Source organism: Tauraco erythrolophus, chromosome 28 (assembly GCF_009769465.1).
Source record: "Tauraco erythrolophus isolate bTauEry1 chromosome 28, bTauEry1.pri, whole genome shotgun sequence".
Lineage (NCBI taxonomy): Eukaryota > Metazoa > Chordata > Aves > Musophagiformes > Musophagidae > Tauraco > Tauraco erythrolophus.
The window spans coordinates 1785559-1891295 of record NC_141492.1 but is presented as its reverse complement, the minus strand read 5'-3'; the positions used below and the strand labels follow the sequence as shown (position 1 = coordinate 1891295).

Sequence of the window (105737 nt, the reverse complement as noted above, 5' to 3'; positions counted from 1 at the left end):
CCGATAGGAAAAACGCTTCCATCTAGCCCTGCAGATAACCCCGGTTGAAAGCTTTCTGCTCTGCAGCCAAATATCCCAGACCCAACGGAGGAGCTTATTTCAGAGCAGGATTTGCCAGGGACCACCCAACCTACCAGCCCCTGCAGAATCTGAGGTTGGTCCAGGAGACAAGTGCAGGAGAAGGGACCAACAAGGGCTGAGGTGACCGCGATAACGACTCCCTGTCCCATCTCCATCTTTCCTGATGAAAGTGAAGTGGAGGTACCAGCAAGGACAAACACTCCGAAGAGGCAAAGCAGGAATGCAAGCTTTCCTTTTCTTAGAGGTGGTTTTGAAGTTACACCATTATCCCAGAGCTGAAGGTGCTTTTTGATTTCTGTAGATCCAGGAGCTTGGCCGCTGCTGTGCTCTCTAGTGGAACTCTCCTGGTTTTCAAGGGGAAGCTTTTCCTGCTCCGTCAGGTCGTTGTCTTTTAACTATTTTGTTCATACAACGTATGTGACATTTGGTTAGCTCACTCTGAAAAATAATTAACTGTCAGAAAAGAGGCAATGCTAGGGTATTAAAAACCAGCAAGATCACTCATGACACTTGAACAGTAATTAGGTGAATTTTAACAGAAATTTGCCCAAGAATGCAGAAGGTATTTCTAACAGAGTATTTCTGAAGAGTGCTTGCTCTTGTGGAAGGAGAAATATTAGGAATTAAATCAGTTATACACTAATCCTAGTGTAGAGACAAAGCTACTTAGAGACAAAGCTACTTAGAGACAAAGCCATCATTTGAAATGCTGAAGAAAACACAAGAAGCTGAACAGTCATCCAAGGGCACACAAACCTGAAGGCCGCCCATTTCTTGCAGTGCCTGCGTGTGCAGGCAGCTGGAATTTTGAGTAAGTTTTTCTCCTTTGAATATCTTCTAATCTCCTTTGCTGTGCACAATGCTATCAGTAAAGGTAACTCTCTTACTCATGAGAGCTGCAGACTGGTAACTGGGGGAAACCAGAGACTGGCAAGGCAGGCAGATCCTCAGTTCAAGGCCCCCTGAGGAATTCTCGGAGCCGTGGGAGCGCAGCCTTGCCGGCCCACGGGAACGAGCCGAACCGAGGTCGTTTCTGAAGTCAACAAATCCTGATGCTCACAATCTGAGCTTACAATCCTGATGACACGTTAGTCCAGGCAAATAAAATGCCCACTTTCGAGGTGCACTTTGGATGAAAATGGATCTATATCAACACCCCTACATATGGCGTAGGGCTGTTGTTGTCAAACCTGCATTTTCAGCATTTCGAGGCACAGTGGCTTTGGCCTTTTGGGATTCACCTGGAAGTTCAGGAGCACTGCTGGAGCAGGGGAGTGGGAGAGACTGAGGAAATAGCACGGTTATCCCATTACACCAGAAGCTTCTGTACCATCCTACTGGATGTAGCAGGGCAGCAAAGAGAGTTTTGCATGTGAAAACGGTATTCCCTGCCCCTCCAGTTAATTAGCAATGATGCTGTCACAGCAATGCTAAAGTAATTATTCTGTTAAACAAGCAGTTCAAGTGTCTTGCACAGTGCCACAGTTTATGCAGGTTTTTACGAGTTTGCCACAGAAACATCATTTGGAAGCATTCAGCCCTGAAGGTGCCACCCAAGCAGCACAGCTACTACAACTGAGATTTTTCCCTGAAGAGATCTGAACCTTTCATTACAGCCAAAAATTATAACGAGGTGAAATTTGGCACTAAACAGAGAGAAAACAGTGACCTGGTTCTCAATCAGAGATGAGTTTGTTTGCAAATTCTGGTCTTTGCAGAAAGGGATGAACTTCCCCCCCCCTCAACCCGAGTTGTCTGCTATTGTTTAGTGGCAGAGACCAGATCTAGAATAATCCTTGTACTTCCTTTTGCTAACAGCTAAAAACTTTTTCATCTAAAGGGCTCTGGTAGTGGGTTGTTTCATCACCAAATTATGCTGACAACTATAACTATACCTGTGAAGTACAGACACATTTTCTTTTCCTACTCAAAACTCACATTAAGAAAGTAACTGAGCAGCTCTCTAAACCACTGGTGTTCACCCCAGCACACAGAAAGCCTCCCAGGGTTTGCAAACTGCCTTCCTTGAGCCCCTAGATTCAGCCAAAAGAGCCAGCCTGCTTTCAGACACCACACACTGCTTTAAAATGGTTTGTGCCCAATCAGACAGTGGAAGGGGTCCTCGAATTGATGTTAAAAAGAAATAAAACCTTGCTTTAAACTCAATGCCAGGAATCTGTGTTACCATGGAACTCTGCAATATTGGCTACGAAAAGTTAACCTCATGCAAGAGTCCACAGTTGCTACTGATGTAAAAAATGATCAACACATCACTAAGAATCATTCAAGAACTACAAAAGTATTAAGAGCAACAACTACCTGGGGGCAAACAAAAGGCTCAAGCCCAGCATCCCAGCAGGCACTGGTTGATGCCCGAGGAACCTGCACAGGAAGAGAGGCAAACACGTGGCGGGCCACCCACATTCAAACAAGCTGAAGACAGAACCCAGACCCAAATCAGGAGCCTAATCTAAGCATCGTGGACTAAGAAGGTAACACAAAAACCCAGAAATAGAATTCACGTGGTTTATTTTGTACATCAGGTTTATAAGTTACTCCCATCAGGATAAGATCTGCTGTGAAAGTGCTCAGAGGAAGAGAACTAGGCAGGCTGGTCAGTGAAGGTACCTTTGTTCCCAACCAAGCGGTCACAGCTGTTCATGGGAGGGAGAGGGGCACCACGACCTGTTGCAGAATCTGTATTGGGCATTTCGAGTTCACCTCAAGCAGGGTCTCAGCGGACGGATGGCTTCAAAACACTCTATCCAGCAATAAATTTCCTACAATAAACACAAAGCAGTCATTAAGCGGTGCTTCCTGCAAAGTGCCACAGCAGCCATCAGTACGGACAGATCTCGAAAGCCTCCGGTACCCGGGCAAGAAGTTGCTGTTACAGAAGCTGGCACAGGCCCAGCAGAACGCAGGCATGCAGGTCTACAGTCTCCTTGGAAGGAATCACAGGCCATCATGGAAACGTCCTGTTCCTGTAGGGGAACATGCTCTTTCCTGATGGTTTATGCACAACATCACAGCTCTTGCTTCAAAACAGAACATACGCTGCGGTCTCGGGAACGTACCTGTGTTCCTACTACTGGCTGAGACAATTTTTAAGTAAAAAAAGCCCCTACTAGGTAATTTAATTGCCTCCACGTGACTTGAGAGCCTTTCCACTGACTCGTCCGTAAACATCTGCGCTCACCCAAGATGCTATGAGTGCAGCTGACTTTCACAAAAAGTTTCTTTCCTCCTTGAGTTACACCAAGGATCTGTGCAGCACACATTTTGAAAATGAGGAAGACACAGTAAATTATCCAAACTACAAGTATCTCTGGAAAAAAGAGATTTACAAAAGTACTAAGGATTTGCTCTGTGACTTCCAGACTCACTGACTGCCCTACGAAACACCGTGTAGCTCGAAGGCAAGGATCTTTCATTCAGCAACATTTAAATGCAACTGTTAAGCTGACTGGAAGAAACAAGTACTGGGAGGTATCCAGTTTCCTCTGGACCTTTTGCCACTAGCATCCTTTAACGCAAGGCAAAAGTCTTCCCAACTCCCTTCTATCTGCAGCAAGGACTAAGAAAGTTCTAAGCCTGCCCACTACACAAGTATGCACTTAGAGGCCCAGCAGAAGGCATGGTCCAACTGCTGCTCTAGCTTCAGGGATGGTCAGTCTTATAGAAGATTCAGAACATTTCATGTGCAGTTAAAGAAGGAAAAATAAAACCTCGAGAAAGCCAATTTTCCAATGAATTTGTGGTACACAGTAATCAGCTCTGAAAATTCGACTGACTTTTAGTAATAGTTACAAGGAACAGCAGGAGTCTGAATTTGCCTAGCAACAAAACCAGTCACCAGCTTGAAGCCACTCAACCTAGGATGGGAAGTAAACAGACCTGTCAAAAGTTCCAAATTACCACAGAGCACTTGATTGGACTTCTCAAGAGCCACACTACGTTGTGAAAAACACACTGCAAAACAAGCACTTGAAAAACATATTAATATTCCATCCTTCTGGCGCTCTGTGAAGAGCTGTATTAAGAAAAAGAAAAAAAAAAAAAAGCCTTGAACAATCAAATGGAGCAGTTCTGTACGATTGTGCTCTGGACAAAGAGGACATGTCCTGTTCACTGGTGACACTAAACTGGGAGGAGTGGCTGACACACCAGAAGGCTGTGCTGCCATTCAGAGAGACCTGGACAGGCTGGGGAGTTGGGTGGGGAGAAATTTAATGGAATACAACGAGGGCAAGTGTAGAGTCTTGCAGCTGGGTAAGAACAACCCCATGTACCAGTACGAGTTGGGGACTGAACTGCTGGGGAGCAGCACAGGGGAAAGGGACATGGGGGTCCTGGTGGACAGCAGGATGGCCATGAGCCAGCAATGTGCCCTGGTGGCCAAGAAGGCCAATGGCATCCTGGGGCGTATTAGAAGGGGGGTGGTGAGTAGGTCGAGAGAGGTTCTCCTCCCCCTCTACTCTGCCCTGGTGAGGCCGCATCTGGAATATTGTGTCCAGTTCTGGGCCCCCCAGTTCAAGAAGGACAAGGAATTGCTGGAAAGAGTCCAGCGCAGAGCCACGACGATGATGAAGGGAGTGGAGCATCTCCCTTCTGAGGAAAGGCTGAGGGAGCTGGGGCTCTTTAGCTTGGAGAAGAGGAGACTGAGGGGGGACCTCATTAATGTTTATAAATATGGAAAGGGTGACTGCCATGAGGATGGAGCTAGGCTCTTCTCAGTGGCATCCAATGATAGGATAAGGGGAAATGGATCTAAGCTGGAACACAGGAGGTTCCGCTTAAACATGAGGAAGAACTTCTTCCCAGTGAGGGAAACAGAACACTGGAACAGGCTGCCCAGAGAGGCTGTGGAGTCTCCTTCTCTGGAGATGTTCCAAACCTGCCTGGACACGTTCTGGTGTGATCTGATCTAGGTGGCCCTGCTCCAGCAGGGGGATTGGACTAGATGATCCTCTGAGGTCCCTCCCAACCCCTGACATGCTGGGATTCTGTGCACTGGCACGCCAACACAACACTACTACTTTAGCTAAAGAGATGCACAACCAAAACTTACCAGCAGCGAGAAGCTTAGTCTTCAGTTTTAAACTTGCCACTGATGTAGGGAACATACTGAAGGATCAGCTTCCAGTCTGTGACCCATATTAAACCAGTACCAGCCACACCACCCCACGTAACGAGGGTGGGAGTCCTGAAGAAGAGACACACACACACGCAGGTAAACGACATTAATTCTCCACTGTGAAGGGCCTGCCGAACGCTCATCGCTCAGGTACTGGAGGCTCGGGAAGCCGCGGCCGCCACGGTGATGGCCGCGGAGCAGGCCCGCGCGCCACCCGCCGCGCACCCCGGTGCCCTGGCACCCCCAAAACCCACGGGGAAGGAGCCCCGGAGCCCAGCGGACAACCCCATTGAGCCGGGCCTCACCAGTTCTGGAGGAGCTGCACGTAGCGCGGGCCCACCAGTTTGCCCAGCATCCCGCCGCCACCGCCGTCAAAGTCACCCCTACTGCGCATGCGCGGCCGCCGCACGGAACACGCGCCGCCCCCCCCCGCTCTGCGCATGCGTGTTGAGCTGGCGGCGTTGTCATGGCAACGCGCCACGCTTAGGGACCCGGAGCGCCGCGGGACCCGGAGCGCCGCGAGTTCGCGGCGCTCCGGGTCCCGCGGCGCTCCGGGTCCCGATGCCGACCTGCCAAAGCCGACAAATTCACTAAATTTCGGGATTTGCTCCGAAAACCCACCTCCTGTTTTGCCGTTTTGTTTATTTTTTTCTCTCCAGGACACGGAAAAATCAGCCTTTGGCGTGACGGACTCAACACCGCGTTCCGTAGCGCTTCTCTGCCCTGAAGGGCGACGTGGGGCACTGAACCGTGTAGATTTTTGGGTTCACTTCGAGCTGTTTCCACGCTGCCCACGCACAGGCTGGTGCAGGGGGAAGTCGGATGGCGGCTTCGTGGCAGGTGTTCCTGCAGGAAACCGGTGCCTTTGCCCCAGACGCCGCCGTTCCCAAGGGTACGGTGGGGGAAGCGGGGCTGGTTCTGCACAGGTTTCACTTTTTTTAATGCCTGTTTTAGCTCCGTGGAGTCGTGGCCACACAGGAGAGTGTCAGCGTTCACTTTGCCAAAAAAAAAAAATAAAATAATAAAGGCAAAATAGCTCAAAACTCAAAAGGCAATGAAAAACGGCTCGATGTTTATCTTCAGAAAAGCCTCGACAGAATCATAGAATCATGGAATGGTTTGGGTTGGAAGGGACCTCAAAGATCATCCATTTCCAACCTCCCTGCCATGGGCAGGGACACCTTCCACTACACCAGGGTGCTCGAAGCCCCATCCAACCTGGCCTTGAACACTGCCAGGGATGGGGCAGCCACAGCTTCTCTGGGCAACCTGTCCCAGTGCCTCACCACCCTCTGAGCAAAAAATTACTTCCTTAGATCTAATCTAAATCTGCCCTCTTTCAGTTTAAAGCCATTGCCCCTTGTCCTGCCCTTGTAAAAAGTCCCTCTCCAGCTTTCCAGTAGGCCCCCTTTAAGTACTGGAAGTTTGGGGAGGATGGTGTATCCTACTGCTTTGCCTCAGACAAGACAGACAGGGAAAGATCCAGTAATACTACCAATTTCCCAGTTCAAACAACAGCAATATTAGCAACTCATCCTTTCAGTATGTTCTGCTGTCATCCTCAGTTCAAGCACTGTGCAAAGGGATTTGCGGGCTGCTCCCGACACCCCTCTGCAATACCGTGGTTGCTCCTTTCCCTGCGGAAAATCCTTTTAGCTGTTGGGAGAATGTTCACACTGCAACAGGGACAGCTACACCTCCAAAGCCTGACACCTGAAGGTGAGCTGCCACCGAAGGTGAGGGTCACTTTCTTCGCTTGGAGACTTCTGTGGCACAGGTGTCATTTCAGGTTCTGAAGCAGAAAAGAAAGGGCAGTGAGCCTGGTTAGCCAGGGCTGCCTTAGGGACACCACGGTAAAGCACAAAGCTGTGTTCAGCCAGTAGAACAAGCAATCTGCATCTCTCAGGCCAGCAGAGCAAGTGGGGAATGTCTCTGTTGAGGCCTTGCATCAACAAAAATCACTCCCGGTTTAAAGCGGTGAGATGAAGTTTTCTGCTCCGAGGGAGCGGACTGCTCTGCGATAGCTTGTCCTTGCTTTAAGGATAGTTCATCCGTCATGCGTTCAGCTCTGGAGTCCCCAACACAGGAAGGACATGGAGCTGTTGGAGCGGGTCCAGAGGAGGCCACGAAGATGCTCCGAGGGCTGGAGCACCTCTGCTCTGGAGACAGGCTGGGAGAGATGGGGCTGTTCAGCCTGGAGAAGAGAAGGCTCCGGGGAGACCTTCCAGCACCTTCCAGTGCCTAAAGGGGCTACAGGAAAGCTGGAGAGGGGCTTTGGACAAGGGTGTGTAGTGACAGGACATGGGGCAATGGCTTTAAACTGAAAGAGGGGAGATTTCGGTTAGATATAAGGAAGAAATTTTTTGCTCTGAGGGTGGTGAGGCACTGGAGCAGGTTGCCCAGAGAAGCTGTGGCTGCCCCACCCCTGGCAGTGTCCAAGGCCAGGCTGGATGAGGCTTTGAGCAACCTGGTGCAGTGGAAGGTGTCCCTGCCCATGGCAGGGGGGTTGGAACTGGATGATCTTTGAGGTTCCTTCCAACCCAAACCATTCCATGATTCTATGATTCATGCCCATGTCTGGCAGTGCCAGTATGAGATGATGTTGGCTCACAGGATCTGATAGTCTCATCCTACCTCTTGACTCATCTCATTTCCAGGGAGAAAATGCTTCTGAGCGTTCACCCAGTGAACCTCCAGCTCTGCATCTGTTGGCGGCCACTGCTTGGATCTTGGGCTACTTGCTCTCCAGCCATTCAGTAGCAACTTCCATGTGTTGCTTCTTGGTCCTGCCCTCGCCTGATCTCCCAGTCCACGCTTGCTCTGGCCACCAGCACTTGCCTGCTTTCCTTCAGCCTTGTGCCTCTTCGAACATCCATCTTCCAAGCTGCAGTCTTGCTCCCAAACATGCATTTCTCCCTTGTCTGGATCTGATACGACCTTGGTTTCTTGGTTCTCCACCCTTCCTTGGACGATAGGGGTGGATGGCTCCTCTCCTCACCCCCAGGATGCCCCTCGCCACCTGGCCTGGTAGCTCTCATCTCAAATTTCTCAATAACCAAGGTGTCTGGTGTCCGTAAATAGTTTGGCTTATCTGGGCCTGTCCTGGCTTTTAGCCAGCTCAAAGGAGAAGAGCCAACAGGCCCAGCACAGGCTCTGGCCACCCAACAGCGCAACCCCTGAGGCTGAACCAGCTCTTCCACGTGAGAGCGTGCTGGAAACAAGCCCTGCGAGGAGAGAGCAAAGGCAAAGAGGGCGAGGTGAGGCAAGCCTGGACAAGGAGACACAGAATTGAAAGGACTATCAACCATGTGCTCAGAGCAGCTTGGAAAAGGCAGGACACCACCTCTGAGCTTGCTCTCTGCTGAGAGGAGGGCAGCCAGGGCTCACTGAGATGTACCCAACTACTGCAAGAGCCACTGCTCAGTTCATTTGTACTATTTTTCCCACTTGGCCGCCCCGAACTGGAGCAGCGCAGCAGAAACAGGCAGCAATCCTGAGAAAGGAGGGCTGCTTTCAAGCAGCATCTCCTCTTTGGACCCAAGGTCTCGGAGACGGACCAGTCCGCGAGGGCTCAGTGCTGCTGGATGCAGCTGCCGCAACCCGTTTGCCCCACAAGGCAGCAGGTAACGTGCTGAGCTGGTGGCAGAGGGGTAACCCAACCACTTGAAACCACAGGGGCTGAAGCTTGGATGATTTGGGGAAATACCTGCTGAGCAGACGGGCAGCACATTGGGGACCCGCCTGGCGAAGCCTGCAGGACAAGGGCAGGGAGAGCCCGGCCGGGCAGCGCGGTTGTGGGTCGGAAGATGCTGTGGCTGGTGCTGGGCCCTTGGCAGCGGGTGGCCAGAGAGATCCCACGTGACTCAGCCTGGCCAGGACACAGCCTCACCCACGGACTGGGATGGTGAGAACCTACGAAGCTGGGCTGCCTCCTGGTACTGGATCCAGCCCACTCTTGCAGGGTTTAAGCCCTCTTAAACGCTCTGCCACGTTGTCTCTCCCACTACCAATCTACGCTAGGCTCCTGATTTCCACCTTGCACCCTGCTGGTGCTGCCCTCACCGGGTGCTCCCCAGGGCAGAGCAGAGGCAAGGAAGCAACAGCCGTGCTGTGACATCCCCTCCTTCCAGCCGGGTACACTCCCAACGCGGAAGAGCAGCCCGGAGAGGTGGCAGAGGACCCCATCGACCACAGCAGAGCCACAGGAGAAGCTACGCTGCGACAGGGAGATCCCAGCACGTAGAGTGTGTCTGGATGGCTGCTGGGGAAGGTGCCCAGATACCATAGTGATGGGCAGCGCTGGAAACCTTCACCAGAGGCCACGCGCAGCGGTACGGTGAGAAGCACTCGCAGTGTGTGGGTTCAGGCTGTGCCACGGCGCTGGTACAGGTGGGCAGGACCTGTGCCCAGAGCACAGGAACAGACAGCGAGTAGACAGTGTCTGAAAACCTGTCTTGGCTTTTCTTTCTTATTTTTTTTTTAGTACAAGGTAAAACCTTTATTACAACTTTTCATTCATAGGTATACAACATCTGAAAAGACAGATATGGGGGAAAAAAGTAATATTGTTACAAAAATGTCACATTTATTGCTACATTACTGTTATATACAGGACAGTTCTCAAAATCTACTTAAAAAAGTTAGGATTATTTAAAAATTCCAAATAATCCAGCCAGCTGTTTTGACACTTGTATAAAATTATTTAAAAAAATGAAAACAATTCATATCTTGAGGCACTCAGAAACACAATTTTATCCCTCAATTGTGATTCATTTCAAACAACAATGCATTTTTCCCACCCCCAAATACTTTTTTAATTTTTTTTTTTTTTTGCTGGGTTAGGCATATATATATATATATTTACTATATATATAGTTCAAAACTATAATGTGTATCTGATTTAAGAACAAGGATTTCAGCCACTTAAGTACATCTGGATTTACAGGTAGGCAGCATAAACATCGAAAGCAAGGACCATTTTTTAAAAGGCCAAAAACCAAAAACAACCCAAAACTTTCTACGGGGTTAAAAATAAACAACTTCCGCAGGCATCTCCCATCTGCTCTTCCCCACCCCCCCCCCCCGCCCCCCTCCTACAAAAATATATAGAAAGAGCAACCCAGTAACGCTTCGTTTCCCCAAGGAGCTGGAGCCATCCATAGGAAACAGGTCGTTTCCTGCGGACCTCGAGGTCCAAGCGTGTGGTTGGGGTCATCCCTGCTCTGCTTCACCAGGTGCTTCTTTCTCCTCTCCTCTCTCCTGCCAACTCGACCACCGCTGGCAGGAGCGGGCACGGATTCCCACGGCTCCTTCCCTCCCCGAGAGGCCCCGTGTTACAAGGTTTGCTCAAAAGCTGGTGGGTTTCAAGTGGTTTGGGAAGACGTGGCACCAGGAAGGAGGAACCGCGGTGTCCCCAGCTCGCTGCCGTGGGGAGCTCCACGCTTCCCCAGGGCACGGCCCAGGGATGCTCTTCAGCACAAGGCCCCGATACCCAGGACACCCCATTTTGAAGCACAAACCCCTTTGCTCTCCCACACCGGTGCCCGCAGCTGCGCTGTGCCAAGATGTAACAGGGCATGAGTTTTATGCCCTCTCTTCCAACGCGGCGGGTGCTTGGCTGGACCAAGGTGGGGACTGCAAGACCTGAGGAACGAGAGATGTACAAAAGCAGAGAAGGAGAAATACCAGCATGGAGACCCACGGCAGGGCTGCTTCTTGCCGCCGGAGGGTGGGATGCAAGATGGACACAGAAGTCTGGGCAGAAATGACACCTGTATCCTGCACCGCTCTCCTAACCAGAGCCCACCTCCACGCTCGACTCACGGGGGGTCCCACGGGCAAAGGCACTGCAGCTCGCCAGGAGGGGTGAATTGCCCTGAAGATCAAACCTCTGCACAGAGCACCAGGTCCCACCACGCCTGCCCCAAGGGCAGCAGGGGAGGGAGAAGCAGCCACGGCCACAGGACCAACCTGCAGCATCTCCACGTCCCAAATCCTCCCGGCATGGTTCTGCCCCACTGCGAAGAAACCCAGTGGGTGCGCGTGAAGGGAAGCAGCTCAGGTGCTGGCTGGAGAGACTGGGGAGCGCAGGAGGAAGGAAACACATCTTCAGGCTTGAGGCCGTGCAAGGAAGCCCAGCCAAGCCCAGCCTGAGGCTCAGGCAGTAACGGAGCAGCCCGTACGGCCGTGCAGCAACGAGGTGGGACACAGCTTCTCCACTCAGGGGTACTGGGGGAGATGGTGCAAGATGAAGGATGCTGGCAGTGAGCTGCCAAGCATCAAGCAGAAGGCACAGGAGGGTGAAGGGTGTGTCGAGGAGCCCTAGGACCAGGCCTTGCCCTCTCTAATTCAGTGCTCAGCTCCTGCTGCAGGGCACAGGTCTTGAAATGCTTTTGGAGCTGCTGGAAATGAAGGTGGACCCCGAGAGCAGCAGGGAGCAGGAACTCGTCAGTCATGGACAAGAGGAAAGAGAATGGCCTGAGCTGGGATCTGGAGAGCCCTGGGGGAGAGGAGAGGGGGTTGCATAGGATTTAGCAGGGCCAAGACCTTGTGCAAGCTTGTGGTATGGAAAACAGGTCTTGCTATTGCTGGTGTCGAGCAGGAACGGGGGAATCCAGTGGCCATGGCTTGCTCTAGGTTAGCCAGCGCTGCACCTCGGGGGCTGCTGGCTTGTCCTGGCCCAACTCCAGTACTCGCTTCGCTTCACCTCCCCATTCTCAATTCTCTTCTAAAACCCCAGGACATGGGCTTGCTGAAACTGGAGCTGGCCCAGAGCCACCAGCAGAGCACACAGCAGGGCTGCGAGAGGACCGTGGGCTCCACTGGCACGGAAGCTGGCAGCCTCCCCATGGGAAAAAAGCTAAGGGATGCAGGGGCTTGGGGGTTTCAAAAGCCTCCTGTTTCTCAAAGCCCCCCCACCTGCCAGGGGGAGGACGTGCTGAATCGCCCAGCAAGGGCCTGGGGCCCGAGGGCTCTGCTGGCATCAGCGGGTACACGCCTGAGATGCAAAGGACCCTTGAGAGCGGTTTCTGCACTGAAGCTGAAATTGCAGACTCCTGGGGAAATCCCAGCCTGATTCTGTCCTTCCTGTTCAATCGCTACCAGGCAGCAAGTGCAAAACCTCGAGGAAACCGTCTCGCTGCCCACACGTGTGCCAGGGGAAAAAGCCGTTTGCTGAAGTCACAGCTGGGGAGGTGCCACATCGCGCTTCTGCGCGTCTCTGCCCGAGACAGCGAGAACCCCAACGGCAAAGCAGGCAGACCCCTGGCCCCGCAGCGATGGCACAGGGAAGGGGCACCAAGTTGACCCGCTGCATGAGGCTGGCATGGACCTGCTCCCAACAGCCAGATGTGGGATCTTGGGGTGCCCGGCTAACCCAACAGCCCCAATTCCTGCAAACCGTCTGCACCCCTTGCTCCCAGGCTGGAGCTCTGTGCAGACAGGAAGGGCACAGACTGGGATCCAGATGTCCCAGCTCCTGTCCCTCCTGTCAGCACACCTCCACGGGATACCAGCGCCAGCTGGAAAAGCAGGGGAGCAGAGAGCCCCAGGAGATGTTGGCGCAGAGCTGGAGCTGAACTCGAGCCAGGCAGTTGCTGGCTGGGAGCAGGTCTGACTGGCGGGTCACGGGCAGGGGAGCGACTGCCAAACCAGAGGTTAACTGGAATTTTGCTCCCCGGGGTGCGCTGGCAGCAGCTGCGGGGCTGCGAACAGGAGCAGGCAGCCGGCCACCACCTCCCGTCCGCTGTCGAGCGCCATCGGTACGAGCCCATCAAGGTGCAGCCTCTGGGAAGCTGCAGCTGTTTTGCTCTGGGGCAAAAACAGGCAAAGAGAGAGAAAGAACAAAAATCTGCACTTTTTACTGTTAATAGACTGAATTCCAGACACTCCCCGGCACCTGGTGGCATGCACGGCTCTCGGGCAGGATGTGCAGGGAGGCAGGGGGCTGCAGGAGGGGGAGGACAGAGGAGGTCCCTCGAGCTGGGGACCCCAGGACTGCACTGCAGTGGCTGGCCGTGCCACCCGAGCAGCGTCCCACGGCCGCTGGGCACCTGGGACCCCGGTTCTGCTGCCTGACCGCGCTGCAGCTCAGCTACTGCCACCTGGGAAAAGAGAAACTAGAAAAGGCGGCCTCTCCCGGAATTCCCTGCCGGATGAAGGAGGCTTTGCAGGGCCTCTGCGGTCCCCGCCGCCGAGGGGCACGCTGCCCAAGAGAACACAGTCCTGCGAGGCTGAGAGAGGAAGGAGAAAAGCGAATGCCACCCCGCGGCGTGTCGCCCAGCCGTGACGCCTCTGTGCAGGAGCACCAGTGCAAGGGACGTGCAGACTGGAAGAGAAGCAAGTTTGGGGGAGAAAAGCGATCTGTAAGATCACACAGTCGAATGCCAGCAGAGCCCTGGGCTGGGCAGGGCGCAGACCCTCACCCTCTCTGACCGTGACATCTAAAGATGAGAGTTTCGTTGCAACAAGCTGTTATTTCAGGTATTTTTGGTGGTATTTTGGGGACAGCACCCGACAGTGCTCATTTTTAGAAAAGCCACTTTCCCTGGCAGGTTACAGGCACCATGTTCACGCTGAGCCACACACACTGGCAAGTCAAAGTAAGTTTTCCTTGCTGCACTCTGAAATTGCTTCCTGTGCACCCAGAGAGCAGAGATGCCACCGAGGCCGTGCTGGGCTGGCACAGGCAGCAAGCACAACAGCACACAAAGCACCCTGCGCCATCGAGGCAGCTCCTGGGCACAGCACTACCAGCCCCTGGCTTTGTCCTTTCCTGCTGGAGGAACTGAGATCTCCTCCAAACCCTGACACCAGGGGTTTATGCTCAAGGACCTTCATCCAAGCCTTGCCACCAAAGTTAGCTGGTTTTGCTGTCATGAAAACAGCATCTAAGCCACCTAAATGCAATGAAAAGCCTCATCTCTGTTGCAATGGCTGGTGGTTTGGGGGTGATGGGAAAGGGTCTGTCTCAGCAGGAGTCCCCTCTGGCCTGCAGAACATCAGCCAGGACTCGGAGGGGATGAAGGAGTTGAGAAAAATTTTGAACAAATCACAAATCTCAAATTTCCAATTTGGTTGTGGTTTTGGATTTCTCTTGACTACAATCTCTTTTCTTTAAATCCAGTTGTACGTGGCTGCCACCTCAAATTCATGTTGCAAAATCCAAGTGTTGGGGAAGCACTGTTTAGTTTTTTTGTACAGTTTCAAGCTTGCCAGGGCTGGGACATTGCTCCATCCCTGCCTGGTCCTGCGACAGTGGCACCGAGCCAGCAGAAAACCCCGCACTGCGAGTGCCCTGTGGCCCCAGCACCGTCCTGCTGACGGGGCACAAACACTTATGGGATGGAGCCGCATCCTAAAGGCTGCAGAAAGCAGACGATGAGTCCTCGATTCCTACCCTGGAGCACGATTTGGGCTTGTCTGAGCCCCTGGACCCAGCTGGCAGGCTACAGAGGGGCACTGCCCACTCCCTGTATGTTTCACCGTTCCCACACGGAACTTGCTCCAGCATCTGGAGCACGACGGAATCTGGAAGAATGCTTCAGGAAGACATGGCTTTTGCTGCAAGGGAGCTGCTCCACAGGGGCAAAGCTGTCACACACGAAGGAAAACCTCATCTGCCTCACGCTGCCCTGTGCTTAAGCAAGCAGAAGAATCCAAGGGAGGGAAGAGCCTCGTAACCGGACAAGCTAATTAGGCTGAAACATGTCTGATGACACAGGCGAGAAGAAGGCATGTTCCTGGTCCTGCAGGGACCACAGCCACTGACCTTTCCCGGCCTTCCCAGGGACAGAGCTGGAGCCTGCTGTGGTCTCAGGTCTCATCACACAGAAATGATAGTGGGAGCAGCAGGCTGTGGGCAGGGAAAGCCAGGAGCATCTGAAAGCCTCAGAGCTTGCAGAGTCCTGGGTCAGTGCCAGTGCCAGGGGCAGCAGGGAGATGGTCCCATACTGCTCCGGCACTTGTAAGTGGCTCCTTCTGAGATGCTACAGGGGCTGAGCCCGCGGTACCTGGGTGCAGGTGGGAGATGAGCAATGTCCTGAGCATCTCCAGCAGGTTTTGCTGGAGCACAAAGCACAGCTACGAGCACAGAGGAGCACCAGCAAGTTATGCCGAAGCCTGGGGTTGCTTGGAAGTCCCACAGGACCTAATCCTGTTCACCAGTTCCTTCCTTTCCCTGTACCAAAGCAATACAGCTTCCCCAGAAGCACAGGCCAGAGGAGTAGAGGGGAGAGATGGACCCTGCTGCCGGGTATCCTACCTTACTCGCTGTTCCCATACCCCCCCTAGACCAGCACTCATGCCACGTGAACTATCCTGCTTGATCGGGCTCTGCCAGGCGGATCTGGCCAAATGCTGGCCCCAGTCTGAGCACTACACCCTGCTGAGATGAGATTTAACATCCCCCTGGGGAGCTGACCCCGTCTGCCTGCAGAGCTGGGAAGAACCGGACACGCAATGTTTCAGAAGGGGAAGGAGAGGGAAGAAACAAGAATAACTTTCCAGTGGACGCTCTTCCATTGCCAACTCCAGAACAGCTGCCGCAGCTCAGCACCACTGAGCACCTCTGGGGCACGCTGCCACGCACTGGGGCTGCCGGGGGGTCTTCCTCCCGCTGAGCACACTGGAGCGGTCTGGAGTGACACTGGGAAGCCCTCGGAGCAAAGGGATCGTTGGCCCAGCTTGGCTGCTGGAGCATCTCGCGCAGGACAGGCGCTTGCTGCTCCCCTCCTTTCCAGCATGGAGAGAGGAGCCCACGTGCAGGTGACAGCGGCCACTGCGTCCCTGTGGCAAGCCAGGCCGGGCACCAAGCTGAGTTTGCCTCCAAAAATGCTTTGGAGATGCAACAGCGGGTGAAGGCGGGGTGTGAAACCACCCCTCTCCCCAAGCCTGCAGCGTTTTGCACTTCCGACGGTGCTGGCTCCAGCGTGGGGAGAAGCTGCACGGAGACGGGGATCCTGCGGCCGGTGGCGGCTTGCCGAGGGCTGGAGCACGTGCATGTGCCAGGGAGCTGCCCCCCTTCCTGCCACCTTGGGCTCTGCTGCCTGCTGCCAGCGTCTGCTGCTCCAGCTGCTGCAAGGTCTCCGAGCACGCCGTCCCGCTGCTGCCTTTGCTCCGTCCACCTCTGCCTCTTCCCAATCCTCCTCCGGCTTTGTTCAGTTCGTCTTTGTTCAGCGCTGCCCCTGGAAGCGCCTCTGACAGCGGGCATTTGCCAAGCCGCGTGGGCAAGGGGCACTCTCCTCTGCCCTGGGCTTTCCTCTTGCATCTGTGTTGCTTCTCTGCTTACCTTGGAAGTGCCCCAGTCCCTCCGTTCTCTTCCACCCCAAGGCCCACTCTCTCCCAGCAGCTTGTCCTCCCCATGCTGACGTTCCGGGATAGCCACCGGGTACCTCCTCTCTCCGGCAGGACCGCAGCCTCCGGGATCCTCTGGGAGTGAAGCAAATCTTGCAGAGATCCTTGATGGACCTCGGTCTCCTCCCGGGAGGAGCGGGAGCACGGCTGAGGGATACTACTGCGACTCGCTTCGCTGGTGAACTTCCTTTTCCCAAATCAGAAGTGGCCAAAGCAAAGAGATGGTGAATTCAGCACAGGAGTGAGTTTGTTTTTTCGTAATGGAAGGTACAAGCCAGGCAAGGAGGAACATCCCCTCGCTGTGGCTACATTCGCTTTTAGTGGCTTTCAGAGCCGAATCTGAGAATTCCTCTCTTTATATCCAGTCTCTCTTAATACAATTTTAATATTCTGGTTGATCCTAAAGATGCAACATTAACTATAGAAACAGCAGCAGAAAAGCGTGGGGGTACAAGACTTTTTTTTTTTATACAAAAAAAAAAATTATTTTTGTTGCTTACAAAACATATGCAAAAGAAGCTAAAAAAACCAAAAGGCATTGCTATTTGTTCTACATAAAAAATCTCATAACTAATGTTCTTTTTTTTTAAAAAAGAAATATCAAGCTTAGGCACAATTTTGCTGCTGGCTGCTTGTGAACAAGCCAAGAGAACACGCCACCCCCTCCTAACTGAGTGATATGTATTGACTGTTCCACACTTTATACTTAAGGCAATTTTTGTTTGTTTTCGTTTCGTTTTCGACAAAGTGTTTTTTCCACCCCTTACGTCATGCCAGGATCCGTCCACGTGTGTCAGTATTAGCAGTACTAAAGTTTATGGTTCGAGAAGGTTGCAGGTCACGCTGAGGGTTTTCTTCCTACAGATCTCTCTCTCCAAAGGAACGAAAAGATCTACAAATATAAAAAAAAACAAACAAACAAATAACAAATTTGGGAAATTTGTGAAGTGAGAGAAACCCAAATGAGAATAAAACTCTGCTCTTTGCATGGGGGGGTTGGGGGGCTGCAAGCCCCACTGCTGCAGCCTCAGCCCTGCGGGCTGGACGTGGCTGCAGCAGAGCTGGGACAGAAGCTCGTTGCTCTGCCAAGACACTGGCTTTGCCTTTTTTTATTTTCAGGACAGCCCCAGGCACCCACCGGTGCAGGGGGTGTCGGGGCACCACGGCTTCCCCCTGCGCTCTGGGGTGCCTGGGTGCTCCGGGCGGAGGCACTGCAGCCCCGCGGAGGGCAGCCTCGCTGGTGGCATCAGCCTCTGGATCTGCTCAATCCCCCGCCGGCAGCCCTGCACCGCTCCGGCCAAACGGGCTGCACTGCTTTTTTCTTTTTTTCCCTTAAAAACGGGGAGAGCCCGGCAGAGCCTGCACCTGCCACAGTCTCGCTGGGGGAACTTCACCTTCTGTGTCTTTCTGGGACCTTCCCATTCCCTCCCATAGGGCCACTGGGAAATGGAGTTGTTGCTTTCCAGGAGCCAACTGGGGCAGGACTGGGAGGCATGGAGCAGAGCTGAGGGTGGTGAGAGGACCAAAAACCTCTGTCCCAGCTACGGGGCTGCACCCCTCTGTGGGGCAGAGGTTTTGGGCATCCACAGGCATTGGGTGTCCACAGATGAGCAACAACACGCACGTGCCAAGTCATTTAAAGTAAATTAGGAAGGACATTGGCTGGTGCCAAACCAGTGGGGCCGAGCAGCCAAAGCAGAGCAGCGCGTGTCGGCAGCGGGCTGGACCCGCAGCAGGGTGCTGGGATCGCAGGGTGGGGGACGATACCTTTACATGTGTCCAACAGGGTTGTGACCATCTCCTAGACCAGGATGTGAAGCTGAAAGTGTCATCTGGGGATCTCCTACTACTCCGGACACTTTCTCCTCTTCCCGACGCTTCAAGCAGGCTGCTTTAGGGTTCAGATTGCGCTCTGCGCCAAAAACAGCAAGGGAGGGAGGGAAGCAACCTCAGTCTGGGCAACAGCATCCGAAAGAGAAGGTGGGGACAGAGTTCCAGGACAGACACACGGGACCATGCGAGGAAATAACCTCAGAGGCTGCGGTAACTTGGCCGGACCCCCGCTAGAGCAAAACCTCGTGCCCGGCTGAGCCCCCACGCCAGTTTTAACACGTGCTTCCTTACAGAAAACCCCAAGCGCCGCGCGGAGTTGAGGATGGAGTTTTCCAAAGCTGCTTAATGAGATCCAGGCACCAAATTCCCATTAAGCACAAGGAGGGATGGACAGAGCAGCCTCGAATCCGCCCCAGGCTGGGGCTTTGGGAAGCTGAGCCCACCGCACGCCGTGCCCGAGGGTGCCGCCGGCAACGCAACCGCGCAACCTCGCACCGAACGCGGGAGCCACGACAGAGATGCACGTGCACACAGAGACGTGGGGGGGAGAGAAAGGCCCCGAAATACACCTGCCAGCGGTTACCATACCTCGTACTTGCTGCTCCAGGCCCAGAATGACCTGCACTGCTTGCTGTAGGATGATCAGTTTGGTCTGTGCTTTGTCCGTTTTTAAGTGCATCTGACACATGCGTCCCAGTTCTTTAAAGGCCTCGTTAATGTCCCGCACACGCACCCTCTCCCTGGCGTTATTGGCCATTCTCCTCTCCCGGTCCCTCAGATCTTTGTCCTCCAGTGACAAGGCCTCGTCTGTACTGCTGGGTTCACAGCACCACAGGAATTAGTCAGGGGGGTGGTACCGAGGAGGGGGCTATACGTTGCCGTGCTGATAGTGCTTCTGGTGTCCACTGGAAATGGCTCAAACAGCCTCACTTTGCAAAGCCAATTGGTCTCGGGTGCTCCCTGGAGCAGCCCGGGCTGTCTGGGCTGTGTGTCGTCTCCACGAGCCACGGGAAGGTGCTGCCAGCATGAGGTCGGGCTCCTGTGGGGCTGGAGGGTGCTGCCACGGGCGAGGGTGGGCAGTGGATGCAGTACCGACACCATCGCCTCCTCCCCTCTGCAAAATTTTGCCTTCCTGTTTGTTTCCGGTGGAAAACTAAACGTTCAGGGAGGGTCTCAGCCAAAAACATGGGGTTCATCCCCCAAGGAAAGACTTTTTGGCAGAAAACGAATCCCTCTTTGTTAAGATTTCCTTCAAAAACCCCATCTGCAGCAAAATCCTCCCAGAGAGGCGACTGGAGCAGCCGTGTCACAGCAGTGCCAGGCAGCCTGCCTGGCCCAGCACCCTCTTACAGGTGGTGGGGCAGCACCGGGGGCAGGAGCCAAGTGCCCCAGTTGCTGCTGCGGCTTGGTCTCGGATGCAGACACTGAATCCAGATCTTTCAACACAGCCAAAATCATAGAATCATAGAATGGCATAGGCTGGAAGGGACCTCAGAGATCATCTAATCCAACCTCCCTGTCATGGGCACTGCAGAAGGGAGTGATTTGCTTTCCCAGGCACGGTCAGGAGCTTTGGGAGAGCCTCCACTGCTGGCAGCACCTTTGGGTGTCCAAAACAGGCAGGAAGAGGGTGGGAAGGCAGAGTCGTGCTGGCAGCATCTTAAACCGTGGCCTTGCCCGCAGCCCGTCCCCTCCAAACCCCCGATTTACTGTACAGACGACTTTCTCCCCCAGAGCAAAAAGTCTTGCAGGAAAGACTCCTATCTGAGGAGGGTCCTTGGGTGACACCTGGCACTGGAACGGACTGTGGCCTTCGGCTCCAGGGGAGCCACGTGGGGATGAGCCTTCACCAAGGAGAGGCCACAGAGTCAGAGCCTCTCTGGGTGTGCCAGGGGTGTGGAGAGCTTCCTGACGGTGCCTGATGGCATGGAGGAGGAGCGAGGGCTCCCCAAGCCAGCGTTTGCCTGGCAGGGACAGAGGGTTGCCCACTGTCCCTGCCCGCATTCTCTCCTCGCTGCCTTATCCCTGCTTGTGTCCCCTCTTCACTGCCTCGGTGCCCCAGCTGGCACTGCCACCTTCTCTCCAGCATTCCCAGGATGGCTTAGGGGGAGCGGAACCACTGGCCGCCCTGGCACCCGAGCCCACCCGTGGCAGGAACCCGTCTCGTTCCTCCGAGCACCCGCTGGCAGCCGCGGCTCCTGGCTGGTGGCTCCCGCTAGCAGGGACGCAGCTCCAGTGGCACCGGGCACGCCGCAGCCGGGCAGGACAGACTCGTCTCCCAGCCAGCAGCGAGTGCTGGTGGTTGGCACAGCTGGGCAGGGTCCTCCGGGTTCTGAGGCCGTGCAGTGCCTTGGCTGCCTCGGGACCCTCTCCAAGGGGCACTGCCCTGCCTGCCTGGCCCCTGCGCCGCCCTCCGAATCTCCTTTCCCTTCCTGCCCCGTTAGCTGCTGACAGCAGCAGGAGGATCCTGGCAGCGCCAGCTGGGCACGCAGGGACCCGATGGACGTCCCGAGGGGACGCGGGGGTTGGCTTCTCTCCTGCCAAGCAGCCCGAGGGCCAAACCCTCCAGAGAAGGGACCCCCGGCTGCCTGCACTAGCGTCTGCGGAACACAGCACGCGGGGCTCGGCTCGCGGCTCCGGCTGCGTCTGAGAAGGGTTTAAAAAGGGACAAGCGTGGGAGACCAAAGTGAACACGGTGCCAACTCTGCCTAGCCCCTGCCCCCTGGTGCCCCGCAGCTCCTGCCTCGATCCGCGAGCAGCAAGTACGAGGTAGAGAGTGGGACCACCGAGAGGTCACGGCTGGGGACTGTCTGTAGGAGATCGGAAAGAACAGAACCGGAAAAAAAATAAAAAAAAAAAAAACTTGAAATAAAGGAAGGGGAAATTAAAAAAGAGACAGAAAAAAATATACATGTTATGAAAGGCAAAAATTTACAAACTGAAGAGAGGCACAAAGGACTCCAACATCAATGCAACAGCAGAGGCCAGCAGAGAGGAGCAGAGCCAGGCACAAACCACCGATGCGTGTTACAACAGCCTCTGCAGAGAGAAAGGGGTTAACCTGCCCCGGCGGGAGCATGCACTGCGGGATGCGGGAACCAAGCAGCCAAGTCCTCCGGAGCGGAGCGGGAAGCCAAGCCCTCTGCTTCCCCTTCCACCAGGATGTGGCACCCGGGACGTGGCACCCGGGGCGAGCGCAGGCCAAGCACGGGTGGCCGAGACGGGCACGGACGCGCGTGGGAAGGGAGCGAGCGTGACCCGGCGAGGGGGAGAGCTTGTGCGTGCCCGCCCGCAGCTCCGGCCTCTGCCCGATGTGTTCCATGCTCCCAGCTGGAGTCGGAGACCGGTTTGTACGGGCGGCGAGGGCTGCCCAGCCCTGAGCTCAGCAGCTCCGTCCCGCTGCCCCTCACACGTCTCCGCTGATCCTCGGGGGGTTGCCAGGTGCCCACAAACCCAGGGCTACGGTGGGGGCACACAGGAGTGCAGAGCCCCCGTGCCAGGTGGGCACGGAGGCTGGGGCACCGCTCACTGCTGGTGCAGCAGCGGGCAGAGACGGGCTCTGTGCTTGGAGCAGCCCTCGGAGAGATGTCAGAACTGGGCACCCCCCGGGGAGATTTGCTGGGTTTTTTTTGTGTTTTGTTTTTTTATTTTGCTGACCAAGCAGCTGAGTCAAACACTGGGCTGCAGGGAAAGCAAGGACAGCGTAGGTGCCCCCTTGTAGGTGCCCCCCTCGGGGATTGGCATGCAGCGGGGAACAAAAGAAAGAACAGCAGGGATGCAAAAAAGGGAAAAAAAAAAAAACCAACACAACAACCAAAAAAAAGGAGGAAAAAAAAAAAGGACATCAACAGCCTTGGCAACCCAAGGCCACAGGGGAGAGAGACAGCGTGAGGCACCACAGCACATGTCACAGGAGACAGACAGACAGACAGCCCCGTGCCGATCAGGTACGTAAAATATCACCACTCCGGGACCCTCACTGACCTCTAACTTGTTGCTCCAGGTTCAGTATGACTGATACGGCCTGGTGTAGGATTAGCAGTTTGGTCTGCGGTTTTTCGCTGTTTAGGTGCAGTTGGCACATGCGTCCGAGCTCTTTAAAGGCCTCGTTGATGTCACGGACCCGCAGGCGCTCACGGGCATTATTGGCGACCCTCCTTTCTCTCTCTCTCTCGGCTTTTTGCTCTGGGGGAAGAAGATCGTCCTCCTCATCCTCATCTTGACTAATGGTTTAAAATAAGAACGAGACAGGGACATTCCTCGCGTGCACTCTCAGCACTGGTCAACTCACAGAACAGAAACGCGCGGCGAGGCACCGAGACGCCAAGCCCTGCGCGTGGCCCGTGGCGCTGTGCCCCGTGTGCCCCCGCCGGGACGCGCCGGCGCGGTGCCCCGCGCCCGGACACAGAGACACGCAGTGACTTTGGAGAGAAGTCATTAAGGCTCTTCTTCTGCCTCTTTTTTGGTTTGGTTTGGTTTGGTTTTTGTTCTTAATGAAGGAAGAAACCACAACAATGCGATTAAGGCCTGAGCTGGTTGCCAGGAGGTTGCGGAGTGGCCCGGAGAAGGTGTGTGGGCCAACACCGGTGTCCTAAGCTGGCATCCTGGGAAGATTCAGCCCTCTGCCTCTGGGGCAGGAGGTGGCTGCCGCCTGGCAGGAGCGCGGCTGGCGCTGCCCCTCCGGGCACCATCGCCCTGGCGAGGTCTGCGAGCCCATGGCAAGGTTGCAGAGAAGGACGACCTGATCCACTGCCACACCTGGCTGGATGTGACGGAGGATGCAGGAGCCTGAAGCGGGCAGCGGAGACAACCCGAAGCAGGGAGGAGGCTGAAACCTTCCCCGCTCCTGGCCGAGGGGAGCCGAGTGCCCGGCCCTTGCCACACACGGCCACAAGCAACACCCTGAGCGACCACGCAGGTGGGTGCAGCTTGTGTGGACATGGCACAAGCCCTCTGCTTTACCAGCAGGATGAAGCCCTGTGGCCACGGGGATGGGAGTCAGCAGGGACCCTTCCCTGGCACGGCCTGAAACGGCCGGCCGCGGGGGAGCAGGGGGAGCCCAGGCTGTGCCACCTCTGCGTGAGCATGGGCAAGGGCTTGCGGGTCTGCACCGCAGGGCAGGTCCCGGCTTCACCAGGCCGTGCCCAGCGGGTCACCGCAGCTGTACCCCAGCCCAAATGCCCCCAGCCTGGTAACAGAGTAAGTGAAGGGAGAGACCTGTTCAAAGAGCACCTTGTTCTGTTCCGGGAGGGTTTCAGCTCCTTCTTCTCTTCCTCGGAGTTATCTGCCACCGACGTGTTCTCTTCGTCCTCCTTCTCTTCCCTCTTTATTTCGCTGGTGCCCGAGGAGACGCTGCTTCGCCCCAGCCCCCCTGACAAGCCTGCTGAGGAAGCAGAACCACACATGGAGGATGGAGGGACCTGACCTACACGGAGGGCTGGGGGAGTCCCCAGGCCCTGCTCCTGCTGCGCTGCATCCCGGACTCATCCTGCATCACCCATCTGCAGCAAGAGGAGCTGGAGGGGTGCCAGCTCTGCCCTGCCACCGCTGCCCGTTCTTCTCCCCGCCACCTCCCAGGCCCTCTGGAGTCAGCGCCCAACCTCCCCCAGCACAGCAGGGCCTGGGGGCTCCGTGAACCCGCAGCTGGCAAGAGGGACAGGAACATGTAGCCTGGGAAAGGCTCAAGGCACAAACTGCCCTGCAGATGCTGCGAGGAAGCACTGGCCTTGCGAGAGCACCCATCTCCTCCAGGAGATGCACAGGGCTGGACCTAACGGGTGACCCGAATCTCGCCCGTGGCAGGCGAGCCCCGAACACACGCGCAGAGCTGCCTTACCGCTGTACGTGTCCTGCGGTCTGCTGAGGTCGGGGAGTGAGCTGGGCTGTGACGGAAGCGTGACATGGTTGTGGAGCATGCTGGGGTTGTTGGACAACCCGTCTTCAGGGTGACCTCCCCCCACCTATGGCAGAACGAGCAGAGTAAGCCTTGAGAGGGGCAAGTGTCCCAGCCAGCGGGCACGGGCACGGGCACCGCAAGCGCAGCTGCAGGGCTCTGCACACCAGGCTGCGGCACAGCTCTATGCCCTCCTTGCACACTCCCACCACCCAGAGCGTGGGCATGCAGGAAGGAAGAGCCAGCCTTCCCTCTGGGGACCGTGGCGGTGGCACTGCAGAAAGCAGCTCCGTGCCCTGCACATAGGCTGGACCCAGCAGAAAGTCCCCATCAGTGCTGTCTCCTCCTGCCGTGAAAAAGCCTCTCTCTGCCTGGGTGCAAGGCTGGCACACTGGAGAGGACACCCTGCCTGGACTGCTCGTGTCCTGTCTCCATCAAGTACTAACGTTTCTGCCACCTCCCCAGTGCCACCAGAGCAGGAGACATCATCCCATGAGCAGCATGAACCTCACCCTGCAGGGCCTGCACACCAAGGGCGAGGGTCAGGCAGCACTTCTGAGCCTGCAGCCCCCGACCTGCCCCATGCCAGGGCCAAGGACCAGCAGGGCAGAGCCAGCCCTGCTGCAAACACTCTTGTTTCTGCAGCTGGCAGCAGTTTGCAACAGAGGACACACAGATGATTCACCACTTAGCAGCAGAGTCTGGGGAGCTCAGCAGGGAAGCACGTCTGATGCTCTCCAGAGGCTGCAGACATGTCACCGTTTGCTGCTGCAGGCAACCAGCTCTGCCAACAACGTGCTCTTGTGCTCACCAGTCTCTGGACAAGGGGGGACCCTGGTGACCCAGCACTGGCCCCATGTGCTCAGGGCACCCGGGACCTGTCGTGCTCCCTGGACTCCGAATGAAACATCATCAGCGCTCCCCACGTGCACGGAAGGACGTGGTACCTGCCCGAACGGTTCGGAGCAGAGCAGTCCTGGTGACACCTGGCTCTCTATACTCGCAGTCCTGCCCTGCACCAGATCCCTTTCCTCATCCCTGTATCCCCAAGGACAGCCTGAAGCTGTTTTGAGGGATTTCCATCCATGCTGCAGGGAAAGAAGAGCTTTCACCATCTCTGCCTGCCTCGAGAAGGGGCATGAGCAAACTGCATGCGGGGCTTGTGCCCAAGAGCCACCACTGTGCTGAGCATGGATTCACTCCCTGGCACGAGCACTGGCAGCCACTGCACTTCTGTGCACGTCACCCGTTCAGAGCTGTTACAGCTGATGGAAGCTGGACCACACTGAGCTATTCCCACACCAAAGCCAATGTCACTCGGGATGGAGGACCCCGTGTCGGGGGTCTCCGCCACGTCCCCACCAGCTGCCACGATGCTTCCGCACTTACCAGACTCGGGTGCCTGTTCCCCAGGGACATGACGGAGGCGGGGAAGGCCTGGCCCAGGCTGCCCACGGTGGCACTGTGAGCCGGCGCCGAGCCCAGGAGCCCGTGCATGTCCCCGTGGTTGCTCGACATGGCAGCTGTCTGGCCCACGGCGTGATTCCTCAGCACGTGGATGGCTTCATCCAACCTGTCTTCCATTTTGTTTTGCTTGAAGGACAGGACAGAGAAATAAGTCTGGGTCAATGCCTGTAAAGCCAGCAGCCCACCAGCAGCTAAAGAACGGCTCGTGGCAATCACGCACTCAGCTACGGCAGGGTGGGTATGGGGAGAAATAACCCCCCGACCCAGCCAGTGCCATCCCCTAAAGGCACAAGGGCTCAGACAAGTGGAAGTGCTCAGGAAAGGGAGGCAAAATCCAGGCAGAAATCCGTTTGGCTGGGTCGGACCCACAGGGATGTGCCCGGGCTCTGATCAGCGGGAGGGCGCGTGGCTGCGCCTCTGCCAGCGCGGCTCTGGGCTCGGGGAAACGGCACCCGGCTCTGCTCCCAACCAAACCTCCACCTGTCTCCCAACCACCCTCCCTGGGCCCCCGGCGTTCGAGGGAGAGGACTCGACCCAAATCCTTCACCGCCAGCGCACAGCGGATGGAGAAGAAAAGGAGATGGCAGATCTTTCGGCAGCACTTACCAAAGTGTGGAGGCTCCCTTCGTAGCTGGGAGATAAGGCACCCTGTCCGCTCGCTCGCGACCACTGCGACGTGCCTGCGGACAACGGGGAGAGTGTGAGACTGGGCCCGGCTGCCACTAGATGGGGCTGGCAGCGGGGCGACCACCATGGCATGCACGGCACCGCGTGGGCCACCATGGCACTGCATGGCACCACACAGGTCACCACGGCACGGCATGGTGGCACCACACGGGCCACTATGGCATGCATGGCACTGCATGGGACACCATGGCACCGCACGGGCCATCACGGCATCACATAGCACCACACAGGTCACCATGGCACTGCACGGGCCACCACAGCACTGCATGACACCACACAGGCCACCATGCTGTGCATGGCACTGCATGGGCCACCATGGCACCGCACTGCACCGTGCAGGCTGCCACGGCACCCCACAGCACTGCACAGGGCACCACGGCACCACATGGCACTGCATGGGCCACCACGGCACCGCACTGCACCGTGCAGGCGGCCATGGCACCCCACAGCACTGCACAGGGCACCGTGGCATCACATGGCACTGCATGGGCCACCACGACACAGTATGGGACCACACAGGCCACCACGGCACTGCATGGGCCACCATGGCACCACATGGCACTGCATCGCACAGCACTGCACAGGCCATCAAGGCACCTCACGGGCCACCAGGGCACCGCATGGCACCGCACAGGACATCATGGCACCAAGTGGCACAAGAGGCTCACCTCTGCTCTGCCTCAGCAGGAAACTGAGCTCAGACCTCGAGAGGTTTTTAAATCTGCATCACCTCGGAGCGTGCAGCCAGCACCCACGCTGCGCTCGCTCCGACCCCAGGGGCGCAACAGGCTGGTGGGTGCACGCGGCTCTGCACCCTGGGCACCGAGGATTCTCGGCACCAGCTCTGTTGGGCAGAAAACGAGACCTCTCCTGCCGGATGGGAGCAGAGAGGCACTTTTGTCGGGTGCTGAAAATGGTTTTTACCTGGTTTGGGCTGCTCCCCAGTTCCCACTGTGCTCCTCCCACGGGAGACAAAACCAGGGACGAACTCTCCCAGCCTCACCAAGACGGGCTGCGCAGACCCAGGGTCTGTCTGAGCGGCAGGAGCGGGTCCCAGGGAGCAGCAGCTTTAATCCAAGCCCGTGGCAGAGCCGCCTGCCAAAACTCCTGTGCCAGGGCGAAGGCAGCGCAGGCAGAGCCATCGCCCTCCCGCACGTGGCGTTCGCCGCATCCGGGCACTGCTTGGCTCCAAATGAGGGCAAAGCTAACCTTCAACTTCGCTCGTCCTTCCTCTTCGCTCTCCCGCTTTTAAAAATAAAAGGGGTTTGGCGAGATTGCCCAAAGTGTCTTTAATGAGGGTCTGGGCTGAGCTGGCAAGTTCGCTGCCTTGGAACCCCTGAAAGCAAAACCTGGCACCCCCCTTCACAGCACGAGCAACGGTTGGCACCTACCTGCAAGCCCCTGAGGGGAGCCGACCGGTGTGGAGGGGTTTGACGAGAAGTTATTGCTAGAGTGATCGGGGGAATAAATCTGGAGCGAGAGAAGCAGGGCACGGTCAGCAGCGCCCAGCCCCGCCACGGCTCTTCCCCTCCCCAGCAGCGCTGGCAGCCCAGGGCAGCAAGGACCACCCGATGGCACCTCCCTGCCCAAACCCACCTCAGCCCCCCAGTGCCCCCTATTAACACCGGGGTCTCTGTCCCCACTGCCCCCACCCCTACAGCCTCCGTTCTTCAGGTCTCACCTCAGAGGGAAGCGAGAACCCCAAGAAATGATTGCAGGGTGCAGTGCTGGGCACAACTCTGCCACCACAGAGAAGCAAAGGTCCATGCACTGGAAGGACAGAGGCAACCCCCAGCTCTGACAGCCCAGTGCTGCCCAGTCTGAACCAGCACACGCAGGGCCAGTACTACTGGGACCTGCAAGTCCTGCCATGAGGGCTGCATAGGGTCATCTTGCCCAGAGCAGTACTAGGCTGGGTGGCTGCAGTGCCAGCTCATGGGCATGAGTCTGCGAAGCCACCGTAACGTCCAGTGCCTCAGTTTCCCCATCTGCCAAAAGGTGCTTTTGCACAGCACCGGGCCTCAGGATGGCAGCAGAGAGAGGAGAGAAAATCCTCCCTTTAGAGGCTGCCATGGTTTTGGGGTGCATTCACCCAAACTTCTCAACGTGTCCATCTTCCCCACTGCCCAGAGGATCCCTGTTACGGAGGGGAGGTCCAACGATGCGACAGGACAGGGAGAGGGTCAAGGATCCACAGAAAGTCTTACTGAAGCTAGTGCCTTCCCGAGCGCGTCTCCTGAGCTCCCAGCTGTGGTTCCTCTGTTACCTGCCGAGAGAGGACACAGACATCACTGCCAGGGCACCAGACACCCGCAGGACATGGCACCTGCACGAGACCTTCCCAGGGGTCACCCGCTCCGAGAATGAAATTTCTTGCTTTTGCTGCTTTGCTTGAAAATTAAATGGATGCCCAGCTGGGAGCAGCCCGGACGAGGGCACACACGCCTCAGCAGCTCTCAGGCTGTGCAGGAGGGTATTTTGAAGACGCGGGGCCGAAGGTGCCATGCCATCAACAGCGACTGAGCGTCTCTGCTGCAGCATGGCCCGTTTTCACGGGGCATCTCAAGGGCACCCTACAATTGCAAACTTGCTCCCCTTCCTCTAAACAAGGGGTTTTCTAGGAATCAAGGTCAGGATCCTCATTTCCTGGGGAACGAGACTTCATTTCACCGACAGGTTTTGCAGCAGGTTCAGAGATTAAAGCACCTGGGGGTTTAACGTGGCATCCAAACGCAGCACAAACATGACTATTCCAGATTTAGATGAACGGCTTCACACGTACCCCCACCTTCCCACAACGCAGATGCAAATCCTTCTCGCAGCTCATTGAAGCCACGGCACCTCCACGAGATAACGTCTCCTCCCAGACCCCCCAAGCCAGGTGTAAACCCCCGAGCCAGCACCTGTCCCCCTGCTACGGCCTGCCCGGGCAACCAGTGGCAATAACCTTGCTGTGCCTCTTCCTCACATAGTAACTCCATGCACAGGTGACACACAAGGGATAAAAAATGTCTGGGTACATTGGAGACAGGTATCACAGCCTCGGGCATCAGAGGTTTGCACAAGACTTTGATTTTCCAGCTAAGCCTCCGCACGGCAGCGCAGCGAGGGAGACCACGCCGGGTACCAGCATGTGCCCGGGGCTGGACGTACCCATCAGAGTGTCCGTCCCGCTGATCGGGGGCGTGTGGCTGGAGACACCGTACGGCGTGGAGGCAGAGGAAAAGCCAGACACGGAGGGGAGTCCACCATTAACCTCTCCTGAATGAAGCTGGTAGTTCTGGCAAAGAAGGGAAGGAGAAGGGTGAAAGGTGTCCTCAAAAGGTGGCCGGGCTTTGGTGCCCAGGCCAGGACCCAGGTCCTCCCTCTCGGCAGCTGCCCCAAGCCGACGGCTATGGGACGAGGTGACACGTGGCCACCTGCCGAGCGGACCCCCAGCCCACCCACAGGGCAGCGCGGTACCATGCGTTCGTGCTGATGTAAACTGTTGAAGCCGCCGGACTGCGGGAGCGGGGAGGAGGAGCTGCCCAGCATGGCCCCGTAACTCGACTGGCTCATGGCACCCGCGGAACTCCACAGGTCTGGCGAGTTGTGGAGCCCATCTGGAAGGAAAACCAGAGCTGAGCAGGGCAGAGATGCTGGCGTGAGTCCCACCGCCCACACGGGGACGAGTCAGCCCAGGCTGAGGGGCTGCGTCCGTCCCCACCACGTCCTGCCTACGCCGGGCATCACCTGCTGAACAAACCAGAGCCATTTCAAGGCTGCTTCGTGCCTCACGCACCCCTGCCCCAACCTGCCTCCCCCTCACGTGCTGTGCAATTCCTCCCATCACCCGTAACGGGCCAGGTACCCCCTGCTCCAGCCAGCTTGGAGGATGCCAGGGTGGTGCCAATAACTCACCTGCCATATAAAAGGCTCCGGGATACACGGTGCTGGGAGGTTTCGAGGGAGTATATCCAGCTGGATCCCTGCTGTAGTCATCACCTGAGTTGGATGGATACACCTGTGGGGCAGGAAAGGGGGTGAAGACCTTGACCACCCCACGGCCTCCCATCCTCCCCCATGGGTCACCCCACCCCGTGCGGCTTCGCTTTTATTCATCGTGGCAGATGACAGAGTCGGTCCCACAGCAAAAGGGGGGTGTGGGGGGAACCAGAGCAGCTGAGCTGAAGTCGGGGCGGCGGAAACGAACGGCACAGCTCCGCCAGAGAGCGGCGCAGGGGAAGGGGGCACAGCGCGGACCCCCGCAGCCCCCTCCCGCAGGAGACGCCGGCGCCAGCAGAGAGTCTCAACTCGCTGCTCTAGTTCCTTTTTCTGCGGTTGTAACTCTTCCTGGGTAACCACAAGAGCCATCGTTTCTGGGTGCCAACCCCGCGCCCTCGGGCACGGGGCTGAGCGGCAGCGATGGGGACCGGCGAGGATTTGGGAGGTGCCAACGCTGCCGAACGCCGGCTGCGGCACCGGGACTGCAGCAGCCGCTCCTGAGCACGGCCCCTGCTCAAACCCTCCGTGGAAACCAGCCTGTCCTGCTCGAGGGGAAACTGAGGCACGGGGGAAGCCGAGGGCCGGGCAGACCCTCAAAAGGGGTGTCACAGGGAAGGGGACAGCTCTCGGCCAGATTTCTGCAGCACTGTACAGCTACAATATTTAACGGCATGTTAAGCAAAAGAAAAGGCTTTTTCTTCGCTTTGCTTTTCTTCTGAATTAACCAAACCCACCCCAGAAAGCCCTTACAGAAAATCACCCTGTGCCAGCACAAAAACATACTTTTTTTTTTTCTTTAAAGCAGAAATTAATCACGCAAAGAAACCGAAATGCCACTCAAAATTACGTGAGAACCTTTGTCGCAGCCTATTTTCACCCCCATTGATTCATTCTGAAACTGCTAATTTTTTTTTAATTTTTTTTTTTTTAAAATACACACGAAAGCAGAGGTGGGTGCAGGGGCTGGCCGGGCACGCTCGGCCAGCTCCGCCTGGAAGCCACAGCTTTCTTTGGAAAGGAAACCTGCCCTGAGTTTCTCTTCCCCCACACCCAGCCAGCTCCTCCGACCCCAGCATTACGGGGCAAAGTCGTTCTCCAGTTCTGTAACTGGTCAGAACACCAAAAATTTATTTATTTTTTTATTTATTTTTAGTGGAGGAACAGAAAATAGAGGTCTTTTCATTAAAAAAAAAAAGCTCTGAAAAGTACTAGTGATCACACTTAAAATATTTTGCTTCATTTTCCCCTGGCAATCCAGGTTCTTGCTCCCCTTGAAGTTGGGGAGAGGGGTCAGAGCCCCAGGGGCAGCCCTGACCCCTCGCCACCCATCGGCTCTCGGGCAGCGACGGACCCCGTGGGGTGACACGGAGCCAAAAGCAACTTGCGGGCACCAGCGCTTGGGGAATGCATAAAGTAAAGCAAAAGTAGAAACAAAAATTAAATAAAAGAGAGGGGGAAGGGAAAAACCTGACGGACGCTGGCAGCTGCCCTCCGTCCCTCGCTCAAAGAAGGAAATTCCCGGCGTGGCATCGCGGGACGGCGTCGGGGCGAAGCGGGCGCGCGGAGTCGCGGGCGGGCAGGGGAGAGCGGGGGAACGGAGGAGGCCGCGAAGAACAAGAATCCAGTAAATTGACTTTTGCCTATAATTTGATTAAATAGCGGGAGCCGGGCCGGGGAATCGAGCGAAGCACGTCTAATAGCCCCGCGCCATCTGCCAGCGGCTGGCACCCGGCCAGCGCGCCAGGCAGCTGCACGGCAGCGGGGTGGGGAGGTGGGGGGGGGGGTGCCGTGGCGAGCTGCAACATCCATTTCCTAAATCCAGGGCGAAAAGAAGAATAAAATAACGGGGATGAGCCGACCAGGGTTGCAAAGCAGCGGGGAGTTCGCCTCGCTGCGTATCCGCCCCGCTCCGCCGTTCCCAACCCCTCCGTCTCCCGTTGGGTGCCGGGGGGCTGCGTTTTCACCGAAAATTTCACGAAATCTTTCGTTCCCTCGCTGAGCACAGAGGAGGCTGTGAAAAGCCAACTCGGAATTCCGAGCGCCGGCCAAGCAAGGAGCACCCCGGTCCCGCCGCGCACGGGGGAAGCGGCTGAGCCCGCGGCCGCCGGCCAAGCGCCGCAGGAAACGGTAAATCAGCGCCAGGTCCCAGTTCCCGGCGCTCGCGCCAGCGGCCCCAGTGGCCCCGGGGACCCCCAGGTGAGGTCATTTCCTCCGGTTCAAATTGCCAGCATGGCGAGAGCCGCCTGCAGAGCCTCAGCGCTGCGATTCGCAGAGTTTTGTGGGGTTGGGTGGGTTTTTGTGGTTGTTTTTTTTTTTTTTTCCCCCCCTCCCGTCCCTGTTTTTCTCGCTTGAACACACGAACTGGGGTGGGACTTCAGGCGGAGTGACCAGACTGCGAACTGGAAGGCTAAACCAGTTCCCAGCCGCTGCACTCGCTGCAGCAACAAAATCCTGGAGGAACCAACCCACTTGCAACAAAATCTCTCCCCAGTTTGCTCCGGTAAAGCTGGTTGATGTGCGGTGGGGGCTCGGGGGGGCCTCATCCAGCCACGGGTGCTGTGCCTGGACATGGCAGCCCGCGGGTGAGCACAGCTGCTGCTTTCCAGCTCCGCGTCGCAGGGAGGCTACACGGGGCTGCGTGCTCCGAGGGCAGCCCCAGCACGTGCCGCTGCCCCGGCCCGGCACCTATTTCACAAGAACTAAGCCCAAGAGGCTGGGGGTCACAAGCACCAGTCCCTCTGTGCCCAAACGGTCCCTCTGTGCCCAAATGGTCCCTCTGTGCCAAATCTGGTCCCTCTGTGCCCAAACAGTTCCTCTGTGCCCAAATGGTCCCTCTGTGCCAAATCTGGTCCCTCTGTGTCCAAACAGTCCCTCTGTGCCCAAATAGTCCCTCTGTGCCAAATCTGGTCCCTCTGTGCCCAACCTGGTCCCTCTGTGCCCAAATAGTCCCTCTGTGCCAAATCTGGTCCCTCTGTGCCCAAATGGTCCCTCTGTGCCAAATCTGGTCCCTCTGTGCCCAACCTGGTCCCTCTGTGCCCAAACGGTCCCTCTGTGCCCAAATGGTCCCTCTGTGCCCAACCTGGTCCCTCTGTGCCCAAACAGTCCCTCTGTGCCCAACCTGGTCCCTCTGTGACCAGATGGTCCCTCTGTGCCAAATCTGGTCCCTCTGTGCCCAACCTGGTCCCTCTGTGCCAAACCTGGTCTCTCTGTGCCCAAATGGTCCCTCTGTGCCCAACCTGGTCCCTCTGTGCCCAAACCGTCCCTCTGTGCCCGACTCGCCCGGCATCGCCTTTCACATCCCTCTTTTACCCATCTCACGCTGCCAATGCCTCTTGGTGCCTTTGGCAGAATCGCTCCCTTTTCAGCCACCCGCAACTATTCCGGCCGCTGACCTCTCCCAAGTTTTCCAAGCAGCTCGGGAATTGCAGATTAAAGCACTTTTTCTTTTAGCAAGATGCTGATTAACCTATTTATTTTGCGCGGGGTCCAGTGATAACACGGGGTGGGCTCCCGCGCAGGCGAGTCAGACAAGAAAGAGCCTTTGATCCGTCGCCTTTGAGCCCGGCAGCTCCTTTTGCTCCACGTTTCTCTCGCCACCTCGGTGCCCGTTTCCCTCCCCTGGGTGTGGAAGTTCAAAAACAAACCCAAAACCGGAGCCCAGGGCAAAGGGAGGGCAACAGGAAAGAGGCAGCACCGGCCCATACGGCAAAAAGCGGAGCTTTGCGGTCGAGGGGCAGCCGAGGCGACAGCCAAGAGCTTTTTGGGCTGGAAAAGCTCCGGGCTCGGGCGCAGGGAAAGAGTTTTGGCAAAGAGGGAATGGTGATTCCTGTGGGAATCGGGGCTGCGACGGGCAGCACCTCCTGCCACCTTTGAAATCCGAGGCCAATAAAGGGCCATTTGTCGGGAGCGCCGTTTTCCCCGTGCGTCGCCTCCAAATTTCACACGGAAACTCGACACGGTGACGCGGATTCTGCTTCCAGCAGGTTTTCCCTGATAAAACACAGACTCCTGCAGCAACTCGGCACCGTCGACCGGAGCTGATTGTGCAAGACACGAGTCCGCAGGACCCCACCAACACCGTGCCAGCAGCCCCTCGGTGCCTTCCTCCCCCTCCATCCTCCCGACGGCAGCAGCAGCTCGGGGCCGTTTCTGAAGGCAGAGCCCAGGGCGGAGGTTCCGGACTGAGCTTCGAACACCACACCATGAGATCTCCCCCACGAGCCGCCGCACACGCGTGTTCCCTGCGGAACAGGTGCCAGCTTCACGGCTCCGCACCCGCTCCAGCAGCGCCAGCCTGGGCTCCCATCGCCCGCAGGACAGAGCCTGCCCGTCCCCCCGCCAGCACGCAAACGCTCCGGCGAGGACCGCGGCCCCACCGCCGCACAGCCAGACAGCTCCCATATTCCTGCAGGAACCTTCCAGCCCGCTCAATTAGCTTTCCTGGAGATCCCATTACTCCCAGCCACAAAGCCATGGTTCAGTTTATTCCCCCGGAACAGCCGCGGGAGCACGGCGAGCGTATTCCTTTCTTATAAGAGCGCGGGCAGCGCGCACACCTGGAGCAGCCCCAGCTGCCCGCCCGCCTTACAACCACTTTGGTTTCCCCTCTGGAGCGAAATCCGATCGCTCCGAATATTACATTTCACTCAGGCACTTGTGACATAACGTCAAACAGATGAGAGCCAGCCAGGGCAGCAGGAGAAGGGCTCCGGGCTCCGGCCACGGGAGCATTGTGGTTCCTTCTCCCCACTTAGTGCCCCAGAACCACAGCCTCCCAGCGCTTCTCCTTCTCTCCTACGTAGGAAGCTGTAGCTGGGAAAACTCTTCCCCATCCTGCTAAAATCCAACCCTTTGATGTCTGGGGTAGCTGGACCCGTAGTGCTGGCAGCTCTCTCGGTAAAGGGAGCAGGGACACCCAGGAGATGGGGGAATGGGGAAGAGATACTTGCAGGGAAAACGCTCCTGCCACTTACCGAGGAAGGGAGTCCAGGAGGCACCTTCCGAACCTTTTTGGGCTGTCCATCTAGTTAAAAGAAAAGAAGAAAGGATCTAAATTTTGAATCACAGAATCATGAAATGGAAGGGACCTTCAAGATCATCTAATTCCAACCCCCTGCCATGGGCAGGGACACCTTCCACTACACCAGGTTGCTCAAAGCCCCATCCAACCTGGCCTTGAACACTGCCAGGGATGGGGCAGCCACAGCTTCTCTGGGCAACCTGCTCCAGTGCCTCAGCACCCTCAGTGTAAAAAATTTCTTCCTTAGATCCCATCAAAATCTCCCCTTTCAGTTTAAAGCCATTGCCCCGTGTCCCATTACTGCACACCCTTGTCCAAAGCCCCTCTCCAGCTTTCCTGTAGGGGCTTAGCAGGAGGGAAAACGAGAAGCTACAGCTAAAAGTCACCAAGGATGGAAGATGCAGGTACAAATAGGGCTCAGATCCTAAATGCCCTGTAGCCAAGGATGCACCAATAACGAAAATGGCTGAGAATGAACCTCTCCTCCTCATCTGTACCCTTCGAGGGTGGGTTTCACCCACACATGGAGTTCACGGGGCAGAGGTGCTCACCGGGCTGCACTCGCTCTTTGGAAGGGACTGAGCCCATAAATAACCCCTCGTTGGGTTGGGGTCTTTTCTGAAACAATCTAATTTCAAGTGGGTTTGTGGAGAGAGGATGCAGAAAGAGAACAAATGGACGGATGGGGTTGTATTTTCATGTGCTCCTTATACAGTAAGATACTTGGGAAAGCTTCTCCGCTGCCCTCCTGCCAGTCTCTCCCCAGCCCATCTCTCCAAGTCCAGCTCCGAGCGGGGAGGACAGTGTCCTGGGGGACGGGTGGCAATTCAGGAAGGCGGCGGGGGGGAAACATCCAGGGGATTGGCTCAAGGGGAAGCACTGGTTCAAAGTTTGAGGGTTTTTTTTTTTAGTTCATAATTAAGGAAAGCCCCAGCTAGGGGGGGTGCAGGATGCTGACACAGCAAGTCTGCCAAGCCAGGGACCCCGCCGGATTGTAGCTCAGGAGGAGAAATTCATCACGCAGAACGACCCGATGCATAAGAATCATTTTCCGGGCCGGCAACATAACCTAGCAACGTTTTAAAGCGGTGACATCAAAGTGGATGCCTTTCTCTGAAAAGCACTGGAAAAAAATACACGTAACACTGGGTCACTTCTGGTTTCGTTTGTTGGGGAAAGCCCAAAATAGCAGCAAGAAAGTGACTTCGGAGGGTGTGGGGGGAACTATGACAAGACACACGAGTCGCAGAGAACTGGGGCTTGTCTTCACTTGGAACTCAAATTCACACCCGACCTCGGCTTTTGTTAAAAGCAAAATGGCTTATTCCCAGGTACATCCAGACGTGGGCAACTCCCGCTCCGGAACACGGAGGCAGGCAGGTGGGCAGGCAGAGGTGCTGCAGCGACACCGCTGTGTCCCAGGGCACAGCTCCCACGGCCCGGCACAGCGCCCGGACCTCACGCCGCTTCCTAACGACTCATTCCTGGCAGTCCCGTTTGCCTGCAGCAGGACCGGGCTCCAGGGGGGGCCACCAGCCGTAAAAACAGCCTCGGAGGCGGCCCAAGGTGCTCCAGGAACAACTACTGATGTGCAGCATGGCTGGAGGTGTTTTTAGAAGAACATCAAGCCATTTGCTTCTGTCACCTAATCTGCCATTTTCCAGAAAGAAGGAAATTCTACATGACTGAGTCCAAACCCCTTTTTTTAAAAGGTGATCTTCCAGCACCTTCCAGTGCCTAAAGGGGCTACAGGAAAGCTGGAGAGGGGCTTTGGACAAGGGTGTGGAGTGACAGGACACGGGGCAATGGCTTTAAACTGAAAGAGGGGAGATTTCAATGGGATCTAAGGGAGAAATTTTTCACTGTGAGGGTGCTGAGGCACTGGAGCAGGTTGCCCAGAGAAGCTGTGGCTGCCCCATCCCTGGCAGTGTTCAAGGCCAGGTTGGATGAGGCTTTGGGCAACCTGGTGTAGTGGAAGGTGTCCCTGCCCATGGCAGGGGAGCTGGAACTAGATGATCTTGAAGGTCCCTTCCAACCCAAACCATTCTGTGATTCTGTGATTCTATATATATTTTTATTTTTTTTTCCCCCACCCCAAAAGCAAATGCCAAATTCACACCATGTGCACACATGGCAACACCAGTGTTTTCATTCCTGAAGGCAGATCCAACACAGGCACCCACCCAGTCGACAGCCCCTGTGGCTGCGTGTCCAAGCTGCCGGACAAACCGGAGCGGTGGCACCCAAGGGTGACCCGAAGCAACTCACCTATGTTGCTCTCAGCACCTCTTCTGCGAGGATTGTTGGGGTAAGAAAAATACTGAGACCCCCCTTTCACCCCGGTGGGGGAAAGCGTGCTCGGACTCGCGATTCCCATTTCGCTGGGCAGGAAACCAGTCTGCAAACAAGGAGACAGAAAAGTCCTTCCATGTAATTACACTGGAAAACCACCACGCTCGCTGGGAGAGAACAGAGCTGCCTTGAGCTGCCTGTGCACAAATTCAGCTGAGAGGGAGAAAAAGAAAAAAAAAAAGACAAGCCAAAGGACCAGAAGGAAAAAATCAAACATGTAAATACGGGGGTAGCTATAGGGGAATATACGTGCAATAAAAAAAGGGTCTTTCAAGCTGGATCCCAGCAAGGAAGCTCTCTACAAACCGAGGATGCAAACTAGCCGGTGGCATCACGGGGAGCATCCCGATCCCACGAGGGCAGGACGGGACCCGCCGCCGGTTTTATTGGCCAGCCTGCCGAGGGCAAGGAGGCGAGAGCTGGGCCAAGGGGCTCGTTGGGCAGCGCTGCCCGCCTGCCTTGCCAGCCTGCCCGCACCGCCACTGCAGCAGGAGCGTCTGCAGGAGGTGGCGAGCTCTGCCCACGCCGTGGCTAACGGACTGACTCGGGAGAAAACTCTTCCCTCACCGCCTCCGAGGTTTTACAGCAAGTTTTTGATGTGATCAGTGCTTCGGTGCCCGCGGGGGACGCATCCGATGGGCGCAGCATCCTCAAAAGGCACATCCGACCCAACGGCCCCACGATGCCATCGGGGACCCGGCCGAGGCAGAGGACAGACCCAGCGCTCACCCACCAGCAAAGCCAGGAGCTCTCTCCAACATTCCTAAACCGACTGCAACAACAGCACAGGTCACGCAGCCAGATGCCCATCTGCCCGTGCCCCAGCCCACAGTGCCAGCACTGACGGTTTCTCTCCTGTGCCCAGCGTGGCGCAGCCGGACTCATCGCAGACGATGCTACAGAGCTGCGACGCTCCTGCTGGGGGTGGTTTTCTCTTGCATTTTATCAGGGAAAAGGCAAATCCCTCTTTCTAAAAAGAGGAAAACTCCTCCCTTGTGTTTATCCCAGCTGACCTTGGGCACGCTGGGAAGTGGCGCGGAGCCGGTGCCCAGGGCGCTCGCTGGCTCCCAGGACAGAGCAAGCACGCCGTCACTTGCAGGAGCGCACCCGCTGGCACTGCCCCTTTCCCCTCAGGAGAAAGTTAAATGTATTTACGTGGAATTTAAGAGGGCTGGGACCTTTAAGCAACAAAAGTTTAGCTTTGACCCATCTTCTGAGGGTAACACGTTGAAAAAAAGGAGGATTTCAGGCTTTGGAGAAACTGGAAAAGCAAAACCCACTGCTTTAAAAGTCTGTCTCCTCCAGAAAAGGGTTGGGGAGGGAAAGAGGAGCTCGTGTATTCACAGCTGGTGAAATTCCTGCAATCTGTTCCACCGGTCATATTACCTTTGCTCTGAAACTGCTACGCGCCGCGGAGCAGCACGGCCAAGAAAAGCGCGCGGCACAGCACCCCGAAGGAGCTGCCAGAGCTGCCCCGCTCCTCTAATGCAGAGGCATTGAGATTTTAAGGCAATTCCCCCGAGAAAAGGGATTTTCTGCCACTTCCCTCTCCCTGGGGATACCTCCAGGGGTGGTTAAAGGTTAAACGAGGGGGGAGCTGCAGCTCTGCCATGGAGAAGGGCTTTAACGTGTTCCCCATCCAGTGCATCTGCCACCCGGCAATTTTCCGGTGCTTTTCAGAAAGAAAAAAACCCCAAACAGGTCAACCTGCCCCCAAAACCGGAGCCAGAAGCAACAACTGTTCTGGGGGCACGGCAAGCGCGCAGACGGCCCCGCTCGCCTCCCACCCCCCTGCACAAGAGGGGTTTTGTCTCCCCTCCACATCAAACGGGCTCCCGCGATGCCACCCGATCCGCACCCGCGCCAGGGCCTCTCCCGCCCCGCGGCACCATTTGCCCACCCCGTTTCTGTTACCTTATATCTCCCCCCTCCCTCCACGAAACCCCGGCAAAACCGTAACATTAAAAAGCCAGGCTTGGCATCCGGCCCGTTTTTATTTTAGCAGCTTCAGTGGTAAATTAAATCCACTCTGGCACAGGCAGCCAGCACAGCTGTTTCAGCAAAGGAAACATCCTCAGTTCAGAGAGAAGAGGAAATTATGACAATTTGTGTAAAATTAAAACATGTAATATGTGTGCGTGTACACGGAGAAAATCAAAGGCTGTCCGGCCAAAGGCTGCTCCCTCGAATAAAATGGTGAGATTGTTTCCCCAGGGCCACGCTCGGGCACTGACGGGGCACTTGCAGCAACACATCAAAGCGGAGGTGCTCGCTGCTTCCCGAAAAATTATTTCGGGATGCAAGCGGCAGCAGGCTGGATCATCTCAGGGCCGGTCGACTGCGTTCCTGGGCTCTGATTTATGTCTGTGGTATTCCCCACGGGAAGCAAAGTTTTCCCCCTGGCACAGCCCCTGGTGCTCCGTCCCGCTGGGGTTCACCCGGGGTGAGCCACCAAGGCCGGGGGTTTGCCGCAAGAAGCAGCTCTCCCCACGCTGTGTCCCTCCTGCATCGTGGAGACGAGCATCTGCTGCAGGTCCTGCGTCGACGGACCCACCGTAAAACCAAAACGTCGCCCGGTGCCCACCGGAACGATGCTACGACGGCTCAGAACCCGTCTCGCAGACTCTTCCTCCCCGTAACTGGCGAGCGGGGGGACATGGGGATGCTGGTGGGGGTACGGGGGGATGAGGGCGTGCAGCACCGGGCATGGTGCTTGGAGGGAAGGTGGGAAGCCCACAGCAGGCAGCTGGAGGCAGAAGGTGCCTCCTGGTGCCCATCTCTGCCTACGCCCCTGTCCCAGGGAAAGGTGTTGCTTGGATCCAGCTCATGGAAACTCCCTCTGAGGGCAGCGCTGGCCGGGTCGTAGCTGATTAAATACAAATCAGCCCGAAACAGGATTAACGAGAACAAACTAAGTGAGCTTGGAGAGGTTTTGAAAAGAACTGAGAAGCTGCTACAACCCCATTTTCTAAACTTTTCGACAACTCTTCTGAGCCACCAAGGCACACCCAGACAAACCCCTGACGCTCAACAGCCGTTTCTGAGCAGGGCAGAAGTTTCCCAGGGCCTCGTGCAGAGAGGTGAGCCCCAAACCGCCCGGCTCCTTTCACCCCCAGGCTCTCACTCCTGGAAACTCAGCCCCAAAACAAAGAAAAAAAAAAAAATCTCAGTGCGTTTTATCGTTACCTGGGTTAGTCCTGGCACCCCCGTGTCTCTTCCGAACGTGGAGTACGAGGCTCTTTCACTGCTTTTCCCTACAGTGGAGAAAAGACAAGACATTTGCTGTAAGAGGGAAGGGGAGGTTCTCGTAATGTGTCTGCAGAGCCGACGGCCCCGTCATCGCCTGCTGCCAAACCAGGAGCTTTTTCAAGTTCACGGACAGCAGCGCTCGGCCGGTCCGTGCACGGCGAAACCCGGAACTGGCAGCGACGCAGGGATGTGCCTGCGGCTGCGGAAACTGGCGGTGTCAGAGCAGAGCGGATAAAAAAAAAAACCCTCCAGACATATTAAACAAAAAAAAATCAAAGAGCTGAATTTGGCAGAGGCAGTGACAGAGCAAAACGAAAGGCAGGCACGAGCGAGCAGACTCTGCGGGCGCTTTCCAGACAATAGGAAACACAATTCCAGCCGCACCGAGCAGCACCGCGCGGAGCTCAGCTCCGTCTCCTTACGGCGCAGGGATCACCCGCTTCCCCTTTCCCGGTGGAGATTCCACTTCCCAAAAACCCATCCAGATCTAACAAGCAGGCATTTAATAGAGAAGTGTTTCCTTCTTTTCCAAGCCCCCTCCATTAGGTCCCCCCCTGCTGCGGGGCTCCTCGCAGCCGGAGCATCCGGAGCATCGCTGCCCGCTGGGATGCTGCACGGACCAGGATGCTGCACGGAGCAGCCCCGGGTGAGCCGAGCCCACGTGCCCCGGCGCTGCCGAGTGAACTTTAGCACCCAGCGACGGCTTTTATCAAACATGCTCGAACCTCACCCTGCCCACACGCTGCTGAAAATAGTGTTTTCAAGGAGGGGGGGGGGGCGGGGGGGAGAGAAAAAAAGAAACCCAACGCACATGGTGAAATGTTTCCGTTCCTTGCAGTCTCTTCCCTTGCAGTCAATGCCCCAGAGCACACCGTGGCCCCCGGCAAGCAGCACCCATGGGTGCCAGGGCAGGGTCACAGCCCCAGGGAAGAATCCCAGGTCAAGGAGAAAGGGAAAAGCTCAACCCTGTGCCCAGGGCAGCCAGTACAACAGTCTGCTCTGGGGTTTCTCCTGCACCCAAAGCAAAATCAGACATTTTTTTAGTGGGGAACAGCCACTTTTTCATAAAAAAAAACAAAAACAAAAAACCTGGACTGAAAATATACAAGGATTTTTTTCCCTGCTGTTAATTACAGCCTGTTAATGGTGCCACCAGGGAAAAGGGGAAACGGGAAATGATGATCAAAAAGGCTTTGAAGCCGGAGCCGGACAGCCCCGCTCTGGCAGCTGCCCCATGCCCGGGCAGGGGACTCTGCCCGCGCTGTGGCCAGGCAGCATGGGGCTCTGCCAGACCCTCCTCCTGCAAAAGCCCTTCCCCAAAAAGAGCCGATCGCATCCCGCCTCCGCTCTGGCTTCGTAAGCAAAATTGGGAGGGGGAGGATTTTGCCAATCTGCTTAACCCAAAGACATCACCGCAGGGTAACGCACCGGGGCTGCATTCCGGCCAGCCCGCAGCTCCGCACCCGGTTAAGGGGTTTTGGGGAGCAGACGAAGGGTGGGGGGAGCAAATTTCCCCAAACCAGCCGCCCTGAAGCGCAGGGCAGAAGCTGGGAAGAGAGAGGACAACCTCGGCGTGGGAGCCCTGAGCTCAATCCCTAATTTCAGAGTGGGTTTCCCCAGTACAACCCCCAAACCCAAGACTCCCCGCTTCCCGACGGTGCTGGGGGTCCTGGCGCGGCACACCAGCGTCCCGCCACCCCTCGCCTCCGGCGACAGCCAGGCACGCCGGGCACCGCTGCCGCTTCGTTTCAGAGGCTTAACCATTAAGTAAACAAAGGTCGAAATGTCAGAGGCCGGATCTCCTAAATGACCTAATTTTTAAAAGAGCTTAGCGGCTCCATTTTGCCGCAGCGCCGGCGAACGCGACACAAATAACTCAACAGGTTGTGGCATCTGGCGGGTGGCGATTACTCCTAAACCAGAGGAAAACCAGGGTAATGCCACGCTGGTCTATCTGGTCAGCAATGGCCAAAGCCTCCCGTCCGATGCCGTGCCGCTGTTTCCATGTGCGGCCAGAGCGGAGATGCGCTGAGCCAAACGCCTCTGCTGCCACCGGCGAACCGCGGGGCTCTTGGCACGCGTGCGGGAACACGAAGGACAGTGACCCGGTGCCAGCTCCGCACCGTGCTGCTCCAAACCCCGCTGCCTTCACCTGATGGTTGGTCTTTCACGTCTCGCTCCGTTCCCATACGACAGCGAGTGTGACCGGTACCGGCAATCTGCTGTACGCTTGGATCAGCGGGTGTAATGTGGATGGAAAAGGACTTGGAGGTGCTGGTTGATGAGAAGCTCAACATGAGCCGGCACCGTGCGCTGGCAGCCAGAAAGCCAACCGTGTCCTGGGCTGCATCCAGAGCAGCGTGGGCAGCAGGGCGAGGGAGGGGATTCTGCCCCTCTGCTCTGCTCTCCTGAGACCCCCTGCAGTGCTGCCTTCAGCTCTGGGGTCCCCAACAGCAGAAGGACATGGAGCTGTTGGAGCGGGGCCAGAGGAGGTCACGGAGATGCTCCAAGGGCTGGAGCACCTCTGCTCTGGAGACAGGCTGGGAGAGATGGGGCTGTTCAGCCTGGAGAAGAGAAGGCTCCGGGGAGACCTTCCAGCACCTTCCAGCACCTAAAGGGGCTACAGGAAAGCTGGAGAGGGGCTTTGGACAAGGGTGTGTGGCGACAAGACACAGGGCAATGGCTTTAAACTGAAAGAGGGGAGATTTCGATGGGATCTAAGGAAGAAATTTTTCACTGTGAGGGTGCTGAGGCACTGGTGCAGGTTGCCCAGAGAAGTTGTGGCTGCCCCATCCCTGGCAGTGTTCAAGGCCAGGTTGGATGAGGCTTTGGGCAACCTGGTGCAGTGGAAGGTGTCCCTGCCCATGGCAGGGGGGTTGGAACTGGATGATGTCTGAGATCCCTTCCAACCCAAACCATTCCATGATCCTATGGAAGTTGGGAAAGGGAGGGCAGCCCCTCTGGTTAGCTCTGGTACCCTCCTTCGTCATCACATAAAAGAGAAAAAACCCAGCAAAAATCTCGGCAGTAGACATTTTACATTTAATTGCCTGGGAAAACAAGGCAGAAGGAAGAACGGCAAACTTCCCTGGATTGAAGTTTGAAATAAAGTAGCCAATTGAAATAAAGCCCACGAGTTGGGCAAGGAAAAAGCCGAAACCACCAGCAGAAGGTGCTGTTTCTGCTGCCAGGGAGATGCCAACCAGCATATGCAGCAAATCTGGCTGTGCCGGGACTCGCCTCAGTCGCCCCTTTGCAGCCACAGCCCAGTGGGACCGACCCCAGAAGGCAGCGACACACTGGGACCGCGGCGAGGACCGGGACGGAGGCAGGTCTTGGCAGAAAACGCCAGGAACCTCCCCAAATGCCATCTCGCTCCTGACCAAATGACTGAAATCTGCGGATGGGTGTTTAAGCGGAAAAATAAAATAAAATTAAAAATCAGATGATGCTGGGAATAAACCCCTTGAATGGGGAAGGGGTTTCCTTTGGAAATCCGATCAGTTGGCTTTACCTCTGGAAATTTTAGCATGCAGAGGCAAAGCACGGCGGAGGGCACCTTGAGCAAGGTGCATCCAGAAACTGGCTGGGAGCGTTTGGTATTCCCAGCTCCTCACGGCACTGCGTCGCTGCGAGTCCTGGCATCCCCCTCCTGCCTCTGCCACCCCCGCCAGCCCTTACCCTGCCCGTCGCCTGCCCACGCTGCCTCCAGCCCCGCTCAGTAAGCCTTTCCCCAACCTCTCTCCTCTCCCCAGTGTGTTCCCTCTTGCAGGATCCGGCTGTGCCGGGCTCGGACGAAGCCTCCTCCAGGTCTGCCATCACCCGGGACTTCTGCAGAGAAACTCCAGGGCCCTGTTTGCGCCCTCTCCTCCCGAGGGCAGATTTGGTCCCAGGGTTTGGCGTCGGTGCCCGGGACCGCAGCAGCATCTCACCTTAAGTAAACTTGTGGTTTTGCTGGTTCTCTCCCCAAGACGAGCCCCGCTCACCGATACGTACAAATAAGCCATGGAAAGGGGATTTGGTGCTGCCCACGGGTTTGGCCCGTCCCTGCCAGTAGGAAGGCAGACGTTTTGCCCATCCACCCGCAGGGAAGTCACACCGTGCCCCCGCATCACCCCGTCCCCGCAAGCCGAAATCCGGTGCAGCCCCCAGTGTCCACTATCCCACCTCTCCCCAGTCCCGTGCCAGTAATTCCATTAGAGTTACAGCCTAGGGAAAAAGGGGAGGAAAAACACTGCCAGGGATTAAAGGAGGGGAGAAAACCAAAATGTTAAAAAACCAGGAGTAGCAACAAACCCCATCCGTGGGCAGATTAAAACCATTGTCCAGGAAGAACTCAATCCACAACAGCTCACAATGCACACAAGATTAGAAATACTCCTCTGAAAAGAAGCTAATTACTAGAAATAATTACTAGAAAGAAATCTGTTATGGCTTATCAGTTTCCCTGCTGTTTGAGCAATCCCCCCCCACGCCCGCGCTGAAGATGAATGGCAAAAGAGTGGCAGATTTTGAAGATCAGTGATGTAAAACAAACAGAAAAGATCTCCTCGCACTCTGGGACAAGCCAGTTGGTTGCCAGGCTGTGTCCTGGCACCGCTCCCAGGTAGGCAGGGATGGCACCCATCACCTCTCCCACCCGAGGCTGGATGCTCAGAGCTCGCCAGGACATCACCCATCCTCCGGAGAGCAGCACCGAGGGCTCAAAGCTTGAAAACTTGGAGGAGGGAGTGGTGGAGCTCGCAGGCATTGCTACTGAGGAACAGAAATCAGTCTTTGTCCTTTCAAAGTATGCTACGTGAATTCAAACTGGTTTGGGACTAGATTCAAACTGGTTTTGGTCCTGTGATCTGCAGGATCATCATCCCAAGACCAGGCTGGACCAGGGCTGCCCATAGATGAGCAGGGAGGTAACTGTCCCTCCAGCCACCAGCGCTGGAGCTTCCCGCTGCCGGGATTGCTGCCTGCTCGCAGGGAACGACTGGCACGCCCTCCTTCTGGGATTAAATCCATCCAGCACTTTGCCCCAGAGCTTTGTGCTCCCCCAGCGTGGGCTGGTGAAGCATCTTCCTCCTCCTCAGGAGCTGAGCAGCCCCCTCCGCACCACGCCTGGGAGGGGGACCCTGGGTGGGGGACGAGGGTGCAGGCTGGGTGATGGCACAAGGACCATCTAGGAAGAAATCTGGACCAAAAAAAAGCAGTTGCACATCCCGCTGCTCCTTTATCCAAACGGCTGCTGCACCCTGCGGGTCCCAACTCTCTCTCCTCACCCCCACGGCTCGTGTCGGAGCAGTTTGTGAGTGACGAGACGGCTCCCGCGGGAAGGGGGAGCACCCGAGTGCACCCCCGCTCCGAATCCCGCACACCCCGGCCCCAAAACGCCCTCAGGAGCACGTGAAGTCTCCCCCCACAAAAAGACACAACTGATGCTTCAAAGCCGGGGCTGGCAGGAGGTCCCCAGCCCAACAAAGGCTGGCGAGCGCGGAGCCTTTTTCCATTCACCGGATGCACGTGGAAAATAGAGCCACAGAATCAGTTTAGCTCCGTTTTTCCAACAAGTGAGTGTTGGAAACCTTCCCTGGGCTGCGGGAAGGGCGCTCGGTGTCCGGTGTGTGTGTGTTGGAGGATAAGGAGATTTCGATGGGATCTAAGGAAGAAATTGTTCCCTCTGAGGACGGTGAGGCACTGGAGCAGGTTGCCCAGAGAAGCTGTGGCTGCCCCATCCCTGGCAGTGTTCAAGGCCAGGTTGGATGGGGCTTTGGGCAACCTGGTGTAGTGGAGGGTGTCCCTGCCCATGGCAGGGGCGTTGGAACTAGATGATCTTGAAGGTCCCTTCCAACCCAAACCATTCCATGGTTCTATGATAATCTCATGCACCTTTTGTCCACCTCGTACCACTGGCCATGTCCATCCTAATCTGCTCCTTCCATCTCCTCACATTTTAAAATTCATGGGTTCCCCTCCAATGCCCCAGGAGCACCAGCTTGCCCAGCCCGCTGCCCCTGGGGGGACCTTGCTGAAAACCAGGGACTGGCACCTGAAGTGGCACATCTCCAAAACTCATGTTTCCCTCCTGCGTTGCCACTGCTTTTACACTATCATACACAAAAGCATTATTTTTTTTTTTTTCTGTTCTCCTGTCTCTCCCCTTCCACTTACCATTTTGCTACTTGAAAAAGTTTTCAGCAGCAGCTTGGTAAAGAGGAGGAGAAAATCCCACCCGTGGTCTTCCTCTGGCTCATCCTTCTCAGCACACGAGAGGCAAAGCAAAACTTATTTATGTATTTCGGAACCTGCTCCAGGAATTGATGTTTTCTACTTAAACCACATTCAGTTTCAGGAACAAAAGCAACTTGGGAACGTGAGGAGCCTCCTGCTCCTCCTGGCTGCTCTCTCCCGGCCTCCACAGCTCCTGTTTTCGGCACTGGAGCTCCCGGTGCTGCAGTTGACCGCCCAGGCCAGCAGCTGAGACCTTGCGCCAGCGTGCGGAGACGCAGCCCCGGCGGGCACCTGAGCCTCGGGCACGGCGTGTGGGCACCGTCCCGCCGGCCACGAGGCTGCGGCTCACCCGGCACCGCGAAGACAGCCAGTGGAAACCACCCGCCGGGGCGGTGGAGGCTCCGGCTCCACGTGCTGGGGACCGGTTGGGCTCGCAGCCTTGCCGGGGAGCGCCGCGGCGCTTGCCAAAGACCGGCAGCCCTGGCTTTGAGAGGAAGCCAAACGCGTCTTCCCTGCACACATCAAAGGGGAAAACCTCCCTGTTACTCCCCGGGCAGCTCCTCAGCTGGAAACTCTCAAGGCTGCCTTGGCCCCAGGCATGGGATGGGCTGGGATGGGCTGGGATGGGCTGGGCACCCCCCACGCACCCCCCCCCGAGGAACCCTGATCTGCACCGAGGCTCCCCCGGCTTTTTGAGAAACACTTGTTCTGCTTGGCTTACATCCTCCTGGGGCAGAAAAGGAGAAGGAATAACCACCCTTGCAGAGGGATGGGGGGAAAGCTGCTCAGAAACGCTCTTCCACGACTGCGTGGGACCCCCGAGGGGCAATTAAACAATTAAACATTGTCCCCTCCAAAAGCAGGAGGAGGGAAAGGGCCAGAGCAGAGCTAAGAGCGAGTCCCTCGCCCCAGATGTGAGCCAGGAGGGGCAAACACAAGGCTGCTCGCTTCCCAGCATGACCTTGCTCCTCTCTTCCCCTTTCTGACCAGCTCCAGAGGAACCTCCTATCACGGTGGGGATTTTCTGTTTCAGACACAATTCCCTCTTCTAACTCCAGCCCTCAAACCATGAGCAAACACCACTCGCTGCCCCAACATCGCTCCTTCCACGCTCACGGCAGGGTTTTAACCACCACTGCGTGGGCAAAGGTGGGGAGGACTAACCCCAATTCCTGACCTAATGTCATTAGAGCTCTCTAAGCCCTTCAAGATGGATATTTTCTGCTCTTAATCTCTCCTCCCACCTCCAAGCTGGGAGAGGTAACTGGGTGAATTGTCACACACATCCACCTGCAGTGCTGAGTTCAGCTCTGGGGGCCCCAACATCAGAAGGACACGGAGCTGTTGGAGCAGGGCCAGAGGAGGCCACGAAGATGCTCCAAGGGCTGGAGCACCTCTGCTCTGGAAACAGGCTGAAAGAGTTGGGGCTGTTCAGCCTGGAGAAGAGAAGGCTCTGGGAGACCTTCCAGCACCTTCCAGTACCTAAAGGGTCTACAGGAAAGCTGGAGAGGGGCTTTGGACAAGGGTGTGTAGTGACAGGACAAGGGGCAATGGCTTTAAACTGAAAGAGGGGAGATTTCGATGGGATCTAAGGAAGAAATTCTTCCCTCTGAGGGTGCTGAGGCACTGGAGCAGGTTGCCCAGAGAAGCTGTGGCTGCCCCATCCCTGGCAGTGTTCAAGGCCAGGCTGGATGAGGCTTTGGGCAACCTGGTCTGGTGGAGGGTGTCCCTGTCCATGGCAGGGCAGTTGGAACTAGATGGTCTTGAAGGTCCCTTCCAACCCAAACCATCCTATGGTTCTATCCTATTCTATTCTATCCGGTCACGCACAATCACCATCTCTGGTGGGTGAGGCCGGGGCCGCACGGCATTCGCTGGCCCCCACGAGCTCCTCGTGCTGCCCGGTTGCAGCAGGGAACGGAGGAGCCAGACTGGGCTGCCAGATCCTTGCAGGACACAAGAAGAGCCCCTGACGACCCCCCTGCAGTGAGGGGGGGCACGTCCAGCTCTGCGGAGACTGCACCGCCCCGGGGCTGCGCGGCAGCAAGCATGGCAGCCGCGAGCCCGACGCAAGACCTTAGTGATGAGCCGTGGCTTTTTCCCTCCCTCTCTCCTGGGTCTTTTCCACCCTTGATTACCAGCTTCCAAGAGCAAACTCAGCTCACCCTGTGCTGGCACAGCACCAGCAATTTCTGCTATCGCCTCTGGGTGTACTGGAAAGCGCCGGTACCACATGTAAGGATCACGCACATAAAATACGGCGCCTGTCATGCACGTCAGGCACCGATGGGACCTTCTGGATGGCAGCTCCTTTACCCACAGCTTTGAGAACACCTTCTGGAGCGGGTCCAACGTGGGGAACGGCAACGGCAGCCGGTGCAAACACTCCCACCGCCACGTGCCGTTTTGGGTGAGATGTTCCCTGCTTTGATCACGCACCCGAAAGGCACTTACCCACCAGTCCAGCTCCCAGGAATGGTGATGAAGATATGCTGTTGTGCGACGGGAGGTCCCTGTGCTCGCCGTAGTGGGCGCCTTCACCATAGCTCTGCCGAAGCAACACAGGAGAGTTATTACCACGGGGCGCGCGGTGATGCCGAGCCAGATGCCGAAACGCTGCCGGAGCTCAGGCTCTCCCATAGCAGGAAGGGCCAAAGTCAAAGGCTCCTCGTAAAAAGGGCACGGAAAGGATTTTAGCCTCACGGTGCAGGAGAGCAGGGGCAGCGCAGCCACGGGGTCGTGGCGATGGGAGGGGATATGGCAACCCCCTCTGGGTTACCCAGGGGTTTGCTCCACGCTGGCAGCTCTCAGGCAGTTTCTGCCTTCGCCCAGGGGCTTGGCACCCACCAGGTGAGAGCCGGGCACCCCCCTCCCCAGCCACGGGGTGAAGGGGCGAGGTGAAGACCTATAAAAATGAGAAACGGCACCGCAGCGCCCGCTCCCCCGCTGACCTAAGGGAAGGGAAAGGTGCCGTTGCAAAAACGAATCACATAAACCCATTAAAAACTCGAGCATCTGTCAAAATGACACCATTTCAATTAAGTTAATGTCTTTTCTCTCTTCCCGTCCTCGGGCCCCAGTTACGCGCTGGTGCAGCCTCAACTCCTTCCCTTGCAAAACCCTTCCTGTGCTCCCCGTCCCCGCCGAGGGCACCTGGGCTGGCTGGCACGGCAGGTGCCCCCCCAAAAGAAGCGCCAGTCGGCTCCTCGGGCTCCTACAGCCGGGCACGACGGGCGCTTGGCCGGCTTTGCCAACGGCACAGCCCATCAGGTGAGATCCCTCAACCCGCTTGGCCGAGACCCCCTTTGGGGACATCTGCCACCCCACAGCCACGGTGAACCCACACCGGGTGCGGGTCTGGGGGTTTCTGGAGAAAGAGCCTTCTCCGAGGGGGGCATCAAGGCAGCGAAGCCTGGGGAGATGGGGATCAGGGGGTCCCTCTCCCTGCTGTTGCCCCCACAGGGTTAACAGAACCAACACCCAAAATGGGGCAAGAAAAGCTGTTCCAGGGTCAGACCCGATCGGGGTGTGCTGAGATGTCCCAGTACAGCCCCTGTTTGTTTTGGTTGGAGCGCGGTGTTTGTGCTTCGTCCTTACCCTTCCTTGGTCAAACGTGGAGCTGTTTTGATCTCCCGTTCCCCAGGAACCTGATCCTGGCCTTTCATCCAAACCTACCGAAAAACAGGAAGAACAAAGGTTACTCTTGCTTTATCAGCAAAGCCTCAAAGGTGTTCTCACAAAATTAACTCTTCCTTCTGCAAACAACGTAATATTTTCATTAATAAACCACTTCCACTTGGCGTGACCGATCCTCCCCTCTCCCTCCTCACCTTCCCACTCCAGCTGGGAGTTTATTCCACAAACTTCAAAGCAAATCCCACCGCAGCCTGGAAATGCTTCAAAACACGGGACAGTGGGAGGAAGAGGAGAAACAAGTATTTTAACTCGCTTTATTCCAGAGAGCGCCTGCGAACCTCTTCTCCCCGGAGACCAATGGTGAAGAGGACAAGGACCTCACAACTCATTGCACCCACCCCGATGCTCCAGTGGGACCCGTTTTTTGCCCGTGGTGCTGCCAGGTCCTGGACCAAACACTGTTCTTCGTTGCACCTGGGCAGAATTAAAAGAGTGCCCAGACTTGAAAGCCTCAGATGGGAACTGCTGGGGGTACAAGGTTCCCTGTGGCTCGGTCACACTCATTCAAGCACGTTTGTTATTGAAGTCTCGCCATGCTCTGGCAGGAGGAAGCTGCGCTGTCGATAGAGGACACACTCCCATCCATCACAATTTTAGTGTATCCTTGGCAAAGGGGATCCGACCCCAAAATGCCAAGGAACCAAACTGGAGGGGTCTGCGATGTGCCCACACGCAGACCGCGGTAGGAAATCGCCTCCTTTCACCCCCTGCCAGGTCTACCCGGGCTGAGTCCCTGGAGCTCCCAGCACACAACGACCCATGGGGAGATGGCAAACGTCTGCCAGGCCAAAAAAAAAAAGCCTGAGGAGTTACATGAGCAAAGTTCTTGCAGTCCGAGCTGGTACCACAACTGCACGGAAGAAACATTCCCTGGCAGCTGAACCTCGACTCGGTGGCAGAATTTCCAACTGTACTGGTCCATCTCCTCCACTCCAGTGGGAGACCAGGGGTCAGCAAGCGGCAGTGGGCGTCTCCCCAGGGGATTTTAGAGGGGGCCGGGCAGGGCAGGGGCATCGTTCCGCCCTGCGGCATTCGGAGACGCTGCGCAGATACTGAGGGCTCAGCCGGGGCGAGCGGGAGACCCCCCGGATCCGCAGGCGGCTGCGCAGCGCGGGTGGCCCCGGCCAGAGCCACCACTCTGCCTCGTCCCACGGAACCCCCGGCCCTGCTGCGGGGGGTGCAGTGCCACGCTTACCACAGGGCAGCACCAGAAACCTGTCGCTGTGGCTCCAGCATCACCCTGTGCCACCCCCAGCGCCAGGGGCTCTCTGGGGACCCTCCTCCAGCGGAGTGCCAACAGCCGAGGTGCTGGCAGCGGTGCCGCGGAGCGGGGCAGGGCTGCAGGGCACGCTCCGGTTCCGTTTTAGCGAAGCTGATTATTATGGCAAACACGCCGCGTGTTTGTCTCCTCCGCTCCCCTCACTGTTCATTTAACCAGAAACTTCTTTCAAATTACATCCTTCTATTTCTGTGCCTTTGTGTTAATCATTTCCCCAGAGAATTGGTGTTTAATTGCTGTCTAATTTGCATAATTATGCATATTAATCTCCACACCTAATGAATATTCATAATTCTCATTTAGATTTTGTTTTCTAATCAAAAATTTCCAATGTGATTACTGTGCAGAGCAGGGATAAGCCTCTAATAATACCTTGGATACTAGGGAGAATTACTGCCAATTCTCCCACCTCCTACTTCCTAGAATAAACTTTTGCTTTGCTAATGTGTTTTTCTAAAGCAATTCATCTGCATACCCTGCAAACACCAACGGAGAGCAGGAGGCAGGAACGCTCCTTCTATTCATTTTGCTTTCCTGGGTGTTTTTCAAGCTTCCCAACGGTCAGGGTGAAGACAGGAGCCTCAGACATCCTCGGCAAACTCGTCCTTTTGCGCTGCAAGGACAAGGACTGCGGCACCCACCAGGCTTTGGCTGCGGCCGCTGCCCCATGAGGTGCCTTGGGAGCCCCAGAACCAGAGGGGAAGCTGAGGCACAGGGGGGGTCTCGACTTGGACACCCACCCCTGCACCGTGCAGGATGGGTGTTTGCTGGTCCTGGGTCACCCTGCCCTCCTGCAGAGGCACCCCATCCTGTCTCTAACCCACCCAAGGGCAGAGGAGCATCCCCAGGCCAGAATGCCTTGGAAGAGGATGCGCAGTGGGGCAGGCTGGATTATAGCTCAAGGTGCCTGGAAGCCCAGGATTAATTCCAGCCAAAATTCCTGAACAAAACAAAACATAAAAAAAAAAAAAAAAAAATCACTGCCAGGTTTCCCCCAAGGAAGGAGGGAAGAGGAGGAGGCAGGAGGTACAGGTGACAAAAGCTGAGGCCAAGAGGGTGACGTGACCCCCAGACGTGGAGAAACCCCCTGCACCAGCCACTTGCACCCTGCGGTGCCACAGGCGCACCCCGAAGAGGGGTCCGAACCGCGGCGGGTGCTCCGCTGGCACCCAGCACCGCAGCCGGCTGCGGAGGCAGAGCCGCCCTCCTGGAGCGTGCACAAGCCCCTGGCACCCACCCCCCCAGCTCTTCCCCCCCCTGCTCCGGGGGAAACATGGAGCTGGGGGCAAGCAGCACCCCCCAACCCTCCCCACGCCGGCCGAGGAGGAGCCGGGAGGGAAACCCTGCCCTCCAACCATGCAACCAGGCGGATCCCACAACAGCAAACCAGCCCCTGGGAAAATCCAAAATGCCTTTTTTTTTCGCAGTGGCACCGGTGTTCACGTGGTCGTGTGGCTGCCAAGGTGAAGCGAGGTGATGGCTCTGCCACCCGAGCGGCACGGAAAGCGGCACGCGGCTCTGGAAGCAGCCTCAAAGGCTCGGCCATCTCCAAAGGTGCCCGTGCCAGCGCGGAGCCAGCCCGCTGCCCAACGCCCGCTGGAAAAAAAGAGGTCTCATGCCTTCCCCAAGCCGCAGTCACTGGTGCCTGCAAAAATCTCCCCATTTCAGCCCGCAGGTGTTTTAAGGATTCAGGGATTTCTGGGATGAAGCCAGAAAAAAAACCAAAACAGACTGTCCTCTTTCGACTGCTGGCATCTGTCCTACGTTCGATGCCAACCTGCTCTTCCCTCCCTTCGTGTCGGAGTATGGATCTAAAATTCGTCAGCAAACGCCCCCTGCCAATCCTGCGAAAACCCAAAGTTTGGCCAAAAGGCAGGTGCTCCTGGAAAAGCCCCCATCCACAGGGTTTTGCTCTGCTCCCACCATAAACCGCCCCCCAAGACAGTGCCACTGCCAAAGGGCCACACATTGCCCGGCCCGCAGGGAGTCCAGCCTTCCCCAGGCACCAAGCAGCTGGGCTCGACCCAAAGCACGGAAGAGGAAGAGGAGGAAGGAGAAGACGATGGGGAAGCCTGGGGTGAGAAAGACATCGCTCAGGCAGCCCCATGCCAGCGTTCTCGGGGCTCTCCTGAGCGCTCGCCCAAGGGCACTCAAGCATCCTACCCAGACCCTTCTGTCCCAGCAGCTCGGGAGGCGAGGGTGCCCAGGGGATGGTCCAAAGCACCTTGGGGTGATGTGTTTGGTGCCTACGGGCATTGCTCCCGCGCTGCCGGGTACTCCTCAGGTGAGACGGAGATCCCACGGCCACCGCCCTCACCCCCGGGCACAGATTTACTGCGTTAGAGCACGCACAGTCCCGGGCGAAAAACCCAAACGACCCCATAAACCCAAGTCACCAACTGAGATGGTGTCAAACCTCACGTGGCACGGAGCTGAGCCACGTTTGCACACGCCAGCTCGCTTCTGGCACATCCCAGCTTTCCAGCGCTCGGCTCCGCGACGCTCGCCAGGCTGCTGCAGCGCGCGGGCGGTTTCTGCGATGCCCGGGTGTGCGCACGCGGCTGTCGGGAGCCAACTTCCAACCCATTTTCCACCTAAGCGAGTTAAGGCACACTCTCCAATTCAGAAAAGACAAAAATAGGAACTACCTCCTCTCTCTATTAATACAGTTATTAAAAAGCGTACGGATTAATTGTGCATTTTAATAACCCTGATCATGAATATTCATAACACATTTCTTGCTCGTGTTCTAATTAAAACATACTAATAGAATAAGATGTAGCTGTCAGACAGCAATTTTTTTTTCCCCTTTACGATTTTTCTGCCTCAGCTAAGAAGAGCTGATAGACAAGAACTGTCTTAAGCTCTCAGCATGGATAAAAATAATTTGTCCACATTTAGTCGTAGCGAAAAAGCCCTTCACCTGATAACGAGCCACCGGAAAAGGCGACGTGCAAGCGACTGGCGACGCGGGGCACCAGGAGCTGTTCCCCACCCAGGAGGAATGAAACCACTTTCAACACCCAACTCTTCAACAAGAGTGTGGCTGCGGTGCCGGCCCGGGCTCTGCCCACCCGGAGCTGCCCAAGGAGGGCTCCTTGACGTACGGCCTTTGCGTTCAGGCCAAGGTCCTTCAAAACCAGCTCCATCCCCGATGATTCCTTCATGAGCGAAGCAGGTGGGCAGCCGTCCCTCCGGGCCCAGAGGACACGCAGGGATGCAGAGCAGGATGTTTTGCTTCTGAGACCTCTCGGACACTGTTTGTGTAGCAAGATCCATACTAGCAGCCTTCCAGTACCTAAAGGGGCTACAGGAAAGCTGGAGAGGGGCTTTGGACAAGGGCGGGCAGTGACAGGACACAGAGCAATGGCTTTAAACTGAAAGAGGGGAGATTTCGATGGGATCTAAGGAAGAAATTCTTCCTTCTGAGAGTGGTGAGGCACTGGAGCAGGTTGCCCAGAGAAGCTGTGGCTGCCCCATCCCTGGCAGTGTTCAAGGCCGGGTTGGATGGGGCTTTGAGCAACCTGGTGTAGTGGAGGGTGTCCCTGCCCATGGCAGGGGGGTTGGAACTAGATAGTCTTGAAGGTCCTTTCCAACCCAAACCATTCTACAATTCTATGATCCAGAGTTTTTTCCTCTTAAATCCTGCACCACGGGATACTCGGAGGAGAACATGCCCTGCTGCAAAGCCGTGGTCCAGCAGGCTCAAATGACTTGAAGGCACCAAGTTCTCAGCGTCAGGAGGAGGATGAAGCGAGGGGACCACCGCAGGGGACACCGCTGGAGATGCCGCGCTGCGGCTGAGCCGGGCTGAGCGCCTCCCTCCCCCAGGCCGCCCCTGCCTCCGCAATCTGCCAGCATCAAAGCACCCTCCCTAATCTGATTCCCATCAAAACGCCTAGGCTAGGCTTTTTTTTTTTTTTTAAATCTATTAAAAATATTTAGGCCAAGCCCCTCGTGTGGCTGGACACAGTTCAAGAGCAGCCACAGCTACCGTGAAGATGGCATCTTCCATCTTCAAGGGTCTATGGACCACAAGGTGCCCAGGTGGCAAATTCAGCTCCCATGCAGAGCAGGACAGGGATGTGGTGGCAGCTGGAAATAAACACACCCCAGCCAGCATCCCACCACGCTCGTGTTACGAATACACTTAACCTCTGCTACCCCCCAAGTCACCCGGGAGGAGTTGGGGGGACTCTGCTCCCCGCCTGCCGCCGTCAGAGGTGGGATGGCAGGAGCCACCACCGATAGAGACACCAGTGCCACCAGTAATTTGATTTGAAACGGAGGTGACAGAAGGCTGCTTGATAAACACTTCCAAATTAAGCGGCTTTGTGTCCTAATCGCTCTGGCGATCAGCCTCGCAGCAAAATCTCTGCTAAAAGGGATTTGAAATCAATAAAATTAGTCGACTGGTAATTAGCTTTAGTCCCAGTCAAACTAGCAAAGTTGTTTTTCCTGGCAAGAGTTGGCTCCCTGGAACTGCACATCGCCGCTCGGCGAGGGAAAACCCACGGATGTGTCTTGGAACCCATCGGCCGGGAAGGGCTCCCAGGCGCAGGGAGAGCCCCGGCACGGGGAAAAGCGGGTGCTGGGAGCAGCCGCCGGCTCGGCCTGTTTGTTTACCAGCCCCATCCAGCCCCGAAGAGGAAAAAACAGCTGTGAGTGGAAGGCAGCCAGTGGCTGTTTACAGGACGTCGATTGTGGATGGGACTATACAATTTGTTCACTTCCTTTTCCCAGTGCGTGACAAAACAATAAAAATAAAATTAAAAAAAAAAAAAAAAAAAAAAAAAAAAAAGAGGGAAAAAGAAATCCTCCACCAAAAGCAAGCGGTGCTGAGTCCTCGCCCCAGGTAGGTGAGCTCTGTTTCATCCCCTCTGCTGCCTCGGAATTCGAGGTTGGCCCAAAGCTGGCTGGGCGAGATGGTGAGGCTCAGCTTTTCTGCAGCCTGGGGAGAAGGATGGTATTTTGGTGGATCTTCTCGGGAGCGAGGCCGTTCCGTGCCTGGACCGCACAGCCCGGGCTGCGGGGCTGGTTGCCGCAGCCCGGGCAGTCCTGGATGTGCTCCCTGAAGCCCACGATTCCTGAGAAGGGATGGAGCCACGCTGCCCAAGAAGCTCACAGCTCACCAGGACCCGGCTCGGTCCTGTCCCCTGCCCCTCCATGCTGCTGACTTCCCGACCTGTCCAGGAGCAGCCACGGACCCGGCGGCACAGCGGATGCTCCGGACCACAATGACCCAGTAGAGTGGATGGGAGTGATGCCACCCTATAGATCAGGCACCGGGATGCATCCAGCTGTGCCAACACGTTAAACAAACGGGTCATCCCAGAGCCTGCTGACAGATCCCTGCAGGATTCACGGGGCAGACTCTGCCCGCTTATCTTTGTGATGATGAATACACTGAGAATTCCATGCCAAGACACGCACATCCAGCCGGCACGGGCCCCCACACCCCTGTCCCCAGGGAAGCGCCCGCTGCTGCCTCTCCCCTCCCCAAATGCGCACTCAGGGATAATTTTTGACTTTAAAAAAGCTGATGCCACCACTTCAGTGATCATTAATTCCTCCGCTCAGCATCTGCTCTGGCATCTCCCGCGCCGTGTTCTGGTTCAGCAGTTTCTGCACGGTCCACGCTCAGAGCTGGGTTTTAGGAAGTGTTTGGGGCTGGGGAAAGGTGGGAGCGGTACCAGGCAGACAGTGGGGAAAAATGATCTGTTCCCCATCGGCTCTGGATGAGCGATGAGTAAGAAGAGAAATTAAATCTACAGCCAACACTGAAAAAATCCAGAAAGAGGGGGAAAAAGAGCCAAAGAAGTACTTTAGTTACTCCCGGTCTTTCAAAGATGGTCTGGGAGATGATGCACACAGCGTTTCAGAATGAAGCTGCGTTCACGGCGTCTGCTGTGGGCCAGGACATCGCTTCACTCGGACGTCAGGGCCACGGGCAGCTGGAACCGCTCTCAAAGGATGGGGTGGGCTCCAAGGCAGCCCCCCGGCTGGTTTCGGGGGTGCTGGGGTGACACCCGAGAAAACACACCAGAAGAGAAAAATAAGTGTACAAATAGTGTCCAGCACAGGGGTGATGAAGGTTTGGGAAAAAAGAAAAAAAAGAAAAGCCAACAAGGAAATTCAACCACCCTTCAGGAACAAGCATCATTTGCAGACCCTACAGGAAGGTCCCCACCGTGTTTTGGGGATCGAAACCAGAGTTTGCCTGCTTAAAGTCCTAATTAAGGCAATCGATCACCTGGACCAGCCCAAACCTCACCATGACCTTGTGAAACAACCACACGTGGTGCCAGTGGTGAGACAACACCACACCGTGCCACGGCCGCCGCTGCGGGACTCGGAGAACCGTGGCTCGTGCCAGCAGTGCATGGCTGGGCTACCCCCTCCTTGGAGGACAGGCCAAACTGGACAGGATTTCTTGAACTCCCAAAAATCCAGTGGGACCAAGGGAAGGCAGCGAGGCCCGATGGAGCCCGGGGAAGCAGCCCGCTTGCTCCGGCAGAAACGCACGGAGAGCTGAGACGTTCCCACCTCCCAGCCCCTAGCAAAGCCAGCGAGATGCCACAGGGAGAAACAAAACAAACCTGTGACGACAACCAGAGGGAAGAAAATAAACTTTAAAGCTCAAAACACTTCCCCCAGCTGTGAAAACAAAGGCACAGCGATGACCAAACAAGAGCACAAAGGAGCAGCGTGAAAAGAAAAGGGGACAGAGGAGAACACGGGGCTCAACCAGTCGGTGCTTTCACAAGGTCTGACCCACCACACCCCTTGTTCCCAGCCTCTCCAGGACGAACCTACCCACCTCCCTCGTCCCCAGCCTCCATCCGAGCCCAACGGCTCATCCGCGCTCTGCAAGAAGCGGGACGTCAAGGAGGGTCTAAGGAACAAAAGTGCAGGGAAACGGGCCAAGGATAATACTGGTTTGAGTCGAGACGGTGACAGGTGTCAGAGAATTTGCTTGTTCTTCGCTGGCGCCTTGTAGCAACGCGTGTTTCGGGGGAGACGCTCTGCTCCCCGCCTCGGGCATGGAAACGGAGACGCAACGCGAGGCGACAGCGGGGACCCCACTGCCCTGCGGTCCCATCGCACCGCGCCGGGGACCACGGAGGCTGGGAGAAGCACGAGGGGCTGCTCCGAGCCCACATCTGGAGACGAGCCACCAGCAGCTGCTGGTTGCAGCTCATGATCAAACCAACCCTGTGGAAGAGCAGAGAGGTGGCTCAGATCCGCCTCTGCAGGACCCCTGTACCAAGAGGGCACCGCGAAAAATGTTGAAAATATTTAATTTTACTAACTAAACATTAAAACCTTTGGAGCTACGAGGAGTTACATCCTTGACTTAAACACCAGATTCATTCCACTCAGGAGCCTGAAGCCCACACGTGTGTCTATAGCACTTCTAAGAACTCCTGGGAACTGCAATCCTGCACGGAAACCGAACCACGGAGAACTTTTACTCGTGTTCTGCATCACACGCATTCAACACCACCACGTTTGCTCCCACGAAAACAATTTAAATTCAGTAGACACGAGTCTATTCGCCGAGCGAGGGGTTATATTCCATTAAACAGAAAGCTTCGGGGAGAAGAGCAAGAGTAAATCCACATCCTGGTTTTTTTCCAGCTCATTTATTTTACCACGAAGTTGCGCGCTCGCGAGAGACGCACGGATTGTCGTGCAAAGAAAGGATTCGTTTTGCAGAGCGCGCACGGCAGCCCGATGCCGGGGAGGGATGAAACACGACGGCAGCGGGTCCCCCGAGACGCTACGTACTGACCTTTCGTATTCCAGGGGCAACTGTGCATTTTGCACATACACTCAGATGCACGGAGTAGGCACCACCCCCCCCCACTCCTTTACTTAGAAGCATATAGCTCTGTTTCCGCTCTGATTTGCATCTTTCCCAGTATTGTTCAATTTGCAATGTAAAATAAAATTACAGTATCGGAGATGCAACCAGAACTACTGCCCTTTTGCTGGGGAATAGAAATCTTTTGGTTTCCACTTGGTTTCCGAGCAAGAAAATAAGGGACAAAAGCCTGTTTACTTACACCTGACCATAAAAATAACCCGAAAGTTTGCAAAAGAGACGTTTCAGATCAAACAAAAAGGCTTTCCTTGGCGGCTTCCCCGGGCCGTGGCCCTCTCAGCCCCCCACCGCACGCCGGAGCCAGCGGTGGGGGAGGTCGGAGGCAGTTAAAAATTAGACAAATTCAAGATCGTTTCCAAAAAATGTCGAAATTACGTGGGGAAGCGACCAAACGCACGCACAACCACGGTGGCCTTGGCGGTTTATTTGTAAATCTCCTCTTACCGGGCAGGGATGGTGGTTAATGGCTTTATGCTTCACGGCTAACGAGCCGGCAGCTCACCCTGCAAACTTCCTTGGAGCAAGGGGAAAAACCAGGTCCCAGGGGGGAGAGGATGGCTGAAGCCAACACGCACCCAGGAACGTTTGTTCTATCCCGAAAGGCGGGGGGCCGCGATCCTGCGGGGGGCCGGGCAGCCCCGCGCCCTCCGGGTGCAGCAGCGGCGGAGGATCCCCGTCCCGCACCGGATGCGGCCGCGGGGCTGGCTAGAGGAGAGCTACGGTGTTCGCCCAGACGATGATTCAGCCCACAGGAAGGATCATCTAAGAAGAATTGTTGGACACAATGAGGAAAACTTTCCCAACAAAGCGTTCTCAACACCACCTGCCTCCCTCCGCGGGGCCGGGCGAGCCCTCGGCACCAGCTTTTGTTTGCAGAGAACTTCCAAGACTGTGGTCGCCACAACAAAAAATTGTCTTTTTTGCCTTCTCCCTTTCCCCAGGCATCGCCGAGCGCGCGGCGGGCTCAGGGCTGCAATCCCGTCCCCTGAGAGCAAGTGGGTGGGTGACACAGAAGCACCAACACCTGTCTGACACCGAAACTCCCCATCAGGCCCAGTAACTGCAGGATGGTGAACTTCAGTAGCTCAGTACGCCCAGAATCATAGAATCATGGAATGGTTTGGGTTGGAAGGGACCTCAAAGATCATCTAGTTCCAAACCCCCTGCCACGAGCAGGGACATCTTCCACTACACCAGGTTGCTCAAAGCCTCATCCAACCTGGCCTTGAACACTGCCAGGAATGGGGCAGACACGATTTCTCTGGGCAACCTGTGCCAGTGCCTCACCACCCTCAGAGGGAAGAATTTCTTCCTTAGATCCCATCAAAATCTCCCCTCTTTCAGTTTAAAGCCATTGCCCCGTGTCCTGTCACTACACACCTTTGTCCAAAGCCCCTCTCCAGCTTTCCTGTAGCCCCTTTAGGCACTGGAAGGTGCTGGAAGGTCTCCCCGGAGCCTTCTCTTCTCCAGGCTGAACAGCCCCAACTCTCAGCCTGTCTCCAGAGCAGAGGTGCTCCAGCCCTGGATCATCCTCGTGGCCTCCTCTGGCCCTGCTCCAGCAGCTCCATGTCCTTCTGATGTTGGGGACCCCAGATCTGAATGCAGCACTGCAGGGGGGGTCTCAGAAGAGCAGAGCAGAGGGGCAGAATCCCCTCCCTCGACCTGCTGCCCACGCTACTCTGGATGCAGCCCAGGACACGGTTGGCTTTCTGGGCTGCCAGCGCACCATGCCGACTCATGTTGAGCCTCTCATCACCCAACACCCCCAAATCCTTCTCCTCAGGGCTGCTCTCAATCCATTCTCCGCCCAGCCTGTCCTTGTGCTTGGGATTGCCCTGACCCACATGCAGGACCTTGCACTTGGCCTTGTTGAACTTCATGGGTTTGCACAGGCCCACCTCTCAAGCCCATCAAGGTCCCTCTGGATGGCATCCCTTCCTTCCAGCGTGTCCACCACACCACACAGCTTGGTGTCTTCAGCAAACTTGCTGAGGGTGCACTTGATCCCACTGTCCATGTCACCGACAACGATGTTAAACAGCACCGGCCCCAGTTCTGACCCCTGAGGAACACCACTCGTCACTGGCCTCCACTTGGACATCGAGCCATCCAAGCCAGGACCACTAAGGCATCCGTAACGCAAAACCAAATCCCAGTAGTGCACAAGGCTCAGAGCGTTGGGCATAACTCCATGTACGGTCAAGAGTTTTCCTTCCCAGACACCAGTTCTTACAGAATTTGGTCAACACGACACAGCGTGGTGAGGTATTTACCTTAAGAACAGTATAACGACAGATGTGAACTATTTAGAACTCTCCCAAATATTTCGGTAATTGAATATACCATCGATTATTTAAATTGCATTAAAAAGGGCTGTGTTCAATCTACTTGCTACTAAGAAGCATCATTTCCAAGAACCATGACTTTTTTTTTTCCCCTCTTTAAACATAAAACACTTCAAGATATTCACTTCTCCCTTCCCTTGAGAAGAATTCACATCTTCTCACAACCATACTCCGTGCCTCAACTTCCCCTTGTACCCCTAAAGCCAAAATGACAACTCTCAGGAAGAGCTTACCTGAAAAAAAAACCCCACAAAATCATCAGTTTTGTTTTAAGGTCTACAGAGGCTTATGGTGTAAGCAGTGTAGAGCCCATCCGAGGTCTGAGGCAGCCTCTTGACCTCAGCAGAAATCAATGACACGTTGCACCATGGGTCTGGGCTGTCAATCAGCCTCTGAGACCCTGTTTCTAATCACACCTTGGCCAGGGGACACTAAAAAGTTGCTCCAGCCCCTTGTGCCCCGGTTACCCTTGGCCGTAAAACCAGATCACAACACCCCTCTCCAAGCAGTGCGTTGGCCCAAATGCTGGGGAAGACCAAGCTGGTGGTGGTGGGCTGGTTTTTCCAAAATCTGTCGCCTGGGTCTGGTTCAGTACGTAGACAAGTATCTGGGGCCAGCTCGAGGGAGAGGACAGGAACGCAGGGTAGCACAGCTTGTGCCACCAGCAGCGTGGATCAGTCACGGAGGTACGGTATGATGTGTCCAGCTCAGGCTGGGAAGTGTCAATCTCAGTAGATACCTGCGCCTGGGCTCCTCCTGCACTGGGTGGGACTATAACTTGCTTGGACAAGGAGGACATTGCTCAATGAGCGAAGAAGTCCATCCACACCGAGCTGTCCCTCCGTTAGCCCCACAGCAGGTCCCACGCTGCTGACCTTCAGGATAGCTCTCCCTCTCCCCAGGGCAAACACGTCAATGCCATGGAGGTGATGCCAGCAGATGGCACTCACCATGTACCACAGCTCCTCTGGTCTCTAGGACTAACCAACCCTTTTTTCCTGCGTGAGCGTTTCAAACCATTTCGAATCATTTTTCATTTTGCTTAAAACTTTGCTTTTCTTAACTACAAGAAGCTCAAAGGAATTTTTTCCACCTTGAATAAAAGGAGCTGCGCTGGTGCCCAGCCCCGAAGTGCAGAAGCTCTGGTTGTCCAAAGGGAGTTAAAAACCCGGAGCTCTGCAGTTTTTTGGGATGGTGAGAGCCGAGCCCCGGGGGAAACGGTGCACGTGCTCAGGGAGAGCAGCTGCCGCCTCGCCGAAAAGCGGCTGCATTTTCAAATGCAACTTTGGAAATAACATATATGTATAAAAATCAAAAGGCAAAAAAAAAAAAAAAATCCACCTTCAAAATCATCGCTGGACTGCCCGCAGCGGGCGAGACCTGCCAGCAGCTCCCAGCTCAGCTCCTGGGGAGACCCTGGGCCCCCCCGGCCGCAGACCAAGCGCCCTCCAGCTCCGCGCTGCACCAGGTCCGTGGGCTGGTTGGAGGGATCCCAGTGCTCTGGAAGGAAAGGGCCCTTCTCGCCCCACATTTATCTTGAGCAAGTTCTGGAGCTCACCGGACTTTCCAGGGGCTGCTGAACGTGTAAGGCAGAAGGAAACTCGACAAAAATCGGTTCCCCATTTGGAGCACGACGTGCCCCAGAAGCCCCCAGGACGGACGGGAAGAGGAAGACCTCAGGCGAAGCGAGCGACCGTCAGCTCAGCTGTTTGCAAAACCGCAGCTCCACACCTCTCACCCTTCCGGCGACGCGACAGCCCCGTGTGCTTCTGCCACCGTGGCAGAGGGAGCGAGTCAGAGGCTGGAGGAGACAATCGCCTCCATGAGCTGCCTCAGTGGCTCCACTGGACCCCCTCAACCCCAGAAAGAGTTGAGGGGAAAACGAGCTGGTTGTAAACCCCTCTGGTGCCCACGATCCATCGCACTGGAGGGTTTGGCTGCCCAGCTCTTGCCCACGCTGCTCTGATCACAGAATGATGGAATGGTTTGGGTTGGAAGGGACCTCAAAGATCATCTGGTTCCAACCCCCCTGCCATGGGCAGGGACACCTTCCACTGCACCAGGTTGCTCAAAGCCTCAGCCAACTTGGCCTTGAACACTGCCAGGGATGGGGCAGCCACAGCTTCTCTCGCCAACCTGCTCCAGTGCCTCACCATCCTCAGAAGGAAGAATTTCTCATTTCAAGATCTCATCAAAATCTCCCCTCTTTCAGTTTAGAGCCATTGCCCCGTGTCCTGTCACTCCACACCCTTGTCCAAAGCCCCTCTCCAGCTTTCTTGTAGCTCCTTTAGGTGCTGGAAGGTCTCCCCGGAGCCTTCTCTTCTCCAGGCTGAACAGCCCCAACTCTCCCAGCCTGTCTCCAGAGCAGAGGTGCTCCAGCCCTCGCATCATCCTCGTGGCCTCCTCTGGACCCGCTCCAACAGCTCCATGTCCTTCTGATGTTGGGGACCCCAGAGCTGAAAGCAGCACTGCAGGGGGTGTCAAGGATGAGGATGAGAAGCTCACATCTCTCTCCAGGGACCTCGGGCAGAGGTTTAACTGTCTCATGTGGAGCTAACTCTGGGCTCTCATGGTTTTGTCCATCCTGTACATTCTCTGTTATCTCAGCAGCAGCCCAAAGCTTCAGTCGCTCGCCGGCATCCCAGGGAGAACTCTGTCCACCATGAAGCACGCAACAAAAACCCTCTTTTATTTAAAACTAAGAGGTGTAGGTTTCTCAACCAGAGCAAGAGCCCTGTAGCCCACCTCATTTCAGAGCAGGCATCATTTGTAGCAATTCAGATAAACTGTCTTCTCTCAAATTGTGCACGAGTCACGCCAAAAAAAGCACCACCATCTCCAGAGAGCTGGGCATCGGTTCCATTTTTTCTAAAGCTGGCTGAAAGTAAAATCATCCCACAAGCCCCTCATAGGGCAAGGAGACCCCACATCCACGTCACGTTACCCACCCTGCCCCAGCAGTTGACCACACCAGCTACCGGCCCGCAGCACAGCGACCACTGTCACCACCTCATCCAAGAGACCCTCGGTGGGCAATTAACTTGTTGCATGCCGGAGCCAACCTCCAGCTACGCACCCTTCTCCTCTTCTTGCCAAGGCACTCGTCGCCGTTTGCTTCAACGGGTTTTGCGGGACTTATGTCGTGGTTACGGGGGAAGGCAGGGGAGCAGCAGAAAAAGACGAGCTGTTCCTGCAGAGCCAAAACAAGGTTGCGCCTCCTCAAGCAGCATTAATGTTCTCTGCTCCTGCCCAAAAGTGGAGCAGTACTGAAAGGCAGGTACCGCGAGCGCGGGGAGGAGGAGAGAAGGATTCCTAAAACCTTCCAGCCCACCCACCTCCAAATCCCTCCAGAGCAGAATTCCCAACTGATCCACTAAAAATTATTCCTTCGCAACTCCAGCTGCCCACCCTCTGCCAAAAAAAAATCCCAGCATCGCCAGATGTCCAGCAGGACGACCTACCCCAAACCAGCTTCTTCTGGGATGCCATGTCCATCGAGCAGCCGGCAGCCAAGCAGCCCCACGTCCCTGTGCCGCGCGCTCCGAGCCCCGGCGCGCTCCTCCCAGTTCCTCCATCCCTGCCCACTCCTGCCTGCCTTTGTTTGGGGGACTACAAAGGAGTTCACTCTAAGGACAGGCAAAAGCAGCTACGAGAAAAGTTAACGAGGTTTATGGGGTGGATTAAGTTTACCAGGGGAGATTTTACGATGTGCTGCCCTGGCAGCATCTCTTCCAGACCAGGTTTGCTTGCAGTGAGCCCTGGGAGAGCCCAAGAACACCCTGGGCAACGGGAAGCATGAGGAAAAACTCACCTACGTGCCCCCATCGTGCTCTTATCCACAGATGTCACCTCCTTAACACAAGCCCTTTGAGGGGGAGGGTGGGGGTTTAGCTGCCCCCCTCCCTCCCGCGGGGCTCCCAACCAAATCAGCAGCAGCTTCTGGAGCAGTTTGTTTGCCCTCTGACAAAAAACATCTCCACCCAATCCTGCGTGGTTCTGTTGTGGTGCTACAGGGTATTTCTTTGGCACAGCCCTGGTCAGTGTTTATTGTCTTGTTTTCCTTTATCTGCGGATCTCAAAGCGTTTTATAAATGTTAAACCTCAAAGCCTCTCTAGGGAACAAAACTGTTTGTAGCTATTGTACGTATGGAGAGACTTGCCCAAAAAATTAGGGCAGAGCTGGAAACGCAGCAGCAGAGACCAGAGCCGAGACAGAATCTCTTGGCACAACATAAAGCGACGCAGCTTATCCCCTAAATACCTGCGTGGACAGGCACATCTCCAGCTATTAACCCCCACGTTGTCCAGCCACCTCTTGGAGCACACACTTGCCCGCGGCAGCTCTGAAGTCCTGGCACGCTGGCGTGCCCAAAAATCTCCGCAACTGGCGATCCAAACCGCAATGTCTCACTTGTCTTTCAGTTTTCTTCTTTGGGTAAAAAAGCACCAGCCCTACAGTTTCAACTTTTTAGAAGCTTATTTAAAGAAAACAGAACAAACAAACAAAAAAAACCAAACCACAATGGCTTTTAAAACTACAAAGCAAGCTGGGGGAGAAGGGTTGTTCTCTATTTCTGAGCTGACCCAGAAGGGCTGGAAGAGGTGGCATGTTGGAGGAGATGCTCCTGCCCAGCTTAAGCCCCAGCTCCCCGTTTTTTCACTAAGCTTTATTTCCCATGCACTTCGGTTGGAAGGAACCTGAGGAGCAGTGGGAATTCAGTGCCATCCAGGCTCGGCTTTTCCCACCGCTCCAGGGAAATGCTGTGGTGAGCCGGACGGTACGAGAATCCTACCAGCGCTTTACTGGGGAGATCAACCGCCTGTAGACTCCAGCCAGGGGAGAAAACCAAAATAACCGAGTGCCTGGGATGGGAAGAAGCCAGCACAAGGGTGCCATAGCCAGGGGACCAGCAGCTTGAAAACCTCCCAGGAAGGAGAACAAGCAGCAGCGGGAGGCAGCCCAGCAGCCAGCACCAGCAACCTCTCGGATGCACCAGCTCCGGCGTGACCTGAAACTGCTCCGCTTGGTCTGTAAAGCCTTTGGGACCAGCTCTTATCAGTGCCTGGCCCAAAGGACCTCCAATTTTGACTGCAACAAAAAATCTAGAGAGGACCCCAGAAGTTTACTCTGAGCCCACAATTCCGGACATCAGTTCCCTGAGATGTCGCAATTCCCAGGCCCTTCTCAGAGCATCATCCCCCCCCTCAAGCCCAGGATCTCATGTGACATTCCTCTGGTTTCTGACCCACACCTAGTGCTCTGCACCATAAGAAACCTGGAAAAGCTAAATCCAGCTACGACGAGTATGTACAAATCCCACAGGACATTTTCCACTCCGAGCTGCTCACATCCGAGCGGCATTTCCAGCACTGCAGAGCTCCACTGGGATCAACTTGACGCTTCCCCGCGGAGCCAGGCAGTTCCTGGAAAGTCAGCGCAGGGAAAGCAGCAACACCTCTGCGCTGCCAGTCCTGAAAACGGGGAGAACTGGAGACAGGCCACGAACCACCAGCCCCATCCTGCCCTTCCCTGCAGCTCCGCTCGGGAACGGTCCGGAGCCGGAGGGGTCCCATGGCAGCTTTCACAAAGGGCGAGAGGACAAACAAGGGCTCGCAGGGACCTGGGCTGGAAACAGCGGCTTAAAAATAAACGAGTTTTGAGTTCTGAATGACTAGAAACCGAGAGGACTTCTGCAGGATCTCTGCTGCCCACACGGCACCAAAGCTTCTTCCTCTGCAGCTGCTTCGCCCCCGGGTCGCTTCTGCAGCCGCTGCAACCTCAGAGGCTGCTGGTTACATCACGGCCGGGAAAACGCTAACGGAGCCGGGACGAGCGCGGCTGAGGCTCCACCTCGGAGCATCCCACTCGGCCAGAAGGAGAATTTGACTAAACCAAACCCAAAGTGGGGGTTTTATGCCTCGATTTCATGCAAGAAGATCCAAAGCTGCCCCAGGGTGTTTAGGCGAGGAGGAGCTGCGGACGGCAGCCCCTGGGGCCTGGGGGCTGCTCCCCAAGGAAGCTCAACCTGCAGGTCCCTCCCAAAGGTTCAGATGGGTAGAGCCCACCAAATCACCCACCTGCCCCTTCTCTCCGTTTCGCACATCTTTACCACTCACTGATTTCCAGCGATGGGCTTAATTAAAACCGAAATGACCGCTGGGTCTTGCAATACCAACACGGAATTAACTGCAGGTAGATGGGACAAAGAGGAGGAGGATGAGAACCAGGAGGGCTCCAGGATTTAGAGCCAATTTCACCCTTATGGGACCACCGCCGCAGGGTGAGCGGCCACATGCGTGAGGACAGGAGCTCAGGACCCACTTCTTCCACGTCCACTTCTTCCTACGTGTCCCTGGGACGGGATGCGCTGCTCCTGCCCGCATGGAAATGGCTCAAGTGAGACCTGTGGATGGTCCCAATTAACAACTTCAGAGGGGAAGGGACAAAAAGGCTGAACTGGAGCCCAAAGGTGCAATCCTGCACTGGTGGCCTGGACCAGCCCAACGCTGCACCTGGGTACGGAGCATCCCAAGGCGTCCACAGCACAAAGCAACTCCTGGAAGCGCACAGGCACTCGTCCTGACCTTATCAGCACCGACGGAGCCTCCTGCCACGGTCCTCAGCACCCACGAGGCCGGGTCCGGATCCGGTGAGAGCCATGGGTGCCCCAGCCCTCCCAGGGCACAGACCCCGTCTTTTCCTGGGAGAGTTTTTAGAGTTAAAGCAACACCGGTAGTGGGATTGTCAGCAGCACAAATGCACAATCTGGAAGGGGAAGATGTGGGGGGAAAGCATCCAACTGGCGAATATAATACTTGGAAGGAAAAGCAGATTTTAAAAAAAATAAAAAATGAGGGGGTGGTAAAATTAAAAAAAAAAAATAAAAATCTCAGGAAGTCATCTAGTCATTCCTGCTCTTTGCTGAAACAATAGACTCGGGATGCTGGCTAAGTTATAAATAATCCTGCTGGCTACACAACACAAATACAAGACAGGAGCGGGGTAACTATCGGCTCGATGGAAAGTGAGTCACTACCTTCTCACAGAACAGCCAAAGAAGGGCAAACGTTGTGGCCCTGCTCCCACCATGCCAGTGCCGGGGCTCTGCCAGCTGGTACCCCCATCCCGGGAGAGGAGGAGCAGCTCGGGGCTGTGGGAAGCCAAAGCCTGTTGCCAAACCAAAGCCAACCGCGCAGCCCGACACTGGGGGACCGGTGGCAAGCAAGTGCTCAAACTGGGGGAAAATAATGGGAAGCCACTAACTCCGCAACATCCTTCTCTTTTTAGAAAAGGAAGCTGGCATCGCGAGAGCGTGTGGCTGAGCCGTCTTCCAGATCGTTCCTCCGAAATCCAAGAGCGAGCGCGGAGATGAGCAAAGCCAATGCTCCTCAAGGTGCCGGTGAAACCGCCGCAGGGAAGGGCACGCGTGCGGGGGGTCTCTGCCCCCAGCGCAGCACTGGGGGCACGTACGTGGCCCCTCTGGCGTGGCAGCTCGTGAGGAAGGGAAGACCCATCTTTTCGGGCACCCAGGACAAGCCCGCGGTTGCTCGGGGTCCGTGGCTGACCACGGCACGCAGCAGCCCTTACGCCAGGAGCGGGGTGCCACACGTGTGCCCTCAGTAGCAAGGAACCCTCATGCCAAGAGTAACTGAGAAAGGGAAAGATCTTCCCAACTTCAGACTTGGATAATTTGGAAGTGACATAAATTCTCCTTTTCTTTTTTTTTTTTTTTTTAAAAAAGGGGGAAAAAAAAGAGCTTCCTGACTTGTTATTCCATTACCCAAATCTGGAAATGTAATCATATTAGTTCAGCTGCATTAACACAACAAAAAACCCCAACAAAAACTGCCTTAAAGATTGAACCGATCTCCAAGGGGCCGAGGGAAAGGAGAACAAAAGTCAGAAACCTGCAGCAACCAGCTCGCCCCGTGAGCACCGCGGCAGCCTGGCACCCGAGGCACGTTTGCAGAGATAGAGGATGTGGAATAATCAGGATATTACGTTATTTTTAAGGGCTTGGGGTTTTTTTTTTGGCCAGGTAGGTGAGGCAAAAGGTCACTAAGAGTCGTGTGAGCTTGTTACGGAGCTTAACTCGGTTTAAACGTACCTCAACCCAGGGGAAAAATCCAGCCTCCGGCCAAGTGGAAAGTCCAGGCAACTCCAAGAGATGGCAGGGATGCGGTGCCATGGACACAGCCACCGCACAGCTCCTCGCCCAGCTCTCCTCCCAGCAGCCCGAGATGCCACCGCTCCCGTCTGACAGCGGCCGGGGAGCGCGATGGCCACGGGGCAACCATAGCCCTGGCTGGGAAGGGGCTTGAAGCTGCCACCGCTCCGACAAACTCAAAATAAAAAGCCAAAAAAAGCCAAAAACCTCAGGCTGCGGCTACGAGGCTGCGGCTGGTGTGTTTTTAGCACGAGTTGGGCTTACGGGTAAATCTCATCTGCTTCGGGGTGCTGGGTCCTCCGTGCCGCAGAGAACGTGGGAACGACCACCCAGCCAGAGAAGTTCACTTCAGGTTTTAGAGGAAAAGGTGTCAACAGTTTGAACCACGGTGTGAGAAATACAGGAATCTTGCTTTAAATTTTGGTTTTCTCTAAAAAAAAAAGAAGGGGAAAATAGCCTTAAAAAACCCACCCACATGTGACAGGGAGGCACATCCACCTTCCCACAGCCTCTCAGGCCATTCATCATTTGGATAAAATCCAGTTTCACATTGAAATTCAGCTGGACTTTCAAATGCAAATCCGAGGAGAAGAGCAACATATGGTAGAGGTTAGGATGTATTTTTCCTAATTAAATGGTGTACTGCTGTTTTGTATAACAATGTTAACGGGGCATTAACGGAGCCTTTAGAAGAGAGACCGCCTCAACTTTCAAAAAAAGACAAAATGCCCCAGAAAGCAGAAGGGGCCCAGGACCTCCCCACTCTCAGAGGTTTTGTCACTTGTCACAACCAAGCCACCATCTCCGCCAGGCTGTGCAGGACAAGGTGGAAAGGTAAGATGGGCAACACCAGCGTCTCCAAGGCTTGTCCTGCCGGAGTTTGGCTGAGTCTTCCTCAAAGTCAAGGCCACGACGGGTTGTCCTTGGGACACTCCTGGATGCCACCATGTCTGCAAGCAGAGTGCTGCAACAGAAACTTGGGAGGGTTTTTGATGAAGGGCGGGCAGAAGATGCTTCAAAACTCTTTGAGGAGAGGAATAGCTCTGCCTCGAGTGGTGGTCAGTGAGCTCTGGGCCACCGCCACCAAATCTGATGCCCACTGGCTCCCAGGAGAGGCAAGTGCTGCCACCGAAGGAGACCCCCCCCAGCTCACTGGCAGTCCCCTGCCCTGCAGACAGGACATGGGGAGAGTCACCTGCTTTCCTGAAAGGTTCTTCCCATTTAGGATCACAGAATGGTTTGGGTTGGAAGGGACCTTCAAGTTCATCCAGTTTCAACCCCTCTGCCAGGGGCAGGGACACCTTCTACTACACCACGTTGCTCAAAACCTCATCCAGCCTGGCCTTGAACACTGCCAGGGATGGGGCAGCCACAGCTTCTCTGGGCAACCTGCTCCAGTGCCTCAGCACCCTCAGAGGGAAGAATTTCTTCCTTAGATCCCATCGAAATCTCCCCTCTTTCAGTTTAAAGCCATTGCCCCGTGTCCTGTCACTACACACCCTTGTCCAAAGCCCCTCTCCAGCTTTCCTGTAGCCCCTTTAGGTACTGGAAGGTGCTGGAAGGTCTCCCAGAGCCTTCTCTTCTCCAGGCTGAACAGCCCCAACTCTCAGCCTGTCTCCAGAGCAGAGCTGCTCCAGTCCTCGGATCATCTTCATGGCCTCCTCTGGACCCGCTCCAACAGCTCCATGTCCTTCTGACGCTGGGGACCCCAGAGCTGAACGCAGCACTGTAGGGGAGGTCCAGGACAGGCCAGGGTTTTGTAGGTGACTGTCCTTTGCTCTGCCTGGTATGAAAAAAAACAGCCCCATGCACATATCGGGGTGCTGGAGGCTGCCCTTCCTCCCAGCCTCGTCCCCCGATGCTCTGAAATGAGGCCCGTTTATTTATTTTCAGTCTCTAACCACGAAGACTCCCCTGCTAGAAGCAGCTTATGCCTCATTAACTTCACCTCCCTCTTGCTCCTGACGCAATCTCCAGCTAAATTTAGAAGGAATCGCTCCCTTCGGTCACTTTGGAGGTGAGGATGTGCTTCTCAGGGTTACCAGGCAGGTGGACAATATTTTTTTAGATTTTTCTCCCTGCTGGCTCTGGAGCTGGGCTACCTGGAGAGTTAAATGCAAAATTCAAGATTAAAAAAGGGGGCAGATGTCCTGGAATGCCTCTTCCCCTCCTTTAGTGGCGAAGCGAGGTGCTGCAAACACATCCTCCCTCCAGAAAGATGAATCATAGCGGCGAGAAGAGCATCAAAACAGCCGCTGCGAAAAGTCTCAAAAGCTGAATAAAGAAATCTAAAAGCTGAATAAAGAAATCAAAAAGCTGAATAAAGAAATCAAAAAGCTGAATAAAGAAATCAAAAAGCTGAATAAAGAAATCCTCACTCACAGTTCAGGTTTTCCTTCGCTGATGTTTCTTCACATGTATTTCCACCCTGAGAGGCCACTCGGGACAGATAAACCCAGAACCTCCTCCAGCAGATGGTAAAACCCCCCATCCTACCCCAAATCCAGGTGGCATCCGCCTCGAGACGGTAGAGACACAAAGGCCACAGCGGCTGCTCCGGCTGCATCCCGGCGAGGACAGACCCCGGCGAGCCGCCGGCACAAGCCTTGTCCGGCTGTTCGGCTCCGCCGGTCGGATCCTCCGGCAACAAACCACCGACAAACCCCTGGGTGTGACAGCATCTTCTGATGCTGCTTTCACTTCGGGTGGGGGTTGGCCCAGTCCTTACCCCCCAGCCCAGCGTGTCCCCCCAGATCAACTCACCGCCGCCGGCTGAGCCCGGCCGCGCCGCCGCGGCCAGATGCCGGCGTTTCGGTGCCGCGGGAGCCCCGTGCCCCAGCCTGCCTCGGGTGATCTCCTGTCCTCAGCGCTCGCTGCGCTCCCGGTCCCCCGTGCAATTACGCATTCAGCACCACGATGTATTTCACACTGTATTTCATGCCTCATTTGACAACAAAATTAATTAAACTTTAAGGCAACGCTGAAGGAGCGCAGTACCTTTCTTCCCTCCCTGGCATATACAACTCAATTTGTTTAAGCTAATGTGCTAATCAAGACTTGCAAAGTATTTGGGAACCTTTTTTGGCAGAAGGGTCTCCAAAACACGTGGAGACACTCTGCACTGGCCAGTCTCTGCTCGGAGGTCCCGGCACGGGCATCAACCGGATGACTACAGAGGTCTGCAAGCGCCCCGGCGAGAAGCCCCACTTTCTTAAAATGCAACCCCTGCCCCAACGGTGCTGGTCACCAATGGGTGCCCGCGTTCAGGCCAGCACATCGTCTTAGGGAGACTCTTTGCAGTGTCTGAGCTGTCCATGAGCTGGCAAGTGCGACGCCAAGGAGGTGACTGCCCATCCTCACCCCCCAGGTTATAGAATCATGGAATGGTTTGGGTTGGAAGGGACCTTCAAGATCATCTAGTTCCAATCCCATGCCATGGGCAGGGACACTTCCCACTACACCAGGTTGCTCAAAGCCTCATCCAGCCTGGCCTTGAACACTGCCAGGGATGGGGCAGCCACAGCTTCTCTGGGAAACCTGTGCCAGTGCCTCAGCACCCTCAGAGGGAAGAATTTCTTCCTTAGATCCCATCAAAATCTCCCCTCTTTCAGTTTAAAGCCATTGCCACGTGTCCTGTCACTACACACCCTTGTCCAAAGCCCCTCTCCAGCTTTCCTGTAGACCCTTTAGGTACTGGAAGGTGCTGGAAGGTCTCCCCGGAGCCTTCTCTTCTCCAGGCTGAACAGCCCCAACTCTCTCAGCCTGTCTCCAGAGCAGAGGTGCTCCAGCCCTCAGAGGATCTTCATGGCCTCCTCTGGACCCGCTCCAACAGCTCCATGTCCTTCTGATGTTGAGGACCCCAGAGCTGAACGCAGCACTGCAGGGGGGTCTCAGGAGAGCAGAGCAGAGGGGCAGAATCCCCTCCCTCGATCTGCTGCCCACGCTGCTTTGGATGCAGCCCAGGACACGGGTGGCTTTCTGGGCTGCCAGCGCAACGTGCCAACTCGTGGTGAGCTTCTCGTCAACCACCACCCCAAGTCCTTCTCCTCAGGGCTGCTCTCAGTCCATTCTTTGCCCAGCCTGTACTTGTGCTTGGGATTGCCCCGACCCACGTGCAGGACCTTCCACTTGGCCTTGTTGAACTCCATGATGTTCTCACAGACCCACCTCTCAAGTCCATCAAGGTCCCTCTGGATGGCATCCCTTCCCTCCAGCATGTCAACCACACCACACAGTTGGTGTCATCAGCAAACGTGCTGAAGGTGCACTTGATCCCACTGTCCATGTCACCGACAAAGATGTTATCGGTTAAGGTTGATCAGGTTCAGGCAAGTGCATGTCACCAGCTGGGCTGGTGGCCTGGGGACGTGCCGGGGCAACCCCAGCACCCAGTCCTGAGGCTGCCCAGGTCCCTTGTCCTTATCACACAGCGACAGGCGGGCGAGCCGGTGCTCCTCCTCGGAGCCTGGGGACTGCCACCCCCTCGCTGTGCTCCTGGGATTTCTCAGCTATTTGGAGGCACTGGGAGAGGGCAGGATAATCCCAACCCACGCGGCTGGGAATCCGAGAGGCAGATGTGGGCAAACGTTTTGGCATAACTGAGACAGCTGCAGCGGCCGCACGTCCACCACCGGCTCAGCAACCCTCCGCGCGATGGAGACGGCGCGGGGCAGCCGCCAGCGCGCGGGCGGGCGATGCCCTCCGCTCCTGCGCCCGGAGCAGGTCAAACAGGCCGAGCGAAAGCGGAGAGGAGCCTCATCAGGGAGCGAACGCCAAAACAAAAGGGAAACACCAGCCAGCAACCAGCGACCCGGGGTTTACCCGCACCGCCATCCCTGCACCGCCGGGGAGAGGTGCCAAACCCGCTCCCAGCAGCGCGGCGTGTTTTTCAGGCACAGTCTGGCTCGCGGCGCTCCTGAGGCAGGTTTCCAGCTGATGGAGCTGGATCATCCTCATCGGGCCACGTTGCTGCCAACGGGCAGACGAGCCCGGTTCAGACAACCATCTCACCATCAGCCTCGTCTACGAGCGGACGCGGCGTGTCCCGAGAGGGCTTCACCTGCCTGGCGGGTTGAGTTGATGGTCTCTTCTCGTGCTCTCAGGTCCGTGGCTCGCAGCGGTCAGGAAACAGAGATGCTCACACTTTGACTCCGATGACCACAGCGAAGCTCGTGTCAACGTTTCCTTCTTCCAGCTGAAGTGGTAGGTCACCATCACCTCCTCACTCACGAAAAATGTCGCTTGTGAATAACGTCGTTATCCAGACAGATTCAGAGTCTGCTCTTGTGTTAGAAGAGCAGTGAAAATATCACCCTTACCAGCGATTTTGGGCACTAGTGGGCAGAGAAGATGCATTTATAGCATCCTTCAGCCATGCTGGCACTGAAGAACATAGTGTGGCTTAGAGATGAGGCCATCCAGAGCAACAAAACAGCACTATGCATTAAATGCGTCCCCTTAGACCACCCATTTGCTGTCTCAAATTAAAAAAAAAAAAAAATTAAAAAACTCCAATTTGAGATCCACTGCATATAAACATTAACAACGGAGATGCAATAGGCAGAGTGACTGGTCACAAGCGGGACACGTGCTGGAGGAGGGCACCCTACAGAGCATGCAGAATTCCAAATTAGCGGCAGCGAGGTCCAGCAGAAACGCTTGCCAGACCTGCTGGGCCCCTTCCAAAGCCACTTCTCCCCCTCTGGAAAAGGCACAACAACCGTGCAAGGCCTCGAGCTGGATGCTGAGCCAAAGGGTTACGATTCCAATCTCAGCCCTGCACCGACACGTGCCGCTCGCACGAGATTAGAGGCGGGATGGGGCAGAGCTGCCGCGTCCTCGAGCCGAACCTCACAGGTGCTGCCCTCCGGAAAATCATTTATGAGACTCTGGTCCTCACGATCGAGAAGACCAGCAGCGTGAACAAGGCAACGACATCAGGCAGGCAATTAATTCGCGACCAGCTCCTCTTATTAGACAGAAAGCAAGTGCTTGAGCTTGTACACGTTCTTTTGGAGCACAGAAGGTTTACTCTAGCCCGGCTTTAATCCGAGCAAGGCACATGGTTTTGACATAAAATACATCGATCTCATCATCGCCCCTCGAGCAGGCGCAGTTACACGGGTACTGAACGGCCTCATCCAGGGTAGGAAACGCTCCGTCGGAAGGAGATGGCTGTACTGCCTCAGCTCTTCTGGCAAAGTCAGAACTGTGTGCTCAAACAAGCTCTCTGTCAAATGTGCAGCTTCTAAACAAAAGCTGTCACTTCTCTCAGTCCAGCTTTGGCTCTCTGGCACCCCCGGCATCGCCCGTGCTCTTTCCTAGTTCAAAATCTCAAATCCAGACCGGAGGACTCTTCCCAGGGTGGGAGAAGAACAACAAGAAAAAAAGGAAAAAAAAGAAAGAAAAAAGGCAAAAATCCCTCCCTCAAGATCTGCACCCTTTCATGCCCTGAAGTTAAACACTCACCAACGCAGGGACCGGGTTATATTTGCCTCTCCCAACTGCCAGAGCATCCCCACTGCCCCGACAGCACCGTCGCCCTTTTCCTGCCCTTCCCAGCTCGCTCCTCCCGCGTCCGTCAGAAAGCGGCTGTGCCTCTGCCAGGACACCCTCGCTCCCAGCCCTGCCCAAAAATTCGAGCTAGAAAAAATAAATGTAAGAGAGGTGAGAAAGAGGGAGGGAGACCTTCATGTTTCAATCTCACTGCAAAGGCAGCGGAGAACCAGCTGCCCAGCTGGGGAATTCCTGGGAGCAGGAACACGCACCCCAGGACGCGGGGATCAGGGATGCGGCCGGGGTACAACGCCGGATTCAGGGCTACAGGCGTGAAGATCTGCGCCCACCGTTTGTTCCCCAACACTCGCGATTTCCTGCAGCCCCCTGCTCCCTGCCCCCAGCTTTCGGGCCCTCCAAAGTCCTTTCTTCCAAACTCTGCTTTGTGTGTCCCAGTTAACGGGATCCACCCCATGGCAAAAACAGGGAGCAGAAAGGGGGCAGGATGGAGAACAGGAGCTTCCTAAAGGCAAAGACTAAAACGAAGCAGAAAGTCACTTAACGCCCCTGACCAGCACGTGGGAGATGAACTTCACTGAAAGTCCTCTGGGGTTTGTTATGGGAAAGGTCGGGACTGTGGCACCCCGGGTGCTTCCCGGTGACACCCTCAGCACCCTCCTGCACCCCGGGGCAGGAACGGAAACGCTCCCGGGGTGCAGCGAGCAGCGGAGGGCTGCAAGGTTGTCTCCTGCCAGACTAACACAACCCCACAGCTTTGCAGCTCGACTTGTCCACAGCAACGCTTATTTTTTTTTTTTTTTAACCTTTGGTAATGGCTAAAAAGAAATTTTTGCTTCGAAAGAAACAGCCACACCAACAGGGAGGTGAGGAAATTTTTCTGCTGGGACTTTTTTGTTGTGGTGGCTTCGGCGTTCTGCACGGCGGCTGCCTGGGCGCACGCGACATCGACAAGAGCCTGAAGTACGACTTGGGCAGAAAATGCCAGTTTTAAACACCGAGTCCCACATTGTGCATCTCACGGCTGCCTTTCATCATCCATCGAAACAGCACGCGGAGCCCTTCGCTCCCGCTCCGGCACAAGCAGAACATGTGGGAACTAGAGGCAGTTCGTAGGAAAAACGTGCTACACCCTTACTAATAAAAGCCTCTGCTTCCTCACTATGGCAAATAGTTGTGAATGTGATTCCACAGCCTGAAACTCAACTGCTGACAGCACCAGAAACACCACGCTGAGCTCTTTGCAACTAACTTGGACGTTTTTACCGCAAACTCCCCACTCCTGCGTTGGCAGAGCTGCCAGGGCAGGTACGGCGCTGCCAGCCGCCGCGCCGGACCCTTCCCTCCCCACCTCGGAGCTTCCCAACCGGGGCTGCGTGCACATACTCAGTAATTGCACCTTCAAACAGCTCACCCGTAGCATCAATTAAAGAGACAACCTCGTCTTTCACAGAATTTATTACTTTCGGAGCTGTTGCCACAGGTATCCAAGTTTGAACGGCGTTTAAAGGCGGCTTTCAAAGGGGATTCAGCCTCACCTACCTCCGGGGAGAATGCATTTACTTTGTTCAGGAGACTATAACTTAAAATTTGTTACATGCACCAGCTTGTAACTCTTTGAAAAAACTCCCCAGTTAGCCAGCTTCAAATGTATTTTATGAACTCGCCCCGATGAAAGCAATTCCCTCAACAATGAGCCTCATCTCACCATCTCAGTGGCAAAAAAAAGCACTGAACAAATTTTGGGGGTGGAAAACACAGCCCAGCCCAGGAGGGCACTCTCCCTTCCAAACCCACCTAAGAGATCTCAAGCCAGGAGGAAAAGCACAAAGCAAGAAGGAAAAGACTTTTAGTGGTGAATTCGCTTACTCAAAATTAAAGGGGGAAAAAAAAAAGCTTTTTTTTTTTTTTTTTATTTGTTGCAAGCAGAATAATCTCAGGAGGAGACCGCCCGGGCTCCCGTCTCCATAGGACGCAAACCTGGCACCGTGTCCCGTTTCCGATGCGGAAGCGAGACGGTGGCACGCTCTCCGTGTTAACCACGGATGCCAAGCGCTGCTCCGGGAGATGTGCCACCTCACCCAGCCACTTGCTTCGGGTTTACCTCCCCGCTCCGCAGACCCCGACTCAACTGCTGAAGCAAAGGTGACCCTGCCGAAAACTCGGCGACAGCCCCGCGGCAACGCTGCAGCCTGGGCTGGGAAGAGACAACGAAACTTCTCTGCCTCCCGCCACTCCCACTGTCTTAACATCAATTAAAAATGGTTATTTCCATGTGAAATTTGGCACTCGCGGGTTCCTGCTAGAGGCACGGTTTAATTAAGCGTGCTGGGAGGGAGCTCGTTTCTGATCAGATTGGTCATTGGTCAGAAGGACATGGAGCTGTCGGAGCGGGGCCAGAGGAGGCCACGGAGATGATGTGAGGGCTGGAGCACCTCTGCTCTGGAGACAGGCTGAGAGTTGGGGCTGTTCAGCCTGGAGAAGAAAAGGCTCCGGGGTGACCTTCCAGCACCTTCCATCCAGTACCTAAAGGGGCTACAGGAAAGCTGGAGAGGGGCTTTGGACAAGGGCATGGAGTGACAGGACACGGGGCAATGGCTTTAAACTGAAAGAGGGCAGATTTAGATTAGATATAAGGAAGAAACTTTTCACTCTGAGGGTGGTGAGGCACTGGCACAGGTTGCCCAGAGAAGCTGTGGCTGCCCCATCCCTGGCAGTGTTCAAGGCCAGGTTGGATGAGGCTTTGAGCAACCTGGTGTAGTGGAGGGTGTCCCTGCCCATGGCAGGGGGGTTGGAACTAGATGATCTCTGAGGTCCCTTCCAACTCAAACCGCTCTGTGATTCTATGATTTATGAACTATGACATGGAGGGGGGGGGGACAGAGGACACAGTTTTAAATGTTTTGTTACTGCAAATAATAAACAGTTTGGCGAGGGGACGACGAAACCGCAGCCTTCCAGGACCAGGACAACGGGCATACACCGAGTGCCCCGGCTAAAATAAAACACCGGCAGCAAACGACATCGCTTAACGCTGGAAAACATTAGTTACAGCCCTGGGAAGAGCGACTTCCCCGCGGTGACCTATATGTGCTATAAATGGCCGCAGCCGCGGTCGGCGTGACGTGAGCTCCATCCCAGCGGCAGCCGTTGGGTTTCGCCTCGCCAAGAAAACGCAAAGCGGAGGTGCTGAATTGTCCATGCGGCGGAGCAGCTAAACCAGTTCCTCCCCAGTGCATTTAAGGACAGAAAGGAGGGAAACAGTGGCAGAGCTTAAAATAAAACCGGGAGACAAATATAAAAGCAAAGGGATCTCAAAAGCTGGAGGGTTTGCATGAACACTTTGGATTTTCCCGGCCCTAGAGAGAGAAATGGGTTCCCCTTCGCGAAGGGGCCACCCGCGCGAGCGCCAGCAGCTTGGCCAGGGCAATTATTAATTGGGATTTGAATTCGGGGCAGTTTTATCACTGTGATTTTCTAGTAGCACTGTTTCAAGTTATTTACCGGCCGGACTTTGGAAGGCAGAACCTCACGTTGGCAAGAGGGGCGTTTTGGCTGCGAGTCAGCGGGGTCACTGCCGTGCTCCCTTCGCTCCAAACTTCCCCCGGGGAGGAAAGAGCCTCAAGTCACCAGCTCCTCCGGAGGGAAAAAACTAAGCTACATACTGCCCCAGGGATTTCCCCAAGGAGGAGGGAGATGAAAAGCGAGAGGCCACAAATCCACGTGTCCAAGGGTGGGCAGAAGCACGAAACACCAATTTCTCCGGCACGGAAGATGGCATCAGTTCATTGTCTCGGGGTTACCACCATAACCCCAAACAACGAGATCCTGGCACTACGGTGCACACTACCGAGCTAAGGCTTAAGCGCAATCGGTGTCTGCTTCTCCTTCGGAGGCAGAGGGATGGCAGTGGAGGGGCTGTCTTCAGCAGGGGTACGGCACACCGGCTGCGCAGGAGCGTTTGAGAGACACGAAGCACATCAGAGATGAAGCCCAGGCCTTCCTGCAAGGCAGAAAGGTTTAGGGAGCTAATCTCCAGGTCCGGATTACAGCATGGCTGCAAGGTGTTCTGCTCCCTCAGCAAGTTCAGGTCCCCAAATCCATCTACTCTTCAACCTCAGACCACATCAGTGTTGGTGACGATGCGACTTCAAATCAAACATTGAGCCGGACGGAGGGCTGTGCCGTTGGGGATGAACTGGTACCCCATCATTCCCAGCAGTGAATTAAGCTCAACCAACATCAACTAACCCTGACAACCACCACTCGCAGCTATCTAGGGCCTGGTTTAGACACTCTGAACCTTCCTAACAGCACATCCCCTTAACATCTCACTGCAGTTATCCACCCCACCGGCAAAAAATCAATCGTCAAACACTCAGGACCAGAGCGAAGACACAAAGCCAACGTGCAACCACAACACGCTCCCCACTCTCCCGAGGATGTCCGGCCGAGGGATAACTGCTGCTGGAGCAAAAGCCTTCCCCTACGCCAAGCCCCGCGCCGCGTTTCAAACCTGGGGTGCCCGCGGCGGGACGAAAGAGCCGCCACGGAGCCCCGACACCGGAACAGCGGCGGTTGTGCAACTGCCTTGGGTGCAGTTGTATAACATCAGCCCTCTGTTTTTACGAGCTGCTCGCAGCCAGGCTCAAAAAGCAGCAGCCCAGAGGACGGGTGGTGTCGACGTTACCTTTCACTCACCCGAAAGAAAAGAAGCGGGAGGAGAATTAAAAGATTTTGTGTTGTTTCGGCTGCTGCGCAGCCAAGCGGAGGGGGGTCCGGGCTGGCCAGCACCATCAACCTCGCAGCCAAGCCAGCCTCTGAGCAGGAAACGGATTAACACGGGCCCGCTCCACTGCTATTGTCTCACTGGCATCTAGTGCATCTTTTGTGGATTATTTTAACAGCAAAAGTTGCACACAGGAACACTCACTGGAGAGATGAGCTTCCATCTGGGTTAACCCAAGAGTTTTCTCTCCTCGAATTTCCTCCAGCGCCCACTCAACAGCTCCCCTCCGTGTAAGAACGTTTGCCCAATACCATTTTGACGTGCAGCTAAACGGCCCTACCTGAAAGCACCAAATTTCCCCGGCCAAAAAGGGCAGGAGCACGGCAGGGCACAACACGTCCCATCATCCCCCCTCTCCCGTCCTGATGGTGCAGGTTTCCCCAAAAGCTGCCCCACAGCATGCTGTGGCATCAAAGCCACTAATCAGAAATCCCACCCCAGTCTCCAGGATCATAGAATCATGGAATGGTTTGGGTTGGAAGGGACCTCAAAGATCATCCAGTTCCAATCCCCTGCCATGGGCAGGGACACCTTCCACTGCACCAGGTTGCCCAAAGCCTCATCCAACCTGGCCTTGAACACTGCCAGGGATGGGGCAGCCACAGCTTCTCTGGGCAACCTGCTCCAGTGCCTCACCAGCCTCGTAAAAAATTTCTTCCTTAGATCCCATCGAAATCTCCCCTCTTTCAGTTTAAAGCCATTGCCCCGTGTCCTGTCACTACACGCTCTTGGCCAAAGCCCCTCTCCAGCTTTCCTGTAGCCCCTTTAGATACTGGAAGGTGCTGGAAGGTCTCCCCGGAGCCTTCTCCTCTCCAGGCTGAACAGCCCCAACTCTCTCAGCCTGTCTCCAGAGCAGAGGTGCTCCAGCCCTCGCATCATCTCCGTGGCCTCCTCTGGACCCGCTCCAACAGCTCAACAACTGAGATGCCACCCAATGTCAGGGCACAGACATTCCACACGCCCAGGAGTTTCCCTGGACAGCTCGAGTCAGCCCAGGGTGAAGGTGGTCAAGTTTTAACCATTCGCAAAGCGTCAGCGTGTTTCAACAAAAAGGACCAATTAACTGAACTTCCCGCGTGCCGGGGCCGCAGCGAGCCCTGCACACAGCGGCTTCCCTGGGCATCAAAAGCCTGGCACGGCGCTGCGCCGTCTGCCCAGCCGGAGAATTCTCTGCTGCAGCTTCCAATTAACCAGCACCGTGTTTTCCCAATCAGACATCTAAGGCTACGCGCCCTTCAGAGAGTCTCCTATCGCAGCCGGATCGCCAGCCCGCTGCTCCCCGCAGACGCCCGGCTCCCAGAGCCCTTTGATGTTGGCACTCCTGGCCTTTCCTTGGCATCCCAGCCAGCAGGGATGCAGCCGCTCCGCGTTTCTGGGGAGCAGAGCCAGCTGCTGGCTTCAGGGGTGCTGGAGCAAGGCGCGACAGGCGAGGCTCTGCTCAGCAGCATCCCAAAACCACAGCAGGGTCCAGCTCGGAGGCTGGTGAAATGGCTCCAGCCACCCTTGCTGCCCACCTCCCCAGGGCAGCTGTGCTGCCTGGAGGCATCTGGGTCAGGACAGCTTTGCAAAGGTCCCTTTGAGCAGGGAGCTGCTGGAGGGGCTGAATGGAGCAGACACTCAAACTGCACCAGGGTCTCCCTTTGGGCAGCTGAGCCTCAGGAGTTCACCACCATCACCGTGTCTTCTCGGTAACATACAGCAAAACTCTTCCAGGGTGTATGTATGCAGTCTAAATAACTTAAGAGAACAGCACTGACTGTCTGCTCTGGGGCTGCTTCAATCGGAGCAGCCAGCCAGCAACCTTCAGCTCAGGGAGTGACTTCTTAATTGGAGACAGATTGGCAAGAGCAGCTTTGAGTACCCGGAGACACGGGGAGCAACAAGAAAATCACCCAGAGAAACAGCAGCAGAGCACCACCAGAAAAACACGTAACATAAAACAACAGAAACCCCTCCTTTTGGGTCTCTGGAAGCAAACACAAATTTATTGCAAAAAGCATTGCAGTGTTAAGTTAAAAAAAAAAAAATAGATGACAGTACCTGATCCTCCAAACTGAGTGCTTGCTAGGGTCGTGGGTCTGTTTTTTCCATTAGCCACTGGCAGGGGAAACATCTAGAAAAACAAGAAGATGAGAGAGAAGGGAAGAGAAAAGAGATTTCAGTATGTTAGTTTTACCGTGCTGCAAAGGGGGTCAGATTGGGCAGGGGATGGGGGGCAGGGAAAGGGAAGAGCAGCACTTTATTGAATGAAAAAAACTTCCCTTGTGTCCCTGCTCCACAGATCAGCTGTGGGAGGGAGAGGAGAGCAGTGCAGCTGTGCGCTGATATACACACACATTCCTACACGCATAAACTTCTGCGCACGCAGCGTGTCTGGCTCCTTAGGTGCAACTGAAAACCATCCAAGAAGCATCGCTGCCGTGGTCAAAACCAAGTTTCTTCCCTAACTTATCCACCAAGGCTCAGACCAAAGGGTGCCCATGCGGGCACAGAGGAAGGCCGACTCCATTCATAAAAAGCCAGGAGGAAAAGAAAAAAGCACCCCATTGAGACCACAGCACCCAGCAAAGCTCATTTTATCCCTCGACACCCCAGCACCCACAGCGGTCTGAGTCTCATCCCACATCTCCCACGCTCCCCAGCACATCTCTGGCAACACGCAGTGCCTGGGGAGGACGTGGTTGCCCACAGGCTCTGGCTGGCACGGGCAGAGGTGACTAAGCCACCCACTCCAGCGACGCTCAACCAGAGCTCCAGAAGCCCCATGCCAGCTCTCGGGGGGAAGAACCCCCCAGTCACACGGAGCAGCTCCCACCCCTGGTCCTTCAGGGGCTCCAGCAGCACCCGGAGCTGACACAGCCCTGGGGTGCCATGGGAGAAGCTGCGCCAAGGGCAAAGGTAATTAACTCACAATTAGAAAGATTAACGTATTTTACAGTATCGGTCATTCTGGCTACTTGTTTGCTAAACTGCTGCAGCTTCGGTGTCGCCGTTAATCTTCTCCTGCCAGGGAGCTTCCTCAAAAATACTGCGTACCTCGTCAGCTATCCTGTATAAATATTTTTAATATAAGTTGGGAGGGTTTCAGAAGCTGTTATTTAAAAATTTATATGCACCTGCGTGCAGCAGAAAACTAATTCTTCTCCATGCAAACGGAGCTCCAGCCAATAAAACAACCGGTGGGAAAACGCTTAGTGAATTAACATTTTAATATCCTTTTACTACTCGACTCGAGATACTTTCACCACCAAGTCATTTGGATTTTTATTATTTTTAGCTTTGCAACGTCTAACTCAAAAAGTTTAATGCTTTGAAGATTAAACAATGTAATGGCACAAGAGCCTACAGAAAGGCAGCATTTCATGCCCTGACATAGCTGATGTCTGGCTGCGGTCAGAAACATTCCTGCGTACAAAACCGTCTGCCCAGCTTTGTTTTCACAAATGTTGGGGGGGGGGGAAAAAAAAAACACAACAGTTAAATGTGGTAGAGATGCAAAGAGAGCAGTTAAGAAACCGACTGCCATTCAAAAAAAGAACCCCAATTTGGGATGTGTATCGGTACGCACACACGCACATCGTGCGCACGTCAGGGTGTGGGTTTAAATAAAGGTGCAAACGGTGTTTCAGCGTGCGGCCAGGCAGGCACCTGCCTTCCTACGGCTTCTCCCTCGGACGTAACCCCGCTCTCCCTGCGCCTCCCTAATCCCACTCTCCCTGCACCTCCCTAATCCTGCTCTCCCTGAACCTCCCTAACCCCACTCTCCTTACAGCCCCCCAATCCCACTCTCTTTATATCCCCCTAACCCTGCTCTCCCTACAACCCCCTAATTCCGCTCTCCCTGCACCCCCAATCCCACTCTCCTTATATCCCCCTCTCCTTATATCCCCCTAACCCTGCTCTCCCTACATCCCCCTAATCCCGCTCTCCTTGCACCCCCAATCCTGCTCTCCCTATATCCCCCTAACTCCACTCTCCCTGCACCCCCTAGCCCCACTCCCTGCACCCCCAACCCCACTCTCCCTGCACCTCCCTAATCCCGCTCTCCCTACACCCCCCAATCTCGCTCTCCCTGCACCCCCTAATCCTGCTCTCCCTACACCCCCCTATGTGCAACCTTGCAGTGAAAGCCACGGGACATGCATTGCTGGGAGAGGGGGGGGTCCCACTGCAACCGCCCCAAGCAGCTGCTGCCCACCCTGGGGTGGGCTCTGGAGTCACTCGGGGTGGGCCGGCAGCCTCCGCCACCGAATCCGCCTTGTTTCCTCAGGAAGTTGGGCCAGAAAACAAAAACAAACCCTGACGACACCGAAGACTCGCAGCCGACCTTCCTCTGCAACGCTACAGGTTTTTCCTGCCTCCCCCCCGGCCCCCCCTTGCAGGGCAGTGTTGTTTTCTGCAAAGATCTCCAAAATTACTGAAAAATGGGATTTACGTGGCTGATCCCACCCAGCCAGTGCTCACTCCCTTCCCTTAAGGTAGGGAAGGAGGTGAAGTGGTTAGAAACCCCCTTTCCCAGTGGCAAGAGCCAGTTCTGCACGTGAGAGCGGGGTGGGGGAGGATGCATGAACATAATGGTACCGAGCAGCAAAAAGCAACAAAAAAAAAAAAAACACAAAACCAAAAAAAAAAAGCACCACTGGCTCTTTTTCACGAGCATTTCTGCTGAATACTTGCTGATGCTGAAAAACCCAAGATTTGAGCGGAGAAAATGCACAGCCTCGTTCCATTGTGCAACGTGCCCTTTCTACTTCTGCAAAAAAACAGGGGGTCTCCCCCCCCCTCACCCCACCACCACCAACACCACCGCCGCGCTCGGCAATCCCCAGCACGCCCCCGCAGCCGGCCCCGCCGGGGGATGCCCTCCCCACCTCTTCCCTTCGCCTCCGCCTGCTCCGAGAGATATTTCGAGCCTGATGCAACACCTTCCCACTCCCCCTCCCCAAGGGATCGCGGAGTCACGGACGCCGTTCCGCACCGGGATGAGTGGGGATGGGGGATGCTGAAACACGGTGATGCTGCGGAGCATCAGGGGGGACCCTGGGTCACCCCTCTGCTCCAAATACACTCATCACTTGCCAACTCCAGGAAATGTTTTGGGTTTTTTTGTTGTTTTTTTTTTTCTTGCTGCCAGCTTGTTTTTCCACTGCGGCGTGGGTTGAAGCCGGCCGGGTCCGCTGTCGCGAGGAGCCCGGCGCGAGTCATACGTGAAGTGGCGGCGTGTGTCGCTCGCAAAGTTCACCCACCCACTGCAAATTTCCTTTCTGCTTTTAAATGCTGTTTTAAAAAGAAAGGGGGGGAGGGAAGAGAGACCAAGCGGAGCTGGTAGGACCAGAGGGACCCAGGGACCGAGGCGTGAGCATCCGAGGAGCTGCAAGTGGGTCATTACTTGGCCTTTGTTGGATTTGAATCATGTAGATTTGAAGGGTTATATCAAATCCCCCATCTTAAGTCTCTGTATTTGGTTTCTTAAGTCCTATCTCCAGCCTCCCCGACAGCTGACAACTTCTCCGCACCCTCGCAGCTCCATTTCCACTCTTCCCAAAGAACTTACTCTCCCTTCCGTTCATCCCGGGGTAAAAGAGGCAAATCCAGCCCCTGGGAAGATCCAACGCCCGCACCCGCCGCCGAGGAGGTTATAGCTAAGAGACCTCACGCTTCCAACAGCGAGCTCATAAGCAAGAAAAGGAATTTGCCAGACACAACTAACAATATCAAGAAGCATTTCATTTATTGTGTACTTCTACCAGCGCACCAGTGTTTTCAAATTAAATAGTTGTTTTTGCTTCCTCCGCTCTTCCACCTTATGAACTCCGGGCTGAACCAACCTCAGGCCTGATCTCAAAACCTGAAATCTATTTTGCAGCATGGAAAGCATCCAGCTGTTAATTCGGGGAGAAGAGGGAATTCAACTCAATAAACATTGCCAGCAGGATATTTCATACGTGTTCATCTAAGACAGACCTTCCCGACTAACAGCCCCAAACGTGCACCGTGCCGTAAAGTCAAACTTTACGACTGCTTCACTCTAAACAAAAGTGAGAGTTTTATCATGGAAACACAGGCGCTGCGCCTTGGCCGGAGCAGGGCTTCAGCATCCTCCGGCATGTCTGCAGCAGCAGGAGCTTGCTCCAGCCCTGCTTGCTGGTCCCAGTTTGGCTCTCACCCCCAGTTCAACGGCTGGAGCCACAAGGGCTGGCACGCACCGAGAGCAGGTCCTGCGTGACTGCTCAAGCCCCTGCCCACCCTGCAACGTCTCAGCGAGCTACAAACCCACCCTGACAACCAGCATCCGCGCAGCATATGGTTAATACTCTGCTAATAATCATGGCTGTTAACAGCATTTCACTCCTGCCAGAGACCCAGGCTGGCACGCAGCCGCCTGCCTCTATCTAGCTTGGCAGGCACGCGCCGCACCACGGACAGGCCCCCAGTCCCATCCGCATGCCCACCCAGGCTGCTCCACCCTGGATCTCCCAGTACCACGGGGTGTCCCTGCCCTCCGAGCACCCCAACCTGGCCAGGATACCTGCCTGCACCTTCCCACCACGCACCAACGCCGGCAGCATGGCACGGCCGAGACACCATCCGGGACAATCATGGTGAGTTCTCATGGCCGAGCATCTCCCAATGCCCGTCAGGTCAAGCTGCAAAGCCTGGCAAGCACAGGCCAAAGGATAATGCACCAAATCTCTAATCACAGAATCATGGAGTGGTTTGGGTTGGAAGGGACCTTCAAGACCAACCTCGTTCCAACCCCCCTGCCGTGGCCAGGGACACCTTCCACTACACCAGGTTGCTCAAAGCCTCACCCAACCTGGCCTTGAACACTGCCAGGGATGGGGCAGCCACAGCTTCTCTGGGCAACCTGCTCCAGTGCCTCACCACCCTCGTTGTAAAAAATTTCTTCCTTCTATCTAATCAAAATCTCCCCTCTAATAAATAGGTTAAACCAGCAACTGGAATCTGTAGGCAGGATGCTTTCTCGAAAGCTCTCCTGCAGATTTGCAAGCCCGTCCTGGACTACTGCCAGGGAGCGGTGGTGAAAGCAAGCTTACAAATTACCCGCACTTTGGGGCAATTATAAAAGGCAATTTGTTCAGAGGCAGAGGTAGGCACGGTGCGTGCACACCCCAAAGCAGCCGTCGGACTACGGAGCTGCGCGTTCGGCCCCAGCTCACTTAGACACATCTTACAGATTCCTTTGATTTTTGCCCTTTTTGGCAAATTACATTGGCACAAAGCTTTGGGCTCAGTAACTCCCCAATATATTTATTTATTAAGGAAGGTACAAGCCTTTCTTTCCAGGACTGTAAGCCCAATTTATAGCATCTCACCCAGCCCTGCCATTTGCTGACCCCACGAACTCACGCCTGACTATGCAACCCAGTTAGGGCTGGACCTTAAAATTCCCTCACTGCACAGCAAAACCCAGCACGAAGCTGGACCAGAGACTACTGGGGACAAGCATGTTTTCCCTGGAAAAAAGGAATCAAAATATTCATCTGAAGCAAACACTTCCAGCTGCTCTGAATCTCCTTCTCCACTCTTCTGTCCCATCTCTTCTCCCAGAGAGGATTAGTGGACTGATGCTCCGCTCCCACTTATTCAACGAAAAATATAAATATACTTGAAAGAGTGAGCTTTGTGGTCAAAAAGCCTGCGTCCCAGTGCCACGTGGAGAGCAACCCACAGAGCAGCCTCCTCAACAGACCCACGCGGCACACAACAAGCTTGCAATGCCAGGGTGAAGACCATCTACAAGCCAGGAAGGTTTCCATTCCAGCTCCTCATCCTTCAGGAGGGACATGAACATTCCCTTTATGCAAACTCAGGAGAAGGGTGCGCGGAGATGGGGGTTTGTGAAACAGATCTGCCTCAAACCCAGACCGCCTCGGAGCCCATCGGCCAGCTTCTGGAGGGAACATCTTCGGATCGTTTGCCAGCAAATGACATTTGCAGCCCCCGATCCCGCAAGCAGCCGCCCCCGGTGCCGCTGCTGGAGCCTTGCACAGACACAGAACAAGTTCTGGTCGTTCCCAGGTTTACAACACGTGTTGGAATTGAACACAAATTCAACCGTTAGGTACAGATTAATCTCCAAGGACAGAAATATTCATGTACAGAGGGAACAGGTCAGGACCCCTCCAGGGAATACAGCTCTGAGCATGCAAATGAGGACGGCTCGTTACATTTGAAAATAAGGTCTTGGGTTTTTTTTAAAGCTCTAAACGGTGAGTGGGATTCGATTATTTTTTTTTTTCTAAGGGGGATAATAAGCAAAGCAGGAGCCACTGCAGTCCCAGCCGAGGAGCAGATTATGGGTTACTGACCCAAAGCGCAGTTCAAAACCCGGGCACTCTCTGGTGCAGGAGATGGAAAGCTCCAGGGCTCCTGCCAACCCGCAGGACCTCTGGGATGAGAGAGGGACAACTGACCATGCATCACTCCCCAGCGAGCCCCGAACGTACTTCTGGCTTTAAACGCCTACTGTCCCTGCAGCCCCCCCAACTGTAAAACACATCGCTGGTAGTTCAACAGAACCAGCCTCCCGACAGACGCGTGAAACTGGGAGAACTGGGCCTCTCCTCCTGTACCAGAATCGCTCTTCAAGGGACTGACAGACCCCACCACTGACAACCCCTCCAGCCCAGAGCTCTGCCAGGACCAGGACAAGCTCCAGCTGGATAAAAAGTTTTATTTCTCATTGCCAAAGCTCAGCGCTCAGGTGCAGAAAAGCGGCTGAGCCTCAGCGCTTCCCACAGGCGTAACAGGTACCAGGACGGTGGGTGCCCCTATTTCTGCCACTGCATTTCCCCCCTTTTCTCCCTTCTTCTCCAAGAAGTGAGGAAACCAGCCCAGCAGGGCCGTGGGCTGCGTGACCCAGGGCAGCCCCCAGCCACAGTGGTGACACTCATGGTTATTCCTCCTCGTGGAGCTGTTTTTTCTATCTTCACAGCACGTTTGCTTATCTCAAAAGCAAGACACACGCTCCCAAGTGCCATGAGGGTGCAGCACACAACAGAGGAACCCAACAGAAAGTTATTTCTTTTGAACATGAGCTCTCCCCTCCGCAAGTCACCTGCCAACAGCAGGGACGGACGTGCTGGGGACTAACTCCTACTCTGCTACAACTAGAAGGGACTTCTCCTCCTTCCACACCCTTCTGGAGGAACTCTTAGGTCCTGTTTCTTAGAAAATAAACAGCTCCTAAATGCAGCTAAAGGTTTCCAGGACACAGAAGAGCAGAGCGTGGGGAACGCAAGTGTCCAACTCCTGCAAAAATAATGTGCCGGAGAGCTTGGATGCGTTTCAAAGTGTGACAAAATAACCTGTGGGAGCAAAAGTTTAATAGTCTGGATGTGGGAAGAGGAAAAAAAGCCTGATGAACCAGCTACTGAAGTTACATCTCTGCACGGCTTCAGAAACAGCCACCCAGTCCATTTTGCGGTGAGCATTTAAACAGCGAACACACAACCCCGTTACGCTTCCCCAGAATTTCCCATCCAAAAAAAAACCCTCAATCCACCTCCCTGCAAGGAAACAATATACAGTCAAGGGGAAGGGGGGTGGGGGAGGAAGAGGAGGGGCGGAGGCTTTGCTTTAACTTGAAAATAAACAAGTTGCAGCACATGTGCCTGCATACAAACACAGCACATCTGAAACCCATCACGTCCAATTTACAGGCTCGCGTTTCCTCCCTCCTTGCAGCTCCAAAACCGCTGCACACCAGGAAAGCCCCGGGGTCTCCAAAGCCCCCCCGGCCGCGCTCCCTTACCATACTGAAGTCCAGCAGGTCACTGAGCTCTTTGTCTGTCCCAACTGCAGCCATTCTCTGCTGCTGCTGATTCATACTCCCACAGCCTCAACAGTGGCAGTCCTAGAGAAAGCGAGGGGGAGGGGAAAGAGATATTTTAATGACTAGAGCAAACTACCCACCCCATTGATGAATATTTTAAAAAGCCAGCGAGAGAAAGGGGTTGAGAAAAGAAAAACCCCTTTGCGCATCTCCAGCATCCAGCTCCTCCGCCGAGAGCACAGTCCGAGTCCTCACACAGCACCCAGGAGCAGGAACAAGCGCTCCATTGACCAGACACATTTGTATGTTAGTTTTTTTTGCTGCCAATTCCACTAGTTCGGGCCAATTCTGTTCCTGGCGTGTGGCGAATGAAGAAGGAAAAAAAAAAAAAAAAGGGGGGGAGGAAAAAAATAAAAAAAAAAGAGTCAACTCATTTATCAAAGGGTTCAGGCGAGTTATCACTCAGGCGCTTGTCTGGCTCGGCTCACCCCTCTCCTTCCCCCACACTCGCTCCGCGCAGGAGGCTCTCTTGTCCTTGTGTAGTTTTGTTTAAAAAAAGAAAAAAAAGAAAAAAAAAAAAGAGGAAAAAAAAAAAAAAAGTCCAATCTTACGCCTCTTTCCTTTGGGTTGCCGAGCACCTGCAGCTGCTTTTTCAGGGGCTGAATTTGGGGATGCCCAGCCAGGCCGTGCTCGGTGAGAACAGAATCTCTCTGCTCCCAAAAGAGACTGGGGGAAAAAAAAAAAAGTTGTTTTCGGAGGGTTTTGCAAAAATAAAGCCCTCCAGGCAACCTTGCAAGATAGGTAAATATTATTCTTCCTAATTTTACAGATTATTTTTTTTTTAAGGGAGATTGATCTTTTTGGCCAGCTCGCTATGATAGAAAAATATTTCTTCAGGAGGAAGAGAGGCCTGGGATGAGATAAAAGATTCCTTTTTTTTTTTTTTTTTTTAGGAGCTCATTCATGGTTACAAAGGGCAGCTGGCCAATAAATTTAACTCATCAATCATAAGGTTAAAAAAAAAAGAAGGGGGGGGGGTTGGAAAAAGAAAACTCCATGCGATCCAAAGCGTTTGGAGGCTGTGCCGGCTCAGCCACCACATTTCAATGAAGTTTTTTTAAAAAAAAAAACACACTGAAATCAGCCCAGCATGTAAAAATCCTTTGCTACTACAAAAAAAATAAAACAGCCAGGGGATTTTTTTTTTCCCTTTTTCTTTTTTTTTTTTCTTTAAAAAAGCCTTTTCTTTACATGTCATCAATGCATCTGGTCAGTATTTTTAAAGAACTTTTAACAATCTCCTGTCCCGGTGCCTCGACGGCCCCCGGCAGCGCTGGGGAGGGGGGACGCGCTCGTCCCTGTTAGATCCCGGCGCAACCCCCGCGCCCCCGGGGAAGGGGGGGCAGAAGCATCACTTCAGCAGCCCCCCCACACCCCCCACGGCCACCGGTTGCCCTCAAAACCGTGGACAACTTCAACAACACGCGCCCACCACTCGAAATTCAGCTTTGATTTTTAACAAACACCCCCCCCCCCCCCCCTCCAATTTTTAACCCCAAACAGCCCCCCCCCGGCCCGAAAAGGGCTTCGGCCGCCCCGGCAGCACAAAGGCCGAGCAAAAACTTGACCCCGCCGGAGCGGGGGCCGCGGGGGCCCCGCCGGTGCCGGGCTAACGCGCAGCAGATGTCCGCCTCTCCCCCCCGGCCCGCTCGGGTTTCCGCCGGCGGCGGCACCTTCTCGCCTCGGACAAAGGCTCCGGTTCCCCCCGCTCCTGCTGCGGCCTGTACAGCCCGGCTGCTCCGGGGCCCACCGGGCCGGACCGGGCCCCGCTCGCCCCTTGTCTCCCGCCGGGAGGGGGACGAGCGCGCTGCTCCCCCCTCCCCCCCCGCTCCGCACTGCGAGGAGGCGGGTGGGTCACTGCCCTCCCCCCGGGTCTGCGCCGTGGGGAGGGGGTCACAGCCCACCCCCCCTGCGAGGAAGGAGGAGGCCGAAGGCAGCCGGTCCGTGCCCCGGGGAGGGGGTGGAAGCGGGCTGTGCCCCCCACCCCCCCCTTCTCCCGTGGGATCCCCCAACTTTTGCAGCGCCCCGACCCGCGCAGGGGGACACGGAGCCCTCCGGGGCGGGAGCGCCCGGCCGAAGTTTGCAGCAGGACGGGGGATCGGGCCCCCCCGCCCCGGCGGGGAACGGGGAGCGCCCCCTTCGAGACGCCCCCGCACGCGTGGGGACCCCCCGGCCGTGCCCGCCCCCCCGCCGGCCCCGGCAAACTTTGCACCGCCGGGGACAATGGAGCCGAGCCCCGTCCCGTCCCGCCGCTGCCGGCCCGGGGCAGCCCCCGGCGCACGGACAGGGGCCGGCGCCCGAACTCCCGCAGCGGCTGCGGGGCGCTGCACCGGGACCTCCAGCGCCCGCAGCACCGGGGGAGCGCGTCTATATTTTATTATTTCTTATAATTTTTTATTTTTTTTTTTTTTTACCTGTTCCGGGGCAGGCGCGCACCCCCCGTGCGTGCGCGGGGGAGGGGAAGCGCATGAAGGTCCCGCGGGCGCGGAGAGCCGGGGGCGCAGCGGCGGCGGGCAGCGGGCGGGCGGGCGGCGGCCGCGGCGCCCAGGGCCGGCGGGCGGCGGCGGCGGCGCCTATTGTTCTCGCGCCGCCGGCGGATACAATGTAGCGAAGCGGCGCGATCGCCCCGCACCGGGCGGCGCGTGCGCCCCGGCCCGGCCCGCCCCGCGCCCCCGCCTCCCCCCCCCCTCCCCCCCCGCCTGCCCGCCCCGGGTCCTAACGCCGCCGCCGCGGCCGCTCCGCCTCCCGCTGCTGCTGCGCCCGCCGGCCCCGCTGCCTCCGCATGGTCCCCCCGCGGCGGCGGCGCGAGACGCGGCAGCCCCCACCCCCCCCGGTGTACACCCCCCCCCCCCTCCCTCCTCACGCCCCGCCCCTCGCACCTCCCCTCCCGCCGATCCCTCCGCCGGCCGCACAGGCAGCAGGTGATGGGGAGAACGCAGCTCCCCACACGCACTTTGCCGCCATGGGGGGTGGGGGGGAGAAGTGGGGCGGCACCTGTTGCGGCGGGGCGGGCTGCGATGGCAGCGCGGGAAGGGGGGGGCGGGGGGGGCGTGCGGAGACACCCCCGCAATGGCGAACTATTTTTCCTGGCGGAGGGGGACGCGCGGACGCAGCGCCGAGGGGGCGGGGCGCAGAGCCGTGACGACACGGGAGCTCCGGGAGATGGACTGATAAGGCCGCGGGGCACCGTCCAACGGGAGGGCCCCGCCGCTCCGAGAGGCAGGCAGCGCGGCCAATCAGGGCGCGCCCTGTCCCCGTCCCCGCCCACCGAGCGCGGGCGGGGCGGAGCGCAGCGGAGGCCGGGGGCGGCCGCTGGTTCACGTCGCCGCCCGCAGCAATCCCCGCGGCGCCGAGCGGGCCCCTGGCGGGGTCGGGCGGCGGAGTTGCGCGGGCCGCGGGCCCGCCCCGGGGGGGGAGTCCGTGCGCGGGGCCGGCGGCTCTCCGGGAGCCCCTGCCCGGCAGCTGGACGCCCCTCCGGAGCCCCGCCGTGGGGTAGCTTCGCCCGGGACAGCCCCCCCGGTGCCCAGCAGCGCGGCGGGCGTTGCGATGTAAAATCCGTCGCTTCTGTCCAGACCTTGACATCCTTCCGCCCGTTTACCCGCCCGCTTTAACTTTGCAGCCGGGTGCCAGCGCTCGGAAGCCGGTCGGCGGGCGCTTTGTGTCAAAAGTGCCGCCTGGCGAGCCCTGGCACCTGCCTCGTGTGCCGCGCCGTGTCTCTGCCCGCCGCGCCGGGGGCGAGGGGGGGGCCGCTGCTCGGCACGATCGTTCCCTGGCGCCCAGGGAGCCGCCTGCCCCAGGAGGACCACCCGCTTGTTGGGTGGCTTTGTAAAATACCAGCCGGGGCGAAAGGAGCAGCGTTTGGGGCGCGGAGGGACGGTGCTTCCCTGCTCCGGGGCACCGCAGGGCAGAGCCAGCGCTTTGCCCCCAAGCAGGTGCAAAAGCAGAGGCGGAAGCGTGTGGCTGGTGGGGGGGTGGGCAGGGGGTCTCACTTCGTCAAGTCCACACCAGCATGGGGCGGACGGAGCGAGAAGGAGCTGGGCTGCTGCCTGCCCTGGGGCGGGTGCTCCTGCCCTGCCTGGTCGGCTTTGAAGCCCTCGGCCAACAAGGCTGCTTTCATTTTCGTTTTGCCTGACCCCCCCTCTGCAGCCGGGGTCCTGGGTGCCACCTGTCTCCTGGACCTTCGGGCCATGGAGCACCTGGGCCATGGAGCTTGCTTGGATTTTATTTTTAAAGCAGAAAGAATTCCCTGCGTTTCAACAGGGTCGGTGACCAAAGTCATCTCCTGCCGTTGAGGCTGGAGCTCCCCGGGGGTGAGAACGGCCCCCCCCCCGGTTCAGGCAGGATGGGGATGTGAGGTGCCAGTTTTGGTGGCGGTCCGAGGCGCGCAAAGGGGGAACCGCCGGCTGCCGCGCTCGCACGCGGGCATCTGCGCCCCTCGGAGTGGAGCGTACTCGCCCAGGAGGTGGAATTCAGCCGCCCCAGGGCATCCCACATGGATCTGGTGCTGAGCATCACCCTCAGCCCTGCCACTGCCCTGGGGGCAGCCAGCCCCAGGCAAAGAGCCCAGCTGGGGGAAATGCCGCCTGGGCCCAGGGTGGGAAGGTGTGCGGGGCACGGATGGGGCTGGCCCATCACTTGTGGGAATCAGCGCAGGGCTGAGCCCTGGGCTAACGGGATGGCAGAGACGGAACCCACATGCCCGCTCCCGCCAGCATCGCTCCTCTTCCTCCGCTCCCCCTCTGCCTTCCGCTCTCAGGGATGACAAGAAGAAGATGAAACATTTCCCTAACACAATTATATTCTAATTTTGTGTGTGCAGCTATAATTTCCCTGTCAACAATTGTAATTAAACCTCAGACCTTAGCTATCCTGCCGCTGGTGGCTGTGCAAAGCCATGGGATGGAGAGCCGTGGTGGGCAGGAGTTGGCGTGAGCCTCGCTGGCCTTCCCCGGGCATCTGCCACCGGGACGGTGCGGGGTGGAAGCGCTGGGGAGATTTTCCTGCTCCGAGCTTTTTTGGTCACTGTGTGTCTTTGCATGTGTTGAAAATAGAATTTGCCTTTGAAGGTCTCTCCTTCCTGGTAGCAGCATCGTGGCAAGAAGCATGTCCCCGGGCCTGCCCATGGGGAACTGGGGAGGCTTTAGCCTCCTCCAGTATCATGTTTTTTTCGTGAAGCTGAGAAGTTCCCCCTTCCAGTTCCATACTGCGGCTCCCTCAGTTTCCTACTTGGGGCTGTTTTGGCCCAGGGCAGGAAGAAGCAGAAGGGATGTGGGATATGCAAAGGGATACTACGGGGGTGCCGTGCAGACACCTCCACCCAGGACACTGACTGGAGGGGCCCCAGTGACATTCCCCACCTGGATCTGTGCTGGAGCCTGCAGGCTCGGGAGCATCCTCGATGTCTCCTGAGCACGTCGTGACATGAGATACAGACCGACCCCAGCCCCGTGCCCCTGCGTGATGGTGTAAAACACGGCGGCGTTGCATGAACAACGCCTTGAGTTCTTCTTGTTTCCATCCCCTGAACCTTCAGGATGAGGATAGCAGTTTTCATCATCTTCACAACTGTTAGTGCCAATAACATACAGCTGATAAATAAATAAATGGAGCTGAGATGGTGTCATAGTGCTATGACATCAGGAGCTGTGGCTTAAATAACACATAGTTTGATGTCAACTCTTGCAATACTCAGAGCTGGTGATGCCAGGGGAAAAAAACATCACGTAGAAGAGGCTTTGGGGCAGGCAGTGGCAGAAGGAGGGCACGGAGATGGGCAGGTTATCCTGCGGGGCTTAGCTCCTTGCTGAGCCTTGCTGGATGGGGAAGAACTCATCCATGCAACACTCCCTCCTTGGAGGAACAGTGGCCATGGTTGCAAAAGCATTTGGTACCTTTCAGAAGGGCTTTGCAGCCCTGGAAGCCAATGGTGAAGCTGGCAGTGCTGGCGGCGCCAGAGCAGCCCAGCTGCTTTCCAGGAATCCCGCGCAGATCCTCAGCAAAGAGCCTCCAGCTCTACTCACGCTGGGTTTCCACCGTCCTGCCAGCTCCCATGGAAATGAGTCCCTTGATTGCTGCGTATAAAGCAGCCCATGTCCCTCAGCTTTGCTTCCAGGGCTGCTCGCTGTCCTCTTCCCAGGATCCCTTCCCGTCGCTGGCCCTGAGCTCCAGCAGCTCCAGCTGTAACGCGGGGCTGGGCACTGATAGCCCTGGGAAATGCAGGTGAATTCTGCAGGAATCAAATAAATCCCACAGGAGCCAAAGCCGGGTTCATCGATGGCCTCCCCCCAACGCAATGCCGCGTTTGCAGCGCCGCGGCGGGAGAAACAAAAGGCAATAAAATATCAATAAGCAACAGCGCTGCTGGCAGCCGGAGCGGGTGTTGGAGCGGTGATGCCCTCGCCAGCCTGCGCAGAGCTGGCTTTTCTGCTTCCCGCTCTGGGAATTCCCCTGCTTTCAGTTTTGCAGAGAAACGACATCCCTTCATGGCCCTTGACTGAGCTCCAGGGGCTCCAGCCAGCTCCGAGCTCCGGCCGTGATGAACTTCATACCCTGGGTCTTGCTCCCCATGTGCAAAGTGGAGCTGTCGCTGCAGCCGGCTGTGGGCGTGCAGCTCCTGGTGCAGCTCCTGGAGCAGCTCCTGGTGCAGCTCCTGGTGCAGCTCCTGGAGCAGCTCCTGGTGCAGCTCCTGGTGCAGCTCCTGGAGCAGCTCCTGGTGCAGCTCCTGGAGCAGCTCCTGGAGCAGCTCCTGGTGCAGCTCCTGGAGCAGCTCCTGGTGCAGCTCCTGGAGCAGCTCCTGGAGCAGCTCCTGGTGCAGCTCCTGGAGCAGCTCCTGGAGCAGCTCCTGGTGCAACTGCCTCTTCCTCACTGCTGAGGACCTGGGTGGGTTGTTGCATGCAATAAGGTAGGAGTCAGCAGAGAGAGGCCACGAGCTCCGACAGCCATGCACAGTCTCCATAGGAAGATGAGCAGTTATTCTCATTGGGTTTTCATCAGTGGCAATGGTCTCTGTGCCTCTGTTTCCCCTCCACGAGACGACAGCAGGGACAAACTCTGCCCACATGAGACCCTTGGAGATCTTTGCAGGTGCTCCTGGGGGTATGGCAGCAGTATGTCAGCCCATGCCAGCATCCCTGGGGCAGGGGAGCCCTGAACCTCATGGCAGAAACCTGCCCAAGCTGGGGGAGCTGCCTTATGTCCCAGCCTCGTTCCCAGAGCCAAAAGCCATTTCAGCCATTTACTTTTTCACCAAGGAGGTGCAGGACCCATTGCTGTCTGCAGGGAAAGGGCTGCTGGTGCAGAAGTAACCTCATGAAGTTCAACAAGGCCAAGTGCAAGGTCCTGCCCATGGGTTGGGGCAATCCCAAGCACAAGTACAGGCTGGGCGGAGAATGGATTTAGAGCAGCCCTGAGGAGAAGGACTTGGGGTGTTGGTTGATGAGAAGCTCAGCATGAACTGCCACCGTGTGCTGGCACCCCAGAAAGCCAACCGTGTCCTGGGCTGCATCCAGAGCAGCGTGGGCAGCAGGTCGAGGGAGGGGATTCTGCCCCTCTGCTCTGCTCTCCTGAGACCCCCCTGCAGTGTTGCCTTCAGCTCTGCGGTCCCCAACATCAGAAGGACATGGAGCTGTTGGAGCAGGTCCAGAAGAGGTCACGGAGATGCTCCGAGGGCTGGAGCACCTCTGCTCTGGAGACAGGCTGAGAGAGTTGGGGCTGTTCAGCCTGGAGAGGAGAAGGCTTCAGGGAGACCTTCCAGCACCTTCCAGTATCTAAAGGGGCTACAGGAAAGCCGGAGAGGGGCTTTGGCCAAGAGCGTGTAGTGACAGGACACGGGGCAATGGCTTTAAACTGAAAGAGGGGAGATTTCGATGGGATCTAAGGAAGAAATTCTTCCCTCTGAGGGTGCTGAGGCACTGGAGCAGGTTGCCCAGAGAAGTTGTGGCTGCCCCATCCCTGGCAGTGTTCAAGGCCAGGTTGGATGGGGCTTTGAGCAACCTGGTGTGGTGGAAGGTGTCTCTGCCCATGGCAGGGGGGTTGGAACTGGATGGTCTTGAAGGTCCCTTCCAACCCAAACCATTCTATGATCCTAAGGAAAGGCCGAAACCTGGAGCAGGATAGATGGACACTGCTCAAAGGCAGTTTTGGGGAAGGTTGTTCTGCCTCTGAGCCCCCACCCTGGCCTGTCACTGTCCCTATGATCCCTCCCAGCATTTCGGGAGGGTCTGGGAATGGTCCTTGGCCAGGAAAGCCTGGGAGTGCTGGGCTGGTCCAGCCTAAGTATTGCGGCAATGTGTGGGGGAGGCTCTGGCGGGGGCTGCGGGACGTTGGCCACTGCCGCTTCCCTCGGAGCCTCCCACCCTGCTCTTACAAAACTGGAAATGAATGAAAGTTCAGGTCGGTGCTGGGCAACAAAACAGGCTGAAAAAAAAGACTAGAGCAAAATCCCAGTTTCCCTGGGAATTCCTTCGAGTGGGGCTGGTTTTTTTGGGGACATGATGTGATCTCCTGGGTATGGCACTGTTTGCTGGGACCTGCACCTTCGTTTGGGACCCAGACTCTCGCCCCATCTATTAGTGACCGAGGACACCACGTCACAGCCACTCGCACCGTGAGGGTCCTGACGTCCGCTGCGGAGGGGATGGATGGCCCAGGACCACCCGGCGAGGCCGGTGGCTGTACAAAGCCCCCCTGCCCCTAAAATCCAGGCAGCCCAAGGAGGTCCCTTTGGCGCAGGGGACAGCGAGGGGCAGGACTGGGCGAGTATCTCCCACCTGGAGCCAAGGTTCAGGGGTGCCATCCTGCCCCCCAAGCTCCCGCTTCGTTCCAGTTTCAGGGAGGTGCAGAGAATCACTCGGCGCTGGCACTGCGGAGGGTGCTCCGGCAGATGCCCGTCCCTGGAGCCCCCGAGATGTGGGCCAGGAGTCCCGGGGTGAGGGGGGCAGTGGGAGCTCGGGGCTTCGTGCTGGATCCAGGCGACTTTAAGGAGCGAGTTTGAGTTCATATTTGCATTTAGTCACAGTGTGAGTCAGACATTCCAGCCCTGGCTGCCGAAATGCCTCAGCTCTGACTTCTGATTTCCCACTGCAACCTTGGGGTTTGGTGTTATTTTTCTTCTTTTTTTTTTTTTTCCCCTTCTCTTTCCCTTTCTCCTCTTTTTCTTCCCTTTCTTGCCCATCCTTTCTGGCCGGCCCCGTTCAGAGGCAGGTCAGGCTCCCGTGGGAGCAGAGCTGGTGCTGGGCATGAGGCATCCGTGATGCTGCGGGGCGGGGGATGGGGAAGAGGGACAGTCATGGGCATCCCAGAAAATTTATTTTTCCCTGGAGCAGTGGGGAGCGGAGACAGCGTTAAACCCCACCAGACAGTCCAGCCATGGAGGGGCTTGAGCCAGGGATCTCCCCAACATCCCTCCAGCAACAGTGGGGGGGACATGGGGGTGGCAGGAGCCCCGCTGAAGCCACCAGCGGCTTTCGGCTACCCCAGCTGCTGCAGCGAGACCCCATGGCAGGGCAAAACTTGCGGGGGGAAGAGGGGAAAGAAGTGGGGGAACCCTCCAGGAAAAGCCCACCAGACCCTCTGCGCCGTGGCAGGGCACGTGCGGGACTTGCGCAGGTTTATTTGGCCTCAGCAAAGTGCCAGAATTTGATTGGCAACGTTTTTAATTAAAAAAGACCTGGAGCTCAGCCAGCACGGACCAGGGAGCTGCCTTCCCCTGCGCCCCCCTCCCACCCCAGCCGCCCTTTGCTGTCCTGCTGCGGGCAGCGGGCACCCAGAGCCGGGTCCAGCGGGAGCGTCGGGGGTGCCCAGTGCGGAGCTGGGGGCTGCTGGACCCCCGAGCTGGGGGCTGGGGGAAGGAGATCTGGGGAGTGTTTGGACAGAAAGGCAGTTTTGTTTTTGGTTTCCTGAATGATGCATTCCACATGGCATTGCATCACGCACAGCTGTTACATCACTTTAGCCAGGAAATTTAAAACAAGTGGCCTCGGCTGGAAATGGGGGTTTAATTATTATTTATGGACAACAACAACAACAGGGAGAGAGAGAGAAAAGGCCTCAAAACTCTTTTTTTGTTTGGTTTTTTGGTTTTGTCTTTTTTTCTTTTTTTTAAACCCGCCCATCTCACATTACAGTGACTTTGTCCCCAGCTCCATCCCAGCCTGAGTGACGGTGCAGTAGCCCAGCGGCCACGGGGATGGGCTCTTGGCGAGGGCAGCCTTCAAATTTGGCTCACGCTCTCCCAGCAGCTCAACCAGCGGTTCCGGACCCTTTGGCCTCTCCTCTGAGGATGCCCTCTCCTTCCTGGCCACCCCTGCAGCACCCACACCCGAGCGGGACACCCTCCCACTCACCCTCTGCCGAAGGGCCGCTCGTTATTAACAACGACCCCCGGCAGCCCCCGCTCCGTGCGCCGCTGTCGTGATTCTATGGGCTGAGTTCCGATGGTGAACATCTCCCGCGGGACAGGCCGGAGTCGCTCGGTAGATCCAAGTTCATCCCTCCCTGCCGGGGTGCTCCACGGGCACCGGCCCTTGGCACAGCTGCGGGGGACGTCGGTGGCGGTGATGGGTCCCCTTCTCCGACCTGTTTTGCTCCTTTTCTTCCAGTGGTGGGGACAGAAGCGACGCTGAGAGCGTGGTCATCCTCCCTGCCTTGGTGTGGGGGCATCAGGGACCCTCCCTCCCCCTGCTTGAGGGTTTCGCACAGCCCCCAGCCCCATTTGCAAGTGGGGAAACTGAGGCAGAGGGAAGGGCAGCAGCTCTTCTGCCAGCGTGGGGTGGCCATCGAGCATCTCCGCAGGCACCTGCTGGGCAGGGCCACGTCCTCACCGGAGCAGCAGCAGGACGGAGGGGAGGCAGCGATGGGGGGATGCACCAGGGGCACAGCCCTTGCTCGGACCCACCGGAGAGCCGGGCGCAGATGGGGCCGGCCGGATCCAGCCCTGCGGAGGAGCACGGCCGCGGCACCCGCCTCCGCTCGCCTCCCAGCCTGGGCAGAGCTGGGATGGAAACTTCTCAACCGCACGTTGAAAAGCTTCGGGGCAGCTCGTTGGAAAATTCTACGGGGAATTCTTCTGCGCGCAAAAACCCTCGCTCGGTGCAAATGCTGAAAAATGCAAAAATGCTCCATCAAAACGCCGCCCCGGTGAATCGGGGCTGACAAACACTCTGGCTGCTTCCCACTGCCATGCCACTGCTCTCCCTAATTACAGCCGGACTAACATTTTCCAGTCCGTTGTCCGCAGACCACTGGGTGCTGCTGGGACCGCTGTGAAAGGCGAGGTCGTGCCCGATGCAGCGCACCCCATCCCCGCCAGCTCTCCCGGGGCTCAGGGAAAAGTGGTCCCCAAATTGTGATGTTTGGATGACTTAGTTGTAAAGAAACCCCGTGCTGGGCACCTTCATCCCCTGGCAGCAGGATACGATTCCCCTGGCACAGCAGAGCCTGGGGATGCTTGTGTCTGCCCAGGGGTTGCGATCCTGCCGGGGGGGGCTTGGAAAAGCTGTCTTAAAATCAAGGAAAAATGAACTGGGGTCATGAGAGCCCTTGGTGCCATGTGCCAGAGGAGGCAACGTGACGTCCCTGGCCCCAGGTGGGGTGTCCCCCCCGCCGCGTCGCTGCAGCCCGCGGCCCAGGATAGCATCCGCCTACGAACAGGAAACCCTCGGTACGGGTTTGCCGGGGCGGGGGCCCGGGGAATCTCCTCTGAATGGAAAGAAAAGGCACCCCCGCACCCAGACACCGTCTCAACGCCTCCGCCGAGGTGTGTGTGGGGATCTCCGGGGGTGCCCTTGTTGGGGTGTCCCGGGGGGGCCGGCGGAGACCGTCTTCCCCTGCCAGGATGCAGGGGCGAAGATTGGGACAGCTCGTGGGTGGGAGACGGTTAATGGGGGATGTGGGAGACCCTGCTGGGAAAAGGGTGAAGGGCGCCTGGTCCCGGCTGTGCAGGCAGCCCCGGCCGGGGCAGGGGCACAGGCAGGAGGGTCCGGGGAAGGGGACAGCGGGAGGGAGAGGAGGGAAGGAGTGAGGCAGAGAGGAAGAGAGAGATGGAGGAAAGGAAATAGCTGTCACGGGAGTTGGGTGCGGAGCAGAGGACAGGGACAGGGACAGGCTGTGGGTGCTGGCCAGGGTGACAGATGCCCCGTCCAGCACCTCTTCACACCACGAGCAGCGGGATCTGAGGGTAAATATTCCCCATGGACAAGGAAGGTGGCAGCACCCATCCAAAGGATGGCTGATACACCCCCTGCCAGCTGGAAAAGTCCCCTCCATCCACCCCAAAAGTCCTGGTGAGGAAGGGGCAGGAGGAGATGGCAGGGTTTGCCTCTGGGGGTTTGAATGGCACTGGGGTGTAAACACATCGGGAACGGGGTGCCTTCCCCGCTTCTTCGAGCTCAACAGCTGAAGAAATACGTCATCGGGGTCGGTGAGGCTCAGAAAGTTTTAATTTGCAAACGTGCTCCGAGGTGGAGCTGCTCCAAGCACGGGGAGTGCGGTGGCCTCCGTGCCTTCGCTGCGGGGGAAGGAGAGGCCATGGGCAGTGCCTCTTTGGGACAGGCCAGGGGATTTCCCTTCCCGCCCCACGTTTCTTCCCTTGGCAGGTTTCACCATCTGATGTCAAGTCTCAGCATCGTTTGAGGAGTAATAGAAACTGCCCCGGTGAGGTGAGTTCCTGCTCCAGATCCTTCCCCCGGCCGCATGGCATGGCCACGGGAGAGAGTGGCCAGATCCTGGTGGCCATGGGGGAGGATGGGCAAATCCTGGTGACACCTCTGGCCATGGGAGAGGATGGACAAATCCTGGTGACATCTCTGGCCATGGGAGAGGATGGGCAAATCCTGGTGACACCTCTGGCCACAGCAGGAATGGGCTCAAGCCTCCTCTCCAGCAAAGTGAGAGTTTGCAGCAGGTCCCATCTCAGCCCAATTTTCCACCCTCCCTCTTCGGTGTCTCAGCCCAGGGGGCGATTTGGGCACCACCTGCCCCTCAGCTGCCTCCCTGCTGCTGGATCCAGCCCCGCTGGCATGGGTAAGATCCAGTTTGGCCTCATCCTCTTCTATGCTGCTCCAGTCCTTGACCTCCTACTGTGTGTGACTATGGCATGGGTGGAAGATGCTGAAAACTCCCCCAAAACTTGGGCTTGGGCAGAAGAGCAAAGACCAACCTGACCATGAGCAGGCACCTAAAAACCGAACCAGTGCGCTGGAGAAACTGGCCCTGAGTCAACTACATTTATTCAAGGGGCTGAGATCTGGATGTGCTTCTCCTGGAAGGACACATGAGTCCAGATCTCCTTGTCCCAGAGGGTGCTGGGAGCCAGAGACAAATGACACCCCCCAGTTCAACCCGGGAAGGGCTGGGCATGGGGATGCTATGGCTCTGCCAGCTTGTGCCCATCCTTGGCCGCGGCTGCAGGTGCATCTCTGCCGTGTCCCCCCACCCGGCCCGTGGCACCGCATCTCTTTCACTTCCCCGGGCTGACACGGTGCGTGGGTGGGGGACCCAACCGCACTGGCACGGTGGTATAATTGGATTCCGGCAACCCCGGGAGCTCACGTCACTTGGGCCGAGAGGAAGGAGAAGCAGAAACTCCTGGAAGTGCTGAGCTGCCAGTGGGGGGGCCTGGGGGGGGGATTTGGGGGCCTGGGGATGCCACGAAGGGCAGCGAGGGGAGCGGAGCATCCTGCCACGTCCCCATCTGTGTGCCGGGGACAGAGGCTGCTGCCGGGGGGTGTCACTGGGCCGTGTCCCCGCACGGGGAGCAGCCAGGAATCCCGCAGCCCGGCTGTGGGTGCCTGTTCCGCAGCTGAAGCTGTCAGGTCCCCCCCACCTCTGCCGGCGTTTTGCGGGGTGCTCCCCCTCCCCTAAATCCACAGCTTCGAAGGGTCTTTGGGGAGCAGAGGGGCACAGAGGGGAGATGGGATGAAATCCAAA

At 56.3% G+C, this 105737-nt stretch overlaps 2 protein-coding genes across 12 annotated transcripts; both read right to left on the bottom strand.

Moving 5' to 3' along the window:
- Positions 1 to 2593: 2593 nt before the first annotated feature.
- Positions 2594 to 5612, bottom strand: UQCR11 (ubiquinol-cytochrome c reductase, complex III subunit XI). The gene is made up of 3 exons (XM_086627827.1): positions 5524 to 5612; positions 5153 to 5287; positions 2594 to 2861 (listed from the first exon to the last, which is right to left on the bottom strand). Exons 1-2 carry the CDS (start codon positions 5610 to 5612, stop codon positions 5167 to 5169), a joined length of 210 nt encoding a protein of 69 aa, XP_086483953.1. The 3' UTR covers positions 2594 to 2861; positions 5153 to 5166.
- Positions 5613 to 9781: 4169 nt separating this feature from the next.
- TCF3 (transcription factor 3) lies at positions 9782 to 94285 on the bottom strand. 11 transcript variants are annotated; one of them, XM_086627731.1, is made up of 20 exons: positions 94226 to 94285; positions 91731 to 91832; positions 83993 to 84065; positions 50872 to 50945; positions 49729 to 49822; positions 40993 to 41060; positions 37723 to 37852; positions 35408 to 35457; positions 30351 to 30453; positions 29913 to 30052; positions 29604 to 29730; positions 28658 to 28716; positions 27842 to 27920; positions 26370 to 26443; positions 25686 to 25889; positions 24240 to 24363; positions 23621 to 23786; positions 22388 to 22626; positions 18338 to 18482; positions 9782 to 17462 (listed from the first exon to the last, which is right to left on the bottom strand). In XM_086627731.1, the coding sequence occupies exons 2-19, from the start codon at positions 91803 to 91805 to the stop codon at positions 18340 to 18342; spliced, it is 2022 nt and encodes a 673-aa protein (XP_086483857.1). In that variant the 5' UTR covers positions 91806 to 91832; positions 94226 to 94285; the 3' UTR covers positions 9782 to 17462; positions 18338 to 18339. The 11 variants fall into 11 exon arrangements, with proteins under 11 accessions (XP_086483857.1, XP_086483855.1, XP_086483859.1 ...); XM_086627729.1 differs by lacking the exon at positions 94226 to 94285 and having other exon boundaries at positions 91731 to 92099; XM_086627733.1 differs by lacking the exons at positions 22388 to 22626; positions 94226 to 94285 and adding an exon at positions 18992 to 19218 and having other exon boundaries at positions 91731 to 92099.
- Positions 94286 to 105737: the final 11452 nt, after the last annotated feature.

Excerpts from the sequence above, each read along its gene's own strand:
- UQCR11 (XM_086627827.1), bottom strand. The coding sequence starts at position 5,612 with ATGCGCAGTAGGGGTGACTTTGACGGCGGTGGCGGCGGGATGCTGGGC. Across the intron at positions 5,288-5,523 it reads GTGCAGCTCCTCCAGAACTG|GACTCCCACCCTCGTTACGT; the intron begins GTGAGGCCCGGC and ends TCTCTTCTTCAG.
- TCF3 (XM_086627731.1), bottom strand. The coding sequence starts at position 91,805 with ATGAATCAGCAGCAGCAGAGAATGGCTGCAGTTGGGACAGACAAAGAG. Across the intron at positions 49,823-50,871 it reads CCACGTTTGACCAAGGAAGG|AGCTATGGTGAAGGCGCCCA; the intron begins GTAAGGACGAAG and ends TTGCTTCGGCAG. Across the intron at positions 22,627-23,620 it reads ACAAGGTGCTCTTTGAACAG|TCAAGATGAGGATGAGGAGG; the intron begins GTCTCTCCCTTC and ends TTAAACCATTAG.